We start from the raw sequence: 144179 nt of genomic DNA, 5'->3' as shown, positions 1-144179 counted from the left end.
TTTGCGCATATAAGTGAAGTCTTTATTCATATCAAAAGATTGACAATGTTCATCATTAAACCATCCTAACATTGTTGAACACACTTTCATTGTTTCATGTTTACATGCTACAACATGCTTAAATAAACAAACATGCAACAAGTCATTTGACATAGAATCATCACCAAGATTAGAGGTCATATCAAAATTATTAAACATTGGCACAATTATTTTTTAAAATATTTGACGCAAATTTGATTTATTATATCATTCACATGATTCTTTCTCATCAACAGTTAATTCAATGGGTTCACTCAACATTGTTGATATTGTAGTTACTGATCACATGGCAAAGTCAAATCATGAATATAGTCCTCTAAAATAGGTGGTGTGACCAGAGTAATGGGTAGCTCATTACATGGTACATTGCAATTGACAAGGCATTCATAATACTCATGTGGAGGTGGAAGATAAGTACCTTTGTCATTACCTCTTATGATCAACTTGGATGATGTAGGCAATCTTGATGGCAACGTGTCACATGGTGAAGCTGATGTAGCCCTATCAAAAATTGATGTGGTTGTCATCGTACGCCCATTAGTTGACAGAACAACCATATCAACTCTTGGAATATGCACCTTGCACTCGTTCTCCTTGTGGGAAACACATCATTTTATTTTAGTTCAGCTTTGCAAGCAAGACAAACAAACACTCCATAGGATAAAACTTTTCATGAATTAGTATCTCCTGAATATCGCAGTTTAATCCTCCCCAAAATTTATCCATAAAATATTCTTCACTTTACTCTAATGAGGAATGCAACAAGGTTGTTTGTAAATCATCGTAATATTTTGTCACGGTGTCACTACCTTGTTTTAAATGTTGTAACTTTTTAATAATGTCACGGGTATAATAAAGAGGAACGAAAGTGTGTTGCATGGCAAGTTTTAAATCATCCCAAGTAGTAGGTATATAATCAGGGTGTAACCGACAATATCCGCTGCACCAAACTAAAGCATAACCGGTGAAAGAACCAACCGCGACCTTAACTTTCTTATGTTCAGCAAAATTATGGGAAGCAAATATATCATTTATTTCAAATTCACATTCAATATATAAAGTAGGTCTAAAACGGCCATTAAATGGTGGTATAAAAACATTAACCTCATCATGCGCATCTGAATCTCTATGCACCTCTCGTAACATTTGTTTTAGTGGCACGTCTCCCACGATCGAAGAAGCCCATGAATTTTCAACTCCGGATCCTGTCATGACTAGTAGAAAAAACAAAAATCCAAGAATATTGTTCCTATGGACTACTAGGATGTGGTGGTAAAACGCTCACACTAAAGCAGATACCAATGTCTTACAAGTTCTTACCATGCAGCAGGCGATGACTGGCAATCGAAGGTGTCAATATCTCCGAAAATTGAGTAAAGCGATTACTAGGTGAATGTATTTATACACGGTGTAGAAATATGTGGAGCTTGGAAGGCTTAATATATGATAGCAAAAGATCAGCAATAATCAATTCAGAGATGCAATCTTGAATAAACGCTCAACGATGGTACTATGCTGGTCCTAGGCTAGACCGTACTAATGTAGAATAAACGCTCAACGAGGGTACTATGCTGGTCCTAGGATGGACCGTACTAGAGACGCGATCCAAGAACACTAAAGGAGCCACGGCATACCACAAGTATCAGCAACGGATGATATGAAGTATGATAGTGCGTTATATCGACTAGAGGGGGTGAATAGGCGATTTCTAGAATTTCATCACTTGGGAAATTCCTTGTGAGGAAAGCCGTCAATCATGAACTAAGTGCAGCGAAAATAGTGTAGGATCAGGAGTGCAAAAACTATTACAGCAAAGTACACGACGAGATTTTTGAGATGCACAAATCGCAAGTACAGAGTAAGAAGGTGAAGATTAACTCAAGTGAAGAATTTGAGGTTGAGGAAATTCAGAGAAAGTATTTAGACAAATTCTTCAAACGGTACAAATGAAAATCTTCAACATACAATTGAGGAAATGAAAGAGTTGTATAAAAAGAATCCGTAGCTTGATGAAGATAGTTGTTGATGACCCAGTTCCAACTGTTGTGACAATTGTACGTCTGGTTCGGAGCGGCTTGGTATTGAAACCAGAAGGACACACAGTCCCGGGACACACAATCCCTACCGTATTCTCCTTGAGCTAAGGACACACATTCCTCGCCCAACACTCGTGGTAAGTCTTCACGGCAGACTTCCAAACCCTCACAAATTCGGTCACCCAGCGATCCACAATTGACTGCTGGATGCTCTAGACCATGACGCCTAACCATCTGGAGGATGCACAGTCCTCAAAGGTAACAAGTGTCGGTTCCACACAGGAATAACTTCTTCAGTGATTCTCAATCACTTGGGTTTTTGTTTGGGTTTGGTGTTTGTGGTATTTCCTCACTTGATGATTTTCTCTCGAAGACTCTGAGGAATTTGGGTTGCTCTAAATGATAAGTGTCAGTTTCTCTCGAAGCAGCCAACCAGCTAGTGGTTGTGTGGCGGCTATTTATAGCCTGGGAGGATCCCGACATGATTTGGCATAAATTCCCTTAAAAATATGACCGTTGGGTGGATAAGACCAGTGAGGTGGCGCGTGGCGCCGCAACGGTCGGAACTTTCAACTATGAAAGTCCTCATGTCTCTCATATTCCTCACTTTGAGGCTTTCATAGATTTAGGCTTGGGTTGATCATCATGAGGAAAATCATTCCGTAGTTTTACCTCGACCCCCTTCAACAGTATGGTGTTTCTATGACTTGGGAGTGAAGAAACTGAAGCAGAAAGAGTAAATCTTCACGCTTCAAATTCTTCAGAGTGTTTTCTTCAGGACACACCGAATACCTCATCTTCAATATCTTCATGAGGAATATCAATTTCTTTGCAATTTATTTGTGATCAAAGTCTTCAAGAAAATACCAAAGTCTTCACCCACGTACATACATTTTTAGGGGTCGATATTCATCGGATAACTCAAACTCCTCAGCGACTTATAGAGCATGTGTACACTCACAAACATATCAGTCTCTTAACCTATAAGTCTTCAAATGACCAAAATCACTAAGGGGCACTAGATGCACTTACAATTTCCCCCTTTTTGGTGGTTGATGACAATTAGGTTAAGTTTTCAACGGGGATAATAAAGAGGAATGTAAGTACAGAGTTTAAGGAATTTGAAAGCAAGATACACAAAAACTCCCCCTCAAGATGAGCATATTTTGAGGAATTTGCTTTGCACAGCAGATGCACATTGATGATTTATATCATGGAGATTTCCCCCTGTATCTTGCAATTCGTGCATGCATTTGACATATAGTATGAGGAGTTAGAAATGCATGATGAAAAATGGTGTCTGGCGAATTTCAGCATGCCTGCATTAATAAACTTTGAGGAATAAGCATACGAGAAAAAACATTCCAAAGAGTCAGAACACAATCAGGCTTAAGTTACAACTCATTACATCAAAAACTTCAGAAGAACCAAGTGTTTGTAACGTTATAAAGTTTATAAGCCCAATATGAATCCCGCTTGAAGACTAACTCTCAGGTTTCTCCCCCTTTCTCATCAAGTGACGAAAAGGGACAAAGCTGAGGACTAACGCCCTTGAAGAAATATACTTCTTTCTTGATGTACACGCATGAGCATCCTTGGAGACAGGCTTCTTCCTTGGACCAGTTGCAGTGTCCTCTGGTTCTTCATCTGATTCTGCAGTGTGAAATGAAGAAAATGAACTGTCCTCCAAGTCAAGAACTGGAATAGGCTTGAAATTCTTCATTGGAGGCCACGGACAGTCAAAGTCTTGAGTAAATTCCATTTCTTCAAGTTCCTCAGGAGTCTTCAGGTGAGCCAAGGTGTCCCAAGTGCGATCAAATACCTCATGAATATAATAGTGATTTTTCTTCACTGCATTTTGAGTCTCATTAAGGGTTTTCACAATGGCACCAAACTGCCATTTCACCCACTTGTGATTGCGATCGACTTTCTGGTGAAGACTGAGGAGAAGTTCTCTATTAGTCATCACCCTAGGGGCAGTTGGGCTTGAAGGGTCTTGAGTAGCAGTGTCATCATATGAAGAATATGAGTCAGCCTTGTGAAATTGGCCATCTAGGGGCTGATTTCCTTCATCAATGACAGACTTGCCTTTGCCTTCAACTGGTTCAAAAGATTTCTTGATGACTTTGATAGGCGGCAGATATCTGAGGAGATTCTGAAAGTCAGCTTGATAGTTGATGCCAGATCTATTCCTGATCAACCTCATAATCCAAGGTGCATAAATCTTCAGCTCATATGGTGTCAAAGCGTTGTCAGCCAAAGTCCTCAAGAAGAAATCATGAAGATTCATAGGGATGCCATGAATGAGGTTGAATAGGATATTCTTCATGATGCCTAAAACATCTTCTTCATTGTCATGCCCTTTGATAGGAGCGAAGGAATATGACAAGATTCGATAGACAGTTCTGGGCTCATACTTCAAATCCTTCACGAGGAATCTGGTCCTTGGAGGTTGGCCTTGAGCCAAAAGCTTCATGAGGACTTCCATGACCTTGTTTGGCAGTTCTATTTCATCATATATTATTACTGCATCCTCTGAAGGGATTGATATTGGGAGAGCTCGAAGCAATTATGTGGCTGGAGCTTTGTAATGCGTGTGCTGAGTCATCTAGTCCAAGACAAATGTGTTGACGTCTTTGGGGTCGCTTGAGATATGAAGTGTGGCATAGAATTGAAGAATTATGTCTGTATTCCAACCACCGATATATGTGCAGAATGGCAGTACCCTGCTTCGTGAAGAACATTGAGGACTGGGGTGAAGCAAGGTATTTCCTCCATGTCACGGTGAGGAATGTGAGTTTGATGAAATATCTTCTTCCTCCCACAGATCATAGAGATATAATAGTTGAGTTGATTTCTGGTCCAGAATTTTCTGTACCTGATGCGAAGCTTATCATAGGAATTTTCTCCTATGAAGTAATGGCGTTCATCAAAGAATGCTTCCTTCTGAAACTTCGGCATGTTGGAGAAGGGTTGATGAGGCTTTAGTTGAAGATTGTGCTGATGTTCATCTTGATGAGTTGTGGCCACCACAATTGCAGTTTCAGGATTCACCACTACAATTGCCGTTTCAACATTAGGAGCAAGAGCATTTTCTTCAGCTTGATGAATTTGCTGATAAGGAAGCAGTTGCAGTTTTTGATGCTGCATTTTCTTCAGCTGATGCAGCTGATTATTGGTCTTGTGCTAATTCCTCACGAGTGCTCTTTTCATCATAGCCAGTCAAAATCTCAGTTGTAGCCGGAGTTTGAGAAATTTGAGTTGTTCTTGGTGAGTTTGGATGAGTCTCTTCCCAGAACTCATCAGGGATCACAGGTGTGATGCATCCAATTTCTTCATCACCCTCCTTTTCTTCAGTAGTCATTGGAGGTATTGTGGTTTGAGGAATATCATCAATTTAAATTTCCTCATCCATCAGTGTGGATGCACGAGAGCGATTGTCTTTCATTTCTTCATCCTCTTCTGGAATAATGTATTCCTCACCAAATGGAACAATCATATACGATGGTGCTACATTTAGAGGTGTAGCATCCAATGGGGCTGATGAAGATTTTGAAGGTATAGTCTTCAGACGTTTTGCTTCTGAGGATTCTGGAGCCATTGAAGCTTTTCTCTTTTTGGCTTCCTTTTCAGCCGCTTTGGTTTTCTTCACGTCTGCTGCAGACGGAGGAGTCACTTTCTTCCTCTATGAGGATTTAGGTGAAGGAGCAATTTCATCAGGCATTGTTTCATCAGTGTGAGGCCTAGCAGTTTCTTCAGCTGGAATATTCCGAGGAATTTATTCAGCTGTTGGTTCTTCATTTTCATCACCCTCACTTGTTCGCACAGTATGGCTTGGCTGAGGCTTTGTTGGCTGCTTAGGAGCGGCAATTATGTTGTTGTATTCATCAACTGCAGTAGTTGCGGCTTTGACGAATTGCACTTTAGCGCCATTTTGATCTGCATGAAGACTTGTATATCTATCTGTGAGAGTCATCAGCTCAACCTGAGTAGATACAAGTTTCTTAGGGGATAAGGTGAGGAGGTTCTGCTTCAAGAATTTCTCCTTTTTTATCTTGGCAGGCCTAGCTTGTTTGGCTTGCTGATCCTTCCATTTAGCTTCATTGATGAAAGTGGCAACAATGTGGCTAACTCCAGGAGGAAGCTTCAAATCATCAATTGGAGTGTTTGGGTCCTCATGCCAAAGATCAATGAAGTTCCGCAATTCCTTCGGATCCAGCGCGAGAGGAATGGTGGCTCCAATGGCTTGTGCAACTCTTTCCTGCTCGTTTCTGATGATGGCTTGAAGAGTTTCATCATCATATTCTTCACTTCATTCTGATGAAGAAGGAATATTGACGGCTTTGTCAGGGCTTTGCTTGGTACCTCTACCAGCAGTCATCTTAGTCTTCAATAGACTTGGTGAAGATTTTGACGCAGAGCCAGTGGCAGATGACACAGGGGAACTAGGGTTTTCACACTGAATCTTACTGAGCTGCTTTTGCGGAGGTGGTGAAGACTTTGCGGCACTTGAGGATTTTGCAGTTGTTGCAACTTTCTGAGGAAATTGCTCTTTTGATACAGCTATTGAGCTTTTGGCTTGAGACTTTGTTTCTTCAGCAAAGCCTTCTTCTGTGGAATTTCTGTAGCAGAGGCCTTAGCAGCTGACGAAGTGGTAGTAGTTGCTGCAGCAACAGAGTCTTCATTGAATTTCGTCACAACAGCTTTAGCCTTTTTCTGTAGTTTAGTCTAATATTTGTCTCTTTCATCAGGGCAATCCTCAATAGTGGCTACACTTGAGGGATGAGCTGCTTTTTGATCTCCCTGTAGCAACCTTTTGCAGGGAAGCTTGACGGCAAACTTCTTGGCATATTTTGGAGTCACATATCTGTATTATTTCCACTCTTTTGCCCATTTGTTTTCTATCTTTTGAAGCCTTATCTTGCGCTTCGCCATGGTCTCTTTACCATGAATTTCCTCATCAGGTGTACAAAACTCAGCATAGATCTCCTCTGGGATCTCAAAGGCAGTGTTCTGTTCGAGCTTCTTGTCACCTTTCTGTTTTTTGTCTTCCTCCAGTTTGTTCAGCTGAGGCTTTTGCTGAGGAATTTGTATTCTTGATGATTCTGAGGACACGGGTAAGGTTTCTTCTAGAAATGTTGCAAATGAGTTAAGTTGATGAGAACCTAGTGATTCATCACTTGACATTTTGTACCTGTGAACAGAGTATAGGTGCGAATAATTTGGAGAGGTCATATGCGTTTTCAGATTTGAGGAAATTGAAAAATTACTTAAGTTGAGGAATTTGACTAGTGACTTGAGGAATTTGACTAAGCATTCTGATCTTGGGTTCTAGAGTTGTGTAGATTCAAAAAAATTCACAATTGAGGAATCTCGTGAAGAATTTAGTGACTTAGTGAAATTCATCAAGAGTTCTAGACATGGGTGTGTGCACAACTAAAGAGAATTTCTGAGGAAAAACTAATTTCGCGAATCTAAAGAGAATTAAGAGATCAATAGGGGCAGTAAAATAGGATTTTATTTACCATGTGCAAAGAACACGATGAACTGGATCAGTAAAAAGAGCAAGTTCTTCGGTCCAGATCTTCAATGCCCTAACTTGGCGACTGAAGACACCTACGGTGGTGGCAGAGGAAGATTTTTCGTAGTCGGCGTGAGTATGGCGACGAAGATGCAAGCGGTGGTGCTAGGGTTTGAGCTCGAGCGGAGAAGACAAGAGGAAGAGAAGAGTTTTGACTCAGGGGGCAAGGGGGCTATTTATAGCTCAGGTGAAAAATGGACCGGGCCAAAACTTTCGGACCAAACTACCCTTGCCCCTACGTCTCCGCATGACACATGGTACCCACGATCGAAGCGGTGGAGATCGTGGTTATCCGAACGTGAGTAGTGGGAGTGGTTACTGTTGTAACGTTAAAAAAATGAATTTTGAGGATTTCGTTGCAAAGTCCTCAGCTGACAAGGACTGAGTGAGGATTTTGAACAAGTGTCAAATAGAACGCATAAGAAGAATTAAGAATAGACTCGGTTGAGATTAACATAGAGGGGAGTCGGGTCCGATCACATTCACTTAGAGGAAATATCAAATTGAAGATTGAGCGATAAGTGAATGCTGTTGAGGACATTGAAAGCTCATATTATATATATATATATATATATATATATATATATATATATATATATATATATATATATATATATATTCAAATGAAGATCGTCAAAAAAATTTGAAGAATTTGAAGATTTTGAAGACTTTGAAAATTTTGAGGATTTTGTGAGAAAGTGTGAGATTGAAGAATTTCAATTTTGAAGAATTTTCAACTTTGAAGAATTTCAAAGTTGGGTGGTGGCGTGACCCACAGTATAAGAATGATGATTTCAGGTGCCGCATACAATTGTCGTAGGGCCCTGAGAACCAAATTCTTCACTGATTTCTGCACACTTAGTGTGATATTCTTCATTGATTGAAGAAAATCGTTACTTTGTGTGTTGCACATCTAAGTCATCAATTTTGCATAAGTGTTAGGATGTGTGCATGTTTTCACAAGACATTCAAAGATTCTAGGATATTTAGCTCACACCACAACTTGTAAAACCTTCCCTCGTCCAAGGGCTTTGTAAAGATATCTGCTAGTTGATCATCAGCCTTCACATGATCGATGTTGATATTGCCCTTGAGGACATGGTCACGAAAGAAAATGATGACAAATATGGATGTGCTTGGTCTTCAAGAGTTGTACTGGATTGTAAGGATGTGCAGGATGTACCACAAATCGAGTCCTTGGGGGTTGGTCCTTGGCCAAAGGCTTTATAAGGACTTCCATCAGCTTGTTGGGCAGTTCTCATTCATCATACATCAGAACTGCATCCTCTGAGGGAATTGAAATTGGAAGAGCTCGAAGCAATTCAGTGGCAGGAGCCTTGTAGTGTGTGTGCTGAGTCATCCAATCCAAAACCCAAGTGTTGACATCCTTTGGGTTGCCACAGATGTGTAGTGTGGCGTAGAATTGAAAAATGATGTCAGTGTTCCAATCTTTGATGTCAGTACAAAAAGGCAGTAACCCAGCTTCATGAAGAACGTTGAGAACTCGAGCAAAGCAAGGTATTTCCTCCATATCACAGTGAGGAATATGGGTATGCTAAAATATTTTGTTTCTCCCACAAAGCACAGAAGCATAGTAGTTAAGCTGATTTCTTGTCCAGAACTTCCTGTGTCTGATGTGAAGCTTGTCATCTGGATTTTCGCCAATGAAGTACATGTGTTCTTCATAGAATGCCTCTTTCTGAAACTTTGGCCTTTTGGAGAAAGGTTGATTTTGCTGGGGTTGAAGATTGTGTTGTTGTTCCTGAGGAGTAGCCACTACCATTGTTGTTTCTGTGTTCACCACAACAATAGCGGTTTCAGTGTTGGGCACAGTAGCATTTTCTTCAGTTTGAGCATTTTCTCAGTTTGAGGATTCTCTTCAGCTTGAGGAATTTGCTTGTTGGAGGAGGCAGTTGCAGTATTCGTCGCTGCATTATCTTCAGCTAATGTAGCTGATTCTGAGCAGATTCCTCACGAATGCTTCTTCCGTCAGAACTGGTGAGAATCTCAGTCGCAGCAGGAGTTGGAGGGATTTGAGTTGACCTTGGTGAGCGAGGATGAGTTTCTTGCCAGAAATCATCTTGGATTACTGGTGTGTTGCACCCAATGTCATCATCACCCACTTGTTCTTTAGTGGTCTTTGGAGGAGTGGTGTACTGAGGAATATCATCTATTTGTATTTCCTCATCCATTACTTCATCATCTTCATCATCATTCATTTCTTCATCTTCTTCATGAATGACATAGTCAACTCCGAAGGGAACGACCATGTATGATGGTGCTACATTCAGAGGAATAGTATCCACCGGGGCTGATGAAAATTCTGTCTGAGCGATTTTCAGACATTTGGCCTCTGAGGATTCTAAGGCCATTGAATCTTTTCTCTATTGGCTTCTTTCTCAACATAGTTGGTTTTCTTCATGCCTGATGCAGACGGAGGTACTTTCTTCACCTTTGAGCGTTGCGGCGAAGGGACAATTTCATCAGGTACTAGTTTAGTGTCAGGCCTGGCAGTTTCTTCAGCTGGAGCAGTTCCTTCAGCTGTAATATTTTGAGGAATTTCCTCAACTGCTGGTTCATCAATTTCATCTTCCTCGGGTAGCTGAACAGTATAGCTTGGCTGAGCTGGGGTTTGCTACTTTGGAGGGGCAGTTCTCTTTTTGTATTCATCAATAGCAGCTGTTGCAGCCTTGATGAATTTCACTTTGACGCCATGACAATCAGAGTGAAGACTTGTATACTTGTGTGTGAGGGTATTGTGTTCAGCCTGAGTTGATACAAGTGCTTCAGGCGTCAGGTTGAGGAGATTCTGCTTGAGGAATTTTTCCTTTTTGATTATAGTAGCCTTTGCTTGCTTGGCTTGCTTCTCTTTCCACTTTGCTTCATTTATGAAAGTAGCCACCATATGGATGACACCAGGGGTAAGCTTTAAGGAATCAACCGGTGTGTTTGGATCTTCATACCAGAGGTTGATGAAATCTAGCAAAACTTTTGGATCCATAGTTAAAGGAATGGAGCTGCCGGAGGCTTCTCCAACACGTTCATGTTTGTTTCTGATGATTGCTTGGAGTGTTTCATCATCAAATTCTTCACTTCCTTCTGATGCAGAAGGAACGTTGATGACTTTGCTAGGACTTGGCCTGATGCCTCTACCAGCAGTCATTTTAGTCTTCAACAGAGTGGGTGAAGACTTTGCAGCAGAGCTAGTGGCAGATGGCACTAAGGAACTTGATTGTGCGGGTTGAAACTTACGGAGTTGCTTCTGTTGTGGGGTGAAGACTGTGGTGGTGTTGAAGATTTTGCTGTCGTTGCAGCCTTCTAAGGCAATTGCTCTTTTGGCACTGTAGTTGAGGCTTTTGGTTTCTTCAGCAAACTCTTCTTCTGAGGAATTGTTGTAGCATAGGCCTTAGTAACTGAATAAGTGGCAGAAGTGGTTGTAGCAGCAGAATCCTCATTGAATTTCTTCACAGCTGCTTCTGCCTTCTTCTGTAACTTAGACAAATATTTGCTTTTATCATCTGGGTAATCCTCAATAGTTTCTACACTTGAGGGATGAGCGACTTGTTGATCACCCTGTGGAGGCCTTTTGCAAGGTGGCTTGAGGGCGAATTTCTTCGCATATTTTGGAGTCACATATCTGTACTCCTTCCACTCCTTAGCCCACCTGCGCTCAATCTTCTGAAGCCTTATCTTGCGCTTCACCATGGTCTCTTTACCATGTATTTCCTCATCTGGAGTACAATAGTAAGCATATATATATCTTCAGGTATTTCAAATGCTATGTTCTGTTCAAGATTATTTCTTCCTTTCTTCTTCCGGTCATCCTCCATTTTCTTCAACTGAGGCTTTTGTTGAGGAATCTGTACTCTTGATGATTCCGAAGACACGGGTAAAGTTTCTTCGAGGAATGCTGCAAATGAGTTAAGTTGATGAGAACCTAGAGATTCATCAGCTGACATTTTTGTACATGTGAACACAGTATAGGTGCGAAGAATTTGGAGAGGTCATATGCTTTCTCAGATTTGAAGAAATTGGAAATTTTTAAAAGTTGAGGAATTTGACCAGTGAGTTAAGGGATTTGACTAAGCAATATGATCTTGGGTTCCAGAGTTGTGCAGATTCGAGAATTTGCACAATTGAGGAATCTCATGAAGAATTTTAGTGGCTTAGTGAAATCCATCAAGTGTTTGAGTAATGAGTGTGCATGGCTGACACACTCTCTGAGGAAAAACATATTTTGCGAGTCTAAAGTGAATTAAAATATCAACAGAGCCAGTAAAATAGGATTTATTTACCCTGTGCGAAGAACATGAAGAACTGGAGAAGTAAAAGAGAGAAGTTCCTTGGTTCAGATGGTCAGCACCCTAACTTGGCAACTGAAATCACCTACGGCGGCGGCGGAAGACGATTTTCCGCAGTCGGCGTGAGTCCCGGGACGGCGAGGGCGAGGCAGCGAAGTTTTTCCTCACCGGTGACTAGGATGCTAGCGGTGGCGCTAGGGTGGAGCTCGAGCGGATAATATGAGAGGACGATAGTTTTGACTGAGGGGGGTAAGGGCCTATTTATAGCTAAGGGGAAAAATGGTTCGGCTGAAACTTCCGGACAGAACTGCCCTGCCCCGTCGTCTCCGCATGACACGTGGTGCCGACGACTGAAGTAGTGGAGTTCGTGGTTATCTGATCGTGACAAGTGGGTACAGTTACTATGTAACGTTATAAAAACATTTTTTGAATTTTTGAGAATTTTGTTGCAAAGTCCTCAACTGACAAGGACACATGAGGATTTGGAAAATGTTTCAAGTGGAATGCATATGAAGAAATGAGAATAGACTGGGTTGATCTTAGCATAGAAGGGAGACGGGTCCGATCATATTCACTTAGATGAAATATCAAGTTGAAGACTAAGCTATAAGTGAATGATGTTGAGGAGTTTGAAATCTCAGTCTATATATATACAACTAAAAATCATCAAACATTTTGAAGATTTTGAAGATTTTGAAGATTTTGTGAATTTGAGGATTTTGTGACAAAGTGTCAGATTGATGAATTTCAACTTTGAAGAAAAACAGCTTGAAGAATTTCAAAGTTGGGTGGTGGCGTGACCCACCATATAAGAATGATGATTTCACGCGCCGTGTACAATTGTCGTAGGGCCCTGAGAACCAAATTGTTCATTGATTTCTTCACACTAAGAGTGATATTCTTGAATGATTGAAGAAAATCAATTCTTCGCGTGTTGCACATCTAAGTCATAAATTTTGCGTATGTGTTAGGATGTGTGCATGTTTTCGCAAAACATTTGAAGACTAGGATATTTAGCTCACACCACAACTTGCAACACCTTCTCTCATCCAAGGGCTTAGTGAAAATATCTACTAGTTGATCATCAGTCTTCACATGGTCGATGATGATATTGCTCTTGAGGACATGGTCCCGAAGAAAATGATGACGAATCTGGATGTGCTTAGTCTTCGAGTGTTGTATTGGGTTGTAGGCGATCTTGATTGTCGCAATAGAGGGGCACATTCTTCATGTTGATGCAGTAGTCTCTGAGGGTTTGCTTCATCCACAGCAATTGAGCACAGCAGGATCCAGCACCAATGTACTCAGCTTCGGCAATGGAGAGAGAAACACAGTTCTGCTTTTTTGAGGACCAGCAGACTAATGATCTTCCAAGGAAGTGGCATGTGCGTGATGTTGGCTTGCGATCCACACGGTCACCAGCATAATCAGAATCAGAATATCCAATGAGGTGAAGATTTGAGCCCTTGGGGTACCATAATCATAGTGTTGGTGTGTGAGCTAAGTATCGAAGAATATGTTTCACAACCTTATGGTGTGATTCCTTCAGTTTTGCTTGAAAACGAGCACACATGCAAACACTAAGCATCATATCTAGCCTAGATGCACATAGATACAATAGAGAACCAATCATCGAGCGATATACGTGTTGATCGAAATCTTTACCATTTTCGGCAGAGCAGAGGTGGCCGTTGGTAGGCACACTACTAGAAGAAGGGCTATAGCTAATATGGACATTAATGGCGCACCATGTATGCGGTGCGCCACTCCTATATAGCAGTAGCGCACCAGACACAGGTGCGCCATTAATGTCCATATTACTAATGGCACACCTTGTGTGTGGTGCGCCATTACTATCCACTACAAGAAATATGCTCATACATGACGTTTTCTAAGACGTCGTTGATGAATTCGTCATAAATCTGTGACGATTTCATTCGAGATCATCGTAAACCGTTTGAGGGGATCAAATCTACATATAAATTATGACGATGTGAGTCAAAAACGTCGTAACTGCATAAGATGAGATCGTCATAACTTCTACGACGATTGTAAAAATGTCGTAACATGTTCTAACTATGTTAACAAGTCACTCGTGGGTCCATTCTATCCCACCTCATCCTAGTTTGTGAAGCAACCTACTATTCTGTCATTTCGAAAATTCTTGAAAAATTCTTATAAATACTTTGGACCATATATTTCTCAAATATGTGAAAACCCTTCCTTCCATAGTTCAAAAATAATTCAACAATATTCATTTTCCTATTCTGTTTAGAATAACACTTTGTGAAGGAAGTGCTATTTCTATTTCTTTGATTACCCTCACATTTTTTGGGCACTCTTTTCTAACCAAATCATTTCCTCATGAAAACTTTCGTAATGGTTTGCCTAGTAAATCTTTCTTAGCAAATTTCCAAAGTTTGTGTTCAGCTAACAGCTTTGTGAAGGAAGTACTAGATAGGAATATCCTGATGAGTTGAATTTTTTCCACATCATCTATGTGCCCAAAACATAGCTCTCCATAAAATTTTATCCACGTCTAACAATTCATGTGAGCTCATCATCCAATCTTTGTTTCTTGTAATATTTTCATTTTGTGAAGCAACTATGTTTTATATTGCTTTATAGTTGATGAAAATTTACCACGGGATGACACTGACCATATAGCCTCACTCCACCAAATTTTAGCTCATTTAATTCAGCCAGTTTCCCTCAATATTTTTCCCAATATTCTGTTCAGTAGAGAGCATTGTGAAGGAAGTACAATTTTTGTTTATCCAAATTTTATGAAATTTTTACAGTACCTTAATGTGCCCAAATTATCATCCTCTTACACATTTAAGCTCAATCCAATCATCTATGTGAGCCCAGTTTCAATTACCATTTTCTGTCCAGATTGGCACATTGTAAAGGAAGCGTCACTTTGGCATGTCCAAATAGTATAATTTTTGTACAGTGCCTTCATATGCCCAAATTAACATCATACACCAAATTTCAGCTCAATCCATTCATTCATTTGATCCTAGCTTCAACATGCATATTTCTGCACAATGTGTTACTTTGCAAAGCAAGTGCCACCTAGATTCATCCATTTGAGATACAAATTTGCCAAGAGAGTCTCCTTAGTAGATGATCATCCTGAGATAAAATTTAGGCCCATTGTCTATGTGAATTACCCGCATCGCTAATCAAACACTTGGCTGCTAATTCATGTTTGAGCTTAGTTCAGTCTCCTTGTGAGATTCTTCTATTGTATTCTTCTTGCTAACACCTATCAAGGGATTGTCCAACCCACCAGACATGCCTATTCCACCTAGAACGCGTGGCAACGCAACGGCCACGCGGTGACCATGCGACTGGCATGCAAGTTCACGCACTCTAGAATTGGGGCCCTCGACCACCATGCAAACCTCGACGTCAAGGCACCACACCATGTATTTCTGATTAAATAGATACTTATATACCTATAAATGATTTTTGGGAAAAATAAAGAGCAAACTATAATGCAGCTGCAGTTCAAATTTAACCCGCTTCCAGCTGTATCGACATAAATTTGTCTTTTTCACGAGAGGTGAATAAAATCTTTTAACACCCAACCATTTTGTCAATTGTACATTAAATATGGACTGGTATTTTATAAAAATGATTTGATCCAATTTTGAAACAAATATATGGTAGGTCCTTCACAAAAAAAACTCATTTTGATCACTCGAAAAATGGAAAATGAATTTTTCATACAAGGAAAATGAAAAGTTCCTTAATCAACATTGTTTGCTATTCCAGTATGCACCCTTGTGCATAATATTATATCATTTCAACAAACTATGTCATGAATGTGGCCATAAGATTGATCATTTGGCTTGAAAGCCATGAATCTTCACACATGATAGCTCATTTCTAAGAACACTTATTTAAAATAATTGTCGTATTACTTGTTTATTAGTTTTCCTGGTAACTTTGCCACATATAATGACACAATGCAATGGTTTTCCATTTTTTTGAATTTGTTTTGAATTTTCCATGGCCATTTTAAAACGCGGTCAAAACGGCGGGTATGACCGTTCATACCTAGTGGTTGAATCTTGGAAATGTTTTGATGTTTCCATGATTAAATAGATACTTGTGTACCTAGAAATTGTTTTTAGGAAAAATATAGAGCAAACTATGATGTAGCTGCAGTTCAAATTTGACCCGCTTTCAGCTGATTCAACGAAAATTTGTCTTTTTTATGAGAGGTCGATAAAAGCCTTTAACACCCAACCATTTGGTCAATTGTACATTAAATATGTCCTAGTATGTTAGAAAAATGATTTGGTCCAATTTTCCTACAAAGATATGGTAGGTCCTTCACAAAAAACTCATTTTGGGCACTTGAAAAATGGAAAATGAATTTTTCATACAAGAAAAATGAAAACTTCCTTAATCAACATTGTTTGTCATTCCAATATGCACCCTTGTGCATAATATTATATCATTATGGGGAATCATAAAATGTTTACGGATTCAAAAAAAAGGCTTTGGGGAATCATAAAATGTTTACGGATTCAAAAAATGTTGATGATTTTAGAAAAATGTTGGCATATTATAAAAGAATTAACGATATTCAAAAATATATTCAGCAAATATAAAACGTTCATCATTTGGAAAATGATCATGTGTGTAAAATATATTCGTGAATTTTAAGAAAATATCTATGAAACTTTAAAAAATGTTCACATAAACTAAAAAAATCATGAATTTCAAAATTTGTTCTCCAATTTAAAAAAGTTCAACGATTCAAAAAATGCTCGCTAAGTAAAAAACTATCTATGCATTTCACAGAAAAGATAAGTGGGCATCAAAATGACAAAATACGATCACATGGACACCGCGGCCATCATTAACTAGGGTGGTAAAAAAGATAGATGGAAACATGATGAACCACCATACTAAAATATAAAAATAGAGGATGCTCATATGTTGGGGTATTGAGCCATATTTATTTTGGTAGGGCATAATATTTATATATAATACAGAGTGCTTCTTCCCCCATCACGATCGTCGCGTTTGGATCACGGGATGGATCGTAGCATATTTCGAAATGTCTAAAGGCATGGTATTTCATATAATTGTATGATGTGTTGCCTATGACTTTCCCGTAGCCTTAGTATGGTCATCGTTTTCTCTGTAATATCCTTCATCTTAAATTAGAAAATATGAACCATTGCATTCTCCTAAAAATTTCTCATTATTATTTGATTTATCCATAGGCAATAATTCTTCTAGATTTTTTCTTGTAAATTTCATGTAGCAAGTTAAAATGGAATCTTCTCTGTTGCAATTGGAAACATGTCACATGACTACCGAGCTCGCATTGTTTGCAAATTCTATAGTGACAATGTTGATGTTCATCTTTGACACCATTCATTTGAACCACCAAATAATAGAAGTTGTTTGATTGATAAAATGTTTTTTAGTTTTCTAAGAACACCTTTATTTATTTTGTATTCTGTGTAACACATGGTTTTTTGTGCTTTTACAATATGTCGAACCATTAAAAAATTGCATGCCCCGTTGCAACGCACGGGCCCTTGTGCTAGTAATAATAATGATAACTAATAAACGAATAATAGAAAAAAAGTATTTAAAAAAATAAAAAGAAAAAGACCCTCAACCGCCCCGGCCCATAACCACCCTCGGGTATAAAGCCCCCCAAGGGGCTAACCCTAGCCGACCTGTTCAATCTCCCCACTCCCCTGGCCGCCGCCACCCATCCCACACAGCGCACCCGCTCGCCCCACCTACCCCTCGGCCTCTCCCTCCTCCAGATCGACCAACCCCCCTCCCCTCGTTCCCTCTCTCCCACTGACACCCAGCCCCACGCGCACCCTCCTCTCGCCTCTCACCCACCTGCCTCCCTCCGATCCGATCTGCGCGACGGACCCCTCCTCCACGGCAGCAGCAGCAGTTGGTGGTAGGTGTGCCTCCACGAGCGCCTCCCATCGCCTCCTACCCCCAGGCCGTTGGCGGAAGGAAGCGGGGGATGGTGCTGCTGGAGGCGGCGAGGGAGTGGGCGACGTCCGTGCTGCCGCCGGAGCTGGCCGCGGCGGCGGGGGGCGACCCGCTCGCCGCGCTCGCGGCCACCGCGGTCGCGCTCGTCGCGCGGCTGCTCGTCCTCGCCTTCTGGCTCCGATCCGGCGGGTCCGTGCCGCCCAAGCCGCCCCCCGCCTCCTTCCGCCCGCCGCACGTCAAGGTCGACGTCGACGACGCCGATGACGGCAGGAAGCGCGTCACCATCTTCTTCGGCACCCAGACCGGCACCGCCGAGGGCTTTGCCAAGGTCCGTCCGCCCGTCCGTCTGTCGCTGTCCGAACCGATCCGGCCCAATCCCAAAGCCCGCCTGCTCTTTTTTTTAATCAGCACGAGTGTCCCCCATGCCTGTCCCTTTTTTCCTTTGACCCGATTCTGATTCCGCCGCGGGCTGATTCAGTTCATGCCGCTATTTTATTAACCTCGTGACGCGATTTTGGTTGGTGTGTGCGTGCGTGCAGGCTATGGTGGAGGAGGCCAAGGCGCGGTACGAGAAGGCCATCTTCAAAGTGGTGGATCTGGTAACTTGTCGTCGATCTGCTTGTTTATGTGTGTTGAGCTGTTTCTGCTTGGGATTCTGAGATATGCTTGGAACACGTGCAGGATGACTATGCTGCCGAGGACGACGAGTACGAGGAGAAGCTCAAGAAGGAAACGTTTGAGCTCTTCTTCTTAGCAACATGAGCTCTCTCCCTTTTGATACGTGGACTGCAGCTGAATTGCCCTCATGAGCTCTTGCAGTTTTGGTTCCTAGATTGCAGCTGAATGGCGCACGTGAGCTCTCCCAGTTTTGGTATTGCGCATGCGGGCTCTTGATGTTTTGATTCATAGACTGCAGCTGAATAGGACACGTCAGCTCTCGGCGTTTTGATCCGATTTGCAGGTTGACTTGACTTCGCACATCGTCCGCGTCCTCACTTCACTCAAGGTATGCTGCTGCGCTCTACTCCTACAGTGGGAATTGCGAATTTAGTCGTTCAGCTCACTGTTTCCCCAACCCCGTGAACAACCTACTCAAGTAGTGATGCTTTTGTAGGTGCCACCTTTGCCCTGATTAACATGATGTGGTGTGTTCATATAATTAGCATTTCATGAACCTGAGACCTTCGTTGGTTCATGCTTGTGGGCACTGCCTCACTTTTTTACCTGTAAACAATGACCCCCAACCAAGCTAAACAATGACCCCCAACCAAGCATGCACGTGCCTTATTTATTCAGACATTAAGAACAGTTTCTTTACGCAGTTTCTTTCAGGCTTTAACACAATTAAGCTTGTAATGTACCCCCGCAAAGTGTGCCTTTATTTTCCTTAATCTTTTGATGGAATCTAAGTTTGATCCAGAAAGTTCTGATTTTTTTTTGCCAATATATTGGATGGGGCTGATGGTACATGACCTAGCCCTGATAGAAGAGCACATCTATTTGATATAGAACTCAGGCAAAGCATTAGTTCTTTTCTTTCAGTTGATCAATTAGTCGTGACAGGATCTTATCTTTCCCATGGTCTCACGCATTTACGCTACCCACTGTCTTTGTACTGTTTCCAGGAGGCCTCTAGATTCAGGAATCTCATGCCCACTGTTAAGAGTGGCTCACCGCTGCATCTTAACAAGGAATGACTCCTACATCGTGGCAGGGATCTTTTTAGTAATGTTGTCAACTAATTGTTGCTAGAATGTAACACGTACGACTGATATCAAGTTTCTAATGAATGAAATCTTTAATTTCTAAGAATGAGGTGGCTATTTCTTTCTGTGCGATATATTGAGAAGCTTCTTCCTAATTGATAATTTGTATTTTGTCCTTAAAGTTGTAGCACATATGGCTTCTGTGCCTATAAGATTATTTTAGGGATTTATTCCCAATATTTTGTGTTTGCAAGTTCTACGGTCACCTAGCACCGAATTATTATTTCCCCGTGAACTCATTAAATTCTGCTCTTTGGTAACCAACAAATATATGTGTAACTTTATGAAAATTGAAGTCCCGTGTTTTATGTGTACTGGCAACAACCATTCTATTACAAATGGATGAAGATGTAGGATCTGGATTTTACATTATTCTTGGTAGTCGTGAGCTGTTCTAAAAATATGTTTTGACTTCTGCTTGTCTCTTTCTGCAGGGTGTGCAATGCCTAATCTTTAATGCAAATATTTGTGTCCATTACTTTTAATGCCTAATTTTAATGCAAATATCTGTTCTAAAAATATGTATTGAGTTCTTCTTGTCTCTTTCGAGGTTTTTATGTCAATTATAGTAGTAGTATGTTTTTTTTTGCATCGATTACAGTAGTAGTATGAACTAAAACAAATAACTGTATTGTAACTGTTATGCAGTTTTTGTGCCTTGTTTCTATTCTTGATCTGTATCTTGTAGCTCTTAAAAAAATTGTTGTTTCTTCTACAGGACCTCCAGGCCTAAGAAAGTTGAAGTGCGAAGCCTTGAAGCCAATTGTGTGAAGCTCTACTTATCCAAGAATGCATATTATATATTGTAATAATAGGCATATCTGCTTTGTAACAGATTGGAAAAATTGTAATATACTACCTTCGTGTTAATTTCATGAATTTCACATGTTCTTTCTGATCTATTTGAAATATTCATATCGTATGCGATTTGAAAATGTCTGAAATGAAAACCTGACCAGAACTTCTTGACACATGGGACAAATTATGAGAAGAACATGACAAGTGGGTCCTACACACAAAACTGAAATTCAAAAGGCCAAAACTGAAACTGGACCAAATGTATTTGGGCACTAAAAGGCCAGGGCCCAAATTATAATGATACAAAAATTTTGAAAAAAAATACTAAAGTTGCTATAAATAGGCTAAGGCCCAAAAGGAAGCCTAATAAGAAAAAGCCCCAAAAAATAAAATCAGCCCAGGTGATCAATTGAAATGGGTTGGGCTGATTTCAACCATGATGTTTTGATTTCGTCGTAATTTTGCCATGTAGGACTGCCACGTAGGACTGGATTTGATTGCCAACGACGATTTAGGATCGTAGGTTACGACGATCCAGGAATCGTCGTAAAAGTTACGACGATTTAGATCAAAACGTTGCTGCTGTTCATTTGTGACGCTCCGTTTTTTACGCTTGGTTTTTCGTCGTGAGATCATCGTAAATTAAAAACTGTGACGATGTAGCGACGAAAAAATAGCGTCGTGTATTAGCATATTCCTTGTAGTGATCTTTGTCCTGGCCCCACACCCTTTCCTAGACATATCAGTGGCGCACTAGAGGAAGTGCGCCATTAGTAGTTTTACCTAGTAATGGCGCACCACATCCACGGGGCGCCACTACTAACAATTTTTTTCAGTTTTTTTTCAAAACTACTAATGGCGCATTCTTACAAGGCGCGCCATTAGTAACCTGGGAGCAGTATATATTTTTGACAGCCCCACTTCACACTCACTTTCCCCCCCCCCCCCACTTCACTCTCTCCACCTCTACCAACCTTGTTGGTCTCGGCTGCCTCCTCCTCCTCACCTCATTTGCACCATAGATTCACCCAAATTAAGTGGTTAAATTTCCTTTTTTCGATAGGTAAGTAAGGGGATTGCTTTCTTTATGTTCTAGATCTACTTTTTTCTCCCTCCAACGTGTACACACTTTTTATGGCCTAGATCTACGTATAATTGTGGTGTTGCATATGTTTGTGTTTGCAGGTATCGGTATTTTAAATGCGATAGTTGCCAATATTTTGCCGGAATGTTGATTCATTTCCGTTTCGGCGCGAATTTGGCACTATGCATTCTTTTTTGTCTTATTTTTAGGCAAAGTCATGCCAAAAAAAATTTGGTTCTAACATATCGTTTTGCTCTACGCCGTAGGCGACCATGGTCCGCACGATGACCGAAGGCATCGTGAATAGGGTATTGAGCTCCGCGAAGACCGAGATGCTTCAAAAGAACGAGACGGAGATAAGATGTCCGTCTCAAAGATGCAAGCTGAAGAGCCTTAGGGACCCGGATTCCAGACAGGTGCGGGACCACCTGCTCGTGCGTGGTTTCATGGATGGCTATCGGTGGCAAGGTGATGAAGATGATTATGAAGTCGTCCATGGGGGTCGGGCAAGAAATAAGGAAGGGTTGCAAGACAATAGCGGCGAGGGCGGGCGAGAAGATGAAGAATCTCCAGGACATGATCACGAAGTAGATATAGGACACAGTCATCATGTAGAAGATGCCGGACATGATGATGAGGAAGATCAAGACAAAGGGCATGATCATGAAGATGAAGATGCCGGAGCAGACGACGATGGACCATCGATGGGCTGGGTGCAGGACCCTCATATTCAAGAGTTGCTTCTCAAGCAGACGGGTAACGCAAGAGTTGCCGCCCGAGAGAAAGCCAAGCTGGATCAACTGGAGATAGACGCGGTTACTCCATTGTATGAAGGATGCAGGCCCGAGGATACCCGCCTGAAAGTAACGCTCATGGCTCTGGAGATGAAGGTAAAACACAAAATGACCAACACATGCTTCGACGAGAACATGTCATTCTGGCACGAACGTCTTCCCATGGGGAACAAGTGCCCGAACAGTTTCGAGGAGGCGAAGAAAATCGTGTGTCCTCTAGATTTACCGCACATGAAATACCATGTGTGCATGAACGATTGCATCATTTATCGTGACGAGCACGCGGAGTGTACCATATGTACGGTGTGCGGCATCACTCGATACAAGAAGAGGAAGAAAGCTCCTCGAAAAGTGGTGTGGTACTTTCCGATCACTCCTCGTCTGCAGCGGTATTTCGCGGACCCTAAGCAAGCAGAGCTCCTGCGTTGGCACGTGGATAGGGAGGAGAAGAAGCGAGAAGATGATAGAAATGATCCAGAGATAAATAAAAAAGACAAGATGCTGAGTCACCCTAAGGATGCGAGCCAGGGACAAGCGTTCAACTTCGAATACCCAGAATTTGGGGACGATCCAAGGAACATCATGCTGGGCGTGAGCACCGATGGAGTCAATCCGTTTGGCAGCCAGAGAAGCACACATAGCACCTAGCCTGTGTTTGTGTGGATGTACAACCTTTCCCCCTGTATGTGCATGAAGAGGAAGTACATTCACATAAGTATGCTAATTGAAGGGCCGAAACAACCACAGAACGACATCAATCTGTATCTGGGGCTATTGAAAGAGGAGCTAGACATGCTGTGGAAAACGCCAACCAATACGTGGGACACCGCAGCGAAACAATATTTCCCTATGAGAGCCGCATTGCTCACGACGGTGCACGACTATCTCGGTTACGGATATGTCGCGGGGCAGGTGGTCCACGGATTTTGTGCATGCGTCAGGTGCATGGATGACACAACGTATCGCCACCTAGATAGAGATCCCGGGTCTTCGAAAACCGTGTTCATGGGACATCGAAGGTGGCTTCACGACGATGACGCATGGAGAAAATGCAAGGATCAGTTCGATGGTGAAACCGAACCCCGAAGACCCCCACGTACGAGGAGCGGCGAGGAAATAGATGAGCTGTTGAAAAATTGGGAAGAGTGCCCACCGCCGGGAAAGAAGCAAAAGGCGCCAGAGCCGCTTCTGAAGGTATGGAAAACGAGGTCTGCTTTCTGGGACTTTCCGTACTGGAAGATCCTCTGTGTGCCTCACAGCCTTGATGTCATGCATATCACGAAGAACGTGTGTGAGAGTCTGCTTGGTACCCTGCTCAACATCCCAGAGAGGACCAAAGATGGGCCGAAAGCAAGGGCAGACTTGCAATCAATGGGCATCAGGGAGGATCTTCACGCAAAATGGCCTAATGATGTTGATGATGATGATGATGAGGCGAAGGACACGGAAAGTCGTCGCAAAGGCAAAAAGGCCAAGAAGATCGAATATGACTGCCCTCCCGCGTGCTTCACTCTAAGTCAGAAGGAGATCGATCAGTTTTTCACCTGCCTCGTAGGAGTAAAACTTCCTTACGGTTACGCGGGGAAGATAAGCATATACCTAGACTCAGCGAAGCAGAAGTTCAACGGGATGAAGTCTCATGACTGTCACGTGTTGATGACGTAGATACTTCCAGTTGCAATCCGTGGGATCATGGACGTGCACGTCCGTGAAACGCTATTTGGCCTATGCAACTTTTTCGACGCCATCTCTCGGAAGTCGGTTGGCGTGAGGCAACTCAGAAGGCTACAGGAAGAGATCATGGTGATACTATGCGAGCTTCAGATGTACTTCCCCCCCCCCCCCCCCGCATTCTTCGATGTTATGGTGCATCTGCTAGTCCATATCATGGAGGATATCATCCAACTCGGGCCGACGTTCCTGCACAGCATGATGCCGTTCGAAAGGATGAATGGTGTCATCAAAGGATACGTTCGCAACAGGGAACGTCCAGATGTAAGCATAGCCCAGGGCTTTCTGACCGAAGAGTGCATCTCCTTCTGCATGAATTATCTAGGCATCGAGAACCCCGTTGGTCTGCCCGTCAACACGCACCTCGGCAGGCTCGCTGGATGGGGTCACCTCAAGGGTCACCGCGAAATGCATGTCGACTTCAAGTGTCGACTCGCCGACTTTGAAAGAGCAAACCTAGTCACGCTACAACACATAGACGTGGTCGATCCTTGGGTGGTAGAGCACAAAACCTTTATTGAGAAGACGTACAATGACCGAGGCCAACAGAGGACGGACGGAGATATAATCAAAGAGCACAACTCATATTTCACGCGTTGGTTCAAGGGCAAGCTTCTCTCGTACCCTTTACATGAGGATTCTTCCACGGAAGAAAAACTCATATTCGCCTCGTCACAGGGCGCCGAGCACAACCTGATGACCTATGAGGCGTACGATATCAACGGCTACACATTCTACACCGAGGAAAAGGACATGAAGAGCGATTGTCAGAACTCCGGGGTAACAATGGAATCCTACACCGGTAACGACAAGGACAGATACTATGGAAGGATCCAGGAGATCAGGGAGCTGAGCTACGCTGGAGAGGAGGTTCTGATGTTCAATGTCATATGGTCCAAGAGTGTCCTAAAAGAAGACCGGTATTTCACAACCATGGTTATACATGAAGCCAAATCAAAGACCGCGGGCGCAAACGTCACCGCGAAAAATGAGCCATGGGTACTGGCTTGCCAAGTGGACCAATGCTTCTTCATTACCGACCCGTCAAAGCCCAGTCATGTTGTCATGAGGAGAGGCAAAAGGAACATCATCGGAATGGATGGAGTCTCCAATGAGCAAGACTTCGACAAGTACGGCGACCCGAAGATGGAAGATGACAACGACGATGAAGTAGCACACAGCACAAGAAGAAGCAGGACCACCCTACCTAAAGGATGTTTGTTCAAGAGAAGAATTCAAGGGGTTCCGGGGCTAAATTATTCAACCGCGAGAAAGAAGGGCAAGAAGATCATTGTGAAAAGATAGCTAAGATCGAATCACGACGTGTCGACCGCGTGTGTGTGTCAGTGGCAAGCTCAATCTTTGATGACTGCTATTTCACGTCACTTGATTTCAACCATGTCATGTAATTCTAAATCTTTGCACAATGTGATATCACCTCATAACATGATTTTTTGTAAGTGTCTCTCTCCGTGAGCTTTATGGATAGGTTAGGTGTAAAACATGCTTTCCTCGGGCTACTCGTAAAACACATTAGCTCGTTTGGCTAAACAAGTGGAAATGAGTGATTGGTTCTTTTCATTAAGTAGCCACCCTTTATTTGTCCTCACGCATGGTTGTAGTCCTCAAAGATCCAACCAAATCCATACAAAGGATGCTACTAGGTAGATCAATGTTCGAATGTGGACCAAACCTACAAATATATAGAAGAATATGTCCCAAAGGACATAGTTCTTGGTCGTACATAGTTCTTAGTAAGAAAATAGATGAAGTAAATACAAAGTATACTAGATAGGCGGCAAAACTATTACATGCATGCAACTAAAAATAAAATAAAAAGTTTGTAATGGCGCACCAGGGGAAGTTGCGCCATTGCTATCACCTTACTTATGGCGCACCACTAGAAGGTGCGCCATTGCTATCACCTTACTTATGGCGCACCACTAGAAGGTGCGCCATTGCTATCACCTTACTTATGGCGCACCCCTAAATGGTGCGCCATTGCTAACCCTCCCCCACTATACCAATTTCATTCCCCCCTCCCCTAAATCTCCCCACAGCGCCCATCGTTTCTCCCCCCACACCTCTCCTCGATCTCGCTGGAACTGCGCCGCCGGTGACTCCCTCCTCCTCCTCCACGGGGACTGCGCCGCCGGGGACTCCCTCCTCCTCCACAGGGACTGCGCAGCCGGGGACTCCCTCCTCCTCCTCCACGGGGAATGCGCTGCCGGGGGACTCCCTCCTCCCTCCACTGTCCACAAGTTCTTCTCCCACAACAGCGGCCCCCTCAACGGCGGCGGCTCCTTCTCCGATAGCCCGCCCGTCTCGCCGGATATCGACGATAGCAGGGTATACAGTGCTATCTCATCCCCCCCCCCCTCTCTGCATTTTTCTTCTGTGTATTGCAGCATTCAGTTTTGGACTCCCCCAGGACTGTTGAGGATCAGTAGCAAAACTTCAGCCTGCTAGAAAATAACAGAAACATTTCCTTACTAGCTAGAAATACGTAGGGGCCTAGCCTGCAGGTTGGCCTTTGTAACCACCACACAGATGATGTATGTACATCAAAGAAAACCAAATCAGCAATCAAACATCTCGCGCTTTTGTATATGATAACTGAAAAAAAGACAATGAAGTTTTCGACACAGGGATGTGTTCCTAGCCAAGATTAGGGAGAACAATGCCATAAACAACTGTGCAGGATAAGACCCTACGAGGATGGGGCTACGTCAACCACTTACGAACTGTCTCTAGATAAAAATTCAAAGTCATGTTTTTGCATCCCTCACCATCAGAAACTTGCCATAGTGGATTCTTTTTGTATCCAAAAGCATCTCTTGCAGTGTTAGCAACTTCATAAGTTACTTGAATTGCAAATCTATGCGGAACATGATGCGATCTTTAAGGAATCAATACCATTTACAAAACAAGCAGAGGACACTAAGAACAGTGCAATCTTCAGGCACCAACCCTGTCTATGGCTGTATGAAGGGGTCAGCCACTCACATATCATGGCTATGCTTGAGGAGATGACCCGCAGTATTGCGATGTTTACTCCTGAATTCGAATTGGGCATCTCGAGAAGCTCTGTTTTCCACTCATGGTTGCACAGGCAAATAAAGTCGGGTGATTGGGCCACATCACCTGACCCAGAGCATGGATGCTTTAAATTCCGATGAAAGCATATCTATTGATGATAATCCTTCCATGCCCTCCTCTTTCTTTACCAAAGATTATTTCTTCACTTTACTGATGAATACACAAAGCAAGTGTGAGTGAACTGAATGAATTCAGTGTGCACTGTACTAGCATAAGAAGCATGTAGTCAAGTCAAGCTTTGGTCATTGTCTAGCAGACGAGAATTGAGAATCACATGACACACAATAAGAAGCTATCTGCCTTTCTCATCCCTAATCAAGTGCTCTCATGTCCCCAGGTTTCTCTTCTAATCTAATGATGCACTCTTTTTTACAATTCCCCGCTTGTAATCACTAGAGTATTAGCTTCTGTAGTGCACAGTATTGTTTGTTCCCCACGGAGTGCCTCCATGATTATGTCCCGTGTCAGTGGTGTGTTGTGCAACCTATTGCATGCCCCGGCAATTCATCAAGTAGATCTATGCCCTAGATGGCTAAATTAATCATGTGCAGTGTGGAGGAACAATGATTTGTGTACACTTCGCGGTGCAAGAATCATTGCTACAGCGTGTGCTTTTAATTAGGAACAGCCACACACTGTTCTTCTATTAAACAACCTCCTTCGGGCACTGACAAAAACTTTTGGGAACAAAATTTTGAACATTGATTGATGTGAGTCATTTTAATTATCTTGTGTTATGTTTTGTTTAATTAATGGAGAAGATGCAGGCGATCTTACCCTAGCTAAGAAGTATAGTAGCATATTTTTCTCCATGAAATTATTGTGTTTTGATCTTTATTTCTATTTTCACATATGTTGTGATTTGGATCTTGTATTTTGTGTAATCAACTTTATTACATGTGTTGTGCTTGAGGTATTACTGTCATGATGTTTGATGAAAACCAGAAATCATGATATTTCAGAATTTACATACTGGAATCCTATATGAGCTTGATGGAACCGCTGACTTATATTTGTTACCCCTTTCTCCTGAAACGTAGATTAATTTCCGTTTCGATTGAGAATTGGGCACTCCTAGGTCAAGAAAATTAGCAAAGGTCATGTCCAATTTTCTGGACTTAGAAGGTGCCCGATTCTCAACCGAAACAAAATCCTTATCCTTTCTTGAAAACAGAGCTTATTTCTTTTTAATTCTTCTGTTTATTTTTTATGTGAGTGAAATGGGTCCAAAATGATCTATTCAAATGTTAGATTACATGACATTATCAATACTACCACACTACTGGATTAGTATTATATCGTTATCCTTGCTTTATGTGTGCTACTCCCTCTGTTTAAAAATATAAGCATGTCTAGATAACTATTTTGATGATCTAAAGGATTTTATATTTCTTTACGTAGGGAGTAGATAACAATGCAGTAGGTGGATCATGAGTTCATGAGTCATGAGTAGTGTTATTGCTAAATAGTGGGATAGTGAATTGTCGAACTTTATTTGCGGGGAAGCTCATTGTTAAGCTTGTGAAACAATATTGAATAAGTAACTCATTAGCACATTATTTTTGTTTGCTTTTGCTTCACTAAAAGGGCCCTAAAATGAAACACTGACTATTACTACTTTTGGGGGTTATATATATATGTGATGCAAGTACTTACTTAATACTCCATATATGAAATAAGGAGCTACTCTAAATCTGAGAAGAATAGATACTACCCTGATCTCATCCAATAACTCTAGTAGCCTTTTTTCCTATTTAGAGCAAACATGGCCAACAACGATGAGGCCGGCGGTTCGGGCAAGCCATTCTGGGAGCTGTCCCAGGAGTTGGAGGAAGAACCTCACCGCTATGAGGACAACGCGGAAGACACCGATCACGACTACACAACCCCTAGTGGCGTCGGGGATGACACCATTGATGGTGCCGCCGGGGATGCCACCACTGATGATGGTAGTGAACGCACAGATGGCAGCCAACCGAAGAAGCAACGGAAGGACCGGCGCCCGAACATGCTCGGCACCGTCAGGGAGGAATTTACTGAAGTGTCCTCCAGTGGGCATCCAACGATGCCCAAAGAATTATTCGGTGGGTACACGGGACAACTCGGGTGCATTCTCCGGAGCACCGTCTCAATCAACACCGAGAACCTAAGGCATCAAGGCCGAGCGAATTTGCGCAACCTCTTCTTCACGAGGCTGCACGAACGATACAAGTTCCCCGGTGACGTCGCAAACACATGCCTCGCAGGGAATAAAGTGAACAGTGCCGCCCTCACGAAGATGAGCATGGCCCTGGCTACTTGGAGAGCCTCGGTGAAGAGAAGGATTCTAAGAGGTGATAGTTATGAGAACATCAAGGAGACAAATCCTTCGATCAGCGAAGCTGACTACCTGGAGTTCAAGATCAAGTGCGAGAGCAACGCATCCGTGGAATCAAGTAGGTGAGGGAAAGATATGCGGGACTTGAACTTAGGGGTCCACAAACTCGGTCCCGGTGATTACAGAGTGGTGGAACCTAAATGGGACAAGGAGGACGTGGAGCGTGCGAGCAAGGCCTACCGCCCCTCTTCGATAAATACCCTGAAAAGCAGACCAGGAACTATGTCAGGGCCCGGTACAAAGTGAACCCGGTAACAAAGGAGCTTACCCCGGATCCGAAGGTGAAGGAGCTTGAGCGTGTTCTGGTAAGGAATACACCCCCACGTAATTAGCTCCATATGGTTGCATTCTAATTAATGAAGCCAAATTTGTAAATGGTTCACGTTCCTTCTGCAAAAAACTCAAATCGGTAGCACGGGGTCTCCGAGCTCCCCGTCTGCCCCTTGGGACAACACTTTAAATAGGGCGTTGAACGTAATGAAACACAAGGATAAGCTCAGTAAGCCGTTGTCAGCTGGTCGTGTGGCCGACGAAGGCTTGTCCACGAAATGGTCGGAATACTATAAGGCTGGGAGAAAGGACAAAAAGACCATCTCGTAAAGCCAGGAGCGCAAGGTTAAAGAACTCAAGGCACAAGTGGCACGGATTCCGGAGATAGTCCAAGAGCAAGTGCGAGACCAACTTGGAGCAACGATCACCGCCATTATACCTTCCTTGCTTGAGAGGCTACGGGGGTGGATTGCGAGCGGCCAATAGGGGCCGCCCCCGATTCCCAGCTTCACGGGCAGCAACTCGCACAACGCGTCGGCATCGGTGTCTCCGGCGGAGGCGGCATTGCGGGTGCCTCCGGCGTCGGTGCCAGTATTGGAGGTTAATGCACCCGTGTGTGGGAATAATACGCCGGCCGGCACCTCTGCATCAAGCGGCCCCTCCGTCACTTGCATTAGCCGAGCTTGACGCCATCACGGTAACTATAAGCCTCGGCCGATGACTTCATCTCCTTGCATTTTTTACTCGGCATCCCTGACGCCCTACATGTTTTCATAGGGTGACACCAACGTTCCATGCACTCTCCTGCACTTCGTGGACGGCGAGTTGATCGATGTCGCCAAAGCCAACATCATTGAACCGAGCAACCGCGTGTTCCACGATAATCCGATGCCACCCACCGTGTATAGGATTCAACTGGTTTGGGTGTTGCGGGGTTGCGATGACTTGTTACCTCCGTATCGACCCGCTGGGGCCGACGAAGATGATGTGATGACCCTCAGCGCCTCCTTAAACTGGTCCATGCTTTAGCCGAAGAGCCAGATTCGTTTGGGGGCGGGGGACACCACCCCACAGACAACACCGCCAGTCGTGTCGGTGCCAAGCCATGGCAAGACCGCCGCAACGCTACCGCCGTCAGCTCCGGACGACGACGACGATACAATTTCCAACATCGATAAGTACATCAACGAACATGGGTACGGTGACGATGACGACTTGTTCGGGCCTCCTTCTCAAGAACCCAACCCTGCAAAAGACGATGGCGATCTAGTTGGTACCACGGAGAAACCCAATTTCAACAGGCATCGGCTATTCAGTTCTCAGGAGACGCCTCCAGCTCCCGCCTTCACCGAGACTCAAATAGCCGAGGTGCGAAATATTATCAGCCCCAACACACTCAAGAAGGTGGTCTTTGAGCAGAAATCGATCCCATTACAACAGAAGAAGCAGAAGGGACGGAAAAGAAAAACTAACAAGAGTGCGAGCCAGCCGGCACCGAGTACGATCCGTGCTCAGAAAAGGCCACCAATATCTAAGGATATTGAGAGGAGGGTGCATGTGGCGGGTAGGCCGATGCTACCGACTAATCTGCTCAATGCTGCAACCAGTGCTATGCAGAGTCTGCATGACGTTGTTCTTTATATGGAGAAGCGACGTCTCTCCGAGAATGATGTGACATACCCGGTTTTCGTGGCCAAGGTGCCAGAGGGCAAGGGCTTTGTCGATAGCACCATCGGGCGTATGATCGTCCTGCGGTTTGATGACATCTTCGCTATGCTTAACCTTTATCCGCTGCACTACACCTTCATTCGGCTATTTTCACTCAGTATGGAGATGCGGATCATGACATCGTGATAGTAGACCCCTTCTACATGTGTGCCAAGCTCTTGGACGGCACGGGGGACCGGCAAGTCGCGAGTTCATACCTCGAAGGCGTCATTCTGGCGAACGCAGATAAGGATAACTTCCTCGTACCTTACTTTTCTGAGTAAGTCATCCCCTCATCGCCCCGTAACATATGATTTCTTAGATTTCGATCATTCTTTTTTTTCTAACATTCCATGTTTTGTGCAGTGACACACATTGCACACTAATCCTCTTAAGCCCGAAATATTCCATGGTCACGTATTTCGACTCGGACCATCTGTCGAAGAAAGACTACACAAATATCAAGAAAGTTCTTGATGATGTCCTCCCCGGCTACACCAAATCTAGAGGCACCTTCAGGAGGCCAATTCTTAGGTATGGCAAGCACGTGTTTGCCCACGTAACGACTTTCCCCTGCGTCAAGCAGCCTCCTGGCAGTCAGAAGGATGCCTACTACGCCCTCCATCACATGCGGGCGATCGTACAGGACCAGGATCACCGTATGCTACCAAATGATCTCAAAGAATGGGCCGCACGCTTGTCGGCAATCCAGGACGAGGACATCACACAAGAATTATTTCTCATCCAGTCGGAGTTGGCGGAAATCATCTATCAAGATGTCCTTGCTAGATCGGGGCAGTTCTACCTAAACTGTCAACCGTCGAACAGTGAAATTGACACAATGCTACAAATGCAGGCTAACAACGACCGCACATTCATGACCATCACGAAAGACGGCGGCTTCATCCACGCTCCGGTCCCTGACTCGAGTTGAAAGTACTGATGCTATGTTGTAATTAAACTTTAATGAACTTGTATGTCTCTTTAGTTTGGACAGTCGTTCAACTTATATGTGTAGTCGATGCTATTTATTAGTAGGACCATGAATCGTGCTATTAATGTGTTGCTTTTCTCTTCCAATCCTTTTGTTGCATACTTATATATTGCTTATATATTATCTGTGAATTGCTACTAACGTTTTGTTTGTCTAGTGCATAGAGATGCCGTCGTATGTCTTGTACAAGGGTGAGGTTCCCAGAGTCTACGACGACTGGGAGGAGTGTCGGAGACAGGTTCATTGTTTCAGCGGTAACAGTTACAAAGGGTACACCACTAGGGCGGAGGTGGAAGCTAGATACGCGCGCTATCTAGCGGGAGAGAAGGAGCGGAGGAGGAACCGGATGAAGATCAGTTTCATCGCGATGATGCTCATCGTGACCGCAACCCTCTTCTATGTGATGGTAGTTTAGATATCGACTTGTAATGTGAAGACAAACTAGCTACTCGCGATCTCGAGACTTGTAATGTTCTAACTTTGTTCGTTATTTTGAATTCGGAGACTAATATGATGAATTGTATTCGGAGACTAATCTTCTATTGTATTCGATAAATCTGTTGTTTATATGTTGTGATGTTTATATTCTGTGCTATAATGTATTTTGTAACCTGTACAAATATCAGAAAAGAAAAAAATCCTAATATTCATAGTAGTGGCGCACCAAGTTGCACTCTAGTGGCGCACCAGGTGGTGCGCCATTAGTATTTGGGATAGTAATGCAGCACCAGGTGATGCGCCATTAGTGTCTGGGGTAGTAATGGCGCACCTGTATTAACAGTGGTGCACCAGGGGTGCGCCATTATTATTTATTAGTAGTGGCGTGATAAAAATGGCGCACCTATAGTGCGCCATTAATAGATAAAGTAGGTGCACCACTAATAGCCCTTTTTCTAGTAGTGGCATAGGAATCTTGGCGCCTTTGCATTCATGCATGTCGAATTTCCTCAGAACGTCCTTGAGGTATTTCTCCTGAGATATGAAGATGCCATTGCGTTGTTGACAAATTTGAAGACCTAAGAAGAATTTCAGCTCCCCCATCATAGACATCTGATATTCTTCACTCATCATGTAAGCAAATTCACCACTGTAACATTTGTCAGTACAACCAAAGATAATGTCGTCGACATATATTTGGCACACAAATAGTTCACTATCATAAGATTTTGTGAAAAGAGTTGGATCGAGTGAACCAGGTTTGAAGCCTTTCTTCATGAGGAATTCCTTCAATGTATCATACCACGCCCGAGGGGTTTGCTTGAGGCCATAGAATGCCTTTTTGAGTCTGAAGACTTTGTCTGGATGCTTCGGACCCTCAAAACCTGGGGGCTGAGAAACATATACTTCTTCCTCAAGCTTACCATTGAGGAATGCACTTTTCACATACATTTGATGTAGAGTAATGTTATGATGATTAGCATAAGCAAGTAGTATTCGAATAGCTTCAAGTCTAGCAACATGTGCAACAGTTTCATCGAAATCAATTCATTCAACCTGTGTGTAGCCTTGGGCTACAAGCTGTGCCTTATTCCTCACCACTTGACCATCCTCATCTTGCTTGTTTCGGAAAATCCACTTGGTGCCGATGATATTGTGCTTGCGAGGATCCGATCGTTTGACTAGTTCCCACGCATCATTTAGCTTGAACTGAAGAAGTTCATCTTGCATGGCTTGAATCCACTCAGGTTCCATGAAGGCTTCAGCAACTTTTGAGGGTTCTGTGATAGACACAAAAGAGGAATGCCCACAAAAGTTAACTAAATGTGAAGCTTTTGAGCGAGTGAGAGGACCTGGCGCATTGATGTCATCAAGAATTTTGTCAAGTTCCACTTCATTTGAAATTCTTGGATGGGCTGGTTGAAGATTTAGTCTGGGCTGAGGAATTTGATTTGGAGCAATTTCCTCAGGTGCACCTACTTGAATTTCATCAGTGCTGGGGACGACTTCTTCAGCAATTTCCTCGGTAGGAACGATGTCTTCAGCAGCTTTGAACTTGATAGCTTCCTTAGGATATAATTTGTCTGGCACATGAGGCAATTGCTCTCTTTGTGAGCCATTAGTTTCATCGAACCGCACATCTACAGTTTCAACAACCTTGTTGTGATAGGTGTTGAAGACTCTGTAGGTGTGCGAGTCTTTTCCATAACCAAGCATAAAACCCTCATGGGCTTTAGGTGCAAATTTTGAGCTATGGTGAGGATCTCTAATCCGGCATTTTGCACCGAAGACTTTGAAATAACTTACATTGGGTTTCTTGTCAGTGAGGCGTTCATATGAGGTTTTCTTGAGGAATTTGTGAAGATATACCATGTTGATGATGTGGCAAGCAGTGTTTATTGCTTCAGGCCAGAAACGACGAGGAGTCTGATATTCTTCAAGCATGGTCTGAGCCATTTCAACCAGAGTCATGTTCTTGCGTTCAACGAGGCCATTCTATTGAGGAGTATAGGGAGCAGATAATTCGTGAGTAATACCAAGTTCATCAAGATAATCATCAAGACAAGTGTTTTTGAATTCTGTCCCGTTATCACTTCTGATGTGTTTGGTCTTGACGCCGAAGTTCGTCGAGGACCTTGAGGAAAATCATTTCAAGACTTCCTGCACTTCAGTTTTATACAGAATGATGTGTACCCAAGTATATCGAGAATAGTCATCAATGATGACAAAGCCATATAAAGATGTTGCATTGGTTAGAGTAGCATAATGCGTAGGTCCAAATAGATTCGTGTGAAGCAATTCAAACGAATGAGTAGTAGTCATGATAGTTTTCGAGGGGTGTTTGGATCTGGTCATTTTTCCAGACTCACACGCATCGCAGAGGTGGTCCTTGAGGAATTTGACTGATTTGATGCCAATGACATGCTTATTCTCCGCCAGTGTGTGCAAATTCCTCATGCCTGCATGACCAAGTCTTCGATGCCATAGCCAGCCTTCTGAGGTTTTTGCTAGTAAGCATGTGGCTGGTTGAGGACCTGTGGAAAAATCAACAATGTACAAATCTCCTCTCCTAATGCCTTCGAAGACTTTGGATCTGTCAGATTCCATGATGACTACACATCTGTATTTTCCAAAGATAACAACCATATCAAGATCACAAAGGATTGAGACTGACATGAGGTTAAACCCAAGGGATTCGACAAGCATGACTTTGTCCATTGGAAGTAGCCACTTTGCCAAGTCCCAATACCTTGCTTTTACCTTTGTCAGCATAAGTGATTTGCTTCAGTGGTGATGGAGTCAATGGCATATTCATCAGCAAGCTTTTATCACCAGTCATGTGGTTTGTGCAACCACTGTCAAGAACCCACTCAGTGTTCTTGGGTTTGTCATCCTGCAGATGAATTAGTACAGCTTGCCATCTCATATGCTTCAGACTTTAAGAATATGATTTCAATTTCATCAGATAGGAATTTCATCATAAACACTAAATTTGAGGACGAGTGAAATTTTATCATTTCATCAATTTTAGCTTGCGTCCAATCAAGCATTTTCCTCAGGTCCCCATCAAATTCTTCAGATGATGATTTTCATCTGGAGACCTGACCTGCAGAAGTGATTAGTTCAATTTCTTCACCACCCACATCTGAAGGGGTGGCAAAGAGTTCATCATCCTGCGAGCACCATATGAGAAAGGGGGCATTGAAGCTAATGCACTTTGTTTCACAGTAAGGGGGGTAGAGTACTCAAATGAATAGGCGGAGAAGTTCTTTGAGGATTTATGAACATAATAATTTGAGGAATAGTGCTCATATTCATATCCCTTGTAATTTTCCTGCATATTAGAAGCATTAGCACGAGTACGAGTATAGTGTTGACCATTTGAGGATTTTGATCCTCTTGAGACTTTGGTCCACGTGAGGAATTTGATCTCGGGTTCACGTTCTTCACATGTGGGGTCATGAGGACATTCACCTGAAGATTTTCCAAGCAACTTTGGAGACCCAGATTTTCCTCACGGGTGGTCCATTCCTGCAGTTAGTTCCAACATAACGAGCAAATACTTCCTAGATTGATTTTTGAACAGTTTATAGTTGGAGTCAAATGACTCATCTGAGGAATAGGATAATTCACATGCAAAGCCTGTAAGAGAGGATGGATCGACGGGAGGACATTTAGCAGCAACCCATGAGGTTTTGGAATACTTCTCACGTTTCCAGTATGATCCATCAGCATTCAATTTCCTCTCGAATGCAATTCCTTCTTTCCTCGGGTTCCTGTTCAAAATCTGTTTTTTGAGCACATCGCAAAGGGTTTGATGCCCTTTGAGACTTTTGTATATGCCTGTCACATACAATTCCTTCAGCCCTGCATTTTCTTCAGTAGCATTTGTGGCTTCCTCAAGTGAAGAATTTGATACCATAGGAGCAGTTGAAGAATTTGTAGCGATAGAAGCATTTGATGGTTGTGGTGAAGAATTAGCAGTTTCACGTTCAATGCCTTTGAGACATGGTGGACTAATTTCAACCTGAGCGGCACTCATCTGTTGAGCAAGCAATGTATCGTTCGAAGATCATCATGAGACATCTTCAACTTCTCAAGATCAAGTTTCCTTCGAAGAAATTCATAGGAAAGTTTCTCATGATCAACCCAGAGTGTGCCATAACGATCTTGAAGATTATCAAATCTAGACTGAAGACTTTCATATCTTCAGTGAGGACTTGAGTGCGATTCATTTCATCATTCAACACATCATCGCTTTTGTCTAGAAGTTTTTGAAGCTTTTCAATGGCACTTTGTTGTTTAGTTGCAATGTTGGCAAGTTTGTTGTAACTGAGTTTTTTATAATCATCAGGTTCACAGTCACTTGAGTCAGAGGAGGAAGTGTCATTCGGTACCTTTGATCCTTTTGCCATGAAACACTAGGTTGGAGCGAAGTCATCGGCATAGTCATCAGTGTAGATAGCATTGTCATTTTCTTAAGGATGGAAGATTGACTTGTTGACAAATGTGGTGGCCAGTGCAAGACTTGCCACACCAGACTCTGAATATTCTTCAGAACCTTCATCTTCATCACATTCCTCAGATTCTTCCTCTGAATCCATTTCCTTGCCAATGAGTGCCCGAGCCTTTCTGAAACTGGTCTTCTTGTGCGATGAGGACTTTGAGTATGAGGATTTTGAAGATTCCTTCTTTTTCTTCGAGTCATCAGAACTTTCATCCTTGTATTTCTTATTCTTTGATTCTTTCACCCAGTGAGGACAGTCGGCTATGTAGTGACCAGATTTATTACATTTGTGACAGGTTCTTTTCTTGTAGTCCTCAGATGAAGATTCTAATTTCCTCATATCTATTCTTGAAGATTTACTAAACTGGTCGCGCTTTGTAAACTTATGGAATTTCCTCACGAGCATTGCAAGCTCCTGTCCAAGTTCTTCAGGATCACCAATGCTGCAATCTAAGTCTTCTTCTTCGGATGAGGAAATTCCGTTAGTCTTCAACGCACGAGGTCTTGAGTAGCTCGGTCCATACAGATCTCTCTTTTCTTCCTGTTGGAATTCATGTGTATTGAATCTTTTAAGTATATCAGCAGGATCAAGCATCTTATAGTCTCCTCTTTCTTGAATCATCAAAACCAGTGTATCAAATGATGGATCAAGAGACCTTAGTAGTTTATTCACAACTTCATGGTCAGTGATGTCTCGAGCTCCCAGTGCTTGCAGTTCATTTGAGATGTCAGTGAGGCGATCAAAGGTATCTTGGCAGCTTTCATTGTCAAGCCTCTTGAAGCGATTGAAGAGATTGCAAAGAACATCAACACGAGAGTCACGCTGAGTTGTGATTCCTTCATTGACTTTGGACAGCCTATCCCACATAAGCTTGGTTGTGGCCAAAGCACTCACTTTGCCATACTGACCTTTGCTCAGATGGCCACACATGATATTCTTCGCTTGAGAATCAAGTTGCTTGAATTTCTTCACATCAGCGGCAGAGATAGTAGCAGTGATGGAAGGAATACCATGTTCCACAATGTACTAGAGATCATTGTCAATAGCTTGAAGATGCATCTGCATCTTGGTCTTCCAGTAGGGAAAGTCCTTTCCTTCGAAGGTAGGACATCCTGCAGTAACCTTGATCATACCTGGAGTCGACATAACTAAACTCCAGGTGGTTAAACCAAAATCACACAGAACAAGCGAGTACCTTTCTCTCATACCAATTGAAAGTGCATTATATCGACTAGAGGGGGGTGAATAGGCGTTTTTTAGAATTTCATCACTGAGGAAATTCCTTGTGAGGAAATTCCTCAATAATGAATTAAGTGTAGCGGAAATAGCGCAGGATCAGAGGTGCAAAGACTACTAGAGCAGATTACTTGGTGAAGATTATGAGAATCGGTTTGCACAGTACGCACGTACAAGAACGCATGTGAAGATTAACTCGAGTGAAGAATTTGAGGTTGAGGAATTTTAGAGAAAGTCTTCAGACAAATTCTTCAAAAATCATAGTTGAAAGTCTTCAACATACAATTTTGAGGAAATGAAAGAGTTGAAGATATAGAACCTGTATCACGATGAAGACAGTTGTTGATGACCCAGTTCCAACTGTTGTGACAGTTGTACGTCTCGTTTGGAGCGGCTTGGTATTGAAACCAAAAGGACACATAGTCCCGGGACACACAGTCCCTACCGTATTCTCATTGAGCTAAGGACACACAGTCCTCGCCCAACACTCGTGGTAAGTCTTCAGGCCATACTTCCAAACCCTCACAAACTAGGTCACCCGGCGGTCCACAATTAACTGATGGATGCTCTAGACCATGAGGCCTAACTGTCTGGAGGATGCACAGTCCTCAAAGGTAAAAGGCTTTAGTTCCACACATGAACAAGTTCTTCAGTGATGCTCAATCACTTGGTTTTTGGTTTGGGGTTTGGTGTTTGGCGTATTTCCTCACTTGATGATTTTCTCTCGAAGACTCTGAGGAATTTGGGTTGCTCTAAATGACAAGTGTCAGTTTCTCTTGGAGCATCCAACCAGCTAGTGGTTGTGGGGGCGGCTATTTATAGCCTGGGAGCATCCCGACATGATTTGACATAAATGTCCTTAAATATTGTGACCGTTGGGTGGATAAGATCAGTGAGGTGGCGTGTGTCGCGGCAACGGTCGGGAACTTTCAACTGTGAAAGTTGAAAAGGACGTGGATGTCGCCTAGAGGGGGGGTGAATAGGCGCTTTAAAATAGTTAAGGTTTAGGCTTGAACAAATGCGGAATAAAACTAACGTTTAATATGTCAAGCACAAAACCTCCACAACAAATCCCTCCACAACAACAAAAGCTATGGAGAAATACGAGAGGAAGAACAAGGAGCTCACAAAGAACTCCAAGATCAAGATCCAAGGGGTTCCCCTCACATAGAGGAGAAAGTGATTGGTGGAGATGTGGATCTAGATCTCCTCTCTCTTTTCCCTCAAGAACAAGCAGGAATCATTGGAGGGATTGAGAGTAAGCAAGCTCTAAGAATGTCAACAATGGAGGTAGAACAAGAGCTCAACGGATGGATAAGACCAAGGGGGAAGAAGACCCCCTTTATATAGTGGGGGAAGGAATCAGACCGTTACCCCCACTTTCTGCCTGAGCTCCAGCGGTACTACCGCTGGCTGCAGCGGTACTACTGTTGGCACTCCAGCGGTACTACTGCTGGCACTCCAGCGGTACTACCGCTCGCACTCCAGCGGTACTACCGCCAGCTAGCGGTACTACCGCTGGCTGCAGCGGTACTACCGCTGGCACTCCAGCGGTACTACCGCTGGGCCCCTAGTAGTGCAACGGCACTACCACCGCCAAGAAAGTCTTCGCAAAAAGGTCCGTCCACGAACAACCGCTAGGCAGGCGGTACTAAGCTCCTGGAGCGGTACTACCGCTCACCAGGGGCGGTACTACCGCCAGCCAGCGGTACTACCGCTTGGGCCAGCGGTACTACCGCTTGGGCCAGTGGTACTACCGCCAACTCTAGCGGTACTACCGCTAGGTCCAGCGGTACTACCGCTCACCACTGAAACAGCCATAACTTTCGCATACGAGCTCCGAATCGAGCAAACCCAAGCTTGTTGGATTCAGGACGACAAGGGCTATCCAAACCGGCAAAAACTTAAGACCATGCGGTTATGAAAATGCCAATGATATAAAGATGTGAGTCCTCTAAGAATGAAGAACCGGCAAAAACTCCAACATCGAAAACATCATAGTAGTTGCATATGGACTCCGTTTTCGATGAACTCGAGCTTGTCATGAAGATGACCATAAGCTCTAAAACTCACAAAGAGAAACACCAAATAAGAACCAAGAAGTATGATGCAAGGATGCAAATGGTTTGAGCTCTCAACGAACGCTACGATCAAGCTACTCACTTGAGAGCCCCCCTTGATAGTACATCAATCTATCCTAAACAGAAAACCTATCAAGGGAAAACCTATACCTTGCACCTCGTCCTCTTGAGCTAGATGATGATGATCTTGGCTTCCTAAAGATGGACCACCTTTCTTGATTGCGCTGGCTTGACGAAGACTAGTTGATTGCTCCCCCATACTCACTATGGGTGAGCCACTCTTCAGCATATCTTCACAAGTCCATTGCCACCACAATGAACAGCAGGCTTCAAGCAAGATATCTTCGTGTTGATCCACTTGAACTTGCACACCGCCATCTTGATGACGATCACCACTTGACGTCATCCTTCATGGGTTGTATGAGATCTTCCTCTAGACGCAAGCCCATGGAAGCACACCTAACCCCCACATAGAACTCTCACAAAGACCATGGATTAGTACACAAACACGTGATGGACAATGCTTACCATACCATGGGATCACTTGATCCCTCTCGGTACATCTTGTACGCTTTGTGTGTTGATCATCTTGATTTACGCTTTGTCTGAGATCTTGATCAACCTTGTGTCTTGATGACGATCACCACTTGACGGCATCCTTCATGGGTTGTATGAGATCTTCCTCTAGACGCAAGCCCATGGAAACACACCTAACCCCCACATAGAACTCTCACGAAGACCATGGGTTAGTACACAAATACGTAATGGACAATGCTTACCATACCATGGGATCACTTGATCCCTCTCGGTACATCTTGTACGCTTTGTGTGTTGATCATCTTGATTTGCTCATGGGTTGTATGACATCTTCCCTTTGACGCAAGCCCATGGAAACACACCTAACCCCCACATAGAACTCTCACGAAGACCATGGGTTAGTACACAAATACGTAATGGACAATGCTTACCATACCATGGGATCACTTGATCCCTCTCGGTACATCTTGTACGCTTTGTGTGTTGATCATCTTGATTTACTCTTTGTCTGAGATCTTGATCAAGCATGTGTCTCTATGACCATTCTTTGGATAATACCTTGAATACCATCTTGGTCATCATATAAACTCCTTGAACCCAACAGATGGACTTCAAGAAGTGCCTATGGACAAATCCTATAAATGTAACTTAAGGCAACCATTAGTCCATAGGAATTGTCATCAATTACCAAAACCACATATGGAGATATATGCTCTAACAAAAGTCCTCATGTCCCTCATATCCCTCACTTTGAGGCTTAAGTAGGTTTAGGCTTGGATTGAGCATCATGAGGAAATTCATTCCATAGTATTACTTCGATCCCCTTTAACAGTACGGTGATCTTATGACTCAAAGTAAATAAAATGAAATAGAAGGAGTAAATCTTCACACTTTAAAGTCTTCAGACAGTTTTTCTTCAGGACACACCGAATTGCTCATCTTCAATATCTTCATGAGGAATATCAATTTCATTGCAATTTCTTCACGATCAAAGTCTTCAAGGTAAGACCAAAGTCTTCAGCCGAAGACATACATTTTTAGGGGTCGATATTCATCGTATAACTCAAACTCCTCACCGACTTATTGATCATGTGCACACTTACAAACACATTAGTCTCTTAACCTATAAGTCTTCAAACCACCAAAATCACTAAGGGCACTAGATGCACTTACACCAAGCAACTTTTGGGGACCCAGATTTTCCTTAGGGGTGGTCCATTCCTGCAGTTAGTTCCAACATATCGAGCAAATACTTCACCAGATTGATTTTTGAACAGTTTATAGTTGGAGTCAAATGACTCATTAGGGGAATAGGATATTTCACATGTAAAGCTTGTTAGAGTGTATGGATCGACGGGAGGGCCTTTAGCAGCAACCCATGAGGTTTTGGGGTACTGCTCAAGTTTCCAGTATGATCCATCGGCATTCAATTTCCTCTCAAAGGAAATGCCTTCTTTCCTCAAGTTCATGTTCAAAATCTGCTTTTTGAGCACATCGCGAAGGGTTTGATGCCCTTTGAGACTTTTGTATATGCCTGTCACATACAATTCCTTCAACCTTGCATTTTCGTCAGTAGCATTTGTGGTTTCCTCAAGTGAAGAATTTGATACCACAGGAACAGCTGAAGAATTTGTAGCGATAGAAGCATTTGATGATTCTGGTGAAGAATTAGCAGTTTCACGCTCGATGCATTTCAGACATGGTGGAATGAATTCAACCTGAGCGGTACTGATCTGTTGAGCAAGCAATGAATCATCTTCCATTCGAAGATCATCATGAGACATTCTCAACTTCTCAAGATCAAGCTTCCTTTGAAGAAATTCATAGGAATGTTCCTCATGATCAGTGAAGAGTGTGCCATAACGATCTTGAAGATTGTCAAATCTAGACTGAAGACTTTTCATATCTTCAATGAGGACTTGAGTATAATTCATTTCATCGTTCAACAGATCATCGCTTGTGTCTAGCAGTTTCTGAAGCTTTTCAATGGCACTTTGTTGCTTGGTGGCAATGTTGGCAAGTTTATAGTAACTGGGTTTTTGATAATCATCATGTTCACACTCACTAGAATCAGAGAAGGAAGTATGGTTTGCTACCTTTGAACCTTTTTCCATGAAGCAATAGGTTGGAGCGAAGTCATCAGCATTTTCATCAGTATAGATAGCGTTGTCATCTTCTTCAAGGTTGAAGATTGACTTGCTCACAAATGTGGTGGCCAGTGCAAGACTTACCACACCAGACTCTAAATCCTCTTCAGAACCTTCCTCTTCATCACATTCCTCAGATTCTTCTTCAGAATCCATTTCCTTGTCAATGAGTGCCCGAACCTTTCTGAAACTGGCCTTCTTGTGCGATGAGGACTTTGAAGATGAGAATTTTCAAGATTTCTTCTTTTTCTTCGAGTCATCAGAACTTTCATCCTTGTATTTCTTCTTCCTTGATTCTTTCACCCAGCGAGGACAATCAGCAATGTAGTGACCAGATTTCTTGCATTTGTGGAGGTTCTTTTCTTGTAGTCCTCAGATGAAGATTATGATTTCCTCATATCTCTTCTTGAAGATTTACCAAACTGACCACGCTTTGTGAACTTCTGGATTTTTCTCACGAGCATGGCAAGTTCATGTCCAAGTTCTTTGGGGTCGCCAATGCTGCAATCCGAGTCTTCTTCTTCAGATGAGGAAATAGCCTTAGCCTTCATTGCACGAGGTCTTGAGTAGCTTGGTCCATACAGATCTCTCTTTTCTTCTTGTTGGAATTCATGAGTATGGGGTCTCTCAAGTATATCAGCAGGATCAAGCATCTTGTAGTCTCTTCGTTCTTGAATCATCAGAACTAGTGTGTGAAATATGGAGCAAGAGATCTTAGCAGTTTCTTCACAACTTCATGGTAAGTGATGTCTCTAGCTCCCAGTGCTTGCAGTTCATTTGAGATGTTAGTGAGGCGATCAAAGGTATCTTGGCAGCTTTCATTGTCAAGCCTCTTGAAGCGATTGAAGAGATTGCGAAGAACATCGACACGAGAGTCACGCTGTGTTGAGACTCCCTCATTGACTTTGGACAACCTATCCCAGATAAGCGTAGATGTGCCCAAAGCACTCACTCTGCCATACTGACCTTTGCTCAGGTGGCCACAGATGATATTCTTCGCTTGCGAGTCAAGTTGCTTGAACTTCTTTACATCAACGGCAGAAATAATAGCAGTGATGGAGGGAATACTATTTTCCACAATATACCAGAGATCATTGTCTATTACTTGAAGACGCATCTCCATCTTGGTCTTACAGAAGGGAAAGTCTTTTCCTTAGAAGGTAGGACATCCTGCAATAACCTTGATCATACTTGCGGTCGACATAAGTGAAACAACAGGGGGTTAAACCAAAATCACACAGAACAAGGGAGTACCTCGCTCTGATACCGATTGAAAGTGCATTATATCGACTAGAGCGAGGATGAATAGGCGATTTTTAGAATTTCATCACTGAGGAAATTCCTTGTGAGGAAATTCCTCAATCATGAACTAAGTGCAGTGGAAATAGTGCAGGATCAAAAGTGCAAAAACGACTATAGCAAAGTACTCGATGATATTTCTGAGATTCGGTTTGCACAGATCGCAAGTACAGAGTAAGCATGTGAAGATTAACTCAAGTGAATAATTTGAGGTTGAGGAAATTCAGAGAAAGACTTCAGACAAATTCTTCAAACAGTACAAATGAAAATCTTTAACATAGAATTGAGGAAATGAAAGAGTTGAAGAAATAGGACCTTTAGCTTGATGAAGACAGTTGTTGATGACCCGGTTCCAACTCTTGTGAGAGTTGTACGTCTGGTTCCGAGCGGCTTGGTATTGAAACCAAAAGGACACACAGTCTCGGGACACATAGTCCCTACCGTATTCTCCTTAAGCTAAGGACACGTTGTCCTCGCGCAACACTCGTGGTAAGTCTTCAGGGCAGACTTCCAAACCCTCACAAACTCGGTCACCCGGCGATCCACAATTGACTGCTGGATGCTCTAGACCATGACGCCTAACCGTCTCGAGGATGCACAATCCTCAAAAGTAATAAGCGTCGTTTCCACACAGGAACAACTTCTTCAGTGATGCTCAATCGCTTAGGTTTTTGGTTTGGGTTTGTTGTTTTGGTTATTTCCTCACTTGATGATTTTCTCTCGAAGACTCTCAGGAATTTGGATTGCTATAAATGACAAGTGTCAGTTTCTCTCGGAGCAGCCAACCAGCTAGTGGTTGTGGGGGCCGGCTATTTATAGCCTGGGAGCATCCCAACATGATTTGACATAAATGCCCTTAAATAATATGACTGTTGGGTGGACAAGATCAGTGAGGTGGCGCGTGGCGCGGCAGCGGTCGGAACTTTCAACTGTGAAAGTCCTCATGTCTCTCATATTCCTCACTTTGAGGCTTGGGTTAAGCTTCATGAGGAAAATCATTCTCTAGTTTTACCTCGACCACGTTCAATAGTATGGTGTTCCTATGACTCAAGAGTAAAGAAACTGAAATAGAAAGAGTAAATGTTCACGCTTCAAAGTCTTCAGAGTGTTTTCTTCAGGACACACCGAATACCTCATCTTCAATATCTTCACGAGGAATATCAATTTCTTCGCAGTTTCTTCGCGATCAAAGTCTTCAAGAAAAGATCAAAGTCTTCACCCGCAGACATACATTTTTAGGGCTCGATATTCATCGGATAACTCAAACTCCTCAACAACTTATAGAGCATGTGTACACTCACAAACATATCAGACTCTTAACCTATAATTCTTCAAACCACCAAAATCACTAAGGGGCACTAGATGCACTTATAAAGTAGCTCCAAATAGAAAGATATAATTGAAGATCACAATGGCAGTAAAGATAATGATGATAAATGATTCCTAAGTATGATATACCAAAACTCTCTCCAACTTTGATCCAGAAAATATTATGTCAAATTTCTGATATTTTTCTCAAGATTGCCACTGACCAAAGCTTGTCAATGCAAAAATAAACACTCAATTCCGATTCCGTATGAGGGGTCAAAAAAATTCGGGAACGGACATGAAAAATATTGGCAAACTGTGTTCGTGAGCTTCGGAGGGAAAAAAGTCCTATTTAAAAGCCGATTTGAAGGTGACAATAATGAACTTGCCTTACGAACTATTCAGATGCGGCTCGTCGATAGCTCGAATTTGAGTACTCGTGGAGCCAAAACGGACTTCGTATGAGGAATATACACCTGTTTTACTAAACAGTACACAAAAGAGTATCCAATCCGAATTCAGATACGGGATTGAGTCTAGATAGATCCGAAATTTGTTTTTTTTTCTTCTACCTTTTTTATCTCATTTTTTTACTTTTTTTCTTCTCTTTTTTATCTTACTTTTTTCTCTTCTCTCTAACAACCAAATACGATGCAGATTGGATCAAGCATAGATGTGAACGACTTCAAGTATGATAGTGACAATGAATAATTGGAGCACGTGATGAATATTGATGGATGGTGGTGGGCGACAACGGAAGGGATGATGATGTGGCGGTGGTGTGACTAATGTGAATAGAACTCGAAACTCTAAATGAATTAGATACTAAGACCAGCAACTTAACACGACGATGCAACCGATAATTCAACTAAGCAAGCACTAAAAAGAAAAGTGCAAAGGCTCGGATTGGCTTGGACAAAGGATGAATAGATCTAACTATTTTTTTGTGGCTTTTTCTTGGGTAATAGGTAAGAAAAATAAATCTAATCTAGGAAACTGGAAATTCTCACCGAGCAACCTGAAAACTCATGCCACTTGATAGAGGCGAGGGTGTCCCGATCTTTCGATGAGATGATAACTATCGATTTGGTAGAGACAACTTTGACAATCCGACTACAAACATGCATGATGTTGCGCCTTAGCAATCGCTAAACCAGCTCAAAGGTTATTGATCATGCCGGAGGGCGATCAACCTGACCACGAATGTCTATTCCTGCAAGAAATCGAAGAACAAGCAAGAATATGATAAAGTAATCTGAATATTGCGAATATATATGAAGTATTGGTAATGTTGGGGATCAGAAAGCATTCTTTGTGTGGTCGTTGGACACAAACGAAGTACACGAAGTTGCAATGGCTAACTTTTAACTAAACAAATCCCCAGCAAAAAGCTACTAGGATGATCTACTTATATAGGAGCAAGGGTGGCGGCCAAAGGAGGTGGGTGGATGTCCCAAAGCAGCCTAAAACTAACCCTAGGTCATACAAGGCCTATGGGCCCAAGTGGAGGTGATGCAACACCTTTGGACTTGTAGTTTGACTTTGATTATGGTGCAATGTGAGATTGTTTCGTCAATACCTCCACGCTCCGAACAAATTTTAAGGTGATTACCATTGGGCTGGAACGTACATAAAATCTACTTTCCAACAGAAAAAGATTCACCCAATTCGGAGTCCGTATAAAAAAGTTGTTGATGTTTTGAGACACGTATGTGTGTGCAGTCTAAATATGAGTCCAGAACGTGAGAGACTTGGACTTTACCTTCTCTTGGGCTAAAAGTGACGTGAGAGAACTTCTTAAACAGCATATAACCATTTTCTTTGATATGAGAGGACTTCTTGAACAACAGTTAATCATTTCCTCTTTCTTTATCTTCACACGTGGTTCGTGCAAGCGTTCGATAATTCTGCATTTAGGCATTGAGTAAAAATAGGTGAAGTATTTTTGTTTCGTATAACATAAATATATTATCGCATAATTATTATAAGAAATCTCCTCACAAATATGCAAATATGAAATATTTTTTATCGTATCAAAGTAGCCATGTCCTCATCAGGTGCACTAGTTCGACGAATAGATGGTGATACAAGTGCAACATGGATAGTAGATATAGGTTTTTGTAATTTAAAAATATGAAAATAGCAAAGTTGCAAGTAACAAAAGTGATCATAAACGGTGTTGCAATGCTTGGAAATAAGGCTGAGGGTTCATACTTTCACTAGGGCAATCTCTCAACAATGCTAACATAATAGAATGATATGACCATCCCTCAACGAGCAACAAAGAATCACTCCAAAGTTCACTAGGAGCAAAGAACATAAGATGAAATTGTTGTAGGTAGCAGAACCACCTCAAAGCTATTATTTCCGATCAATCTATTGAGCTATTCCTATAAGTGTCACAAACAACCCTAGAGTTTGTACTAGAATAACACCTATGATAAACATCAATCAACCCTAGTGTCACCTAGATACTCCAATGTCACCTCAAGTATCCATGGGTTAACTATTCGACATGCATCAAACAATTTCAGATTCATCATATTCAGTCCAACATAAAGAACTTCAAAGAGTACCCCCAATATTTCTATGAGAGAAAGTAGGACAAGAACGTGTATCAACCCATATGCATAGATTACCCCATTATCACCAAGGGAATCCACAAGTTGAGTACTAAAACATATATCAAGTGAATCAATAGAACACCCCATTGTCACCACGGGTATCCACATGCAAGGCATACATCAAGTGATCTCAAATCTAATATTCAATCCGACAAAACAGAACCTCAAACCGAAAGATTCAATTCATCACAACTAGATAGCAAGGGACGAATACCATATGATCTGTGATACATCAAGATCGTGACATCTCAAGAACACGAGAGAGAGAGAGAGAGAGAGAGAAATCAAACACATAGCTACTGGTACATACCCTCAACCCCGAGGTGAACTACTTCCTCCTTGTCATGGACACCGCCAGGTTTAAGAAGATGGCCATCAGCGATGATCGCCCCCTCCGGTAGGATGTCGGAACACGGCTTCGGATGAGTCTTCTTCGGTATAGAGGCTTACGGCGGCAGAGCGGGAGTTCTAGGTTAACTTCTGGGGGTTTCCATATATAGGATTTTTCAGCGTTGGAATCACGTCAAACGGAGTCACGAGGTGGTCCCAAGCCATCAGGGCGCGCCCGCGGGGGGGGGGGGGGGGGGGGTGTGGACGCATCGTGTTGGCTTGGCACCAACAGATGGACCCCCCCTTCGATGGTTCTTCGCTCTGGCTTTCTTATTTGCTCTAAAAAATCGCCAAAAAAAGTTGGCGATTTTGAAAACTTTTATTTTTCCTCACAAAAAATAACACCACAGTAATTCTACTAAAGACAACGTCAGTGCAGGTTAATTCTAATTAAATCATATAAGGTGCATCAAAATCATATAAAAGTATTATAAACATAGGTAAATATGACATGAATACTTCATAAATTGTAGATACGTTGAAAACGTATCAACGCGCCTCACAAGCAAGCGAGAGGGCCGCGCCCGCCCCGACTCTCGGAGAAGAGCGGATAGGCCAAAGACCAGGAGCCCAACAACGAACTTCCCGCGGCTACCACCCGCGAGAGACGCTGCCAAGCAGTCACCACGTCGTAGAAGGAAGCATAGAGGCCCGCCGGCGACACAATCGAAGCCATTAATGGATCCATCGGTCAACACAAAAGAAGGGGGTCGAGCCTCCCCACCCCGTGCTCAAACGGCATGACGAGAGAAAGTTGATCTCGCCGTAGTCGTCTACTAACCAAGCTTAACCTGGCAGCCTCCTTCGTCGATGGCATGGGAAGGAAGTAGGGCGAGAGGATGGCCGGACAACACGGGCTAGGTTTCCGCAGGTGTCACCTCAACCAAGATGAGGGGGCTTCTTTAGAAATTTTATAAGCGTGCAGCATTTTAGGCTCGTTAATCAACATCCCGTCATAACTAATACAGAAGTTTGGTTGCTAAAAAGCTAAGAACATGGGAGCTTATCGTTTGCATCATACCAAGCATATATGTACGAAATGATATAACCTGTACGTTTGGATTTTGACCATGGCAAATCAAACTTTTTTTATATAACTTTAGTTAACGCGAGATGGCAACTTTTGACAACTTTAGTTGACACGAAATGACAACTTTTATTTACAAGCACAGCAATTTCTTGGTAAAAATAAATTAGAGGCAAATTTATTATGCTTGCCAACTAAACTTACCATGATTTACAAACATAAACTGTCACAGAAAATGTTCGTTTTGCCATGGTCATATCCGGAACGTTCAAGGCTTATCGGCGTCCTAAATAAAACTAAACGAAATATGACTACAACAAGGAATGCCACGAAAAATCATCAGCCACAAGATCACCACGAGTGGGCAACATGACGATTTCTGAAAATTGATAAGATACGACTTCTTCATACGTCAGATATCGAACAAACATAATGTTGCTGTAGCTTTCGAACTACATGAACACACGATTCTGAATAGATAACACGCCTGATATAACACGCCATGCCCAGCCAATAATATACTCCGAACAAGTCAAATGTCAGAAAGTAACTTCTGAATAACTGGCTTCATCCCGGCCCACAGCAAACCAGTCAAGGCCAGAACTAGTTCTTTCTACCTTGTATCGTAGTAACGCCAGAGTCAATTGCTCCCGTTTCCAGCATCTGAACAGGCATAAAATTGTCACTATGGTAAGAAACATATGTGGACAGTTCAGATAGTGCAAGCAGTTTTGCATTAGTACATTTAGCACGAGAGAACATCAAAGCAATAAACCGCTAACAAATAAAGGCTTAAGGGCCTCTTTGGTTCACAAGATTCTTAAAATGCAAGAATAGGAAAAATATAGAATTGCAATGTCATGTCCATTTGTATCCTACAAGAATTGGGTTTGCGTGATTGCTTCACAGGAAAAGCAAATGATTCTTTTCCAGCAGGTTTGAGTCAATGCAAAATTTCATATGAAATGTACAACAATGGAATACTTAGGAAAAAATTGTATGGGATTCAGTCATACGAGCCAAACGACTGGTACAGGAAAATTCCCCAGGATTCCAACCCTCCAAAATTCCCATGGAAATACTTTGAATCAAAAAGTAATATTTTCCCATCAGATTGTGTGGCTCACATAACCTACACATATTTTAGGCAATTTGAATCATGGCACTCCTTTACTAGTCAACGTAGGAATCAACAGAAAACATATGTAAATGGATATGTATGCAGGAGTTTCATGAAATTCTCAAACTGAAAAATGTCAGACTTCCATGGCACTACAAAGTTTCAGGATCAAACTTGATAATATTTGCAGGATACAAAAGAAGATAAATATAGGTGCAAGAGTGATAAAAACTTTTAAAACACTACACCAAGTGCTGACTGCCACGTTCATATCTTTCAAAGTTCAATTTTTTCTAGACTTCGTCACAAAAAAAATAATGTAGACAACAATTGATATTTCTCCTCAATACAACACGAAAGAAAGTTGTAAATAGCAACGCTGTTTACAGTAAATTCAAGTGCTACAAACTATTGAATCATACCATCAGCAGATCCATCTCCAGCTTCTGCTTCGTCGTCGTCACCTTTATCTCCACCCTCCACATTCTCGTCTTCACCATCATCATCATCATCGCTGTCACTACCAGCTTCAATTTTAGGCACTGCCAGGGGTATAAAACTAGATGCACTTCTCCTACGAGAACTCGTAATAATATTGCTCATGTCTATGCCCTCAAGATCCTTTGCTCTTTCCTTTCTTTTTCTTGCTGCTTTAATTTCTGTTTAAAAAATGCATAACAGTTAGGCAAGTCAACTAATTACATGTAACATAGACATGCTTGAAGTAATCTACACATTAACTCCAAACAGCTGTCACTACAAGTTCAGGAGCGAGGTTATCCCATCACAATTGAGTCACATATATTATTATTGGGAACAAACACATTCTACAATGTTCATAGTTTTGAGGAACACGTGATAGTTTTTCCTTTTTTGTTTAAGATGCAAGGGACAACACTCATTAATGCACTATTAATAAATCTCTACTATTACAAAAAGAGTTTTGTCTACTGTCCTGCGGTCCTTCCTATCCCCGCATGATAAAAAATCGGGAGAAAAAACATCATTAAAAAATCAGGAGAAAAACTACATGCACAATCGGTTAGGGCGGAAAAAAAACATACACGCCCATGTCCTCGCGGCGCCGAAGCACAACTGCCCTGCTCTTATGTAGAGCTCTCCTGTGCTCTCCTAACTGCCTCTAGTGCTATCCGACTTGGAGATCGCAGGCGGCCACAGGGGGAAAAAGGATCGCAAGGTGGGGCTGGGACGTGCTCCCGATTGGCTGCACAACCAGGCAGGGCCAAACGCTCGTCATCTCCCACATCCACACACAGCGCCATTAGGCACACCATCAAGGTGGCTTCGTCACCGGTGGCACTGGACGGTCGCAGATGGCCAGTCCAGCCTCTGTGATAGGCGCGACAAAGTCGGACTGGTGGACGGTGGACAGCGAGTTGGCATACCTCACCGCAAGCGCTCCGCCATCTCACGGGATAACCTCTGATGTGCCACCGCAAGAAGATGAGCGAGCAGTTCATGCGCCTCAACCTCCCATGGCCGTCGTCCCCTCGGAATTCGGTGACCTCCTCGATGCTCAGGCAGGCGCTGACCGCCAAAGAAGCCAATGAGGTCACCTTCCCGGCTTGCAGCTTCTTCGTCGCGAGCGCAGGAGATGGCATGACCTTTGTGCCTCCCTCACACTCAATTGCCATGGCCCATGTTCACAGCCACAGGAGCCGATCTCAGGTTCGATTTTTCAGAGTTCTTCCACCCCGGAGCCGTTGAGTCCCACCAGAGAAGCGGCTCTCCCTTCTGTTCTATCTCAGCAGCAGCCGGCCTCAAAACCACGACTCCCCTAGAGCCGCGTGCAGCAAGGACAGGCATGAAGCTCTCCCATCTGTTGAAGCCGCTAGACTAACAGCCTTCTCAGAACCCAGGTTGCTTCGTTTCTTGCCCTTCCCTACTGTTTATTTTATCAGTGCATCAAGTTACCCATATCAAGAGTTTGCCAAAAATGCTTGGCAGAGATGTATAACTTTTAATATGCTTGCCATGTGTTTGTTAGAATGATTTACAGAAAGAAAATGGTTTAACATGAGTTGGTTCTGGTTTAATCAATTATTAGAAAACATTATCAAAGATGCATGTTTTATTCGCAAGCATTTAGATGATTTAGGCAAGACTTGATTGAAGCGGAAAGATGGTGGGAGATCAGCTCAAAACCTGCTTGGGCAAATCCACCTGGTGGTGTTCTGTGGAGATTGCCCACATGATTTGTGTCGGTGATCTGGAAAAGAATGTTCAGAAGAACAACGGAGCACCAACAACGGGTTAAAGGTATGTCTAGGAACAGATGCAGCCAATGGACCATCAGCCTAGCAAAGCATTCGTGCTATGGTTTTTGGCCAGAATCTGTTTCTAGATCACATTACTACTTGCTGCTTTTGACACATCTCAAATATTTCTTGCTCATCAAATGTACTCATCATTTACCTTCAGAGAGCATCGTGGATGCCCTGACTTGCTCCGTCGTGCCATTCCCCATTCAATACCTAGGCCTACCGTTGTCCACCCGGAAAGTCTCCTCCTCTCAGCTTCTCCCCCTTGTGGACAAGCTCCTCAAGAAGCTGGCTACATGGAAGGCGTCCATGTTCTCCCGCGACGAGAGGCTTGCACTAGTCCGGCATGTGCTCTCTGCAATGCACGTACACATCTTGCTGGCGCTGGCTCTATCACCGCCCATTCTCAAGAAGGTTCGCCGCATCATCAGAGACTTCCTATGGCATGGCCGGAAGGACCCAAGCGCGGGTGCGGGTGCCTGTCTGGTTAACTGGGCCAAGATTTGTTGGCCCATCAAGCTGGGAGGGCTTGGTGTTCGTGACCTGCAGCACACTGGCATTTCCCTCCGCATCTGGTGGCTTTGGCTTCAAGCCATTGATCCAACCCGGTCATGGTCTCACTTGCCCCTGCCTCACAACCCCGAGGTTCGAAACTTCTTCCGAGCTTCGACACGCTGGACTTTGGGAGACGGCCGCTCCTGCATATTCTGGACGGACCCCTGGCTTGACGGCCAATCGATTGGTCTCGTGGCTCCCTCTCTTGCTGCCCTAATCCCACGCCGGCGCAAACGCAGCTGCGCTATGAGGGAAGGTCTCTCTGACCGAGCTTGGATCCAGGACATCCGAGGGGCTCTTGGGCCTGCGGCCCTTGTTGATTACGTCGACATTTGGCGACTCCTGCAGCATGTGACACTATCTGAGCAGACGAGAGTGACTATCTGAGCAGCCGGACACTCTCGTCTGGCGGTGGACGAGCTCTGGATTTTACACCGCAGCCTCCTGCTACAACGCCATGTTCCTTGGCAGCACAACCGCCCCCGGTAGAAGCTAATCTGGAGAAGCTGGGCCCCCCTGAGCGTCAAGTTCTTCCTCTGGCTCGCGGCGCAATATCGCTGCTGGACGGCGGACCAGCTGGCTCACCATGGACTCCACCACGACCCCATCTGCATCCTATGCTGTCAGGAGCCTGAAACCCTCGACCATCTTCTGGTTGGTTGCGTCTTTGCTCGGACGACATGGCACTGCCCCCCCCCCCCCCCCCGACGGCTCCTTGGGCTTCTTCAAGCGGCTGACAGCACAAGTCCATTCGGCCCCCACAGCCCTACGCAAGGGTCTCGCTTCGTTGGTAATCCTCACAGCTTGGTCTATCTGGAAGCATTGCAACGCCGGTATCTTTGATGACCTACAACCATCTACCGCTCTTCTGCTGACCACCATCCAAGACGAAGCACGCGAATGGGCTGTTGCTGGCTCGAAGGGACTGCAGGCGATCATTCCTGTAACCTGATCGTGTGCTATTGGGGTTGGGCAACCCCCCTCTCTTCTGTCGTACCTATACCCCTCTATGCCCTCTGGTGTACGTAGTCGGATACAGCCCCCTGCAACACTCTTTCCCTATCAATAAAATGATATGCTGCCGAGCGTATTCCGGAAAAAAAAAGATGGTCCGCTATAGATGATGTACTATTTGTTAGAGTTATAATATAAGTCATGTACCCCTTTGTATTTATCTCGTTGTATAAGGGGTTTCCTGCACATGTTCCACACCTGTACATGTATATATATCAGCCTATGGCCTCATGGAAATACAAGTTGCTTATTCCTAACATGGTATTAGAGCTAGGTTAACTTTTGCACGCCGCAACTCGTGTTGTTGATCCGCTCCACGCCGCCGCTCTCCTCTCTGGCTCGTTCCCGTCAGGCAGCAGCTCCTCCTCGTCACCTCGTGCCCTGCCTCGTCCTAGTCTTCCTGCTGCTCCAGATCGGATCGGTCCAGGACGGGATTGAATCCTCGCTCCCGCTCCGGCTCGGATCGATTCAGGACGGGATCGAATCCGGCTCCTTCTCCTGCTGCCGATCCTATAGGATCCCCGCCGCCGATGATCCTCCTCTCGCCGCCTCCTGCTGCCGGATCGAAGGCGGAGGCCCGCCGCAGTCCCCTGCTGCCGAATTGAACGCCCGCTGCAGGCCCCTGCTACCGGTTGAACTCGTGGGATCGGGTCGCCAGATCCCATCAGATCGGGCCGCTTCGCTCCGCCCTGCCTCCAGATCGCATCGACACGGTTTCAGATCGAGAGGCATCGAGAGGCTGACCTGTTTTCCCCTCGTTGACTGAGTTTCTAAAAAAAAAAATGGTCTCCACCAACGCAGCGCGCAACATTGCAGTCCCTTGCTTCCCGTGACTGACGGCTGTGTTGGTAGTTCTTCTGCTGCTCCTGCAAGCTCTACATATGGTGATTGTCACTCTACACCGACTCCTCTCGCGACTTTCATCGGTGCATGTCGCTCTTCCTCGACACCTCTCGCGACTTTCACCGGTTGTCCTGGTGCCTATGACTCCATGGACTGCTCTTCGTCCACGCGTCTTCCCTTGACGTTTGGTGCTTGTCTGCACACGGCCTCGTCTTCTCCACCGGTCTTTGCAGACGATACTGGACATGCTACACCGCCATATTCAGCTGCTTCCACAGGTGGTGGTGGTCGCTTTTCTTCTCGTGCCATTACGCCGCCTACTTCAGCTGTGTACTTCACCGAGGACGAGATTGCGCGCGAACCTGCTGCTTGCCTTCGACTCTCCGTTGTCGGGTGTGTCTACATCGACATCTTCAGTTGCGCCCCTGACTGAGCAGGAGATTGGACGATTCCGATGTCTGCTAGCTCCATCTTTTGTTTCTTCATCGACAAGTTCTGTTGGTTCTGCTACGGACTCTTCTGGCATTGTGAGGCCACCTTCTACACACGCAGGTACATCTCCGTGGGTTCTTGATACCGGAGCATCTTTTCATATGACTCATGATTCATCCACTCTGTCATCTACTCGACCTCTTGATTCTCCTGTTCATGTTCTTACTGCTGATGGTACTTCTCTCCCGGTTACTGGCCGAGGCACTCTTAGCACTTCATCTTTTCATGTTCCCGATGTTGCTCATGTTCCTCGGCTTACCATGCAGCTCCTTTCTGCTGGCCAGATTGTTGACTCTGGTTGTCGGGTCATTCTTGACTTTGACTCATGTTCAGTTCTGGACCGTCACACTGCTGCTCTTCTCGGTGCTGGCCCCCGGCGTCGTGACTCTCAGGGTCTCTGGGAGCTTGACTGGCTTCACCTTCCATCCGCTGCCACCGCAGCCAGTCTCTCCTCCTCTGTTGCCTTGTCTACCACCTCTTTTCAACAGTGGCATCATCATCTGGGTCATTTATGTGGCTCTCGTCTCTCATCCTTAGTTCGACGTGGTCTTCTTGGATCCATCTCCGGTGGTGTGTCTTTAGACTGTCAGGGCTGCCGGCTTGGTAAACAGGTTCAGTTACCTTATCCTCATAGCGAGACTGTGTCTCAGCGTCCTTTTGACCTTGTTCACTCGGATGTTTGGGTCTAGCTCCCTTTTCCTCAAAGGGAGGTCATCGCTACTATACTATCTTTATAGATGATTTCTCTCGATACACGTGGATCTATTTTATGTCTTCTCGTAGTGAGGTATTATCTATCTATAAGCGTTTTGCTGCCATGGTTCACACTCAGTTCTCTTCTGCTGGAGAGTATATCTCCAAGATATTGCGTGGATTTCTCGCCGAGCAGGGTACACTTGCTCAGTTCTCTTGTCCTGGTGCTCATGCTCAGAATGGTGTGGCTGAGCGCAAGCATCACCTTCTTGAGACGGCTCGTGCGATGATGATTGCTGCCTCTCTCCCGCCTCATTTCTGGGCTGAGGCCGTCTCCACCTCCACCTATCTCATCAATCTACAACCTTCTGCTGCTCTACAGGGTGGTGTTCCTTTCGAGCGTCTTTTTGATCGTTCTCCCGATTATTCGATGCTTCGCCTGTTTGGTTGTGTTTTTGCTATGTTCTTCTTGCCCCTCGCAAACGCACCAAACTGACCGCTCAGTCTGTTGAGTGTGTCTTCTTAGGCTACAGTGATGAGCATAAGGGCTATCGTTGTTGGGATCCTATCGATCGTCGGATGCGTATCTCTCGGGATGTGACTTTTGACAAGTCTCGTCCTTTCTACCCACGCCCATCTTCCTCGACCTTTTCACTGGAGAATATCTCTTTCCTCACTTTTCCTGATACACCTCTCACCCCCATCGAGCCTTTGCCTATTCGTTCCACTCCCTCTGCTTCTCCACCTCTTGTCAATTTGCTACCACCATCTCCCACGGTTTCTTCTCCTGGCATGTCACCGGATTTTGCTCCTTCATCTCCGGTGACTTCTACGTCTTCACCCCCTAATTCTACCTTGGCGATCCCCCTTGCATTGTTCCATCTTTTCCTCAGTGTTACACTCGTCGTTCACGTCATGCGGATGCCTCTGTGGATGTGTCGTCATCCTCATCTCAGCCTCCCTATGCCTTGCGTTCTCGCCCTCGTCCGCCTGTTGATCGCCTTGGATTTCCCACCGTTGGTGCTGCTGTTCTTGAGCCGACTTCCTATCGTCATGCTGTTGTTCATCCTGAATGGCAGTTTGCGATGGCAGAGGAGATTGCTGCTCTTGAACGCACTGGTACGTGAGATCTTGTTTCCCTTCCTCCCGGAGTCCGTCCCATCACTTGTAAGTGGGTCTACAAGGTTAAGACTCGCTCCGATGGTTCTCTTGAGCGCCACAAAGCTCGTCTTGTGGCTCGTGGTTTTCAGCAGGAGCATGCTCGTGATTATGACGAGACTTTTGCTCCTGTGGCCCATATGACCACTGTTCGTACACTTCTTGCCATGGCCTCTGCACGCCACTGGTCTATATCTCAGCTTGATGTTAAGAATGTCTTTCTTAATGGTGAGCTGCGTGAGGAGGTGTACATGCAACCACCACCTGGGTATTTTGTTCCTGATGGCATAGTATGTCGTCTTCATCGCTCTCTCTATGGCCTTAAGCAAGCCCCTCGCGTCTGGTTTGAGTGTTTTGCCTCTGTGGTGACTGTCGCTGGTTTTCAGCGAGTGCTCATGATCTAGCATTGTTTATTCACCTTTCTCCTCATGGCCGAACACTTCTTCTCTATGTTGATGACATGATCATCACTGGGGATGACCCCGAGTATATTGCCTTTGTAAAGGCCTGTCTTAGTGAGCAGTTTCTTATGTCTGATCTTGGAACTCTTCGCTACTTTCTTGGGATTGAAGTCTCTTCTACCTTTGATGGCTTTTTTATATCCCAAGAAAAGTATATCCGGGATCTTCTTGCTCGTGCTGCTCTTACTAACGAGCGCATTGTTGAGACTCCTATGGAGCTCAATGTTCACCTCCGTGCTACTGATGGTGATCCCCTGCCTAACCCGACGCGTTATCGTCATCTTGTTGGCAGTCTTGTCTATCTAGCTGTCACTCGTCCGGATATCTCTTATCCGGTTCATATTCTGAGTCAGTTCAACTCCACTCCCACATCGGTTCACTATAGTCATCTCCTTCGTGTTCTCCAATATCTTCGGGGCACGATCTCTCACCATCTATTCTTTCCTCGCTCCGGTTCTTTACAGCTTCAGGCCTATTCGGATGCTACGTGGGCTAGTGATCCTTCCGATCACCGTTCACTTTCTGCTTACTGTGTTTTTTTTGGTGGTTCTCTCATTGCCTGGAAGACGAAGAAACAGATTGCAGTTTCCCGTTCGAGTGTAGAGGTTGAGTTGCGAGCGATGGCTCTTTTGACGGCAGAGGTGACTTGGTTACGGTGGTTACTTCAGGATTTTGGTGTTTCTGTTACTACACCGACTCTGCTCTTATCTGACAGTACAGGTGCTATTAGCATTGCGCGTGATCCTGTGAAGCATGAGCTCACCAAGCATATTGGTGTTGATGCTTTCTATGTGCGCGCTGGTGTGCAGGATCAGGTTATTGCTCTTCAGTATGTGACTTCCGAGTTACAGTTGGCGGATTTCCTGACGAAGGCCCAGACCAGAGCACGACATGGCTTTTATCTCTCCAAACTCAGTGTTGTTCATCCACCATGAGTTTGAGGGGGGTGTTAGAGTTATAATATAAGTCATGTACCCCTTTGTATTTATCCCGTTGTATAAAGGGTATCCTGCATATGTTTCACACCTGTACATGTATATATATCGGCCTATGGCCTCATGGGAATACAAGTTGCTTATTCCTAACACTATTCAAGAATATAAAGCATCTGACTGATGCGATATTCGAGTGGTATAAAGTATACTAAATTGTTTCTCAGATACATGAGCACGTAGTTTCTCTTAAGTTTCAAACTTGCAACCTCTGAAGTAGCAGAAACAGACATCTACAAAAAACACAAGGCCACAACATTTATTAATTTATTAGCAATGTGGAAAAAGCACACAGCAAGCTCAAATAAAAAGGCACCAACATCTATTCATCAGATTTCATCTACAAATATACAATATCAGCATGGCAACATCCACAAATTGACAATACCAGCATGGCAGCATCTACAAATCTACAATACTAGCATGGCAACATCTATAAATCTACAATACCAACATCTATTCATCAAATTATCTAAGAATGTAAAACAGTAAACAGGAAAAAATGTCCTGCATTACACTGAAGAAGCAGGGACAGCAGCAGGTCAATCTTTGGCCGGACTGCTGCTGGAGGAGGGAGTGGCAGGGATGGTGTGCTGCTGTAGGAAGTGCTGGTGGCGGGGAGCTGCTCCGGTCGTTGTTCGTCGAGCATCAGGAGGAAGGGACCTGAAGGAAGGGACGATAGTGGCAGCAGTGAGAGGCTCCAACTATCATGCGTCAGGACGAAGGGCGGAAGTGGTGGTGGCAGCAAGATGCTCCGACCGCCGGGCGTCAGGAGGAAGGGACCGGGAAGAAGGGAAGGTGGCACGGTCCCGGTTCACTGCTGCTGCTGGAGGAAGGGCGGGAGTGGTGGCGGCGGCGGCGAGATGCTCCAAGCTTCGGGCATCTTGCTCCTGACGAAGATGGCAAGGGCGGCAGCGATATGGCAAGGGCGCAGGTGACTGGCTGGTGGGGAAGAGGAGGAGAATATCCAGAGGACGGACAGCTCTGGTTGTGCTAACCCCGGCCTCCGGAGGCAAGCAGGGTGGCGGCGGCGGCGGCGGCGTGTGGCTCGGGGATATGGATGCGAGAGTGTGGATGGGCAAGGGGAATACTGCGGTGGTGTGGATAGAATCTCGAACCCTATCGAGCAGCAACATTCTGTGCTTTGCGGGGGAAGGACGGCCCATTTTGAGATTTCTGTAGTGGGGGCACATAGCGATTAATCGGAATATTCGCGATAAATTGGTTGTCAGGCCGATAAATCGGCCCAAAAGATTAATGTTGAAGATACGGCCTTATCCTAGCGGCCACACCCCGAGTAGCGATTAATCGGCCGATAAATCGCTGAATCGGCCGATTTTTTGAACAGTGGCTTGCAACAGATGAACGCTTTGCTAATCAAGGCAGAAGTGAGACTCGGATCTGTGTGGGTGGGCTCATGACCTTGTGCACCCACCGCTTGATCCTGCACCCAAGGAGAGTTCTCCAAGGTAAATGAGTTCAGGAGCGAGATTATCCCATCACAATTCAGTCACACAGTATATATTATTATTGGGAACAAACACCTTCTATAATGGATAGTTTTGACGAACAACAACAACAACAACAACAACAAAGCCTTTAGTCCCAAACAAGTTGGGGTAGGCTAGAGGTGAAACCCATAAGATCGGCACATGGATAGCAAGCTTCCACGCATAACACACGATAATTTTTCCTTTTTCTGTTTTAAGATGGAAGGTACAAGACTCAATACCGCACTTTCTAAATCAAGGTAGAAGTGAGACTCGGATCGGGTGGGCAGGTGGGATTCACAACCTTGTGGACCCACCGCTGGATCCTGCACCCAAGGGAAGTTCTCCACAAAGAATAATTTGATTACCTAACATCCTAATGCTACCCATATAAACTTTAGAAAATGAAACGACTAGCAAAGCTTTCATATAATTATAAGTAGTTCAGCAACAAACTAGACCTTTCTCAGAAGGGTGTGAAGACAATCCTTCCTTTTCAAGTATATGCTCCAACTCCTTTATCAAACAAGCCTCGCGCTTGCTCTCCGGGGCCTGCTTTGCCCTCCGATACACAGAAGGTGGCACACTAGTTTAAGAAAACACATTAGTAAAATTCATTATTGCATTCAAGTATCCAAAGTAAGGATTACCTCATTCCACAAGATTTTATAACTGACTTAAGCCGTTCTACTCGTTTGCCATGGGCTGGAGCTGCCTGTTATTTTTTGTGCAAATCAAACTATAAAAATGGTAGAGCTAATATATTGAGAGAACAAGTATTCCAGAACCGGACCTAAAAAAACAAATACAAACCTTCTTATTATCCACAGCAGATGAAAGGGGATTATCTTCTGCAGAATTTCGACCTTGATCTTTATCACTTTTATCTAAGTCTCTTTTTGCAACCTTTTCAACCTTGAGAGTTGACAATTTTTTCCCTGCCGTCACTTTTTTCTGCTGCTTTATAGATTTGCCTTTTTTAGGCCCCCTCTTTTTTGGCCTTATATCCTCATCACTGTCTTCCCTCTCACTATGACTATTATTTAGTTCAAAGGTATCAGAGTCTTGACGAGCTCTTTTAGAGCCTTTACTTGTTTTCTGACCAGCATCCTTACAAGCCTCCTGTTTACTATGATCCGCCATTCCATTTTCAGGTTCTTGCAAAACCTGTCATACAGAAAAATAACAGAAACACAGTCAAAAAGTCTTTCTAAGCTAAAGCTGATTCAAGCATCACACCACATGAGCTAAGCAAATAGACACGATTCTAATGCACATTTAAAACTTACTCTATCTAACTCTTTGGTAATATAACCCTTAAAAGCATCCAAAGCTTTCTTCTCAAGTTTGAGGTCTTCTTCTAAAGTCCGCCGAACTCCTAGTAGAGTAAGAGTTCTGCATTGCTTCATTTTGTGAATACATGCTGAATAATCAAACATGCTACAAACAGGTAAAATAGATGTTGGAATGTTCTGTAAAAAATCACTAATGCTCTCATTTTGATTTAATAAGACTCCAGCATTCAAACCAAAATCAAGTAAAATACAGACCTACAGTCCTTTGGCAAGATAAAATAGACATGCCTAGAAAGTATGAAAACATTCTGAAGCATAATTAGAACACGACATATGTATAATTAAACTCAATATAATATTTTGCCTACATTAATAGTCGGTACCTAATAATTCATTTTAAGATGAGTATTGTATAATGCAATCAATTTTTACTATTAAACGGGAGTTGGTACGTTTGCTTCCCCGCCTCCAGGTTTTCCTCTCCTATGATTCTTGTTAAGCTTCATGCACTAGCAACGCAACCAGAAATCCGAACTGATGGAAAGAGTTAATGCAATCCACATATATTGTAACACCCCCTCTCACATGTGACGCGGAAAGTCAACATGTGGACAGACTCAGAGGTATGGTTCAAGAGGACTATACGGGCACATAGGGGGCAGCAGCAATTTTGAATAAACTGCGAAAGCCAGACTTGAACTCAAGACCTTAGGCTCTGATACCATGTTAAGCTTCATGCACTAGCCAACGCAACCAAATGAAAAGAGCTAATGCAATCCACATATATTGTAACACCCCCTCTCACATGTGACGCGATAAGTGAACATGTGGACAGACTCAGAGGTATGGCTCAAGAGGCCTATACGTGGACACATAGGGGGCAGCAGCAATTTTTGAATAAACTGCGAAAGACAGGACTTGAACTCAAGACCTTAGGCTCCGATACCATGTTAAGCTTCATGCACTAGCCAACGCAACCAAAAGTCCGAAGGCCTATACGTGGACACATAGGGGGCAGCAGCAATTTTTGAATAAACTGCGAAAGACAGGACTTGAACTCAAGACCTTAGGCTCCGATACCATGTTAAGCTTCATGTACTAGCCAACGCAACCAAAAGTCCGAACTGATGGAAAGAGCTAAAGCAATCCACATATATTGTAACAATTTCCTCCCCCACCTTCTCCGTTCTGATTTTTTTTCTCATGCCTACGCATGAAATAGGTTTTTCCTCTATTGGGTTTTTAAACCCTTATGAGTTGGACGGCTCCCTCTCAACTCTTTCCACTCGAGCGACCTGATCTTCCTGCCAATGGCGTACCCTAGATGGCCACTGCCGAGGACAGCTCCTCCCACTCCCACGATCCCGCTCGCAACAAGTCAGCCGAGGTGGCAACCTCCACGGCTGCTCCTCCTCAAAACCCTTATCCAGCTGTAAAGCATACGGTGGCTAGAAATCAAGGGGTGCCCCGTGGAACGCATCTCCATCGGGAGACCTGCGTCATCTTGCCGACTCTGAGCCTCGCATTCGACATAGGCCGGTGCTCGCAGCGTACAATGTCGGGCAGCCTTCCATGTATGGTGCCACGCCGAGGGGCTCTACAGGCTACACCCACCCGCCATCTTCGTCGCCAGGTACCTCAGGGAGCTCTCCTGTTGTGAGCTGCTCAGATGTATTGCAAATGTGGTGAGCTGCTCAAATGTGTGCCATTTATCTCTCATGCTTGCGTCGCATGCTTTGATCTTTTCTTACTCCTTTTAGTTTGATCGGATTTCTTAGGTTTGTGTAGGCCATGTAGAAGGCCATCATCAGGAAAGGCAAGGATCTGGAGGTCATATCGGGTTTCATATAGGTTAGTTTTGAGGAAAAGTGGAAAAGCAAAGCAAGGATACCACACTGATTTATAAATTAGAGCATTGTGGAGCTCAATCGAAAGGGAAAACGGAATTTATAGCAACAATGCAAGAGTGACGATTCAGTTTTTGATGATTAGTAGCGAGATCAATCAAGGCATGAGATGGATTTGGATGGGGCAGTGGGTTTGCTTAGAAGGAGGTGAGAGAAGGACGTAGGTAGAAGAACCTTGAGATGATGGTGAGACTGTTGATTCAACCCTTTATTTGGTTGGCTCTATTTTGTGTGTGCGGAGTCCGGGATCTGTGTCCGAGAAACCCTTTCAAGATCTAGGGTTCGAACATTGGGGGCTTTGCTTGGCAACCTATGACCCGAGGACAATTACGGCGAGGCCACGACGAGCTCACTCAATCTCACCGGGCACGAAGGGGGCGCGCGAGCTACCAAGGTTCAGGCCGCCATGTGATGTAATACCCTACTCCTTCCTGTGTTGGATTGCTCCGTAATGGAGAGTTGTGCTCGAGGTACATGATGTGCGGGGAGAGAATGGCTCGGTGCCCTTCAAGAAAGTGGCTCGTCCCCTCTTGTAATGCCTTGGTCCTCTTCCCCGAAAACATGAGCGGGAAAGGGTGGCCACTGGGCGGCAATTCAAAGGGGGACAAGCGCCCAGGCTTATCCTGACTGTTGAACGGAAGAATAGGGATTGGTGGAATAGTTGTTGTATTGCTTGAGCCTCCTGGGCATATATATAGGAGTACATGATCATCTTGGAGTACAAGTCAAGGCAGGAACAAATCCTAGTCTATCTATGCTTTCCTAAACAATCACGTTACTGAACATCCCCCCGCAGTCACAACGGTAACGACGCAGACGGTGAGACTGGAGAAGAATCCGAAGGTAAGCCGCCGGTCATCCCCCCACAGTCGTAACGGTCGATGCATCGTGGAAGTTGTGGCTGGAGTGGAAACCGACGAGGTTGCTCAAGCAAGGCGGTAGCCCTTTGTGCGTTGGTCGAGGTAGCCGAGAGCGTAGGGTGGTGTAGCCGTGGTCGAGGTAGCCGTGCGAAGAACGCCGTGGTCGATGTCGAGTCGGGGTAGCCGGTGTCGAGGAAGTCGTCGTGGAGCACGGGCGCAAGGAGACGCCGAGTTAGTCATGGGCACAGTGGTGTCGAAGTAGTGGTGCACCGGGAAGAAGACGTAGTGGAGACGCGTCGCGCCGAGTTTGCCAAGCCCGGGGACACATCATGGACGAAGGCACACGTCAGGCACGCGTCGCGCCGAGTTTGCCAGCACCGCGCATGCGTAGACAGACGAAGTCGATGTTGACGATGCGTTGCTCCAGGTTTGCCAGGCCTAGGAACACACCGGGCACGAAGGCACACGTCAGTGTTGCCAGCACCGGGCATGCGGAGACGGGGACCTGCACACGACCTGTACGCCATATCGAGGAGGCTAGCAGAGAAGGACTCGACGACGGTTGCGGCGCAAATCGGCGGGGGGCTATGTTGCCCGCGGTGGTCGGAGTAGATGAAGCAGTCAGGGAAGACGACGGCGACGCTGGCGATGAGCTGGTGCTGGACGAAGATGAAGGAGGTGGACGGGCGGTGCGACTAGGGTGAGCGAGCTGCAACAACGCCAAAGAAGAGCGGCGGCGGCGGCCTGATGGCGGCGGCGGCGGCTGGTTAGGAGCGCGGCGGCGATGCTCGAAGTAGGCGAGGAAGAGCCCGACAACATGACGAAGACCGGCGCGGACGATGGCATTCCCGCGCCGAAGGAGACGGCGCTGCGCATACCAAAGGAAGTCGACGCGCAGGGACGGTGGAGTGGACTACGACCCGAAGGGGCGACGAAGCGGCAGCGCGTGGGTCGGGGCGACGACGGAAGACCTCGGGGGTGGCGGCGTAGCCCGCGTGCCGCAACGCTACGGCCCGAAGGGGCGACGCAGCGGCGGTGCGCGGGTGGTGCAGCCACGGGGACGACCTCGGGCGACGGCGGGGACCGCATGCCACGCTCGCTACGACCCGATGGGGATGCAGCGGCAGCGCGAGGGTCAGTGCGGCCACGGGGACAACCTGCAAAGGACGGCCTCGAGGCAGAAGTAGACCACAGGCTGCGACACTGCGGCCCGAAGGAGCGACGCGGCGGTAGCGCACGGATTGGGGCAACCGCGGGGAGAACCACTGGGCGGCGGCGCTGCGGCCCGATGGGGCGACACAGCGGCAGCCCGATGCTCGATCGATGGAGGGGCGCGTTGTACTCAGGACAGTCTTCACGGGGCCTGCGAAGGCGCGCGCAACCAACAGGCCAGGTCAGTCACACGGCATAGATGAGGCGGATCCCGGGCGTGCGGGTGATCAATCCGATCGCACGCGATGTCGTGGACGTCGCTCGGTGGAGGCAGGGTGGCGGCCAGTTCCGGCAGCCGATGCGAAGCAGGCGGCCCGAAGCAGCCGGCGTGACCCAGGCGGCGCAACAGTCGGCCCGAGGCGACCGACGCGAGGCAGCTGACGAGGATGGAGCCGGAGCCGGCACTACGCAGCCGGCTTGAGGCAGGCAGCGGCGCGACCGTACGAGGCGACGTTGTTGACCGATGGGAAAGCGGTGCGCGAACGGCGGCTGTGATGGGCCGCCGCATGGCGCGTGGCCGTCGGGTTGGGGTGATGCAGGAGTCCCGATCAGAGCAGGGCGATGACGATCGGCGGAGATCGACGAGCGTGCCGGCGCGCGAACGCCGCCTGGTCGAAGGAGAAGCCGGGTCGCGCCGATGTCGGAGTAGGGCGCGGTGGTCGACGGCGGCGGCAGGCGACGCAATCCGATCTAAGATCGGAAAAACCAAAAAGAAAACGCCGATCAAAGTGACCGGCGGAGGAGAGAAACCCTAGATCAAGAGATTGGGAAAAGACTATCTAGGGCAGCCGGTCAACACGACCGGCGGACGAACCCTAGGTACGGGCGGCGCGGCCCCCGACGGCGATCATGGAGGCCGACCGCCTCGGGGGCGGCGCGCGATGCGGAAGCGGCGGCGGCGGCTAGGTCAAGGACCTTGCGGCAGATACCATGTTGAACGGGAGAATAGGGATTGGTGGAATAGTTGTTGTATTGCTTGAGCCTCGTGGGCATATATATCAGTACATGATCATCTTGGAATACAAGTCAAGGCAGGAACAAATCCTAGTCTATCTATGCTTTCCTAAACAATCACGTTACTCAACACCGACTAAAGGGGCAGTATTCGCCTGATAAAGTGGTCGTCGTGACGCGTTTGTGGGCTCGGCGATGACCTCCAACCTCCCGCGTTGATCCGTCCTGATCCTCTTTCACCGAAATGCAAAGCTTTGGGATCCTGCCTTGACTTGTACTTGTCCGCGTTGATCCGTCCTGATCCTCTTTCACCGAAATGCAAATCGGCGAGCATTGCACTTTAATCACCAACGAGGAAATCCTCCATGTCCGCGCCTGCTGGCACGGCCTCTGTCATCCTTGTCTGCACGGGTGCGTAACCCACGTGATGGGCACGGAGCCCCGCGGATGGTACCGTGCGTCCGGCCTCGCAGAGCGGCCTTGCGAGGCAATCTAGCACTTGGTGGACTAGCCTAGCGGTGAGGGGCATCGCGAGGCGGCTTCTTTTGGAGCGGCCATGGCCAAGCCATCTCGCTACAAGCCAGCCCAAATGTCACCTCCTGGGCCAGTGGCAGACGGGTCGTGGTACCATGGTTCCCACTGGGCAGACAGTAGCCCTCGGGCCCGCTGAGTGCATGTTCCGCCCGATAAGGACGAAACAACGCAGGGCTCATTGAGTTGACGGGCCTAGAGGCGACGCGTGGCTCTGATGAGTCTCTACCCACACAGGAATCCCGAATTGGCCGCCGAGGATAAGGAGAAGGCCAAGAAGAAGACCGAGGTTGAAGGACCTTCCCCTCCCTTGAAGGTCGTCTCGCCCGCCCTGCCGACATACCTGGCGGCAAAACCGACGGGTGGCAACAAGAAGGGTGAGCTTCGGTGTGAGGTGACCCCAGGGGACGGGGTGAGGCGGTCATCCTGAGCCCGCCACGCTAGACGACTAGTGCGACCCCTGCTGGGGGCGACAACGCGGAGCTATCGAAATGGCTCGAGATCGTGCACTCTCCCGTGATGGCGCAAGCGGGCGACGAGGAGGCCCGGGCGAGCCGCGTCCTAGCGCTGGGGGAGAGCAGCACCGCGCCCTAGGGCGGGCCTCAACGGCGTCAGGAAGGAGGCAGAACTCTGCGCGGAGGAGAGGCAGCGCCTGGCGGAGGGGTGGAGCCAGCTTCGGGAGGCGACGAAGCTCGACCGCCAGCAGGGCGAGGAGGCCAAAGCGCAGCGCGAGCAGCTCGCCAAAGATGCCCAGGTGTCCCTCGCGAAGGCCCTCGATGACGCCAAGGAGGTCAAGCAACAGCAGGAGGGGGCTTGATGCCCGCGAGAAGACGCCTCAGGAGCAGGCTGCTTCCGCGAGCACCCACTCAAAACGAGGTTGGAGGCCGCGGAGGCCTACGAGAGCCGGCTCACGTCCCGCGAAGCCGACCTCTCGAAACACGAGGTCCTGAGGCGTCCGGAGGCGATTACCACCCACGAGGCAAATGTCGAGGCCCGGGAGCGCGAGTTCGAGTCCGCGAGGGAGGCATTGCGGGAGCATCTGTTGGTAAAGGAGCGCGAGCTGGCGGCCGCCTGGGCCACTCTCGATGAGCAGAAGGGCCTTGCGAGGCGGCTTCTTTTGGAACGGCCATGGCCAAGCCATCTCGCCGCAAGCCGGCCCAAATGTCACCTCCTGGGCCGGTGGTAGATGGGTCGTGGTACCCTAGTTCCCACTGGGCAGACAATAGCCCCCAGGCCCGCGGCGTGCACGTTCCACCCATTACGGACAAAACGACGCAGGGCCCATTGAGTTGTCGGGCCTAGAGGCGACGTGTGGCTCTGATGAGTCTGTACCCACGTAGGAATCCCGAGTTGGCCGATGAGGATAAGGAGAAGGCCAAGAAGACCGAGGTTGAAGGACCTTCCCCTCCCTTGAAGGTCGTCTTGCCCGTCGTGCCGACATACCTGGCGGCAAAACCAACGGCTGGCAGCAAGGAGGGTGAGCTTCGGTGTGAGGTGACCCCAGGGGACAGAGTGAAGCCACCAACGCCGGAGGCGGTCCTCCTGAGCCCGCCGCGCCATACAGCGAGCGCGACCCCTGCTGGGGGCGACAGTGCAGAGCTGTCGGAAGGGCTCAAGATCGTGCACACTCCCGTGTTAGCGCCAGCGAGCGACGAGGAGGCCCGGGCGAGCCGCATCCTAGCACTGGAGGACAGCAGCACCTTGCCCTAGGGTGGGCCTCAACGGCGTGAGGAAGGAGGCGGAACTCTGCACGGAGGAGCGGCGGCGCCTGGCGAAGGGGTGGAGCCAGCTTCAGGAGGCGGCGAAGCTCGACCGCCAACGGGGCGAGGAGGCCAAAGCGCGCCAAAGATGCCCAGGTGTCCCTCGCGAAGGCCCTCGATGACGTCCAGGAGGCCAAGCGACAACGGGAGTGGGCTTGATGCCAGCGAGAAGACGCCCCATGAGCAGGCTGGTTCGGCGAGCACCCGCTCAAAACGCGGGTGGAGGCCGCGGAGGCCTAAGAGAGCCGGCTCACGTCCCGCGAAACCGACCTCCTGAAACACGAGCATGAGGCGTCCGGAGGTGGTCACCACCCACGAGGCGAATGTCGAGGCACGGGAGGGCGAGTTTCAGTCAGCGCGGGAGGCATTATGGGAGCGTCTATTAGCAAAGGAGGGCGAGCTGGCAGCCGCCCAGACCACTCTCGATGAGCAGAAGGGCCTCGCGGCCAAGCGGGGCAGGCTCCAGGTCGAGGTCGACGACCTCAAGAAGCAGCTACCGGATGTGGACGCCACCGTCGAGGAGCCGTGTCGTGACCTGTTAACCCAAGCGACGACGCGACTCTTCAGCAACCATCTCCGCCTCGAAAGTCGCTTCGATTTCGGGCGGGAGGAGGCCCCTGTCCTGACAGAACTCTGCAAAGGCCTCGAGGAGGCTGCGAGGGAGCACGTGGTCAGCCTCGTCGGACGGTACGCCTTCGAGGCTAGGGTCAGCGACGGCGGTAGTGAACCCCCTCGCGACGATGGCGAGAGCGACGATAGTGACGGCTCGCGTGCCTTAACTCTCCTTGGCTCATTGCTAGTAGATGCAGCCCCATGAGGGCGTGAAAACATTCGCACGACACTTTTGACTTAAGCACTTGATGTTTTATGCGTTTCTGTTTTCCTCCCGAGGCCTTTCTTTCCCTTTTATGTTGCCTTAGTGCCCTGTGTCGCTGGGACCCAGCCCCCGACGCAGGCTACAACCGTCGCTAGTATGCCTGTAGCGTGCGCTCAGCAAGGCCAAAGGGTGTAGGGCTCTTAGGGCAGGTAGGAGTTCCTGAGGCGCGATGCTCAGGGTCCCCCCTTGATGCGCAGGCGGCTCATGTCAAGGAAATCAGGATGCCTCGAGAGGGAAACAAGAGGGAGAAAACCTGAGGGGTGTTTTAGACTTAGCTCCTTCAAGGTGTGCGGCTTGGAGCGAGTCCTCCACAGGGAGCGGCTCATGAGGCGCGGTCCCTCACGAAGCCTTCTGCCCGCAGGACACCACTCGCGAGCCCTCCCGAGAGGGGCTCCTGAGGCTTTCGACATCTTGCACCAAGGAAACTGACAAGTTTTCGCAAGTAATGCAAAGGGGCGCGCCCGCAGGGTCGCATGTGGGTGTTGCGCGAGGAGGCAAGAGGACCAAGGACCTCCTGAGGTTACGTACATGAGAGCAAGCACGCGAGCCAGAGCACAGTTGCTTGGATTTTGCAGCGTTGTTGGGACTAACCCGACCACAAGTACCGTGCCCAGCCCCCGCTCGCATGACAGGCACGGGGAAGATCACGAGCGCGCGCCCCTCCTGAGGCATACTCAGCTTGAGGATGTGACGGTCGGGGACGCTCAGGAAAGTAGGCCGCCAGCGCTGAGCATGGGGCATCTGCCAACACGAGCTAGAGCTTCCATAGAGTGGGTAGGAGCAACCGCCAGCGTTGAGCATGGGGTATCCGCCAACGCGAGCTGGGGCTTCCACAACAATGGGTAGGAGCAACCGCCAGCGCTGAGCATGAAACATTCGCCAGCGCGAGTTGGGGCTTCCACGAGAGTGGGTAGGAGTAGGCCACCAGCGTTGTGCATGTGGCATCCGTCAACGCCGAACGTGGAGCTTCCACGAGAGTAGGTAGGAGTAGGCCGCCAGCGCTGAGCATGGGGCATCTGCCAACGCCAAGCGTGGGGTTTCCACGAGAGTGGGTAGGAGTAGGCCGCCAACGCTGAGCGTGGGGTTTCCACCAGAGTGGGTAGGAGTAGGCCGCCAACGCTGAGCGTCGGGCTTCCACGAGAGTGGGTAGGAGTAAGCCGCCAGCGCTGAGCATGGGGCACCCGCCAACGCCAAGCGTAAGGCTTCCACGAGAGTGGGTAGGAGTAGGCCGCCAACACTAAGCGTGGGGCATCCACCATCGCGAGTTGGGGCTTCCACGAGAGTGGGTAGGAGTAGGCCGCCAACGCTAAGCGTGGGGCATCCACCATCGCGAGTTGGGGCTTCCACGAGAGGGTAGGAGTAGGCCGCCAGCGTCGAGCATGGGGCATCCGCCAGCGTCGAGCATGGGGCTTCCATGAGAGTGGGTAGTAGACCGCCAGAGCTGAGCCTGGGGCATCCACCAACGTCGAGCCTGGGGCTTCCACGAGAGCGTGTAGGAGTAGGCCGCTAGCACTGAGCATGGGGCATCCGCCAGCGCGAACTAGGGTTTGCACGAGAGTGGGTAGGAGTAGGCCACCCGAGCTGAGCATGGGGCATCCGCCAACGCCGAGCGTGGGGCTTCTACGAGAGTGCGTAGGAGTAGGCCGCCAGCGCTAAGCATGGGGCATCCGCCAACACCGAGCGTGGGGCTTCCATGAGAGTGGGTAGGAGTAGGCCGCCAGCACTGAGCATGGGGCATCCGCCAACGCCGAGCGTGGGGCTTCCATGAGAGTGGGTAGGAGTAGGCCGCCAGCACTGAGCATGGGGCATCCGCCAGCGCAAGCTGGGGCTTCCATGAGAGCGGCTAGGAATACGCCGCCAGCGCTGAGCATGGGGCATCTGCCAACGCCGAGCGTGGGGCTTCCACGAGAGTGGGTAGGAGTATGGGGCACGATGCCTGAAACGGAGTTGCACTGCGTAATAGAGCTTATCACCTGTGGGCGTAGTGAGAACCACAGCAGCCCCCACGCTCCGGCGCACGAAGGCCCCGTCGAAGTGCATGTTCCAGCCACCCGGAGGTGGCCTCCTCGGGCAAGGGCGACTCCTTACGAGGCTCGCCCTGGTGTGGGTCCGTCCACTCTGCCGCGAAGTCCGCCAAGGCCGCGCGCTTGACGGTTCCAGTGGTGAGGAACTTCAGCTCAAAGGGCTGCAACTCAACTTTCCATTCGACGGCGCGGCCGATGGCGTTTGGGCTCTCCAGGACCAGGGAGCTTAGGCAGCGGCGCCACAGGGGCCTCCGGAAGCAGGATTCCAGAGGTCTCCTGAGCGGGTGTTGAGGCCTCCTGAGGAGGGCCCTCGACAGGCGCCGGCGGGGCCTTGAGGGGCTCAAGCAATGCCTCCGCAGGGACGGCATTTGCAAGCGCGAACTCAGCAGGCTTCTTCCTGGCACAGGCTCACTCCTCCCGCTTCACCACAAGGGCCACGTTGGCCGCTTGGGAGGTGGCCGCAGGCGCGTGCGAGGGCGTGCATCACGTCCTTCTCATCGCAACGGATGGTGAGGGTGCCGTTGCATCTAGGCACCTTGATGAGGCCGTAGGTGCGATGGGTCACAGCCATGAACTTGGAGAGCGGCGGGTAGTCCAAGATGGCGTTGTAGGGCAGGCCGATGTGGGCCACATCAAAGGCGATGAACTCCGTACGGTAGTTCTTGCGGGTGCCGAAGGCGACAGGAAGGCGCACTTGCCCAAGGGGGGAGTGGAGCCGTCGGTGAAGCCCGAGAAGGGCCTAGTGGTCATCAAGCACTCGTAAGGCACTTGGAGCGTCTCAAAAGTCTCCACCAAGAGCACGCTGAGGCCTGCGCCGCTGCCGACGAGCGTCTTGGTGACGGCCGCACCGCTGATAGTGGGAGTAAATAGCAAAGGGACAGCGCCCACAGCCCTAATGGACTTGGGGTGATAGTTGGCGTCGAGGGCGACGGAGAAATCGGACCACTTGAGGCGGCCGGCGGACTCGGGTGCCGGGAGGGCCGCGTTCACCTCATGCGAGAAGCGCTTGAGGTGGTGGCGGACCCAGGCCACCCTGCGGGGCTCTTGGGAGCCCCCACTGGTGACAACATCCCTGGTTGGAGTCGTGCAGCCGCCACGCCCAACCGTGGCGACGTCGCAGGGGAAGGGATGGATGATTTGGCGGTGACCCCCGATGTTGCCCGGCACGGACGAACCGTGAGTTAGCCCAGAGGCGCACGCCGCGCGGCCATCCGGCTGCGTCACTTCCCAAAGGAGAAGTGGTGCGTCCGGATCACTCGGCACGCCACGGTGAAGCGGGCGAGGAGCGAGGGGGCGCCTGACCACTGCATGCAGCAAAGACGAGCTCGGTGACGCGCTTGAGTTAGGCGTCGCGCTTGTCCCTGGCTGGGCGACAGCACAATAGCCTCAGCGCCATGAGCGGCACGACGTGCGGAACCAGGGGCTGCGACTTGCCGGCAAGGAGGTGTTGTGGAACGGCCAAGCGCCTGCTGAGGCCACCACCCGCTCCCAATCAGGTTTGGTGGCGACGCGAGGGCGCCGCCCAGGGCCACCACGGGCGACGGGAGCCGCGTGGACCCGGGCGACAGCTCGTGCGACGCGCTCCCGACGAGCGGCGACGGCGTCCATGCCGATGTTGACATCAAGGTCGAAGGCGAAGACGGAAAGTCCCCCTACATGGCACGCCAAATGTCGTAGTCTGGGATCTGCGTCCGAGAAACTCTCTCAAGATCTAGGGTTCGCACACTGGGGGGTTTTGCTTCGCAACCTATGACCCGAGGACAACTACAGCGAGGCCACGACGAGCTCACTCAATCTCACCGGGCATGAATGGAAGGCGTGAGCTACCCAGGTTCAAGCCACCGTGTGGTGTAATACCCTACTCCTACATGTGTTGGATTGCTCTATAATGGAGAGTTGTGCTCGAGGTACACGATGTGTGGGGTAGAGAATGGCTTGGTGCCCTTACAAGGAAGTGGTATGTCCCCTCTTGTAGTGCCTCGGTCCTCCTCCCCGAAAACATGAGCAGGAAAGGGTGGCCACAGGGCAGCAATTCAAAGGGGGACAGGTGCCCAGGCTTATCCTGACTAAAGGCGGTCTTCGCGTGATAAAGTGGTCTTCGTGACGCATTTGTGGGCTCGGCGATGACCTCCGTCTTGCCGCGCCGATCCGTCCTGATCCTCTTTCACCGAAATGGCAAGCTTTGGGATCTTGCCTTTGGGGAGGCAGCGGACGTTGCGTTTTAATCACCAAAGAGGAAATCCTCCCTGTCCGCGCCTGCTGGCACGGCCTTTGTCGTCCTTGTCTGAGCGGGTGTTTCACCCAAGTGATGAGCGCGGAGCCCCGCGGCTGGTACCGCACGTCGGGCCTCGCGGAGCGGACTCGCAAGGGGAGCCTCGTGAGGCAATCTGGCGCTTGGTGGCCCGGGCTAGGCCTAGCCTGGTGGTGAGGGGCCTCGCGAGGCGGCTTCTTCCGGAACGGTCATGGCCAAGCCATCTCGCCGCGGGACCGCCCAAATGTCGCCTCCTGGGCTTGTGGCAGATGGGTCGTGGTGATGGATAAGTCTATGTACTATGGTCTTTGTGGGGCTGCAGCACATAGTCCTTTGTGGGGCTGCAGCACATGGTCCTTGTGGCTGTTAGGATAGAATCCTTGACCATCAAGGACTGGCAGTTAGGATAGCATCTTGGACTAGCATCTTAGCAGCATCTTAGACTAGCATCTTAGACTAGCATCTTAGCATATGCTTGGCTGGCTAGCAGCCTATAAATATGTATCCCCAACCCCTCAGGTTGGCATGGCATTGTGTGAGAAATAAACCAACGAAAATTGTCCCAACTCTCCTAGTGTCATCCACAACTATCAATGCTCACGCTGAAAGGTCTAACAAGTGGTATCAGAGCCTCGTTATCTTGCACCCTGAGCATTTCCTGCTCACCTCTCTCACCGGGAGCTGAGCAGCCTAAGCCGGTAGCAGCAGCTGCTCCGACTGCCCCTAGTTACCTCCCTCCCTCCGGACTGTCGAGCAGCAGCTCGTCAGCAACAGCTTCCTCTTCACGCAACAGCCCCCTGCAGCGAGCCATGTCTGCAGGTCGCTCTCAACACACGGCTACCTCGAGCATACGGCGCCGGCAGGAGGCCGAGCGCGCCGTGGAAGAGGAGTGTGAGCGAGCAACTGTAGCAGCTGCTGCGGCGGCAGCAAGGGTGTCAAGGCTGGCTGCAGCGGAGCTGGCAGCAGCCAGAGCGGAGGTAGAAGCAGCCAGGGCGGAGGTAGAAGCAGCAGCAGCAGCGGAGGCAGCACGTGAGGCTACAGCGGGTGCCAAGGCACTCCGCGTCGGCTCCGGCAGCTCCAACGGCTCCGTGCCTGCGGACGGCGGCGCCGACGCAGACCGCGCCAAAGTGGCGCAAGAGCGGACAGCGCAGTGGGCAGCCGAGCACTCCCGCGCTCCAGGTGGAGGTGCGCATGGCGACGGCGGCTGCAACGACCAGGACCGCGGCCTCTACGAGGTCCGGACTGTGGTCAGGGATGTTGGTCCCAGTGTTGGGTGGCCTACCCTCACTAAAACCAACTACGTCGAGTGGGCCGCGATCATGAAGATCAGGCTCCAGGTGCGGCGGCTGTGGGAGGCAGTCCAGGACAGCAACGTCGACCACCAAGAAGATCGACGGGCGCTGGACGCCCTCATCGCCGCAGTACCGCCCGAGATGCAGTTCTCGCTTTCCAACAAGCGGACTGCCAAGGAAGCTTGGGACGCCATCGCCGCGGCACGCATCGGCAGCGACCGTGCTCACAAGTCCACACTGCAGGCACTTCGTAAGGAGTGGGAGAGCCTGGCTTTCAAGCCAGGTGAGGACGTTGATGACTTTGCTCTCCGTCTCAACTCTCTACTGCAGAAGATGGTGAAGTTCGGCGATGCCACCTACACCGAGGAAAGAGCTGTCGAGAAGCTTTTCCGGTGCATTCCCGAGAAGTACAAGCAGATGGCTCGCTCGATCGAGTCTTTGCTGGACCTCTCCACGATGACGATCGAGGAGGCGATAGGTCCCCTCAAGGTCGTCGACACCGACGAGCCACAGCCTCCCTCGGGGCCCATCACCACCGGCGGGAAGCTGCTCCTAACTCGGGAGCAGTGGGATGCCAGCCTTGGTGACAAGAAGAAGGGGGAGCCTTCTTCCACGACGGGCGGCCGCAAGCGCGGCAAGCAGCGCAAGACGCGAAGGGGCGGCAAGGCACAAGGACGTGCCAAAGGTGACGCCCGCGGAGGCGCCAAGGACGGCGTCGCTGGCAAGCCCAAGCCGGCACAGGACAACAACTGCCACAACTGTGGCCGGCTTGGCCATTGGGCCAATGAGTGTCGCCAACCACGACAAGGCCAGGCTCACGTTGCACAGGCGGCGGAGGAGGAGATGGCTCTGTTCATGGCGCATGCAAGCATCGAGCTACCTTCAGCGACACCAGTCGCAAAGGCTCCCCTCCACCTCGACGAGCCAAAAGCACACGCTCTTCTCGGCGATGGCTCCAGGAACGACAAGACTGCGGGGTGGTGCCTCGATACCGGCGCCACCCACCACATGACCGGTCGAAGGGAATTCTTCGCCGAGCTCGACTCCGACGCGCGAGGCTCCGTCAAGTTTGGGGATGCCACAGCTATGGAAATTAAGGGCGTCGGCTCCGTCATCTTCACCACCAAGACGGGAGAGCACCGGCTGCTCACCGGTGTCTACTACATCCCCGCGCTAAGGAACTCCATCATCAGCTTGGGACAGCTGGATGAGAACGGCTCACGCGTGCTGATTGAGCATGGGGTCCTACGCATCTGGGATCGCCAGCGTCGCCTTCTCGCCAAGGTACCCAGAGGTGAAAATCGACTCTACGTCCTTGATGTGCAGGTGGCACAACCGGTCTGTCTCGCTGTCCGTCGGGATGACGAGGCGTGGCAATGGCATGAGCGCTTTGGGCACCTTCATTTTGAGGCCCTGAAGCGTCTAAGTGCCAAGGAGATGGTGCGAGGCCTGCCATGCCTCGACCATGTGGAGCAGTTCTGCGACATCTGTGTGCTGACGAAGCAGATACGACTCCCCTTTCCCCAGCAGGCGAGTTTTCGGGCCAAGGAGAGGCTGGAGCTCGTGCACGGAGATCTGTGCGGCCCGGTGACGCCAGCCACACCAAGAGGTCGACGCTACTTCCTGCTGCTCGTCGACGACCTCTCTCGCTACATGTGGGTGATGGTCCTCGGCAGTAAGGGAGAGGCGTCGGACGCCATCAGGCGTGCGCAGGTTGCTGTGGAGGCGGAGAGCGGCCGCAAACTGCGCGTGTTGCGCACTGACAACGGTGGCGAATTCACGGCGGCTGAATTCGCGTCGTACTGCGTTGATGAGGGCATCCAGCGCCACTACTCCGCGCCGTACAGCCCGCAGCAAAACGGCGTCGTCGAGCGGCGCAACCAGACGGTTATGGGGATGGCTCGGGCTCTCCTCAAGCAGAGAGGGATGCCGGCTGTTTTCTGGGGAGAGGCGGTGCTAACGGCCGTCTACATCCTCAACCGCTCGCCTACTAAGGCACTCGACGGCAGGACGTCGTACGAGGCCTGGCATGGGCAGAAGCCGGCGGTCTCTCACTTGCGGGTCTTTGGCTGCCTTGCGTTCGCCAAAGAGCTCGGCCACATCGGCAAGCTCGACGACAGGAGTACTCCGGGAGTCTTCATCGGCTATGCGGAGGGCTCAAAGGCCTACCGCATCCTCGACCCAGAGACACAGCGTGTGCGCACGGCGCGAGACGTCGTGTTCAACGAAGGGCGAGGGTGGAAATGGGACAAGGCGGTGGACGACGGCTCGACACCGACGTATGACGACTTCATTGTCGAGTACGTCCACTTCAAGGAAGCTGGGGGAGCAAGCAGCTCCTCTTCGCCGAGCACGTCTACCCCAGCCCCCAAAACTACATCGACTCCGGTGCCTGCTACGCCGACGGCACCACAACCGACGACGCCGCATACTCCAGCCCCGACAGTCACCACTCCGGGCTCGTCTTCATCAGCACCAGCTCACGCAGAGCACAACCCGATGAAGTTCGCTTCCCCGCTCACTCACGACGAGGAGCGCATCGACGCGTATCATAGCGGCGAACCGCTACGGTATCGTACGATGGATAATCTACTCGGTGACCAGCCGGTGCCGGGACTGGTGCCACGCGACCTGGAGGCACAGCTACAACTCGCGTGTGAGGACGGCGAACCTCGGTCTTTTGCAGAGGCCGGGAAAAACGCGGCATGGCGCGCCGCGATGCAGTTGGAGATGGATGCGGTCGAGCAGAACCGCACCTGGGAGCTCGCTGACCTCCCTCGTGGTCACCGCGCAATCACCCTTAAGTGGGTGTTCAAGCTGAAGAGGGATGGAGCCGGCGCCATCATCAAGCACAAGGCTCGCTTGGTGGCTCGAGGCTTCTTGCAGCAGGAAGGAGTCGACTTCGACGACGCTTTCGCTCCCGTGGCACGGATGGAGTCCGTGCGACTTCTCCTTGCGCTAGCTGCCCAGGAGGGCTGGCGTGTCCATCACATGGATGTCAAGTCGGCATTCCTCAACGGCGACTTGAAGGAGGAAGTCTATGTGCATCAACCACCGGGATTTGCGATCCCTGGCCAGGAGGGCAAGGTACTCCGCCTGCGTAAGGCTCTCTACGGCCTACAGCAGGCACCTAGGGCGTGGAACGCCAAGCTGGACTCCACGCTAAAGAAGATGGGCTTCGAGCAAAGCCCGCATGAGGCGGCCGTCTACCGATGGGGCAGCGGAGGAAATGCCCTGCTGGTGGGCGTCTATGTTGACGACTTGGTGATCACCGGCATCAAAGATGCAGAGGTGGCGGCGTTCAAGGAAGACATGAAGGCCACCTTCCAGATGAGTGACCTGGGGCTCCTCTCCTTCTATCTAGGGATCGAGGTGCACCAGGATCACTCCGGGATCGCGCTTCGACAGTCCGCCTACGCCAAGCGCATCGTTGAGCTAGCTGGGCTCACCGACTGCCACCCAGCTCTCACTCCGATGGAGGAGAGGCTGAAACTGAGCCGCGACAGCACGACGGAGGAAGTGGACGCTACGCAGTACCGACGCCTTGTGGGGAGCCTTCGCTACCTCGCCCACACACGGCCGGACTTGGCATTCTCCGTCGGCTATGTCAGTCGGTTCATGGAGCGACCGACGTCGGAGCACCAGCAGGCAGTGAAGAGGATCGTCCGCTACGTGGCAGGGACCCTCGACCACGGCCTCCACTACCCTAGGTGTCCGGGGGCGGCACACTTCGTCGGGTACAGCGACAGCGACCACGCCGGCGACATCGACACCAGCAAGAGCACGAGCGGGATCCTCTTCTTCCTCGGCAAGTGTCTCGTGAGCTGGCAATCGGTCAAGCAGCAGGTGGTGGCCCTGTCCAGCTGTGAGGCCGAGTATATAGCGGCCTCCACCGCCTGCACTCAGGCGCTCTGGCTCGCTCGACTGCTTGGTGATCTCCTCGTCCGAGACACCAGAACGGTGCAGCTCCTGGTGGACAGCAAGTCCGCCCTGGCTCTGGCAAAGAACCCCGTTTTCCACGAACGGAGCAAGCACATCCGATTGAGGTATCACTTCATCCGCAGCTGCTTGGAAGAAGGGAGCATCGAGGCGAGCTACATCAACACCACGGACCAGCTCGCAGACCTGCTCACCAAGCCTCTTGGGAGGATCAAGTTCCTCGAACTCTGCTCCAGGATTGGGATGATTCGACTCTCCCACAAGACGACGTACAAGACTTAGGGGGAGAATGATGGATAAGTCTATGTACTATGGTCTTTGTGGGGCTGCAGCACATAGTCCTTTGTGGGGCTGCAGCACATGGTCCTTGTGGCTGTTAGGATAGAATCCTTGACCATCAAGGACTGGCAGTTAGGATAGCATCTTGGACTAGCATCTTAGCAGCATCTTAGACTAGCATCTTAGCATATGCTTGGCTGGCTAGCAGCCTATAAATATGTATCCCCAACCCCTCAGGTTGGCATGGCATTGTGTGAGAAATAAACCAACGAAAATTGTCCCAACTCTCCTAGTGTCATCCACAACTATCAATGCTCACGCTGAAAGGTCTAACACGTGGTACCCTGGTTCCCACTGGGCCGACAGTGTGGACCTTTCATGTGCATATATGGCAACCATTTATTTGTGCAAAACTATGCTTGCTCTTGTTCACTAGATATCGTGAATCCATAGGTTTAGTGATCCGATTATGGGGCTTTTAATTTGGCACCAATTTGCCTGAAATTTTGCTAGTCTCCTACTCTCCCTGACTTGCCCCTTTCTCGTCAGACATGGCATACTATCCTCGGCTAGATGCGCATGTCGATCCAAATCCCAGGCCAGGAGCTCACTGTCTTGGAGTGGTGTCTACGCGCGAAGGAGCAAACGCTGCCGACGCACCGAAAGGCCCTCAAGTCCATCACACTGCTAGTCACCTGTATGTTATGGAAACACAGGAATGCATGTGTCTTCGACAACGCGAGACCTTCCATCGAATCTCTAGTGGATAGGATCAAAGACGATGCCCGATGTTGGGCAAAGGCTAGGGCCCTAGGGGTTGTTCTACCCACATCCTGGGACAACTGGTAAAACTCATCTCCTAGGAGGACCATTCTATCTTTTCAATTAAATGAAACGCAAAGGTCCTTTCCGTTTTCTCCAAAAAATGTGAATCCCATGACATTTTTATACAGTTATACATTTTTGTACAATTTCTCTAGCGTGAGCTACGAACAGGAGATGTTTTTATACATGGATAAGCGAGGTAAGTGTGATTGGTCATATTAATTTAGCTGATATTTATCTTCGTGGTAACTTGCAAGAGAGCTAATTTACATCTTGTGTTGTGGTGTTTTCCTATAAATCTTTTATGATGTACATGTTGCAAACTTGATAAACATCGAATTGATCGCTAATTAACATGGACATGATTCATTCTTTTTCTCCTTGATTCTTCATGTCATAGTTGTAGCTGCACAAATCATATTATTCTCATATACGAACAAGCAGAAAAGTAGGTTATAATTCGCCACCCAGTGCTAGGTGTTGATTGAGTTGCTTTTTTGTTTCAGCTCTTAACAATAGAGTGGCAGTGCGATGGAAGTGGAGCTAGAGATTGAGCCTAGGATTAAGCAGAAGCATAACGGACCCAATCATACATTAGGGCTGAGCTGGAGACAAGGCCATTTTTTGCTGCCTTAACTTCTTCGATGTGATGGAATATGGGCATGTTTTGGTATTGCGAGTCACTGTCTTCACCATATATGTAAGATATTTGATGTAACAGCCCGGAACCGACGCTTCAGTTGCCTTCCACTTATTTCGAGTTTCGTCGTGTGTTCCATTTGCTTGTTACATTCATCATCGCATCATTTGCATCATTCGCATTGCATCGACACTCAGTTGCAATCGTTCTTCAAAACTCGGATCTGTTCGTAGTTGCCGGTTCTCCCCATTCTCGTCGACGACCGCTTCGAGACCAACACGCTCGCACGTGCCCGCAACATCGTAAAAATATTGTTTTGTAAGTGCGTATAAAACTTTCTCGGAATGGGTAGAAAGTTGGTGTGCGGTCTTGTTATAGTATAGGTAGACCGCCTGTCAAATTTCGTCACATTCGTAGTCTGTTTGATACCCCAACCATTAACCTATAGTAGCACTATAAGCGGTCAAATCACGGTCATTTTCGGTGTTGTAGAACTTGTTGACAGGCTGCACGCGCTTTCCCTCTCTGCTATGCCTAACCCTTCTACATAGTGCACAAACCCCCGCGCCCGATAACTTCCTCAAACCCGAAACGTACGGGCATGACCGTTGGGTCTGGATCAACCCCAAAATACCCCAAACCATCATTTGTTTTTCAATTGGATCCCTAACCTAATTTTCCCAACCGTCCGATCTAAAATGGAGGGTCCAAACCTAGTCTAATTTGCTATATATAGACCACCCACTTGCCAAACCCTAGCCCCTAGCCTACCCTAACCCTCAGCCGCCGTTGCAGTCTGGATCGTCTGATCCATCAGATCTGACGACCTCCACGCCAGCCGCTTCGCCAGCGCCAGGCCGCGCCAAGGCCCAGCCCGGCACCACGACTCCAGCCGGCCTCCTCCCCCATCGAATGGGCCAGCCCGCTATGGTGAGCACCTCCACACAGCCATCCCTCACCCATGCATCATATAGCTGTTATGGGCCCTCTGTTTTGGCCCACTATGTGGAGATTAGGCCCAGTAGTATTTTTTCATGCGATGTGATTTTCGTATTTACCCCGGCATTACAGATTTGCATATCATAACTCATGGACCGTGCATCGGATTAAAATGTTTTAAATATGTAAAATGGCTAGAATTTTATATCCAACTTTCATCCATGCTAAAAATGCTTACACTTACTGTTTGATTTAATTTGGCATAAGTGCCATGTGAAAATGATTTATTTGATAACTCATTAACCATAGCTCCGATTTTAATGTTCTATATATGTAACTTGCCTAGAAAAACGTGTAGAATAACATGGTGCATTTTATTTTCCTATTTAATATATATAAAATATGGTTAGGCAAAAGAGGATCAAATTTATAATTTGCATATGTGATGAAATACTATAAGTTGTTTCTGACCTCATTTAAAATGCCTAGATGATGTAGTTACTTATGCTTCACTGCGGACTTTAAATCCTGTCTCAGATGCATGCATGGCTGCATGTCGGCACAGCAAGTAAAATTCATTTTTTACTGGCAATAGTAGTCGTTGCTTCATAGCTAAGAAATAAAGTTAGTACTATTTAACTACTAGACTAGCAAGTAGCTTTATGTAAGCAATGAGCTGGGAAATACTAGTGCGTCCACCATGAGCTACTATAGTCGGTTTGTAATCACACCTATAAATAGGCCCCGAGTCCCTCGGTTGTAACTTAGGCCATTTCAGCCTCAAGTGTACTACATGTGTGTGTGTGTTGAGCCAGCACAAGTAGAAGTGTGTGCGTGGTAGTGTGCATGAGCACAAGTAGCATCAACACACAACCGCTACACTAGTTTAGTTGTTCCTCCGTTTCGTCTGATCCTTGATACCTAGCTACTCTGTAGTTTTTGGGCTAACAATAGGTATCAGAGCCTCGGGTTGTGGTAGCCATGTCGGGTGGTTCCAAGTCACGGCCATCACAGCACGGCTTTGTGGGTGCGGCGAGGGCGCAGCCGGTCCAGGCGCGGCCGTGGTGGTGAGGTCGTGGTTAGGGAGATCGTGCGCGAGACTGTAGTCATCGATAGCATGCCCATCACCTTCCCGATGCTCACGCACTTGAACTACAACGAGTGGTCGTTGATCATGGAGTGCAATCTCCATGCAGCGAGCCTCTGGGTCCCATGGAGGACGACACAGTTGAAAGGAAGGAGGACAGGAAAGTCGTGGCGGCACTCATGCACGCCACGCCGTCGGAGATGCACGGCATGCTCACGACGAAGGCAAGCGCCAAGGAGGCGTGGGAAGCCACCCGGACCCAACGCCTCGGCAGCAACCGCGTGCGCGAGGCGAACGCGCAAAAGCTGTGGGCGTACTTCGAGAACATCGCCTTCAAGGAGGGTGAGCTCGTTGACGACTTCGCCATGCGGATCTCTAGCGTTGCGTATGGACGACGCGAGAGTCGTGGGGAAATTTCTGTGTCGTGCCACCTTGCTTCGCTCAGGTAACATTCTCCATCGAGACCTTACTTGACCTGAGTGAGCTCTCCATCGAGGAGCTAACGGAGTTGCGGGTGGTCGAGGACCGCCTTGAAGTCGGTCGCAAGAGCTTCGGCGGCGGACAATAAATTTGGGCATGCACAGCCCGGCCCGGTGACCCGACCTGAGCCCGGCCCAAAAAACCCAGGCCGGGCCGGGCTTTCAAGCCCGGGTAGCATTTCGAGCCGGGCTCAGGCTTGCACAAATCACCATTTTACACGAAGGCCCGGCCCGGCCCGAAAATTCCCTTTTTAGTCCGTTCGGGCCGGGCTCAGGCTTGAGATTTGCATTTTTTGGCCGGGCCGGGCTCGGGCCTGAGATTTTTGGTTAGGGCTTTCCAAAGCCCGGCCCGGTGTACGCCCAGGTTTAGCGGACAACTCCTACTCTCGAAGGAATGGGAGGCGGGGAAGGGTCATGGACGTGGTGTGGGTGCCGCGCACAGCGGAGGCGACATGGGCGGAGGCGGCGATCGCACCCAGGGCGGGGCCGGAGGAGGTGCCGGCAAGGACGACCGAGACAGGTGCCGATATTACAGCATCAAGGGCCACTAGGCTCGTGATTGCCACAAGAGGATAGCCGATGAGGATGTCACAGCCGTGGCGAACCTCATCCAGGGTGAAGAGGACGGCAGGCCAGCAATGATGATGGCTTGCATCGAGACCATGCATGAGGGACCAGCACCTCCGACGACCATGGTCCCGACAATCGTCAAAGCCGTGCAAGAGGGCGCAACACCTCCGACGACCACGGTGCCGGCAACCGTCAAGTCCGTGCGGGAAGCATGAAGCTCTTTAACTAATCCCCTCCCGACAACGGTAGCACTCTCCCGACAACAACGTTCTCGGGGGCCTACGATTGGGAGGCGATGAAGACCCAGGTGTGCGGGAGGCACACCCTGGCAACCATGTCCCCTGCGATGTTGGTCAAGCCCGTGCAAGTTGGCACGGAAACGGCGTCCCCGACAACCGCGAGACGCGACAAGCCCGTGTCAGGAGGCACGGCAACAATGCATCTGGTGGGCCACGTCCCTACCATGATGCCAGCGACCAGTGAGCTCGTGCAGGAGCGCACATCAACTCAGGTCGGCCACACCCCGACAACCAGGTTCTCAGGGTTCTCCAAGCCCGTATGGGTGACAGGACACTCTTCGTTCGGCTCAAAACCAACTCTGATAAGCCACTCGACAACGTTGCTTTCGGGGCCTATCAACACGGAGGCAATGAAGAGACGGTCATGGGGCGGCAAGGCCTCGACCATGACATTGGCGACCAACGAGGACGTGCAGGAGGCGCGGGGCTCTCTAGTCAGCCATACCACAACCCCGATGCGTTGTAAAAGAAATTGGTGGGGGACCACTTACACAAAGGCTGTTGGGGAAGGTTTTTGCCAAGATTTATAAAACAGCAAGTGAGTGCAAATATACAAAGGTTGTTGGAGATGCTCTAAGTAGGTGTTAGATCACTTGTTGATCATTACTAGTTCACGTTCGTTTTGCGTATATCACTCTTTTTATTCTTATACTCGTAAGTTAGCCAAGTATCAAATGCTTAGTGTTTGTTGCAGCATCACCACTTAACCATACCTCACCCATTAAGCTTTGCTAGTCTTGATACCCTTGGAAATGGATTGTTGAGTCCCTGTGGCTCATAGATTACTACAATAACAGTTGCAAATACAGATAATGTGATGCTTTGACCTGAGAGCGATGCTTGTTTGATTTGGAGTTCTCCTTCTTCTTCAACGATCATAGGACGGGTTCCACGCCGACGGCCTGAGATTAGCAAGGATGGATGTTGCTTTTATCGTTTGATTTCATCTGTAATCAGACCCTGCTTTTATGTATGCTGATTGATATTGATGATTGTATTGATCATGATTTAGCTTGTGACGACTGTAAGCCAATTGCATATACTCATCTCCTCTTTACATAAACTTGTAACAATATCCATTCTTGCGATATGACAAGATGCTCTTCTATCCCTATCGAGACCCTCGAGCCAAAATAAGGGTAGGACTGCATCTTAGGTGTTACATTTTGTTAGTTATAATATAAGTCATGTACCCTTTTGTATTTATCCCAATATATAAGAGGTTTCCTGCATATAGTCCATCACCTGTACGTGTATATATACTGGCCTATGGCCTCATGGGAATACAAGTTGCTTATTCCTAACATGGTATTAGAACCTAGGTTTTCTTAGCACGCGCAGTCGTGCTCCTCCCGATCTAATTCCTCGCACAACGGTCGCCGATCCCGTCTCTTCTTCCCTGCTGCCTCGATCTCTCCCCGTTGCGGCCTCGATCTGGTCCCCGCTCTAAACTCGCGGCGGTTCCCGGTCCATGCGGCTCCAGACTCGCGCGGCAGGCTCCAGGCGGCGGGTCCAGGCAGCTCCAGTCCCGCGGCAGGCTCCAGCAGGCTCCAGCGGCTCCCTCGCGTGGGACTCCTTCCCGCCCCGCTCCACCAACCGTGCCCCAAGGGTCGGCCTCCAGATCGATCAAGTCGCGGCTCCAGTTTCGCGCGGGACCCCTTCCTGCCCCGCTCCACCAACCGCGCCCCAGAGGTCCACACCGACGCGGCCCTCCAGATCGATCTGTTCGACAGGAATCCCTCCCGCCTCGCCCCAGGGATCCACTATCCGACGCAGCCTCCAGATCAGTCTGTCGCGGATCTCGCGGTTCCACCCCGGTCGCGGTTTCCGATCCCACTGATTTCCTTTTCCTAAAAAAAATGTCTACTGCATCTGGCTATGTTGCTGTCCCTCGCTGTTCGGTGATCTTCGATGGTACTAAATACACCGAGTTCACTGGCTTCATGCGCATTCACATGCGTGGCATCCATCTCTGGGAAGTTCTCTCTGGCGAGGTCTGTTGTCCGCCACGTCCGGTTCCTCCTGTGGCTCCCACTCCGTCGACCCCACCGTCTCTTCCTACGGATGCTCCTCAGACCGCAAAAGATGAGGCTAAGCTTGCTGATGAGGTCGCTATCCGTGCTTATGATGAGAAGGTTTTGTCTTATGAGGAGGCTCTTCAGACGTATCATGGTGCTCTGTCTGCTTACACCCAGTGGCTTGATGATGATGCTCGTGCTGCAGCTGTTCTCACTGCTAGCGTTCTGCCTTAGTTTGCCTCTGAGTTTCTGGGCCTTCCTACTGTGTTTGAGATGTGGACTCGCCTTCATCAGCGCTATGAGCCCTCTGGTGATGCCTTATACCTCTCTATGGTTCGTCAGGAGCATGCTCTTCAGCAGGGTGACTCTACTGTTGATGACTTCTATGCACAGAGTTCTGCTATCTGGCGCCAGCTTGATTCTCTCCGCAGTGCTGGTTGTCGCACTTGCCTCTGTTGCCAGGCTGTCCAGGCCGACTTGGAGTTTCATCGCGTCTACGAGTTCCTGTCTCGGCTCCGTAAGGAGTTTGAGCCCCGGCGTGCTCAGTTGTTTGCTCGTGGCCGTATTTCTCTCATGGAGGCGCTTTCTGAGATTCGTGCTGAGGAGACTCGCTTACGTGGTGCTGGTTTGCTGGAGGTTCCCTCGGTGCTCGCTGCTCGGACTTTTTCTACGCCACCTGCTGCACCGACCCCTTCTCGCTCGAGGGCTCCGCCACTCTTGCCCACTCCTTCTGGAGGCTCCGGACGCCCACGTCCACATTGTGACTACTGCAACAATGATGGTCATATCAAGTCCCACTGCTACACGAAGAAGAAACACTTGCGCACGGCGCGATCATCATCTACAGCGACTTCGTCATCTACTTCGACAGCTTCAGCCATTGCTTTGACTGAGCAGGATATTCTGAGACTTAAGCGTCTGCTCGCTGCTTCAGGTTCTTCTTCGACGGGTACTGCTGGTTCTGTGACTGAGGCTTCCCGCACTGAGCAACCACCTTCTACATAGTCAGGTACATCCCCATGGATTCTGGACTCTGGAGCTTCCTTTCATATGACTTATAATTCTTCCACTCTGTCCTCTCTTCGATCGCTTGATTCTCCTATTCATGTCCTCACCGCTGATGGTACTCCCCTTTCTGTCGTTAGTAGAGGCAATCTTACCACTCCTTATTCTGTTCCTGATGTTGCTCATGTTCCTCGACTTACCATGAATCTGTTTTCCGCTGGTCAACTTGTTGATTCTGGTTGTCGTGTCATCCTTGACCTTGACTCTTGTTCTGTCCAGGACCGTCGCACGCACACTCTGGTTGGGGCTGGTCCTCGCCGCCGTGATTCTGAGGGTCTTTGGGAGTTGGACTGGCTTCATGTTCCTTCCGCTGGCCACTCTATCGCCAGTTCTTCCGCTTTGGTCGCCTCGGCTACTGGTTCCTTCCAGCAGTTGCATCATCAAATTGGTCATCTGTGTGGTTCTCGTTTGTCGTCATTAGTTCGTCGAGGTTTTCTGGGGTCTGTCTCAGGAGATGCCTCTTTAGAGTGTCAGGGTTGTCGTCTTGGCAAGCAGATTCCACATAGTGAGTCAGTGTCTAAGCGTCATTTTGATTTAGTTCATTCCGATGTATGGGGTCCGGCTCCCTTCGCTGGGGTCATAAATACTATATTATTTTCATAGATGACTTCTCTCGTTACACATGGCTTTATTTCATGACTTCTCGTAGTGAGGTGTTATCCATTTATAAGCGTTTTGCTGCCATGGTTCATACTCAGTTCTCTTCTCCCATTCGTGTGTTCCGTGCTGACTCCGCTGGCGAATATATCTCTAAGATGTTGCGTGATGTTCTTGCTGAGCAAGGGACTCTCTCTCAATTCTCTTGTCCTGGTGCTCACGCTCAGAACGGCGTTGCTGAGCGCAAGCATCGTCATCTTCTTGAGACGGCTCGTGCATTGATGATTGCTGCCTCTCTCCCGCCTCATTTTTGGGCTTAGGCCGTCTCCACCTCCACCTATCTCATCAATTTCCAGCCTTCAGCTGCCCTACAGGGTGGTGTTCCTTTCAAGCGTATTTTTGATCGTTCTCCCGATTATTCGATGCTTCGCTTGTTTGGTTGTGTTTGCTATGTTCTTCTTGCCCCCCGCGAACGCACCAAACTGACAGCTCAGTCTGTTGAGCGTGTCTTCTTAGGCTATAGTGATGAGCATAAGGGCTATCGTTGTTGGGATCCTATCGGTCGTCGGATGCGTATCCCTCGGGATGTGACTTTTGATGAGTCTCGTCCCTTCTACCCACGCCCATCTTCCTTGACTTTTTCAGTGGAGGATATCGCTTTTCTCACTTTTCCTGACACGCCTATCACACCCGTCGAGCCTTTGCCTACTCGTTCCGCTCCCCCTGCTTCTCCACCTCCAATCGATTTGTCGCCACCATCTTCCACGGTCTCCTCGTCTAGCATGTCACCGGATTCTACACCTTCATCTCCGGTGACTTCTTCGTCGCCACTCCCCGATTCTATTTTGGCGATTCCTCCTTCCATTGTTCCATCTTTTCCTAAGTGTTACACTCGTCGTTCACGTTCTGTGGATGCCTCTGTGGATCTGTCGTCATCCTCGTCTCAGCCTACTTATGGCTTGCGTTCTCGTCCTCGTCCGCCTGTTGATCGCTTTGGATTTTCCACCGCTGGCGCTGCTGTTCTTGAGCCGACTACTTATCATCAGGCTGTTGTTCATCCTGAATGGCAGTTTGCGATGGCTGAGGAGATTGCTGCTCTTGAACGCACTGGTACGTGGGATCTTGTTTCCCTTCCTCCCGGAGTCCGTCCCATCACTTGTAAGTGGGTCTACAAGGTTAAGACTCGCTCCGATGGTTCTCTTGAGCATCACAAAGCTCGTCTTGTGGCTCGTGGTTTTCAGCAGGAGCATGGTCGTGATTATGACGAGACTTTTGCTCATGTGGCTCATATGACCACTGTTCGTACACTTCTTGCCTTGGCCTCTACACGCCACTGGTCTATCTCTCAGCTTGATGTTAAGAATGCTTTTCTTAATGGTGAGCTGCGTGAGGAGGTGTACATGCAGCCTCCACCTGGGTATTATGTTCCTGATGGCATGGTATTTCGTCTTCGACGCTCTCTCTCCTAGGCGTTACATTTGACTACCGAGTCGCTGGGATTGGCAATTAAAATACATTGTGTAGATTACTTCGTCTGGTCTACTAGAATACAAGGAGACCCCAAGGTTGAATTGGCCTGGGAGGAGCCAACAGTATGCCCTGAATCAGAAATGTATTCGTCAAGAAGTTCGTCAGTTTTAGCCGTTTCTTATGAATACATTAGTTAAAGTTTGTATTAGTGTCATTTAGGAGTACTGAATTCCTAGGAATGATATAATAGTTTTGATTAGACTGATTTATTGTAGTTTTATCCGAATCAGACTGATGTATTGTAGTTTTCTCAACAGATATAGGAGTTTCTTACCCCTATGTTCTTTTAATCAAAGATTAAGATTAAGATGTCAGGTATTATATCCATTGTCTACTTAGCTGGACATCTTTTGAACAAAAAAAATCTATGAAACTTGTACATGTATCGTGGCCAAAATCTGGGAAGTAGAATTAATGACCCTTTGACTAAATGTTCAATTTCCGTATGTTTGTCGCCCGTGGCAACGCACGCGTATTATGCTAGTTATAATCAGATATGCTTGATAAAAGACCTATCTTATAGCTTCCAATGGATCAATTATGCACTTAATAGTCTATTATTATCATTGTTCCTAATAAATAATCAGATCACTGCAAACAACTAAATCCCCTTGACCTTTTCAAGTTACCATGTTAAGAGCATCTCTAGTAGAACCCTCAAACCCTTAAATCCAAAACCAGTTTTAAGGGTTGAGAATTGGTCATTTTTTAACACTTTTAAGGGTTGAAAAACAGAGGCAAAGACTAGAACCCTCAAACCCAACCCTTATAACGGAATATTCTGTTATAAGGGTTGGGTTTGAGGGTTCTAGTCTTTGCCTCAACCCCAACCCTTAAAACTGTCATTTGGCATATCACAATTTTCACTAGAATCACACAATAAACCTTCAAACAAACATGGAAATAAAGATCATTCATGCAATTCAAACTTTGTTCAAACTTTGTTCAAGCCGAGACTGTTTTGCTAGGCTACTGAACCAATTCAAACAAACTGTATTATGTTATATTTACTAGGCTACTGAACCAATTCAAACTTTGTTCAAGCCGAGACTGTTTTGCAAAATCTTATCTTATCTTATCCTGAAGAGAAACAACCTATGCTATAACAATTCCACATCCATGTGCAGCTCTGTTATAATTGAGCGTCCATTTGTTATAGTGAGAGGCCCCTGAAGTACTGAACCGACTCGAACTTACTGGATGCCGAGACAAATTTACAGTACCTTATCCTATCCTTGAGGAAACAGTCTATACACAGTACCAATTCCACACCCATCAGACGACCATCTCGACGGAGCCGGCCTGCTCGAAGAGCCCGGCGAGCTGCGCGCTGTCGACGGTGAAGGGGAGGTTGCCGACGAAGACCTTGAGGTCCTCGGAGTACTCGGCCTCGGAGTCGCCCCCGCCCTCGCCCTCGCTCTGCTCCCCCTCGGCGTCCTCCGTGTCGTCCTCCGCGACGCCAGCAGCGCCGACACGGCGCGCAGCCGGCCGCAGGTGAAGGAGGCCGAGGCGGCCGCGGCGGGCCTGGCGGCGGAGGGGAGGGGGCCGCCATCGCATCCGGGGCCGGCCGAGGCGAGCGCGGCGGCCGGCGGGGGCGCAGCGGCGGCGGCCGGCTCCATGGCCGGATGCGGGAGGAGCTGGGGAGGCGGGGCAGTTTTTCTCTCCCGCGCGATGTGTGAAGTGAAGTGCGGGTTGGGGGGAGTTTTTCCTCCCAACCCTCACTTCTACAGGCTGGGAGGAGGTTTGAGGGTTCGACCTCTAAATTTTTTTACGGATTTGAGGGTTTAGGTGTTCTAGTCTACGGGTTTTTTTGGACGAAAACCGTAAAAAAGCAGTTATTTTTAGAGGTTTGAGGATTTGAGGGCTCTACTAGACTTGCTCTAAGCAACTGACGGTAATATTGCCCGTTCGGAAATAAATCTTTATAGCATGACAATGTGCAACATAACTGTTTACTGCCCATGAAGCATTATCTTCTACTGGTCATGGGAAGAGGAAACTGTACCTCCAATATGACCCCCCCCCCCCAAAAAAAAGATATTCCATGATACGGTGGAAATAGGAGATAATGTATTCCAACTAAAATAATCAATCAGGTCACAAATGGTTGACCCCTGTTTACTTTCTGCAGGCTCCCAGATGAAAATTTTACAATTTTAAATTATCACCCTTGCGCCAATACTTTCGATTGCATACGTGCTTATGTCACAAGGTGGTACGTGACTTGTAGCAGTAGCCTTTGTAAGTGGGGGTGGCAACATTGGAGGACTTCCTTGTTGGTGGTGCTCTATTGAGTACCGAGTCGTGTTTTTCAGGGTGAAAACCCAAGGTCTCGCCTTTATTGGTTGTCCCTAGCAATGGCCTTGTTGAAGGCATTGTTTTAGGAACACGGTCTTTCTCAAGGGTGAAAACCTACGATCTTTAATCGGGCAACGACAATGCTTGTGCATTGTTTCCTTCTTGTAGGCGTTGTTTTTGGAGAACCTTCTTTCTAGTTCGGATGTTGTCTTAGGTGGTGGTTAGAGGGCTACTACTGCGGGTGATTAACCACCATGGCAGGGTCATTTTTTCCTTTTTTTCTCTATGTATTTTTCTTTTTTGGCTGTGTGCATCCTAGATGTTCTTTGGCATCTTGTTGGTGCAGAGGCTGGGTGTAATTGATATCTACTTGATATTAATATATTCCCCTTTTCAAAAAAAAATGTCACAAGGTAAATGTAGTTGCTTATACTCAAGGGAGATATTAGTAATTGTTGGCCATCGCAAGGCTTTCAGAACAATAACAGCATATAGATTAACAATGACAGGTTAAGGAAACATACTCTGAGTTCTCTCTAAAATAGGAAGCCCTTTTGTCAATAGCTTTCATTATCATAGCTTCGGTGATATCAATACCAGAACTGTGATTTTTCGCCCCCTCTGGGTCTTTATTGGTTTCAGTGGACCTTGCCCCCTGCTCATCAGAACTGGAGGAGATTGTGTTTGAGCCAAACATTGGTTGGGCATCTTCTGATAAGTTATCCACTTTAGCTTCAGCCCTCTCTGATGCATTATCAGTACTCTCATTGTCACAACCAGAAAACACCTGGTATCGTGCACAACGGATAGTAAAACTGAGCATTACAGAAAGCTGAGTACATAATATGTGATGAATACAAACCTAGCGGATTCTATCTGAAATTAAGAAATACAAATACTTCTGCCTCCGTTCCAAATTAAATGAAGTTCAACCTTTGTCCTAAGTCAAAACTTCTTTTTACCAAGTCTACAGAAAAATACATCCACATATACAAAACAAAATTAATTTAGTAGATCCATCACAAAATATATTTCCGTACCATACATATTTGATGTAAAATATCGGCACAATTTCCTGTAGACTTGGGATGGTAATTTAATAATTTGGAATGGAGGGAGTATTATACTAATGGAACTAATTTTCTAAACTTCCAAACAAAACTTAAGGAAACTAACATCTGAACTAGTACGGGTTAATGGACTCAAGTGCTTGTTCTACGACGTGTGTGTTATATCAAGTAAATGTTTATTATGTTGTCTTCGCAAAATATTAAATATGTTATGGGTACTCAGTTTTCACATTCATGTGAATAGTCAACAGTCACAGTATTATCTTGAAGATAATCAGCCAACTTTGCATTACAAAAGAAAATAAATTAGTCAACTACAATGCCTATATTTTAAATAAATTTGATTAAATCGGAGACAATCGTCCATACTTACTTTTGTAGTAAGACAACAATTTTTGGAATAAGACAAAAAAAACACAGTGCTCTGAAGAGAGTAGGAGCTAGGCAGGCGGCAGGTTGGCACCTACGGTCTACTAAGGGCTAGGCAGGAACAGTCTACGATTCTGAGATAAATAACTTCATTTTCTTAGTCTAACAAGATCAGCCAATCTGCAGAATACACTATTTGCAAAATAATCAGTGCTAACTTCTTAGCAAATAAACAAATACAATTAACCTTCCATGCAGTCAAAAACAATAAAGGCTATGGATACCTTTACATAATTCAGCCCAAATAGCTTCTGTAAATATTAGAAGTAACGTTTAAGAAAGTTAAGATAAAATATCGTTAAACTAAGGAACCATTAATTGCATTTGTGGTATTTACTCCATGTTGATTATTGCATCATCGGAAAGCCCGTGTACATTATCCTCCATCATACCTTGTCAACACATTGCTTAATGAACTTCTTATGAGGATCAAGTGAATTTATCTTCAAATCCATGTCCTTCTCCAATGTTCTCCTCACACCTTCAAGGGTCAAGGAGCTGAAAAGGGAAATATCAGTGTTATATTCCTCTTCGTTGACCAAGCTAAATAAGAGGGCAAAATCATCAAAATTCCTTAAGGAAGGAAGAAGAAAACACCGGCCTCTACTTCTAGACTAGAAAGCATAGATGGATGGTACTACCCAGAAGGAAGAAAACACCGGCCTCTACTTCTAGACTAGAAAGCATATGGATGGTACTGCCGATCTACAGAAACACCTTAAGTTTGTCATGATCCCTTAGAGTGCTGCCTGATCACAAGAAATCTGCTTCCAAGCCCTTACTAATATTTGATAGCTGCATTTGGTATATAGCACTTGCAACAGCTTTGCAGAACACTACGGAGAGGAAGAACCAACCATGCACATTGCATTACAGAACACCAAGGTCCATTCCCTCGGGCTAACACATGTGCCCATACACAGCAATGAAGTGCCCATGAAATCGACAAAGCCAGCAGTACACAACAATTAACCGCCCGTGAGGTTCCAGTTCCCTCTCTCTAAAGGATAAAGCCCTAGAGTTTCCTTTTCATTCCCCTTGAGACCTAAATCTTAGGAGCTACAGGTACTGTGCCTGTCAGGCAGTAGCCTGCAGCAGCTGCTTAGATTCAGTTAACGAAGGGAAGAGGTGGGCCCTGATGATTCAAGCTCAACCATTCGATCTCCATCCGACTGACTAGGCGCTCACTTACCGCTTCGTGCCTGGAGTAGCTCGAGCCCCATCGTCGATCGTCGATCCAACGGCTTATCTTCATCGTGCTGTCCCTGTTTACTTTCCGACACTCGCATTGTTCTATTTCCTGTTTTCGGTTTTACCTTCAGTAACTTTTCTGGCTTATAAGCCAAGGATTCGGCCCAGCTGTGGCATCAAGCATTGTAATAGGGTAGAACACTAGGCCGCTGTGTCCCGGCTGGCTCTCGTCGTCCCTAGGCGGCGCAAACCCTAGCCAGATCTCCTCTTGTAATCGTTAGTCTGTAATTAAGAGTGTGATCTGAATTCCATGTGTGTTTGTCCTAGCTCGGTCCTCACAATTGGTATCTAGAGCCAGCGAGCCTTGGAGGCATTTGAGATCTGGATCGAGAAAGGTTGGGTTTCGGCCCGCATAAAATTCCTTCTTCGTCCCGATCTCCGACGGCGGTGTGCAGCTCGGCGGCGTTGACGGCGGTAGATCGTCCGGGTGTTGGAAGCGGCTGGTCAATGGTTGCTAAAGAACACGTCTCTAGTGTGAAATCCCACCCAACCGACCCTTCTTGAACATCAGTGTCGGCGCGGCGTCGTCGACGGTGTTGCCGGCGGCAGGTAGGACGCTCTCAAGCTCCGGTTGCAGCTCAGCTGTGGTAAAATCCCCTGCTTGTTGTGTGCGTACAGATGCGGTTCGATCAGGTCATAAAGTTCACTGCTTTGTGTAAACCCTGATCGAAGGAATGGTCCAAGTCTCTTGTTCTCAAAGTACAGAGCAGTTGGAAATGGATTCGCTTCAGTTGGATATCAAGGCTTTGCAGCATGACCGTGATCAAGATAGGAAAGAGTTCCAAGAATTCTAGTCCACGGTTAACAAGAACTTCACTGATGTGCAGAAATCTTTACTGGAAATGCAGTCTACCCTTACTCATCTGATCAATGCCATCACTCCCAGAGAACAACCCCCTTCTACTCCTATAGCTGGTCAGGGTAGTGCTCAACAGGTCACTCCAGTTCCACTAAGAGCACCTACGGATCAATTGCACACTCCTATTACTGTGGGGTCTCCTGTTTTACATGATGTTGCTTCTGGCAAAGAGTTGAACTTGGATGGTTCTCAGAAACAGCCCTACAGACACCCCAATTTTGGAGCTACTAAGCCTCCTCCTGCGGTTCAGGATACCAGGGCTGTGCACACTAACCCTGCTCCTGCTGAGATCCAGCAACCTGACCCTTGAGTTGGAGTTGGATAATGGGGAAGGTGGCCACAGAAGGACTCAAAAGGGCCAAACGTTGGTGAAACCTGCTAAAATGAACATGCCTGAATTTGAGGGAGAACACTGACTCTTGGATTCAAACCATGGACTTGTATTTTGATGCAGCCAGAACACCCCGAGAAACAAAAACAGAGATTGCTGTTACATATTTAAAAGGCCCAGCAATAGAATGGTGGAGAGGAACTGGCTATATAGTAGCAACTATGCCATGGTATAGATTTTGCAGGTATTTGGGTGATAGATTCTCTGAAACATCAATCTGTGATAATGTTAGAAACTTCCATGCTCTTACTCAATCTGGTCCTGTCAAGGAGTATGTTTTCCAATTTGAGCATGGTATGAACCTGATGAGAAGGGATATCCTGCTCTACCAGACTCTTACTGCATGAACAGCTTTATCTCTGGTCTCACTGACAGTATTCAACACTACATTCAGTGCCATGAGCCTCCTAATCTGCAGAAAGCTATTTGCCTAGCTAGAAGTCTGGAACAGGCTCAACCACCCAAAAGAACAGTTTACCAGCCACTACAACAGCCCTTGCCTGTGAAAAGACAAGTTCAGTTTGTTCCTAACAGACCCCAGAACATAACTCCATCTGCTGTAATTGAACAAACCAGGCAAAAAGAAGTTTGTTACAAATGTAATGAGAAATGGTTTCCTGGTCATAGAAAAGTGTGCAAAATGACCCAACAAGGACAAGTCCTGGCCTTGCAAGCTCAAATTTATCAGATATTATTTACTTCACTGATTATGAAGAGGACAAATGATGAGTTTGGGTCAGATGTTCCTGATCAACATTTATAAATCTCCATGCAAAGTGTCAAGAAATACAGCCTCACTATGTCTGTTCAAATTAACAACTGCACTGCTATGGCCTTAGTTGATAGTGGGAGTACTACTACCTTCTTGTCACCCTCATTTGCAGCTAAAGCCAAGTGTGTGTTGCAACCAGCTCCTAAGCTTTTTTTTTCGAGAAAACGCAAAAAGCCTTTGCGCTTTTGAAAAGAGGGGGGGGGGGGGGGGTACATCCTCCTAAGAGGCTGGTACATCAGCGTTACAAGTAGATCAATGGACGTCCCAGGATGAGGGCAGGGTTATCCTGAGCCCTTTTGCCCCGGCTTTTGCCCAGCATCGGGATTCGTCCTTGATCTTGCCAACGAGCTCATCTAGCGACGGGGTTACATGGTCAAAAACACACGCATTTCTATGCTTCCATATCATCCAAGGCACCAAGAGTGCGACCGAGATCAGCACTTTGCGAAGCGGGTGTGGCGTGGCGTCCCTCGCCCGAAGCCACCAGTCCTGGAGCGTGGCGTCCTGATCTGGCGCCGGAGCCGGCAGGCGCAGCCAGGATAGGATCTCATGCCAGGTCTGCCTCGCGAATGGGCATGTGAGCAGCAGGTGCCGGATCGTTTCCGGCTCTTGGTCACGTAGGGGGCACCGAGGGTGATGAGGAAGGCCATGGCGGGCGAGTCGCTCTGCGGTCCAGCAGCGGTCCTGGTTGGCGAGCCAATGAGAGAACTTCACTTTCGGCGGCGCCCAGCCCTTCCAAATCAGCTTCCACGAGCGGCAGGTTATAGATCCGTGGAAGGTGGCCCGGTAGCATGACCGCGCTGTGTAGATGCCATTGGCCGTCCAGGTCCAGACGAGCTTGTCCGGCTCGGTGGACAGAGTGGTGTGCGACACAAGCAGCCATAGCCTAAGGTACTGCCCAATCTCTTGCAGGCCAAGGTTTCCGTGGATATCCCGCCCCATGCATTACCGCCGATGCCCTCCGCCACTGTCCGCGATTTCCTTCGGTTTTTGGGGATGCACAGGTACAGCAAGGGCGCGTGCTCGCGGATGGACTGACCGTGGAGCCAGCGGTCCTCCCAAAAAAGGAATGTCGCTCCGTCCCCGAGCAGCATGGTAGTGGAGGCGTGGAAGAGGCCGCGCTCCTCAGGGGTAAACTGCAAGTCCAGACCTTGCCAAGCCCGGTCAGTGTCCGTCCTCGAGAGCCATAGCCACCTGAGCCTGAAGGCGAGCCCGGTGCGCTCAAGGTTGCGGACACCCAGTCCACCATATTCGATCGGCCGGCAGACCCGACGCCAATTCACGTGACAGTGCCCTCCTTGGGCGGCCTCGCAACTAGCCCAAAGGAAACCTCGTTGGATCTTCTTCTCGAGCTGCTTCAGGGTTTTCTTCGAGGGCGCAAGGGCGAGCAGTTGATGAATGGGGATAGCACTGAGCACCGACTTGACAAGCGCCAGCCACTCGGCCTTGTTCATGAGCCATGCCTTCCACGACGGGAGGCGCCCAGCCACCGTGTCAACAAGCGGCTGCATCGGGCCACGAAGGGGCGGCGGGTGGTGAGCGGGATGCCAAGGTATGTGATAGGCAGGTCCGCCGCCAAGCAGCCAAGAATCTCCAGCAAGTCAACACTCGACTCGTCACCATGCAGCGCCGTTGCGGAGCTCTTGCTGTAGTTCACGTGGAGTCCGGAGGCTGCGCTGAAGACACCCAAAATGCTCTTCACGGCGAGGACTTCATCGGTCGTAGCGTGGCAGAACAGCATCACATCGTCGGCGTAGAGCGAAATAGCCGGAATATCGCGGCGCGGGTGAAGGCGCCGGAGGATGACGGTCTGGAGGGCCCGCCGCATGAGGCGGCCGAGCGTGTCGACAGCCAGGACAAAGAGCTGCGGGGATGTCGAGTCACCTTGGCGCAGCCCGCGGCGGTGCCATATCGGGGGGCCGGGCACACCGTTGAGCATGACGCGGGTGCTGGCCGACGATAGGAGGATGGCCAGCCACTCCCGGAATCTCGCTCCGAACCCATATTGGCGCAGGACCTCGAAGAGGAAGGGCCAGGATATGGAGTCAAAGGCCCGAGTGAGGTCGAGCTTGAGCATAATTCTCGGTGCACCCAGGTGGTGAAGCAGCTTGAGGGATTGCCGGACGAGGATGAAGTTGTCATGGAGCGTGCGTACGGCAATGAAGGCATTCTGGTAGCGGCTCACCAGGCCGTCTAACTTTGGGGCTAAGTGCAAGGACAGAACCTTCGCAAAGAGCTTAGCCACAATATGGATCAGGCAGATCGGCCGGTAGTCACCAAGCCTGTGGGCGTCGGCGCGCTTCGGCAGGAGGGTTAGCAGCGCTTGGTTGAGCTTGCTGAAACCACGCCCGCGCAGCGCGTAGAGCAGCTCGAAGACCTCGAGGATGTCCTGCTCCTAAGCTGAAAGTTGTAGTTGCTAATGGTGGATTACTATGGACTGATAGTATAGCCCACAACTGCTCTCTATCCATACAAGGCCATAAATTGGAAACAGATTGCAGAATACTGCAACTACAAGGGTATGATATGATCCTAGGAGCTGATTGGTTGTGCCAAGTCAGTCCTGTTCTCATGGACTATCAAGAGATGTTCATGGTCATTAAACTTCCAACTGGTGAAAGAGTTACACTCAAGGATGAGACACTCCCCTCTCAGCTGGAAGTAACTCCTGCTTGTAACTTCCACAGATTAATGGATGATGCTGTTGGTGGTGTTAAGCTTCATACACTAGCCAACGCAACCAAAAGTCCGAATTGATGGAAAGGGCTAGTGCATAATTGCTGCTAGCCCCCCCCCCCCCCTTATGTCCACGTAGAGGCCTCTTGAGTCATACGTGTTGGAATATTCAGTATATGTGTGTGTGGCTTACAACATTTATTTTACTGTTATTTTTATCTCCTGAAACTTGTTGATGTGGAATTGAAAGCATCATATACATGTAACATTTACATGGAAACTTGGACGGAAATTTGTCCGAGGAAGCCGGTACTACATGCTGGAAGCACAGTACATGTGTACTGGAAATTAAACTATGTTTATATATCCCGGGTACAGCATGATAGAAATGACCAGGTTGTCCATAATTTGGCAATATGGATTGTTTGAAAGCCTGCCGGTTTGAATTGGAATTTATTCAAAACCGGCGCATGACTCACACATGCGTGATGAGACCTTATTACAGATAAATGTATAAGACTCCTATTTGATTACTAATGATCGTGGTTGGTTGTGCTAATCTGGAGTCTTTGTTTAAACAGATTGTTTATCTGGAAACTTATCTGTACACGGTTTAAACTAAACCGGAATAATTCTATATATTGGTCTCTACCCTCTGGCCTCAATACCATTGTGAGCGGCACCACGGATAAGGGTGAGGAACAGAGGGTAGGCCGTAAAATCCAGCATTGGCATCGGAGCCGATTGAGGGTTAACGATGTATTGTCATTAATTCCAAAATCTGATCTGGAGTTTAATCCGCTGTGTACCTCTGTCTAGCCAAATCAGAGGAGTCTCGTACTCGTACTAGTCAACTAGTACTAGTACACGTGATCCTTTGCTCCTGAAGGAAATCGAAGGAAGCCAACCCACCAGATCCAACCGATCCACTCCCACGCACTCGCCCAAGCCGCCGCACCCGACGCCTATCAAAGAGTGAAAATGTTGTTCTCTTGGCCTGGTATGAAAGCAGCTGTACAGGAATTCATCAAAGAATGCCCTGTATGTCAGATAAACAAACCAGAACACTGCAAGTACCCTGGTTTATTACAGCCTCTGCCATCTCCATTGTTTGCTTGGACTCACATTTCCATGGACTTTGTGGAAGGCTTGCCAGTGTCAAACGGTAAAGATCTGATCCTTGTAGTGTGGATAGATTCACTAGATATAGTCATTTCATTCCCATGAAACACCCCATAAATGTCAGATCAGTGACCACTGCTTTCATTGACAACATATTCAAGTTGCATGGACTCCCTTGTGTCATTGTCACTGATAGAGAGAGTCTTCACTAGTCAGTTGTGGCAGGATCTCTTCAAACAATTAGGAGTTAAACTTCATTTGAACACATCTTATCAACCACAAACTGATGGTCAGACAGAAAGGGTAAACCAATGCTTGGAAAACTACCTTAGATGCATGGCCTTTAATCAGCCAAAGAAGTGGTGCTACTGGATTTCCCTAGCTGAACGGTCGTACAGCACTTCCTTCCACACTGCCCATAAGATGACACCTTTTCAAGCTGTGTATGGCAGGAAACCCACTATGATTGCTGAAGCAGCACTCTATCCTGAGTTGGATAACACTGACAACCCATTCCCTGTATCACCTGAAGATACTGCTACCATCATTAGGGAAAAATTGCTGAAAGCTAGTGAAAGGATGAAATTCTTTGCTGACAAGAATAGATCTGAAAGATCTTTCCAGCCTGGTGATATGGTGTATTTGAAGATCCAACCATACAGGCATACCTCCCTCAGCATTCGCAGACATTTGAAACTCCAATCCAAGTATTATGGGCCCTTCAGAGTTCTGCAGAAAGTTGGCAATGCTGCATATAAGCTCCTGTTACCAGAGGGATGCCAGTTGCATGATACCTTCCATGTAAGCCAACTCAAAAAGCATTTGGGCCCTAAGGCTGTTCCCAATCCTCACTTACCACTCATGAACACGGATGGATCAATTCTACTTGAGCCAGAGCAGTTATTAGAGCGTAAACTTGTTCCCAGGAAACAGGGCAACATTGAAATCCCTATCGTTAGATGGCTGATCAAATGGAAAAACTTGCCAGCGGAGCAGGCTACTTGGGAGGATTCCGGGTTTATCCAGATGGTTTTCCCTGCTTTTCATCCGTGAGGACACGTCTGATCTTGTCCCGGGGAAATTGTCAGGCACTAGCCTGCAGCAGCTGCTTAGATTCAGTTAATGAAGGGAAGAGGCGGGCCCTGATGATTCAAGCTCAATCGTTCAATCTCCATCCGACCGACTAGGCGCTCACTTACTGCTTCGCGCCTGGAGTAGCTCGAGCCCCATCGTCGATCGTCGATCCAACGGCTTATCTTCATCGTGCTGTCCCTTTTTACTTTCGGACACTCGCACTGTTCTATTTCCTGTTTTCAGTTTTACCTTCAGTAACTTTTCTGGCTCATAAGCCAAGGATTCGGCCCCAGCTGTGGCATCATAGGGTAGAACCCTAGGCCGCCGTGTCCCGGCTGGCTCTAATCGTCCGCCTAGGCGGCACGAACCCTAGCTAGATCTCCTCTTGTAACCGTTCCTCTGAAATTAAGAGTGTGATCTGAATTCCATGTGTGTTCGTCCTAGCTCGGTCCTCACAGTGCCACATTCTGGACGGACCTGCAATCAGTGCAGCCTATTGCATCTTGTTTGAGAAAGGATTAGGGGCAAAACAGACCACACTCATTTGCCTCTCACGGGCAGGGGATCATATGCAGTATACAGCCCGGCCTGGAGATCATGGGGGAGTTCCACGACCTGGGATCGTGCGCCACTACGACAGAGGGCAGGCAGCACGATCATATCTCAACTACCAAGCGTATGTGCTACGCTACGCACATGTACAGTCTAACACCCCCCTGCAGTCATGACGTCATCGCCAGCGACGCAAAGACTGGACCTGAACTCAGAGAAAACGTCCGAGAGCAAGCCTTTGGTCATGATGTCGTCGAGCTGCTGTCGAGTGGGGATGTGCAAGACACAGAATTGGCCCAACGACACGCGTTCACGAACGAAGTGTATGTCTATCTCCACGTGCTTCGTCCGACGATGGTGCACTGGGTTGGCGGAGAGGTAGACAGCGGACACATTGTCGAAAAACACCAGTGTGGCCTTGTGCACCGGAGACAGGAGCTCGCCGAGGAGTTGCCCGAGCCAGACGCCGACGATGCTCATGTACGCAGACGGGTCGTCAACACGAGGGCCATCGGTTGCGGGCAGCTTGGCCTTGGTGTCAATGGGCGTCGGCGAGGGACGGCATGTGTCCATGCCGGCGCGATCGAGAAGCTCCTCAGCGTACTGCTGTTGGCAGAGGAAGAACCCAGCCGCCGTGCGTGTCACGCGAATGCCGAGGAAGAAGTGGAGGTCGCCCAGGTCCTTCATCGCAAATTCACCAGTGAGCTGGGCGACGACGCGCTCGAGGACAACTGCAGAGGAGGCAGTGAGCACTATGACATCCACATAGAGAAGGAGGAACGCCGTGTCCTCGCCGCGACGGTAGACGGACAGCGACGAGTCGGAGCGCATGGCCACGAACCCCATAGTCACGAGGAAGCCGGCAAAACGGAGGAACCAAGCACGTGAGGCTTGTTTCAGCCCATAGAGAGACTTGGAGAGCCGGCACACATGGTGCGAGCTCTTGGGGTCGACGAAGCCGACGGGTTGAAGGTTGTAGACCTCCTCGGCGAGTGTGCCATGGAGGAAGGCGTTGGAGACGTCAAGGTGGTGCACCGGCGAGCCGTAGCGATGGTGAGCACCGTACAAATCGTTGCCGACTTGACGACCAGTGAGAACATCTCGTCGTAGTCGATGCCGGCACGCTTTCAAAACGCGCGCACGACCCACCTAACCTTTTAGCGCTCCAGCGTGCCATCGGCATCCATCTTGTGCTTGAAGAGCCACTTGCCGGTGATGAGGTTGGCACCAGGAGGCTGAGGCACCAGCTCCCATGTTTCGTTCCAAACAAGAGTGTCGTGCTCAGCCTGCATGGCAGCGAGCCACTTAGGATCACGCACTGCCACGCAAACCGGGCTGGGCACCGGCAAGATCTCCGTCGTCGTGGTAGCAGCAGCGTCGTGGTATTACGGATTAGGCCGAAAGATCCCACACTGCGCGGGTGACCGCGCGCATTGGTGGTGGCGGCGCAGACGCAACAAAGGGCGGACTGGAGACATCGTGCTCGACGAGGAGGTGCCTGACGAAGAGGTGCCCGCGGTGGGGCCGTCGATGGTAGAGCCAACGCCCATGTTGGCAGTCGAAAACGGCACGCTGGATGGTGAGCCGCTGAACCCGTCCGCCGAGGATACGGCGGGCGAGCTTGAACGCTAGATGGATGCGCCGACCGTGTTCGAAGCACCCGGCAACGTTGCATGCGGGGAGGCGAGGGAGCGATCGGCACTTGCACAAAAGTTAGCCAGCAACTGGCCGCAGGTGGAGGCGCAATCGCGGCGAACGGCGGTGAGGCGAACGGGAACACATCCTCGTGGAAGGTCACATGCCGGGAAGTGAACACGCGGCATGAGATGGGGTCAAAGCACCGATAACCACCGTGGTCAAGGGGGTAACCCAAGGAAGACGCACGCGGTGGACCGGCGATCAAGTTTGTGGCGCGAGGTCGAGGCGAGGTTGGGGAAGTAGAGGCAACCAAAGACTCGAAAGAGAGAGTAGTCGGGTGGCACGCCCAAAAGCATCTCGTGCGGTGACCGCGGCGCGGTGAATTGACACGGCCGACGGTTGAGCAAGTACGTGGAAGTGCTGAGGGCTTCGGCCCAATACCGCGGCGGCATGGGGGCATGAAAGAGGAGGGCGTGGACGCCATCGTTGAGGGTTCGCAGGGCGTGCTCAGCTTTGCCATTTTGCTGGCTAGTTTACGGGCACGAGAGGCGGAAGTGGGTGTCGTGGCGAGCAAGGAGAGTACGGACAGTGTGATTGTCGAACTCGCGCCCATTGTCTGTCTGGAGAGCAAGGATGGGAACTTGAAACTGAGTATGAACATAAGCGAAGAAATCCGTCAGAACAGAAAAAATTTCAGATTTGTGTTTCAAAGGGAAGGTCCATGCATAGTGTCTATAGTCATCGAGCACAACCAAGTGAAATTGATATCCGGGAATGCTTACAAGTGGTTACGTCCATACATCAAGGTGCAAAGTTTGAAAGGGAAACATGCTAAAACTAGAAGATGACTGAAATGGTAGGCTTGTATGTTTGCCTAAACGACAGGCAGAGCACACATGCGGGTGTGACTGCTAAATGCAGGCGATGGGTGCAGTGGGAGGTGGAGGACGTGCCGACGTGACCAAGCCTCTAGTGCCACAGGTTAGTGACGGCAACGCCAGCGAACGGAGACGAAAAGGGCGATGACGAGCGTCCCACAGGGTACAGATCACCGCCGGGATCACATCGGAGGATCGCCACCCTGGTTCGAAGGTCCTTGACAGTGAAACCGAACGCGTCAAATTCAACAGTTACTGGGTTATCTCGACAGAGTTGACGGACAGAAAGGAGATTCTTAAAGAGGGAAGGGCAGACAATGACATTGCAGAGCTGGATCGGCGAGGTGTGGCCGATCAGGGAGCCCGTGCCCATGTGGGTAATGGGTAGGCACTCCCCGCTGCCAACAACGACGTGAGAGGTGGATCGAGAGGGGTGGACAGAGAGGAGGTTACCAGGAGACGAAGACATGTGCGAGGCCGCCCCTGAGTCGAGCTACCACTCCTGCGATGCGCCGGAGGAAGATGGCCCGGCGGTGGCGCTGTGGAGGGCGGCTTGGAGAGATGCCATCTCCCATGTTGGTGACGGAGACAACGACGGCCCGACCCCGGGGGTGTTGTACGGGGGGCGAGGGCGCGTAACTGGACAGGTAGGCACTAGGTGAGCCGTAGATGGGCAGCGGAAGCGCCGGCGGCGAGAGTGCGGCGTACATGGCCTGCTGGGGTGCGGGCGAAGCACTCTGGCGTCGGGCCGGTCCAGGAATTGGCGCCTGGTGCAGGGGCGGGGACGGTCGGAGGCGCGGTGTTGTTGACGGTGAGGGAGCGAGGGGGCGCCCTGGCCTCCATTGCCACGGCCACGGCGGCATCCGCACCCTTGCTGGTTGTTGTTGTTGGACGCAGGGGGCGGTGGTGTCAGTGGAGAGTCGCAGCCAGTGACCAGGGCATGGGTGGACTGCAACCGAGCAGACTGCTCGACGCGGTGTTCCTCCAGAAGTAGGAAGGAGTGCACCTGAAGGATGGATGGGAGGGCACCTGCGACGTCGCATGAGAAATGACGAAGTGGTACTGACGATTCAGGCCGCGCAGAAGCTGGAAGACTTCCGCGTGTCGGTGACCGGCTGCCCAAGGTCCCGGAGTTGGTCGATGAAGTTCTTCAGCTTGGTGCAATACTGCATGACCGACATGTCACCCTGGACAACAATGTGGTACACGGCGTCGACACAGACGGTGCGGGCGAGGTGGTTGTCGCGAAACAGGTTGTCGATGGCGGACCACACAGCGATCGTCATGTCTTCAGGCTGCATGACGGCATCGAGGAGCTCCGGCGAGATGGTGGTGTAGAGCCAGTGCACGACGACATGGTCGGTCATGAGCCACTCGGGATGGTCAAGACGCGGGAGCGCCTCAGGATCGACATGATCGCGGAGCCCAAACATCCCTATGACCGTTTCGAAGTGGCGGCGTCATTGGGTGTAGTTGCCGGCAAGGAGGTCCAACGTGACTGGGACATGGCGGCGGATGTCGACGGTTTGGACGAGGGGATGGAGGGAGGAGGCGGCGCCACGGCCACCATGGCCGGCGCAGGCAGAGCAGCAATTGGTGGTGTTGGGGCGAGGGCCATGGCCGTGGTAGCAGGGACGGCTGCAGCAGCAACAGCAGGAGCAGGTGGGGCAGGGGCGCCGGCCCTGGCTGTGGAAGCAGGGACGGCTGCAGCGGTGGCAGCAGGAGCAGGTGGACCGGTGGCGAGGGGGGGCAGCAGGAGGGACTGTGTCACCGTAGGTGTGCTCCAGTGCGGCGAAAGCGGGATCAAGATTATCTGATACCATGTTTGGGAAAGGATTAGGGGGAAAACACGCCACACTCATTTGCCTCTCATGGGCAGGGGATTATATGCAGTTTACAGCCCCGCCTAAGGCCTCGTTTGACGAAAGGGGGGTGGACGGGTTTCCAAAGGATTAACCCTGTGGGGCCCAGAAACCTCCCTAAGCCCCGTCAGCCCATTTGTTTCGCGTGTTTTGCACAGCACAATCCCTTCCATCCCCCTTCGATCCCCCCTCCTGTCCACACGCCTTCCAAACACGCAGGGAAAGAAGGAAAGAGACGGGCAAAGCGACACCCTCGCCGCCGTCGAGAGGAGGCGACCCACCGCCGCAGGAGCGTAGACGTTCTCCTCCGCTGGTTCTCCCCGAGGTGATTCCTCCCATCTCCTCCACTTCTCTATCCCCTCCCCTGCAAACCCTAGGGCCGGCTCTTCTTGCTCCTTGTCCGATACCCAACGGACATGGCTCTATCGTGGAGTTTGTCTCTATGTCTCTTCTAATTGCAGAACACGGCACATAGGTTGAGTAGCCTTCAAATATTGGTTGTTATTTAGGTGGCTATTTAGTTGTTTTTTTATCAGCATGCAGTGGATTGTATGGACACTCATCTTGGGTTTTTTTCACCCATACACACTCCAGGATAGTACTAGGATCGTTGCTCGAGGTGTGGTATTCTCTAGCCTGTGAAATGAATCTTAGTTGCAATTTTGTATAATGAGATAACTGCAAGGTTCAGCCACTGCACTTCTGTGTGAAAGCATGATTTTACGCAATACAAATTTTTTCCATGATCGAAGAGGATACAGAGTGCTAGTGTAAAGCAAAACATACCTGCACTTTATTAGGTATTCAGGGAGAGCACTGAAGAAGCACTTGCTATTTGTACCAAAAGTAATGCAAAACAATATTAGAAATGTGAATTCTCACACCTCTAGGAACACTGTGAACTGAATGTTCAGTTTAGTGTTAGTGCTTCGGTTCAGTTTACTGAATTTTTAGTGTTAGTGCTTCAGTTCAATGTACTGAATTTTCAGTGTTAGTGCTTCAGTTCAATGTTCAGACCATTGTACTGTGAAATCAATGTTCAGTTCAGTGTTGCGTGTTAATTGAATTTTCAGCTGAGATATGTGTGCGCACTTGTATTCCTGATTTCATTGTTGGCAGAGGGTAGTTATATCAGATATCTAGTCTATATGGCTCTAGTTGAATTGGTTCTAGTTTAATTTATGGCAACATTGGTTCTCCACTCTCAGGTTATATGTGTCATCTATTCTATTCTGATATGTGTCATCTATTCTATTCTGCTAGTACTATCTTCCATACTCAAAAGCTGGATGATCACACATGTGTTGTATTATCCTGTGTTGCATTATCTTTGTTGGGACACTCAAAAGCTGGATAAAACTGATCGTGAGCAATTGCACAAGTATTCTGTGTTGCTGGATACAAATATTTTGTGGCTGTGTGAAATGTTGTTGCTGTGAAAGATCACACATGGCATGTTGATTCCAAGTAATGATGTTACAAGAACATATATTGTTGCTGCGATATACTCCATGCATGTGATGAGATATCGATTCAAATTCATGCAAATTTATGCTGCTACAAAATTATTCCCCTCTAGCAGGTCATATTTTTATTTGGAGACCTTTACAATTTTGTAGCAAGCTCTTCCTGATAAAAAGATTGCATTTTTAGACGTTTGTACAATATTGCATTCCCTGCCTACCAAACATTTGTTTCATATAAAGAGGATTGTGATTAGAGGGGTTTGAGGGGTTTCAAGTGGATTTGAGGAGATTGGGTGGAAGAGGGGGATTCACTAAATCCCCTGAAATCCCCTCCTCCCCAAGCCTCTCAATTCCACTTCTGTCAAACAAGGCCTGAAGATCATGGGGGAGTTCCACGACCTGGGATCATGCGCCACTACCACAGAGGACAGGCAGCACGATCATATCTCAACTACCAAGCGTATGTGCTACGCTATGCACATGTACAGTCTAACACATCTACTTGCCTCGACCACCACCATCGCACAGACTAAACTGAATCCAGACGACCAAAACCCCAGAACAATAGAACATACACCAACGAGCGACAGGCTGAAATTCGAACTCCGAAGCTGCCCATCCCCGCCGCCGAAACCCTCGGACAGCAACTCGCGCCGCGCGGTGCCCAGACAAAAACCCTAGAAGGCATAAACCCTAGAAGGCAACTAGCCCGAGAAAGGGAAACGAGAAGAGGTGGAGAAGTCGCTCACTCTGCCTGCTTCTTGAAGAAGGGGACGCGCGCGCGGAGGGCCTCTATGATCTCCGCCTCCCTTCCCCTTGTAGCCGCAGCGGCGGCGGCGCCGTCCGCCTCCATGCGACGGTGGTAGTGATGGTCACTGGTAGCAGAGAGGACTTCTTTCGGTGGTAAGAGCATATCTACCAGATCCCGGCAAAATGGATACAATTGACATATAGACAGAACTAATTCACAAAATAAACTATGATGCGAAGAAATTCACGCATCTAACCTTTTTTATGGACAGTACCGGGTGGGCGGTCCCACAACAGTCGTCAGTCGTCAGATCCACGGACCGCACCATTAGATCTCCCATACAGCAAAAATTCCTCGATGCGGCAAATTTAGGCCACGACGCAGCAAATTTTGTCTATGGTTACAGTAAAAATATGATTGTAGCAGAAAAATATGAACATGGTCGTAGCAAAAAAAAACATTGATGATGTGTGGTAACAAAAACAAAATGTGGGTTGCAACAAAACAATCTAGTGAACTCGGGTTGCAACTCTCATGAACGTGTATGCAACTTTTTAATGAACGATTGCAGCAAAAAATGATACTGGTTGTAGCAAAAATTAACACGGTTGTAAGAAAAATCAAACGCCGGTTTTTCTAAAAAAATCCAACAAACTTGAGTTGCAACCAAATGTGAATGTAACTTTTTTTAATGCACAAGTTATAGCAAAATGAGAAACGGTTGTAGCAAATTTAAATGTGGTTGCAGCAAATCTGGACGAAAAAATGTTGCAAGCCTGGCAAGCCAGCCGTGCGGGCCGCGCGCCACCGGCCGAACGATTCCGCCGGCGCACCGGCTCGAATCGTTTCCCTTTTTGTATGACACTCGAGAGACGGACGCCATACTACACGCTATATAGCGTGTGACGTATGAGTGCTATACTTCTAGCTAACGTGGCATCCAAGGTCACACTCCTCATTATGTGTCGTCTAAGCGAAAGGATCCATACTACATTGTGTGACGCCTACTGAAAGAGTCACACTATTTTATATTAAAAATAGTTGTAGCTTTTAATTCGTACATCCAATGAAAACGTACCTTGTATGAATGGTGTGTATTTTTCTATGTTTTATGCAATGGTGGCATTTTCATCTATGTTAAGATTTTTTTTTATGAAAACTCTGTTAAAAATGCATCATAGTATAACTGATCGAATTTGTTAAGACTTACAAACTTGGCATGATGATAGCCATTGACCTATAGCTCTTATGCATTTGCATATTACATGACTACCACACTACATAATGTATATGTTAAGACCATGCCAATGCTTTCCATGTTAATCATTTTAACATGTTCATGTCTTACATCTAAAAGACTAACATGATATAAATAAAATTTTGTTACAGAAAGTCGCTTTTTGTAAGATCCATAGTAAAAGTGACTAACATGATATAAATAAAATTTTATTACAGAAAATTACATAACATGATATGAAGCATGGTTGATTTACTATGCATTTTACAAAACACAAAGTTGTGTTGACATCTCAAGACTTGGTGAATTTAACAAGTGTTAATCATATGATGCCATGATTATTTAATATGGATCTTATAAAATGCAACTTTCTGTAACGGAATTTTATTTATATCATGTTAGTTATTTAGATGCAAGACATGAACATATTAAAGATGACTAACATGAAAAGCATAGGCATGACGTGAACGTACACATTATGTAGTGCAAAACTCGTGTAGGATTCAAATGCATAAGAGCTATAGATCAATGGCTATCATCATGTCAATTAAGTTTGTAAGTATTAACAAATTCGGTCGGTTAAATTCTAGCATGCATTATGTAGTGCAAGTAACATACCGAAGGACAAAGGGAATTATATACGGGACTAACTGAATCCTAGACATAGAGGTTCAACCGACAAGATCTTCGTAGAATATGTAGGATCCAATACGGGCATCCAGGTCCCACTATTGGATATTGACCAGAGAGTGTCTCGGTCATGTCTAGACAATTCTCGAACCCGTAGGGTCTGCACGCTTAAGGTTTGGTGATGTTTATGTTGGAAATATGCCTTAGAGGTAATAATAAATTAGTTATTATTATATTTCCTTTTCATGATAATCGTTTATTATCCATGCTAGAATTGTATTGATTGGAAACTCGAATACATGTGTGGATACATAGACAACACACTGTCCCTAGTGAGCCTCTAGTTGACTAGCTCGTTGAACAAAGATGGTCAAGGTTTCCTGGCCATAGAGAAGTGTTGTCACTTGATAACGGGATCACATCATTAGGAGAATGATGTGATGGACAAGACCCAAACTATAAACGTAGCATATGATCGTGTTAGTTTATTGCTACTATTTTATGCATGTCAATGTATATGTTCCTATGACCATGAGATCATGCAACTCCCGGACACCGGAGGAATGCCTTGTGTGTATCAAACGTCGCAACATAACTGGGTGACTATAAAGGTTCTCTACAAGTATCTCCGAAGGTGTTTGTTGGGTTGGCATGGATCAAGACTGGGATTTGTCACTCCATGTGACGGAGAGGTATCTCGGGGCCCACTCGATAATACAACATCACAACAAGCCTTGCAAGCAATGTGACTAACGAGTTAGTCAAATGATCTTGTATTACGAAACGAGTAAAGAGACTTGTCGATAACGAGATTGAACTAGGTATAGAGATACCGGCGATCGAATCTCGGGCAAGTAACATACCGAAGGACAAAGGGAACAACATACAGGATTAACTGAATCCTTGACATAGAGGTTCAACCGATAGAGATCTTTGTAGAATATGTAGGAGCCAATATGGACATCCAGGTCCTGCTATTGTTTATTGGTCGGGGGTGTCTCAGGTCATGTCTGCATAGTTCTTGAACCCGCAAGGTCTGCACACTCAAGGTTCAGTGACGTTTCGATATAGTTGAGTTATAGGTGTTGGTGATTGAAGGTTGTTCGGAGTCCCTAATGAGATCCTGGAGGTCACATGGAGCTTCAGAATGGTCTGGAGGTAAAGATTCATATATAGGAAGTCCTGTTTTGGTCTCCGAAAAAGTTTCAGGTTCATCAGTAGTGTACCCGGAGTGCCGCGAGGGTGTCGGGGGACCATCGGGAGGGGTGTGACGACCCAAGAGCCTTATGGGCTGTCAGAGGAGGTGGACCAGCCCTTGGTGGGCTGGACGAAGCCTCTCTCAAAGGCCCATGTGGCTAGGAGACGAGATAAAAGGTAAAAGACTCTTCCTTGGTTCGGCCGACCCCTTCTCCTTGGAGTAGGGGCCAAGGCTGCCTCCTCTCCTCCCCTCCTATATATACTAGAGGTTTTGAGGGTTTTCGAGACACAGAAATCAGCCACGGTTGCGTCTCTCTCTAGATCTGTTTCTTCTCTAGTCTAGTTCGGCAGTGCTTAGGTGAAGCCGTGCTGGATTAGTTCACCACCACCACCACCACGCCGCCGTGCTAGAGAACTCATCTACCTCTCCGCCTCTCTTGCTGGATCAAGAAGGCGGGGATAGTCATCGAGATGTACGTGTGCTAACCATCACCATATCTCCGAAGGTGTCTGTTGGGTTGGCATGGACCAAGACTCGGATTTGTCACTCCATGTGACAGAGAGGTATCTCGGGGCCCACTCGGTAATACAACATCACAACAAGCCTTGCAAGCAATGTGACTAAGGAGTTAGTCACATGATCTTGTATTATGGAACGAGTAAAGAGACTTGCCGGTAACGAGATTGAGCTAGGTATGGAGATACCGACAACCGAATCTCGGGCAAGTAACATACCGATGGACAAAGGGAATAGCATATAGGATTAACTAAATCCTTGACATAGAGGTTTAATCGATAAAGATCTTCATAGAATATGTAGAAGCCAATATGGGCATCCAGGTCCCGCTATTGATTATTGACCGGAGAGTGTCTCGGGTCATGTCTACATAGTTCTCGAACCCGCAGGGTCTGCACACTTAAGGTTCAGTGACGTTTCAGTATAGTTGAATTATTGATGTTGATAACCGAAGATTGTTCGAAGTCCTAAATGAGATCCTGGACGTCATGAGGGTTTCTGGGATGGTCCAAAACGAATATTGATGTATAGGAATGTTGCATTTGGCTTCCGAAAAGATTTCGGGCATTACCGGTAAAGGGCCGGGAGTGAGGAATGGGTTTCGGGATTTTACCGGGAGGGGTCACTCACCCGGGAGAGGGCCTAATGGCCTATGGGTGGTGCACCAGCCCTTTGTGGGATGGTGATGCCATCCCAATAACCTATTTCGGCCAAAGCAAAATAAAAAGGAAAAAAAGGAAGGAGGTGGACAAGTGGGGAAGGAGTCCTCCACCAAACCGAATTGGAGGAGGACTCCTCCCTCTTGGCTCGGCCGACCCCTCTCCTTGGAGTAGGAGTCAAGGCAGCCTTCCCTCTTGTTCCACCTATATATAGTGGAGGTGAGAGAGGCTTTTGGCACCCCAAGCCATAGTGGAGCCCTCTCTCCCTCCACCACTTCATGACACCCCGTAGCTAGTTTGGTACGGCGCGATGAAGCCTTGCTGGAGTAGCTCCACCACCATCACCGCCACGCCGTCATGCTGCCAGAGAATTCAGCTACCTCTTCATCCCTCTTGTTGGATCAAGAAGGCGGTAATAGTCATTGAGTTGTACGTGTGCTGAAAACGGAGGTGTCGTCCGTTCAGCACTAGATCGGGATGGATCGTGATGGGATTGCGGGACGGATCGTGATGAGATCACAGGATGGGCTGCGATTTGGATCACAAAGATGTTCCACTACATCAACCGCGTTATATACACTTCCGCTTAGCGATCTACAAGGGTATGTAGAATCACTCTCCCCTCTCGTAGATGATCATCACTATGGATAGGTATTGCGTGTGTGTAGGAATTTTTTTGTTTCCCATGCAACGTTCCCCAACATTGGTATGGGAGCTAGGTTCATTCGTAGATGATATCTCGAGTAGAACACAAAAGAGTTTGTGGGCGTTGATGTTCAATTTGCTGCCTTCCTTAGACTTTTCTTGATTCGACGATATTGTTGGATTGAAGCGGCCCAGACCAACATTACTCGTGCCCTTACGAGAGACCGGTTTCATCGACTAACATGCAACTTGTTGCATAAAGATGACTGGCGGGTGTCTATTTCTTCAACTTTAGTTGAATCGGATTTGACCAAGCCGGTCCTTGGAGAAGGTTAAATATCAATTTGCATATCACCGTTGTGGCTTTGCGTAAGTAAGATGCAATCATACTAGATAGCCATAGCAGCCACATAAAATTTGCAACAACAAATAGAGGACGTCTAACTTGTTTTTGCAGGATATGCATGTGATGTGATATGGTCAAAGACATGATATGATGATATTGGATGTATGAGATGATCATGTTGTAATAGTTAAATATCGACTTGCACGGCGATGCTACAGTAACCCGCGGGAGCCATAGGGTTGTCTTTAATTATTTTGCGCTTGGTGATGCTTTTCTTTATCGCTAATAGTATCTTTAGTAGTAATAGCGTAGTTAACGCGACAACCTCGATGGCAGCACACTGATGGAGATCATGGTGTGGCGCCGGTGACGATGGAGATCATGTCGGTGCTTTGGTGATGGAGATCAAGAAGCACAAGTTCATGGCCATATCATGTCACTTATGATTTGCATGTGATTTTAATCCTTTCTTGCATCTTATTTTTCTTAGGACGACGGTAGCATTATAAGGTGCCCCCTCACTAAAATTTCAAGATAAAATTGTGTTCTCCCCGACCGTGCACCGTTGCAACAGTTCGTCGTTTCAAGACACCACGTGATGATTGATACGTCCATTTTGCATCATGCTTTTATATCAATATTTATTTCATTATGGGCTATTAATACACATTATGGTACAATACTTATGCCTTTTCTCTCTTATTTACAAGAGTTACATGAAGAGGGAGAATGCCGACAGCTGGAATTCTGGACTGGAAAAGGAGAAAATGTGAGAGACCTATTCTACACAACTCCAAAAGTCCTGAAAAGTTACGGAGAATTGTTTTGTAATATATATAAAATATTGGGCGAAAGAAATACAAGAGGGGACCCACCAGGAGGTCACAAGCCAGGGGCGCGGCCTACCCCCTAGGCGCGTCGTGCAGGCTTGTGGCCCCCCCTGGCAGGCCTCCGGTGCCCATCTTATGCTATATGGAGGGTTTTGACCTAGAAAAATCATATCAGACCTTTCACGACGAGGCGCCACCGTCTCGAGGCGAAACTTCGATAGAACCAATGTAGAGCTCCGACGGAGCTATTCCATCGGGGAAACATCCCCCCCGGAGGGGGAAATTGAAGCCATCGTCATCACCAACGATCCTCTCATCGAGAGGGGGTCAATCTCCATCCACATCTTCATCAGCACCATCTCCTCTCCAAACCCTAGTTCATCTCTTGTATCCGATCTTTGTCTCAAAACCTCAGATTGGTACTTGTGGGTTGCTAGTAGTGTTGATTACTCCTTGTAGTTGACGCTAGTTGGTTTATTTGGTGGAAGATTATATGTTCAGATCCTTAATGATTATTAATAATCCTCTAATTATGAACATGAATATGCTTTGTGAGTAGTTACATTTGTTCCTGAGGACATGGGATAAGTCTTGTTATAAGTAATCATGTGAATTTGGTATTCGTTCGATATTTTGATAAGATGTATGTTGTCTCTCCTCTAGTGGTGTTATGTGAATGTCGGCTACATGAAACTTCACCATTATTTGGGCCTAGAGGAAGGCATTGGGAAGTAATAAGTAGATGATGGGTTGCTGGACTGACAAAAGCTTAAACCCTAGTTTATGCGTTGCTTCGTAAGGGGTTGATTTGGATCCATATGTTTAATGCTATGGTTAGATTTATCTTAATTCTTCTTTCGTAGTTGCGGATGCTTGCGAGAGAGGTTAATCATAAATGGGATGTTTGTCCAAATAAGGGCAACACCCAAACACCGGTCCACCCACATATCAAATTATCAAAGTAACGAACGCGAATCATATGAGCATGATGAAATCTAGGTTGGCATAAATTCCCATGTGTCCTCGGGAGCACTTTGATTTATATAAGAGTTTGTTCAGGCTTGTCCTTTGTTACAAAAAGGATTGGGCCACCTTGCTGCACCATTGTTACATTTTTTACTTGCTACCCGTTATGAATTACCTTATCACAAAACTGTCTGTCACCGATAATATCAGTGCTTGCGGAGAATACCTTTCTGAAAACCGCTTGTCATTTCCTTCTTCTCCTCGTTGGGTTCGACATACTTACTTATCGAAAGGACTACGATAGATCCCCTACACTTGTGGGTCATGAATGATCAGGTGTGATAGACTCTACATTCACATACAACATGTGCAAAACAGTTGCACACGCAAAACTTGACGAGCCTAGCATATACAGACATGGCCTCGGAACACAAGAGACCGAAAGCTCGAGCATGAGTCATATAGTGGATATGATCAACATGGAAATGTTCACCATTGAAGCTAAACTCAATTCACGTGATGATCAGACTTGAGTTAGTGAATTTGGATCATGCGACACTCGAATGACTAGAGGGATGTCAATGTGAGTGGGAGTTCTTAAGTAATATGATTAATTGAACTTATTATCGTGAACATAGTCAAAAATGTCTTTGCAAATTATGTTGTAGCTTGCGATGTAGCTCTACTATTTTTGATATGTTCCTAGAGAATACTTAGTTGAAAGATGATAGTAGAAATTATGCGGATTGGGTCCGTAAACCGAGGATTGTCCTCATTGCTGCGCAGAAGGCTTATGTCCTTAATGCACCTCTCAGTGTTCTGAACCCGAGCGTCGTCTGTGGATGTTGTGAACATCTGACATACACGTTTTTGATGACTACGTGATAGTTCAGTGCAAAATGCTTAATATTGGAAATATGCCCTAGAGGCAATAATAAATTGGTTATTATTATATTTCCTTGTTCATGATAATCATTTATTATCCATGCTAGAATTGTATTGATTGGAAACTCAAATACATGTGTGGATACATAGACAACACACTGTCCCTAGTGAGCCTCTAGTTGACTAGCTCATTGATCAAAGATGGTCAAGGTTTCCTGGCCATAGGCAAGTGTTGTCACTTGATAAAGGGATCACATCATTAGGAGAATGATGTGATGGACAAGACCTGATGGGGTTATAGTCCCAGGGTAGGGTCATAGGCCTGCCCTATAAGTCCTACCCAAGGACTACCCTTCATAGAGGGCAAGGCCCTTAGAAAGTTCCGACTGAACTAAGGACCCCCCCCATCATCCAGTCGGCGACGAGCATTCGGAGCATATTTATCGTACCGACTAAATTCCACTCTGTACATCGTAACCTCCCACGAGGGCAACGGTCATATGTTTTCATACACCATTATTAGCATTTAAGGCATACGTTACCTGTAACGTAGGCATTTATTCGCCACTATTCCACCCCTGTCCATCGGGCCGCTGTGGAGGGCAGCGCACTCTATATAAGCCGCCCTTCCACACTGGTGCAGGGGTTGACATTTACTGTAATCCTATATTCCACTCGACACTAAGCTCCCCAAGAGCACTGAGACGTAGGGCTTTTACCTCCACCGTAGAGGGGCCTGAACTCATACAACCTCGCCGTAGCTAAGGCTCTGCCCATCCTTTCATACCCTACACATCTACTATCAGACTTATACCCACGACAGTTGGCGCCCACCGTGGGGCAGGCGTCTAAGCGACTTTCGGCGAGTTTGCAACTTCATCTTTTCATCATGTCGGTCGGCGGAGATTTATGCATGGGTCGTGAGATCCACTTCGGCGCACTCTCCTTCATCGTCGACGATTCGGCATGGCTTCGGGATGCGTCTCTCGATGTCGAGGCGCTCCCAAGTCGCGGGGCTATGCACTTCCGTGCCGGTGCCCGCGGCGTCCTTCTTCTCCAGCAATCGGCCCCGGTGTCAATCTTCGCCCCCGTCACGCGCCGCAACAAGCGGTCCCGCCGTCCGCGGCTTCAGCATTGGGTGTGACACGCCCAGGCGCGACAGAGCGCATCTTCTCAAGTGGCGGTCCTCGAGTCGGTTGTGGTCGCGCCGCCATCCCAGTGCTTGGACTCAGTTCCGACTGAGTTACCTTCCGAGTACGTGGGTCGCGGGCCTGCAGCTGAAGTTCTCATGGCCAATTCCCATGAAAGTCCCCACCAGACTGGTCGGAACGAGCACGAGGTCGGCGAATCATCCGGCGCTCGCCGTCAACACCACCGTTCTGCCAGTCGACGCACTCGTCAGAGCAACGTCGAGGTGTTCTGCACACCCGTCCTCGACCTGGCTACCGCTGCCAAGATAGCCGATTCCCTCCAACCGACTGATTCAGAGGCTGGTAGAGGGATCGAGCAGATCCGTGCCCTGTTGCACATGGCGCAGCAACAGAATTCGGCGGTCTCCGAGTCGCACAACAGGATCCACAACAGTTCTGTTCACGCGAACACGCATCGGTCGGTTTTCAGCCCCGACTCTCATCAGCGATGCAGAGGGGGCAGCCGTTCCATGAATCCTGAAGATCGTCGCCGTTCACGCACCCCTCCGCGGGGTGGGCCTTACGGGGGCCCCGACATCACGATGATCGGCGTTCAGTCGGTGACACGTATGATCCAAGGCCCGACGCAAGAGGATACATCGCCCAAAGGAAGGCCGACAGGAGTCGAGCCCACCGTGATGGTCACGATAGAGACCGTCCGAGTGGAAGCAGGACCATCGTCTCTGGCCCCGAGTGCTTCAGTCGAGCCATCCGTTCAGCTGACATCCCTCCCAACTTCCGCTTGGCGACGGGGATCAGCAAGTTCACGGGAGAATCCAAGCCAGAAACGTGGATGGACGACTACCGAGTGGCAGTCCAGATCGATGGCGGAGATGACCAGGTCGCCATGAAACATATCCCCCTGATGCTCGACGACTCGGCGCGAGCGTGGTTGAACCAGTTGGCTCCATCAAGCATCTACAGCTGGGCTGATCTGTCCCGAGTCTTCATCAGGACCTTCGAGGGCATGTGCAAACGCCCTGCTGGTCTCGTGGCGCTCCAGCACTGTGTCCAGAAGCAGAATGAGCCCCTGCGTGATTTCATCCAGCGCTGGACGACCCTCTACCACACGGTGGAGAACGTCACAGAGCACCAAGCAGTTTGCGCCTTCAAGGCAGGTGTGCGGTACAGAGATCTGTACCTGAAGTTCGGTCGTACAGGCGACATCTCCATGAGCAAGATGATGGAGATAGCCGCACGCTATGCAAATGGCGAAGAAGAGGACCGCATACGTAGCGGCAAGCACCAGACAGTTGCTGACGGAGATGGGAACAGCAATCGGAAGCAAAAGCAGAAAGCTCCGTCCACTCCGCAGGCAGAGGTAGCAGCCGTTACCAATGCCAAGTTCAAGGGCAAGGGGAAAGCTCAGTACACCCCCAATAAGAAGCAGTTCGGGAACTCCATCCTGGATCAGCCATGTCTAATCCACACGAAGATGGACGAAGAAGGCAACGCCATATTCCCGAAGCACACCACTCGGCAATGTCGCCTCCTGATCCAAGGGTTCGGCGAAGGGCAGCCGAGTGAAAAGGACAACGAGCAGGATGATTAGGACAAGGAGGATCCGTTCCCCCAAGTCCATGCAACATTGATGATTTTTGCTGACGTGGAAAGCAAGAGTCGACTGAAGCTAGTGAACAGGGAGGTGAACATGGCCACCCCGACCAACCCCACGTTCCTCAAATGGTCTCAGACTGCGATCACCTTTGAGCAGTCGGACCATCCAGCACACGTGCCAACCCCAAGGAGGCAGGCCCTGGTCGTCGACCCGGTGGTGGAAGGAGTCCGACTGCACAAAGTCCTCATGGATGGCGGCAGCGGCTTGAACATCATGTACGTCGACACTCTCAAGGGGATGGGCATTCCGATGTCCAAACTTAGCGAGAGCAGCATGCAGTTCCACGGAGTCGTCCCAGGACGAAAGGCCAAGTCACTCGGCCAGATCGCGTTGGACGTCGTCTTCGGCTCCGACAAGAACTTCCGCAAGGAAAATCTAACGTCCGAGGTGGTGGACTTCCAGAGTGCATACCATGCAATTCTGGGCCGTCCGGCGTATGCACGTTACATGACCCGTCCATGTTACGTGTATTTGAAACTGAAGATGCCGGGTCCCAAAGGTGTGATCACTGTCACGGGGAATCGGCAGCGGGCCGAGGAGTGTTTGCAACAGGGGTCGAGGATTGCCGATCAGCAGATGGCTATCCTCAAGCTGGATGAGTACAAGAAGACAGCCGACCCCGCTGACTTGATGCGTTCGAAGAAGCCAGCTTCGGAGTCCGCATTCCAGTCGGCGGGCGACACGAAGAAAGTCAGCATCCACCCGACGGACGACATCGCCGCCCCGACGAACATCTCCACCACCCTTGATCCAAAATAGGAAGTCGAGCTCATCCAATTCCTCCGTGAGAACTGGGACATTTTCGCATGGAAGCCCGCTGACATGCCAGGTGTACCCAGGGAGTTGGCTGAGCACCGACTGCATGTGGATCCTGCTGCTCGGCCCGTCCGAGAACGCCTGCGCCGGTCCGCCGCGCACAAAAGGAAGGCAATCGGAGAGGAGGTGGCTAAACTTTTAGCAGCCAACTTCATTTGCGAGGTACACCACTCCGAGTGGCTCGCCAATGTTGTCATGGTGCCCAAGAAGGACAAGTCTCTCCGTATGTGCATCGACTTCAAGCATCTCAATAAGGTCTGCCCGAAAGATCATTTCCCGCTCCCCCGCATTGATCAAAATTTTGATTCGACTATGGGCTGTGAGCGATTATCATTCCTTGATGCCTATTCGGGCTATCATTAGATCCGTCTGTATGGTCCGGATGAATTAAAAATAGCCTTCATCACCCCATTCGGGTGTTTCTGCTACATCACTATGCCATTCGGTTTGAAGAATGCAGGAGCAACCTTTATGCGCATGATCCAAAAATGCCTCCTTGACCAGATCGGTCAAAATGTGAAGGCATATATGGACGATATCGTAGTCAAGTCACACAAAGGTTCCGACCTGCTGACTGACTTGGCAGAAACATTCGCCAACCTTCGTAGGTACGATATCAATCTCAACCCTGCCAAGTGTTCATTCGGTGTTCCCAGCGGAAAGTTACTCGGTTTCTTAGTTTCCGAACGAGGGATCGATGTCAACCCCGAAAAGATCGGGACCATCGTCCGAATGGAGCGGCCGGTCAGAATACATGATGTTCAAAGGCTCACAGGTTGTCTAGCGGCTTTGAGCAGGTTTATCGCTCGACTCGGCGAGAAGGCGCTACCTCTGTACCGACTCATGAAGAAATCAGATACCTTTGAGTGGACAGACGAAGCCCAAATTGCATTCGACGACCTCAAAGCCCTGCTTTCCACCCAGCCGGTTCTTACTGCCCCGCTCAGTAAAGAACCCCTTCTTCTGTACATTGTGGCTACAAATCAAGTCGTCAGCACTGTTCTCACAGTCGAACGCGAAGAAGAAGGCAAAGCGTACAAGGTTCAGCGGCCAGTATATTATGTCTCCGAAGTCCCGACTCCTTCCAAGCAGAGGTATCCCCATCATCAAAAGCTTATTTATGGGATCTACATGACTGCAAAGAAGGTGGCTCATTATTTGCAAGACCACTCGGTGTCTGTCATTTCCGATGCTCCGTTGTCGGAAATCCTCCACAATCGAGACGCATCAGACCGAGTGGCGAAGTGGGCATGGAGATGTTATACTGCGACATCAAGTTCGAAGCCAAGAAGGCTATAAAGTCTCAAGCTCTGGCTGACTTCATAGCAGAATGGGTAGAACAACAGCAACCGACTCACATCTACTCGGCTCATTGGACTATGTTCTTCGATGGGTCCAAGATGTTGAATGGCTCCGGCGCTGGCGTAGTGATCATATCGCCAAAAGGTGATAAACTTAAGTATGTGTTGCAGATACATTTAGATTCTTCCAACAATGAGACAGAGTATGAAGCTCTCCTTTATGGATTGCGCATGGCCATCACACTCGGCGTCCGTCGCCTGATGGTCTATGGCGATTCAGATTTGGTGGTTAATCAAGTGATGAAGGAGTGGGATGTCAGGAACCCCACCATGACTACATACTGCAACGCAGTAAGGAAGCTCGAGAAGAAGTTTGAAGGTCACGAACTCCACCACGATCCGCGACTGAAAAACCAAGCAGCTGATGAATTGGCGAAACTTGGATCCACTCGGAGACCGGTCCCGAGTGATGTCTGCCTCGAGCACCTACACCTTCCCTCAACAAAAGAAGATCCTTTCACAGAGGAACCAGTGCAACCGAAGAGTTCGACAGATCCGACTGAAGTCGAGGTCCCCGCTGTGGTTGATTTGATCATGGAGATTCTTGCTCTCATCCCTGATTGGACTGTGCCGTTCATTGCGTACATCCTGAGGCAAGAATTACCAGAAGACGAAATCCAAGCGAGGCAGATCGTCTGCAGGTCGAAGTTCTTCACCGTCATTGATGGCCAGTTGTACAAGGAAAGTGTTTCAGGCGTCCTTCAGCGATGCATCTACCCTGAGGAGGGACAATTAATCCTGGAAGAAATTCACTCGGGAACCTGCGGCCATCAAGCCTCCTCAAGAGCAATCGTCGCCAAAGCATTCAGAGCTGGCTTCTTCTGGTTGCAGGCGAATGAAATGGCAAAGGATATGGTCGACCGATGCGAAGGCTGTCAGTTCTATTCGAACAAGTCCCACAAGCCAACATCTGCGCTGAAGACAATCCCTCTTGTTTGGCCGTTTGTCCCGTGGGGATTAGATACAGTCGTACCATTCAGAACAGGCCAAGGGGGATTCACTCATCTGTTGGTAGCGGTCGACAAGTTCACCAAGTGGATTGAAGCCAAGCCCATCAAGAAGCTCGACGCCCTTACGACCATCAAATTTGTCAGAGACATCATCACCAGATTCGGAGTCCCGCACAGCATAATCACTGACAATGGCACAAACTTTGACTCAGACAGATTCAAAGGTTTTTGCACAGGCCAAGGTATCCGAGTGGATTTTGCATCTGTGGCGCACCCCCAAACAAACGGGCAAGCAGAGCGGGCGAATGGACTTATTCTTCAAGGATTGAAGCCTCGACTCCTGCGAGAAGTTGGACATGCCGCCGGCGCATGGGTCACCGAGCTGCCTTCGGTGTTGTGGGGCCTCCGCACAACTCCGAATAGATCTACAGGGCGATCCCCGTTCTTCCTCGTTTATGGAGCCGAGGCAGTCCTTCCGAGTGACTTGCTTCACAACTCCCCACGAGTCGAACTCTTCTCTGAAGCCGAAGCAGAGCAAGCCAGGCAAGACGGAGTGGACCTACTAGAAGAAGAGCGCGAGATGGCACTGACTCGCTCAACAATTTATCAACAAGATGTGCGGCGATTTCACGCGCGGCACGTCAGGAGTCGCACATTCCAAGCAGGCGACCTAGTGCTCCGAGTGGACCAGCAGAGGCCTCACAAGTTGGCTCCTGCCTGGGAAGGACCCTTCATCATCTCTAAGGTGCTGAACAACGAAGCATATCGACTCTACAACCTCGACAGGGAAACGGACGAGCCGCGAGCATGGAATGGAGATATCCTGAAGCGCTTCTACACGTGACCGCCGGCGGAGGCAATGTAAAGAACAAGTATCATTGAAGTAATACAAAGCAGACTGATTTTTTGCAGGTCCAAAATTCTTCCGCGTTTGCAGACTCCGGTCTAAAAAACTCTCTCCGAGTGTGCACTAAAAGCCGCACTCGGGGACGTAGCTGCGACCCAGAATCGCCTAAGTACAAACTCTCTCCGAGTGTGCACTAAAAGTCGCACTCGGGGACTTAGCCGCGACCCAGAGTCGCCTAAGTAAAAAACTCTCTCCGAGTGTGCACTAAAAGTCGCACTCGGGGACTTAGCTGCAACCCAGAGTCGCCTAAGTAAAAAACTCTCTCCGAGTGTGCACTAAAAGTCGCACTCGGGGACTTAGCTGCGACCGAGAATCGCCTAAGTACAAACTCTCTCCGAGTGTGCACTAAAAGTCGCACTAGGGGACTTAGCTGTGACCCAGAGTCGCCTAAGTAAAAAACTCGCTCCGAGTGCACACTAAAAGCCGCACTCGGGGACTTAGCTGCGACCCAGAATAGCCTAAGTACAAATTCTCTCCGAGTGTGCACTAAAAGTCGCACTCGGGGACTTAGCTGCGACCCAGAATCGCCTAAGTACAAACTCTCTCCGAGTGTGCACTAAAAGTCGCACTCGGGGACTTAGCTCCGACCCAGAGTCGCCTAAGTAAAAAACTCTCTCCAAGTGTGCACTAAAAGTCGCACTCGGGGACTTAGCCGCGACCCAGAATCGCCTAAGTACAAACTCTCTCTGAGTGTGCACTAAAAGTCGCACTCGGGGACTTAGCTGCGACCCAGAATCGCCTAAGTACAAACTCTCTCCGAGTGGGCACTAAAAGTCGCACTCGGGGACTTAGCTGCGACCCAGAGTCGGCTAAGTAAAAAACTCGCTCGGAGTGCGCACTAAAAGCCGCACTCGGGGACTTAGCTGCGACCCAGAATCGTCTAAGTACAAACTCTCTCCGAGTGTGCATTAAAAGTCGTACTCGGGGACTTAGCTGCGACCCAGAGTCGCCTAAGTAAAAAACTCTCTCCGAGTGTGCACTAAAGTCGCACTCGGGGACTTAGCTGCGACCCAGAATTGCCTAAGTACAAACTCTCTCCGAGTGTGCACTAAAAGTCGTACTCGGGGACTTAGCTGCGACCCAGAATCGCCTAAGTACAAACTCTCTCCGAGTGTGCACTAAAAGTCGCACTCGGGGACTTAGCTGCGACCCAGAATCGCCTGAGTACAAACTCGCTCCGAGTGCGCACGAAAAGCCGCACTCAGAGACTTAGCTGCGATCCATAATCGCCTAAGTAAAAAGCTTCCTTCGAGTGTATCCTCGAGATCCACTCGGAGGCTTAGCAGACCCTCATTGAGGCTCATGTGGATGCAAAGGCAACTGACAACTACATGAGTATCAACTCACTCCGAGTGCGCACGAGATGTCGCACTCGGGGACTTAGCTGCGATCCAGAATCGCCTAAGTAAAAAAGCTTCCTTCGAGTGTATCCTCGAGATCCACTCAGAGGCTTAGCAGACCCTCATTGAGGCTCATGTGGATGTGAAGACAACTGACAATTACATGCTCCGCATGTTTGCCATTGGCTTCACCAAGAAACGCCAAACAAAAACCACGAGCCAAAATCGTGTCAAAAAAAAAACTTGGCGAAAGAAGAGCAAAATATTTGATTCGAATTCAAATTTGGATCGGCTCGGTGTGGATCAAGCTTATCCACACCGAACCACAAATCTGACGGCCAACAGCAGTGGCCAAAGTTTGATACAGATAACACTCGGCATTCCGAGGCAAACGTGCGTTCACCATAAAGTTTTTCAAGCATCACCAGGACTGGCAGGCTCCACAAAGGTGTCAAGGTCGACCCCGTCTGCGATGCGAGTGGCTGTGTCGATGAAGGTCTCTATGAAATCTTCGAATTGAAGCTTCTTGGTGTTGGCGACCTGCAACGCCTTCAGCTTTTCTTCGCGAGCTTCTTTGCAGTGCACTCGGACCAGAGATAGCGCCACGTCCGCACCACAACGAGCAGCAGACTTCTTTCATGCCTGCACTCGGTTCGGGACGTCCTCCAGCCGAGTCATCAACCCTTCTATTTCTTGTCGGGAATCATCTTCGGGCCACAGCTCCTTGTCGATCCGGCCGATGACTTCTCTCAAGCGGCCAATGAAAGGTCCCACTCTGCCAAGGCGAATATGGGCTCGGAGCATGTCACGGTTGGCTTCATCGCCGAGTGGAACGTTCGGAACAACCGACCGTTCAATGTCGGCTGCTTCAGCCTCAGCGTCCAGACAAAAATCTGCCAAGAAAAGACAAGCAGAAAGTAAGCGCAGAATAAACTCCAAAGACAAGAAGCACTCGGCAACAAACTTACCACCAAGCAGTGCAATCATCTTCCTTGCCCAGTCGCTGACGTACTTCTCCTGCGCCATGCACCGATTGTTCATCACCTTCATCTGACCCATCAGTTCAGTTCTTTGCTTGCCCATTTTCTCAATTTCGGCCACCAATGCCTTGTTGGTCTCTCGGAACTCCTCCAAAGACTTCTCTCGGTCAGCAAGAGCCCCCTTCACACCAGCCAAGTCATTCATAGCCGCCTCCAATTCCGCAGCAAGCTGAACCTTTTCAGCCTTCAGAGCGTTGTACACGGATCCCATTTCGCAAGTCTTCTGCCAAATCAGCGCAAAGGGAAGATCAGACACATTCAACAAGGAAAACAAACAAAGCTCAAAGTTCTTCAGACCCCTGCCGATGCAAGCACTCGAAAGCGGTCTCGGGGACTACACCCAGTGGGTTCACTAAGAGTGACCCCACTGGCATGAAGCTTGAACAGGCAGGCCCTATTGAGCTACATGACAAACAGACAAATCTGTGACATTACTATCACCCGACCTGAGTAACACTATTCTCGGGAACTACACCCAGTGGGTGCACTCGGAGTGCCCCCACTGGAACCATTCGGGCAGATCAGCTCTGATCCGCTCAGGTAACGGAAAATACATATAAAGACAACTGCCGGTGCAAGCACTCGACAGAAGTCTCGGGGACTACACCCACTGGGTTCACTCAGAGTGAACCCACTGCTAAAACATCCTACTGTATCCGAGTCTATCACTGAAACCCCAAGTGGGTAACAAGACGAAAGTAAACACTTACTAGCGCACTTACTCGGATATCGTCCCGGAGTTCCAAGCTTCTTTTTTACAAAGACGTGATGGAGTCATACGCTCCCTTAGCGTCACCCACCATCAGCTCCACCTGCACCATGGCCTCCTTGGCGGCCCCCACTTGGTCTTCCGGGAGGTGTCGGGCGTCGTACTAGACGGTCGACGGACCCGGCACGACAGAAGACTCCTTGGGCATCCCAAGTTCCGCTCCAGTCGGTTCCGCCGCGAGGGGCACCGTCTCAGTCGGCGGCATCGTCTCGGTCGGTGGCACGTCCATGGTGGGAGCAGTAGTAGATGGGACAACCTCAAGGAGAGGCGCTGAAGCTGGCCCTGATCCCCTTTGGTCGTCGTCCTCCAGGTGAATCACCTCCGAAGGAACCCCGACTGAACAACATGAAATTATAGAAAAAGGGCAAGATTAAAGACACCGCTCACGAAGCAATAATACAAACTCTCGGAGTCGTGACAGCGAACCTTGCTGGGATGTGGCAGCGTTTTCCGTGTCCATGGGATCATCGCCTTGGCGCGGCGGAGAGGTGGCGGAGGTAGCAGCTCTGTCGAGTAAAATCCACTAGACGGATAAGCATGAGTTCAACTAGATACTGAAGCAAGATGGGAGAACAAGACACTTACGCTGAGGCGACTGGAACAACAATCCTCATCCGAGGCAAAGCTTTCCGAGGCTTGGGCCCGCTAGGTTTTGCCACCTTGGATGGCTGTTCCGTGGGCTCGGCAGCAGTGTCCCTAGTCCTCTTCACGCTCCGGGCACTCAAAGCCACGGGAGAGGCTGGCGGAGCACTCGGGGCCGTTGGAGGAGCCGGCGGAGTCGCAGGTTCGTGACGGCGCTTAGTTCGAGGCTCTGATGGTGGAGGCGGCGAGCTCTGCTCCCCAACCTCTCCCTCCTCCTCTTCAGTCTCCTCCTCCGTCTCCCCACTGTCGGAGACGTACTCGGCGCTATCCACGCTGCCCTCCTTGCTGCCCTCCTCTTCCTCAGCGGGATTCCCGTTCGAGACGGGAGAATGCCAGTTGGTCCACTCCTGCACAAAATACAGCCGACAACGTCAGACATCAGGCGGCGACACAAGAAAAGCGATAAATCTAAGAAGATTGAAAGCACTCGACAAGAGGTGCTCACCTCATTCGGAGGAGGATTATCGACGCGGAAGGGCTTCATCCGACGGGCTCCTCTGGGGTTGTCGCATGCGCCTGTGATGCCGCGGACCCATGCTGTCACAACCTCCCCGGTCATGCATTCTGGATGGGTCCGAGTGGAATCCTCAGGCCCTGCGTAGTGCCACATGGCGTGGTGTCGGGCTTGCAGTGGCTGGATGCGCCGACCGAGAAAAGTCTCTAGCAAATCTGTGCCGGTGACTCCCTTGCGGACGACAGCTATCAGCGCGTCGACCAGAGGTTGGATCTGGATCTTTTCCAACTTTGAGAGCGCAAGCTGCCTGGGAGGGGCCGGACGGTCTAAGCTAAAGGGTGGCAGCCCAGTCGCGACATTCGGACAAGCGATGTCCTGGCAATAGAACCAGGTCGACTGCCAGTTCCTAACTGACTCGGACAACTGGAGAGGAGGGTAGCTACTCTTCGTTTTCTTCTGGAAGCCTAAGCCCCCGCAGAGCTGGAGGAGATGGGTTTTATCGTCCGACTGGCTAAGCTTTTTGACAGTCTGGGATCTAGCGGAGAAGATGTACTTAAAGAGCCCCCAGTGGATGGGACATCCAATAAAGCACTCGCAAAGGATGACGAATGCGGCAAGGTGGGCTATCGCGTTCGGAGGAAAATGATGGAGCTGCGCCCCGAAGTGATTCATAATACCTCTGAAGAAGGGGTTGGGAGGCAAGGATAAGCCCCTGAACACGTGGCTGAGCAGCAAGACGCGCTCTCCCTCCTGCGGCGCCGGCTCCGTCTCGCCCTCTGCCGGCAGCCTCCACGACTTGTTGGCGATCATGCCGTGCTCCACCAGCTCCAGCAGGTCATCCGCCGTCACCGTGGAGGGGAGGAAATCCCCCTGGATCCAACCCGCCGGCAGTGCCCGCTGTCGCCGTTGAGCAGGGGGCGCCCCCTTCTTCTTCTTCTTCTTCTGCGACTCGAGCTTGCTCGTCTGCCCCTTCGTCATGGTGAAGGCGGCAGATCCGCAGAGGAGGAGAGGACGGAGGAGGCTCGGAGCGCGCAGGGAGCTACAGGAGAAGCGAGGTGAATGCGAGTAACAAGGGCAGCGCAACAAGAAACCCCCGCCGGAGAGGCTTAAATAAGCTTTTGACTGGGTCACTAACAGGTGGCCCCGAAACCTTATCCCCCGACTGGCTGCTGGATGTTAGTGGAGAAGATAACGGCGTGGTAATCGAGGCGGCAAAAACTACTCGATGGCGATGTCGACATCCCCGCTAAGCGTGCGGCAACCGAAATTTGAGGATCCTAGAAAATCCGCCGTTGTCAGTTTGACTGGTCACATCGAAAGATTCCGCGGAAGCACTCGGTCCCTGACGGTTCGTTTCACTGGTATATTTACTCGGATCACTGGTCGAAAGGATAAAATGGATCGAGGCAAACAACGCCAAAGTCACATCCATACTAGTTGGATCCGTACTCCAGGCACCACTTCGTCATTCGAACCCCGATCCATTCGGGGACTAATGATGGGGTTATAGTCCCAGGGTAGGGTCATAGGCCTGCCCTATAGGTCCTACCCAAGGACTACCCTTCATAGAGGGCAAGGCCCTTAGACAGTTCCGACTGAACTAAGGACCCCGCATCATCCAGTCGGTGACGAGCATTCGGAGCATATTTATCGTACCGACTGAAATCCACTCTGTACATCGTAACCTCCCAGGAGGGCAACGGTCATACGTTTTCATACACCATTATTAGCATTTAAGGCGTACGTTACCTGTAATGTAGGCATTTATTCGCCACTATTCCACCCCTGTCCACCGGGCCGTTGTGGAGGGCAGCACACTCTGTATAAGCCGCCCTTCCCCACTGGTGTAGGGGTTGGCATTTACTGTAATCCTATATTCCACTCAACACTAAGCTCCCAAGAGCACTGAGAGGTAGGGCTTTTACCTCCACCGTAGAGGGGCCTGAACTCATACAACCTCGCCGTAGCTAAGGCTCTACCCATCCTTTCGTACCCTACACATCTACTGTCAGACTTATACCCACGACAAGACCCAAACTATAAACGTAGCATATGATCGTGTCAGTTTATTGCTACTTTTTTTTTGCATGTCAATGTATCTGTTCCTATGACCATGAGATCCTGCAACTCCCGGACACCGGAGGAATACCTTGTGTGTATCAAACGTCACAACGTTACCGGGTGACTATAAAGGTGCTCTACAGGTATCTGCAAAGGTGTCTGTTGGGTTGGCATGGATCAAGATTGGGATTTGTCACTCCGTGTGACACATATGTATCTCGGGGCCCACTCAATAATACAACATCACAACAAGCCTTGCAAGCAATGTGACTAAGGAGTTAGTTACGGGATCTTGTATTACGGAACGAGTAAAGAGACTTGTCGGTAACGAGATTGAACTAGGTATGGAGATACCGACGAGGGAATCTCGGGCAAGTAACATACCGAAGGACAAAGGGAACAACATACAGGATTAACTGAATCCTTGACATAGAGGTTCAACCGGTAGAGATCTTCATAGAATATGTAGGAGCCAATATGTACATCCAGGTCCCGCTATTGGTTATTGACCGGGGAGTGTCTCAGGTCATGTTTGCATAGTTCTCGAACACGCAGGGTCTGCACACTTAAGGTTCGGTGACGTTTTCGGTATAGTTGAGTTATGTATGTTGGTGACCGAAGGTTGTTCGGAGTCTAGGATGAGATCCTGGATGTCACGAGGAGCTCAGGAACGGTCCGAAGGTAAGGATTGATATATAGGAAGTCCTGTTTTGGTCACCAAAAAAGTTTCGAGCTCATCGGTAGTGTACCGGGAGTGCCGGGAGGGTACCGAGGGGACATCGGGAGGGGTGTCTCGACCCAAGAGTCGTGATGGGCTATGGGATGAGTCAAACCAGCCCCTAGTGGGCTGGCCAAACCAACCACTAAGGCCCATGCGTCTAGGGGTGGGAAAAACCCAAAGGAAAGGAAGGGAAGGAGTCCAAGTAGGGAAGGAATCCTACTTGGAGTAGGATTGGAGGTGGACTCTTCCACCTCCACCTATTTCGGCCGAACCCCTAGAGTGTTTTGTGGCTGCCTCCTCCCCTCCCTCTCCCCTATATATACTAGAGAATTTAGAGGGAAAAGCTAACCCTAATTGCCACGTGCTCCCTCTACTTCTCTCTAGATTTGTTCTTCCTCTAGATCAGTTCTCGGCGGTGCTTAGGCAAAGCCCTACTGGATAGTTCACCACCACCACCACCACGCTGCCGTGTTGGAGAACTCATCTACCTCTCTGACCCTCTTGATGGATCAAGAAGGCGGGGATCTTGATCGAGCTGTACGTGTGCTAAACGCGGAGGTGTCGTCCGTTCGGCACTAGATCGGGATGGATCGTGATGGGATCACGGGACGTGTCGTGATGAGATCGAGGGACGGGCTGCGATTTGGATCGCGAAGATGTTCCACTACATCAACCTTATTATATATGCTTCATCTTAGAGATCTACAAGGGTATGTAGATTCACTCTCCCCTCTCGTAGATGATCATCACCATGGACAGGTATTGCGTGTGCGTAGGATTTTTTTGTTTCCCATGCTACGTTCCCCAACAGTGGCATCGTGAGCTAGGTTCATGCGTAGATGATATCTTGAGTAGAACACAAAAGAGTTTGTGGGCGTTGATGTTCAATTTGCTGCCCTCCTTAGTCTTTTCTTGATTTGGCGGTATTGTTAGATCGAAGCGGCCCGGACCAACTTTACTCGTACGCTTACGAGAGACCGGCTTCATCGACTGACATGCAACTTGTTGCATAAAGATGACTAGAGGGTGTTTGTTTCTTCAACTTTATTTGAATCGGATTTGACCGAGGCAGTCCTTGGAGAAGGTTAAATAGCAATTTGCATATCACTGTTGTGGCTTTGCGTAAGTAAGATGCGATCATACTAGATACCCATAGCAGCCACGTAAGACATGCAACAACAAATTAGAGGACGTCTAACTTGTTTTTGCAGGGTATGCATGTGATGTCATATGGCCAAAGACATGATATGATATATTGGATGTATGAGATGATCATGTTGTAATAGTTAAATATCGACTTGCACGTCGATGCTACGACAACCGGCAGGAGCCATTGTGTCGTGGTTTTGTCACAACAGATGTCCTCATGAAAGGACTTAGAAATGGAGCCATCGCACCTTGGTGGCGACTCGAAGGGGGTGAGAGAAAGCGAGACTCAGATTTACCTAGGTTCGCCCCCTCATGAGGAGGTAAAAGCCTACGTCCTGCTTTGTGTGGATTAATGGTGGTTTCGATTACAAGGAGGGCGTAACTCGCCTGACCTAGCTCTCAATTCTCTCTAACTCACCTGACCTCTCCCTGGGACTCGCCTTTATATACAAGTCGAGGCCCTAGGGTTTACAAAGTCCTGCCATGCTACTCTTTGTAGCTTTCCTTATCTCTAAGTCACCGTGTCCCCCACGATTAGGAGCTTTCTTGGTAATCAATCATCCGCACGACCTCTTGAACCGCCATCCAGCTTCTGGGCCACGGGACGTGTGGTAAATGGTAAGTCGCCCCTTTGGTGACCCGATCCACTAAGGACGGGTTACCCACAGGTAATATCCCCAACATTAGGCCCCAGATTGTCATGAATTCATTCATGTCAATAAACCTCCATCAATTCGGGGCGACTCTTACCATTTCTATATTTCGACGAACGATAAGTCGCCACCCGTTGTAATTTGATCTGCGTCGTCGTGTAGTCTTGGATGACATCACCTCATCCCCTTAGTTCTGGGGCTCTTAGCACCGCAACCATCAACGGATCTTTTGCTCATAATCACTTATCCCAAAAATCTAGGCGCCATCATCGTTGTCTCTGACTTGTCGCCTCGATCTCCACCTTGACAGCCTCGATTTCTGTTCCTGCCCTTTAAATAACGAGAAGAGAAATGGGAGGGGGGGAGGAAACCTCATCACCTACCTCCATCTCTTCCTCGTCTTCCTCGTGCTCTTCCTCTTCGAGCACCAGCGCCCCGGCATCGCCACCGACTCCAGGAGCTCCTCCATCGACCGTGGTCTTCCGGACGCCAAGAAGCACGAAGCACTGCGCCTTCGTCCTCGGCACCGATCCTCTTTTCCCAGGTACACACCTTCCCCATTAGGGTTAGGCCGAGAACACCATGACCATTACTTTCCTGCGAGCTAGCTTTCATGACGCGACGAACACCCTACTTTAGATCCATTTCATATGTTCGCAATAGACTTTAGGCAATAGCAGAATACGACCACTTTATCGCGTCTTTTTGCTATCTTAAGTCTTCTTGCCATAGATACAACGCTGTCACTGCCTTACGCTCATAGCTTTCCTCCATTGTTTCGAGAAATATCCCTTTATTTTTGATCCACTCATAGATCCATAGTTTACTGCCTGTTTTTAGAAATATGTTTGTTTGCCTCCCGAGAATATCCCTAAGGAAAAAGAACCTTTAAGAGTCGCTGATGGGGTTATAGTCCTAGGGTAGGGTCATAGGCCCGCCCTGTAGGTCCTACCCAAGGACTACCCCTCACAAAGGACAAGGCCCTTTGTCATCTCCGACTGAATTAAGGAGTCCCCATCATCCAGTCGGTAACAGGTCCTCGATCATCCAGTCGGAGACTAGCATTCGGAGGATATCAAGCTAACCGACTGGATACCACTCGATACATCGTAACTCCCCTGGAGGGAAACGGTCGTACGTTTCCAGGTGCATTTATTATCATTTAGGACGTACGTTACCTGTAATGTACGCATTCAATCGCCACTACTCCACCCCTGTACCGGAACCGTTGTGGAGGGCAGCGCACTCTATATAAGCCACCCTCCCCCACTGGTAGAGGGGTTAGCAACTCATTGTATTCCATATTCCACTCGACAACAAACTCCCAGAGCACTGAGACGTAGGGCTATTACCTCCACCGTAGAGGGGCCTGAACTCATACAACCTCGCTGTAGCTGGGACTCTGCCCATCCTTTTCGTACCCTACACATCTACTGTCAGGCTTATACCCATGACAGTTGGCGCCCACCGTGGGGCCGGCGTCTAAGCGACTTTTAGCGAGTTTGCGACTACTTCCTTTCGTCACGTCGTCCCGTGGAGGTTCGAGCATGGGTCACCAGATCTTTTTCGACGCCCTCTCCTTCATCATCGACGATTCGGCGTGGCTTCGGGATGCTCCTCTCGACGTCGAGGTGCTTCCCCGTCGTGGGGCTACGCACTTCCGTGCCGGCGCCCGCGGCATTCTTCTTCTCCAACAGTCGGCTCCGGTGTCGACCTGCAGCGCTGTCACACGACGCAGCAAGCGGTCTCGCCGTCCGCGGCTCCAGCGTTGGGTGCAACACGCCCAGGCGCGCCAAAACGCGTCTTCACAAGTGGCGGTTCTAGAGTCCGTTGTGGTTGCCCCGCGGTCCCAGCACTCAGGCTCGGTTCCGACTGAGTTTCCTTCCGAGTATGCGGGTCGCGGGCCTGCAGCAGAAGTACACAGGGCCAACTCCCATGAAGATCCCCGTCAAGCTGGCCGGAACGAGCACGAGATCGGCGAAACGTCCGGCGCTCGTCGTCCGCCTCGCCATTCTGCTAGTCGACACACTCGGCGGAGCAACGTGGAGTTGTTCCGCACGCCCCTCCTCAACTTGGCTACAGCTGCCAAGATAGCCGATTCCCTCCAGCCGACTGATTTAGAGACTGGTAGGGGAATCGAGCAGATCCAAGCCCTGTTGCACACGGCGCAGCAGCAGAATTCGGCAGTCTCCCAGTCGCATAACAGGATCCATAATAGTTCCGTTCATGCGAATACGCATCGGTCGGTTCACAGCCCTGGTTCCCATCAGCGGCACAGAGGAGGTAGCCGTTCCGTAAATCACGAAGATCGCCGCCGTTCACGCACCCCTCCGCGGGGTGGGCCCTACGGGCCCCGACATCATGATGATCGGCGTTCAGTCGGTGACACTTACGACCCAAGGCCTGACGCAATAGGGCGTATCGCCCAGCGAAGGGTCGACAGGGGCCGAGCCCACCGCGATGGTCGCGATATGGACCATCCAAGTGGAAGCAGGACCATCGTGTCTGGTCCCGAATGTTTTAGTCGAGCCATCCGCTCGGCTGACATCCCGCCCAACTTCCGATTGGCGACGGGAATCAGTAAGTTTACAGGAGAGTCCAAGCCGGAAACATGGCTAGATGACTACCGAGTGGCGGTCCAGATCGGAGGAGGGGATGACCATGTCGCCAAGAAGCACCTCCCTCTGATGCTCGACGGCTCGGCGCGGGCGTGGCTGAATCAGTTGGCCCCCTCAAGCATCTACAGTTGGGCAGGTCTTGCCCGAGTGTTCATCAAGACCTTCGAGGGGACGTGCAAACGCCCTGCTGGCCTCGTGGAGCTCCAGCACTGCGTCCAGAAGCAGAATGAGCCCCTGCGCGACTTCATCCAGCGTTGGACGACTCTCTACCACACGGTGGAGAACGTCACCGAGCATCAAGCAGTCCGCGCCTTCAAGGCAGGCGTGCGGTACAGGGAACTGTAACTGAAGTTCAGACGAACAGGCGACATCTCCATGAGCAAGATGATGGAGATAGCAACACGCTATGCAAATGGCGAAGAAGAGGACCGCATCCGAAGCCGCAAGCACAAAACAGTCGCTGATGGAGATGGGGGCAACACTCGGAAGCAGAAGCAGAAAGCTCCGACTGCTCCGCAAGCAGAAGCTGCAGCCGTAACCAATGCCAAGTTCAAGGGCAAAGGGAAGGCTCGGTTCACCCCCAAGAAGAAGCAGTTCAATAACCCCATCCTGGACCAGCCATGTCTGGTTCATACGAAGATGGATGAAGAGGGCAACCCCATATATGCAAAGCATACCACTCGACAGTGTCGCCTCCTGATCCAGGGGTTCAGCGAAGGACAACCGAGTGAGAAGGACCATGAATAGGATGAGGAGGATAAGGAGGATCCGTTCCCCCAAGTCCATGCAACCCTGATGATTTTTGCTGACGTTGAGAGCAAGAGTCGACTGAAGCTGGTGAACACAGAGGTGAAGATGGCCACCCCTACCAACCCCAAGTTCCTCAAATGGTCTCAGACTGCGATCACCTTCGACCAGTCGGATCATCCGGCACATGTACCCACCCCGAGGAGACAGGCTCTGGTCGTCGACCCGGTGGTGGAAGGAGTCCAACTGCGCAAAGTCCTCATGGATGGCGGCAGCGGCTTGAACATCATGTACGCCGACACACTTAAGGGGATGGGCATCCCGATGTCCAAACTCAGTGAGAGCAGCATGCAGTTCCATGGAGTTGTCCCTGGACGGAAGGCCAAGTCACTCGGCCAGATCGCGTTGGACGTCGTTTTCGGCTCCGACAAGAACTTCCGCAAGGAAAAGTTGACGTTCGAAGTGGTCGACTTCGAGAGCGCTTATCACGCAATTCTGGGTCGCCCAGCGTATGCGCGTTTCATGGCCCGTCCATGTTACGTATACCTGAAGCTGAAGATGCCAGGCCCGAAGGGTGTGATCACCATCATGGGCAATCGACAGCGAGCCAAAGAGTGCCTGCAGTAGGGATCAAGAATCGTCGACCAGCAGATGGCCGTCCTCGAGCTCGACGAGTACAAGAAAACAGTCGACCCAGCCGACCTGATGCGCTCAAAGAAGCCAGCTTCTGAATCCGCATTCCAGTCGGCGGGAGAGACGAAGAAGGTCAGCATTCACCCGACGGACGACACTGCTGCCCCGACGAACATCTCCACCACCCTCGATCCTAAATAGGAAGCCGAGCTCACCAAATTCCTCCGTGAGAACTGGGACATCTTCGCATGGAAACCCTCTGACATGCTAGGTGTACCCAGGGAGTTGGCTGAGCACCGACTGCACGTGGATTCCACCGCTCGGCCCGTCCGAGAGCGCATGTGCCGGTCCGCCGCGCACAAGAGGAAGGCAATCGGGGAAGAGGTGGCCAAGCTGCTGGCAGCCAACTTCATCCGTGAGGTTCACCACTCTGAGTGGCTCGCGAATGTTGTCATGGTGCCCAAGAAGGACAAGTCGCTCCGAATGTGCATCGACTTCAAGCATCTCAATAAGGTCTGCCCGAAAGACCATTTTCCGCTCCCCCGCATAGATCAAATTGTCGATTCGACTGCGGGTTGCGAGCGTCTGTCATTTCTTGATGCCTACTCGGGCTATCATCAGATCCGTCTGTGTGGTCCCGATGAGTTAAAAACAGCCTTCATCACCCCATTCGGGTGCTTCTGCTACATCACTATGCCATTCGGTTTGAAGAATGCACGAGCTACCTTTATGCGCATGATCCAAAAATGTCTCCTCGACCAGATCGGTCGGAATGTGGAGGCGTATATGGATGATATCGTAGTCAAGTCACGCAAAGGTTCCGACCTGCTGACTGACTTGGCAGAAACATTCGCCAACCTTCGTAGGTACGATATCAAGCTCAACCCCGCCAAATGTTCATTCGGTGTTCCCAGCGGAAAGTTACTCGGTTTCTTCGTTTCCGAACGAGGGATCGATGTCAACCCCGAAAAGATCGGGACCATCGTCCGAATGGAGAGGCCGGTCAGAATACACGATGTTCAACGGCTCACAGGTTGCCTAGCGGCTTTCAGCAGGTTCATCAGTTGACTCGGCGAGAAAGCACTTCCTCTGTACCGAGTCATGAAGAAATCAGACACTTTCGAGTGGATAGACGAAGCCCAAGTCGCATTCGACGACCTCAAAGTCCTACTTTCCACCCAGACGGTTCTTACTGCTCCGCTCAGTAAAGAGCCCCTTTTTCTGTATATCACGGCTACAAATCAAGTCGTCGGTACTGTTCTTACAGTCGAACGAGAAGAAGAAGGCAAAGCATACAAAGTTCAGCGGCCAGTGTACTACATCTCCGAGGTCCTGACTCCTTCCAAGCAGAGGTATCCCCACTATCAAAAACTTACCTACGGGATTTACATGACTGCGAAGAAGGTGGCCCATTATTTCCAAGACCACTCGGTGTCTGTCGTTTCTGATGCTCCGTTGTCGGAAATTCTCCACAATCGGGACGCGTCAGGCCGAGTGGCGAAGTGGGCAATGGAGATGCTGTAGTGTGATATCAAGTTCGAGGCCAAGAAAGCTATTAAGTCTCAAGCTCTGGCTGACTTCATAGCAGAATGGGTAGAACAACAGCAACCGACCCACATCTGCTCGGCCCATTGGACAATGTTCTTCGATGGGTCCAAGATGTTGAATGGCTCCGGCGCTGGCGTTGTGATCATATCACCAAAGGGCGACAAGCTCAAGTACGTGCTACAGATACACTTCGATTCCTCCAACAACGAGGCAGAGTATGAAGCTCTCCTCTACGGGTTGCGTATGGCCATCTCACTCGGCGTCCGTCGCCTGATGGTCTACGGCGATTCGGATTTGGTGGTCAATCAAGTGATGAAAGAGTGGGACGTCAGGAACCCCACCATGACCACATACTGCAATGCAGTGAGGAATCTTGAGAATAAGTTTGAAGGTCTAGAACTTCACCATGTTCCGAGACTGAAGAACCAAGCAGCATATGAGTTGGCAAAACTCGGATCCACTCGGACACCAGTCCCGAGTGACGTCTGCCTCGAGCACCTTCACCTCCTTTCAGTCAAAGAAGATCCTTTTACAGAAGAACCAGTACAACCAAAGAGTTCAACAGATCCAACTGAAGTCGATGTACCTGTTGTGGTTGATCTGGTCATGGAGATTCTTACTGTCATCCCCGATTGGACTGTGCCGATCATTGCATATATCCTGAGACAGGAACTACCAGAAGATGAAGTCCAGGCCAGGCAGATAGTCCGCAGGTCGAAGTCATTCACTGTCATTGATGGCCAATTGTACAAGGAGAGCGTTTCAGGCGTTCTCCAATGATGCATCTCCCCAGAGGAGGGGCAGCTGATCCTGGAAGATATTCACTCGGGAACCTGCGGTCATCACGCCTCTTCGAGAGCAATCGTCGCCAAGGCATTCACGGCTGGTCTTTTCTGGTTGCAGGCAAACGAGATGGCTAAAGATATGGTCGACCGATGTGAGGGCTGTCAGTTCTACTCCAACAAGTCCCACAAGCCGACATCTGCGTTGAAGACAATCCCTCTTGTGTGTCCGTTTGCAGTTTGGGGATTAGATACAGTCGGACCATTCAAGACAGGCCAAGGGGGATACACACATCTGTTGGTGGCAGTCGACAAGTTCACGAAATGGATCAAAGCCAAGCCCATCAAGAAACTCGACGCCTCAACAGCCGTCAAGTTTATCAGGGACATCATCTCCAGATTCGGTGTACCTCACAGTATAATCACGGACAACGGGACAAACTTTGACTCGGACAGATTCAAAGGTTTCTGTGCAAGCCAAGGTATCCGAGTGGATTTTGCTTCTGTAGCACATCCCCAATCCAATGGACAAGCAGAGCGGGCGAATGGGCTTATTCTTCAAGGTTTGAAGCCCCGACTCCTGCGAGAGGTGGGACACGCCGCTGGCGCATGGGTCACCGAGTTACCTTCAGTACTTTGGGGTCTCCGCACAACCCCGAACAGATCTACAGGGCGATCACCATTCTTCCTTGTTTATGGAGCAGAAGCAGTCCTTCCGAGTGACTTGGTTCATAATGCGCCACGAGTCGAACTCTTCTCCGAAGCTGAAGCAGAACAAGCAAGGCAAGACGGAGTGGACCTTCTAGAGGAGGAGCGCGAGATGGCACTGACTCGCTCAACCATTTATCAACAAGATCTGCAGCGTTTTCACGCGCGACACGTCAGGAGTCGTACGTTCCAAGCAGGCGACCTGGTGCTCCGAGTGGATCAGCAAAGACCTCACAAGTTGGCTCCTGCCTGGGAAGGACCCTTCATCATCTCAAAGGTTCTGAACAATGGAGCATACATACTCTACAACGTCGACAGGGAGATAGACGAGCGGCGAGTATGGAACGGAGACCTCCTGAAGCGCTTCTACACGTGACCGTCGACTGAAGCAATGTAAAGAACAAGTATTGGTGAAATAATATAAAGCAGATTGAGTTCTTTGCAGGTTCAAAGTTCTTCCGCGGTCGCAGACTCCGGTCTCAAAAACAAAAACTTAGCTGCGATCCAGAATCGCCTAAGTATGAACTTTCTCCGAGTGTGCACTTAACGTCACACTCGGGGACTTAGCTGCGATCCAGAATCGCCTAAGTATGAACTTTCTCCGAGTGCGCACTTAACGTCACACTCGGGGACTTAGCTGCGATCCAGAATCGCCTAAGTATGAACTTTCTCCGAGTGTGCACTTAACGTCACACTCGGGGACTTAGCCGCGATCTAGAATCGCCTAAGTATGAACTTTCTTCGAGTGTGCACTTAACGTCACACTCGGGGACTTAGCCGCATCCAGAATCGCCTAAGTATGAACTTTCTCCGAGTGTGCACTTAACGTCACACTTGGGGACTTAGCCGCGATCCAGAATCGCCTAAGTATGAACTTTCTCCGAGTGTGCACTTAACTTCACACTCGGGGACTTAGCCGCGATCCAGAATCGCCTAAGTATGAACTTTCTCCGAGTGTGCACTTAACGTCACACTCGGGGACTTAGCCGCGATCCAGAATCGCCTAAGTATGAACTTTCTCCGAGTGTGCACTTAACGTCACACTCGGGGACTTAGCCGCGATCCAGAATCGCCTAAGTATGAACTTTCTCCGAGTGTGCACTTAACGTCACACTTGGGGACTTAGCCGCGATCCAGAATCGCCTAAGTATGAACTTTCTCCGAGTGTGCACTTAACGTCACACTCGGGGACTTAGCTGCGATCCAGAATCGCCTAAGTATGAACTTTCTCCGAGTGTGCACTTAACGTCACACTCGGGGACTTAGTCGCGATCCAGAATCGCCTAAGTATGAACTTTCTCCGAGTGTGCACTTAACGTCACACTCGGGGACTTAGCTGTGATCCAGAATCGCCTAAGTATGAACTTTCTCCGAGTGTGCACTTAACGTCACACTCGGGGACTTAGCTGCGATCCAGAATCGCCTAAGTATGAACTTCCTCCGAGTGTGCACTTAACGTCACACTCGGGGACTTAGCTGCGACCCAGAATCGCCTAAGTATGAACTTTCTCCGAGTGTGCACTTAACGTCACACTCGGAGACTTAGCTGCGATCCAGAATCGCCTAAGTATGAACTTTCTCCGAGTGTGCACTTAACGTCACACTCGGAGAGTTAGCTGCGATCCAGAATCGCCTAAGTATGAACTTTTTCCGAGTGTGCACTTAACGTCACACTCGGGGACTTAGCTGCGATCACGAATTGCCTAAGTATTAACTTTCTTCGAGTGTGCACTTAACGCCACACTCGGGGACTTAGATGCGATGCACAATCGCCTAAGCATCCACATGCCTTTGACTGTATCCTATAGGTACACTCGGGTAAACAACTGACATCTACATGAGTTGCAGACCCTCATTGAGGCTCAGGTGGATTTCAAAACAACTGACAACTACATCAGTACCAACTCGCCCCGAGTGCGACCTGATAGTCGCACTCGACAACCTAGCGGCGATCCTACCGATCCACTCGGTGACAATACAGATCCAATCGGAAATTCCACGGACCCTCAATGAGGCTCATGCAGATGTCAAGACAAATGACATGTTCCGAATGTTTGCCTTTGGCTTCACCAAGAAACGCCAAAGAAAAACTCGAGTCAAAGTTGCAACAGAAGAGCAAAAGATTCGATTCAAAGTTCAACCAAAGATAGTGCCTCGGTGTGGATCAAGCTTACCCACACCGAAACAAGAATGTGACGGCCAACATCAGTGGCCAAAGTTTCTTACAAATCAACACTCGGCATACCGAGGATCAAGTTTTCTTACGCGTCGTCTGGAGTAGCGCCAGGACTAGAGGGCTCCACGAAGGTGTCCAGGTCGATTCCGTCGGCGATGCGGGTGGCACTTTCAAGGAAGGTTTCCATGAAGTCTTCAAATCGAAGTTTCTTCGTGTTGGCCACCTTCAATGTCTTCAGCTTCTCCTTGCGCACCTCCTTGCAATGGACTCAGACCAGGGACAGAGCAACATGTGCACCACAACGAGCTGCAGATTTCTTCCACGACTGCACTCGGTTCAGAATCTCCTCCAGTCGAGCCACCAGGTTCTCCATCTCCTGCCACGACTCATCTTCTGGCCAAAGCTCCTTCTCGATTCGGCCGACGACTTCTCTCAGTCGACCGATGAAAGGGCCAACTTTGCCCACGCGGATGTGCGCCCGGAGCAGATCCCGATTGGCGTCCTCGTCGAGTGGAACGTTCTCGAGAATCGACCGCTCCACATCAGCTGCTTCAGCTTCAGCGTCAAAGCAAAAATATGCGACAACAGGACAAGCAAACAATAAGCGCCGAGTGTGACGCGCATAACATAAGCACTCGGAAAAAGCAGGACTTACCAGCCAAATGCGTCATCATCTGCCGAGCCCAGTCGCTGACATATTTCTCCTGCGCTTTGCACCGTTTGTTCAGCACGTTCATTTGTCCCATCAGAGCAGTCCTTTGTTTCCCCATCTTCTCAACTTCCTCAGTCAACACTTTGTTCGCTTCACGAGTCTCCTCCAACGACTTCTCTCGCTCCGCCAGAACCACCTTCATACCATCCATTGCAAGCAGTGACGCATCCCGCTCACCAACAAACTGAATCTTCTCCGCCCTCAGAGTCTCATATGCTCTCCCCATTTCACAAGTATTTTGCCAGCCAGCACCAAGAGACAATCAGATAATTCAACAATAAAAGTCTAAGTTCTTCAGACCCGTGCCGACGCAAGCAGTCGACAGCGGTCTCGGGGACTACACCCAGTGGGTTCACTGAGGGTGACCCCACTGGCATGCAACTCAAACAGGCCCGCCCTATTGAGATGCATGTTACCACCTACGCCTATGAGGCCAATACTACCCGGCCTGAGTACAAATTACTCTCGGGGACTCTTATAGTAAGTGCACTCCGAGTGCCACAACTGCTCGCAGTCGGTCATATTCTTTACAGACCTGACCAAAGCAAAGACAATATGTATAAAGACAACTGCCGGTGCAAGCACTCGGCAGAAGTCTCGGGGACTACACCCACTTGGTTCACTCAGAGTGAACCCATTGCAAACAACAGATGCTATCCAAGAACACCCAGCGGGTTACAAGAGAAAAGTAAATACTTACTAGCCCACTTACTCGGATATCATCCCGCAGCTCCAAGCTCCGCTGGTACAAGGATGCGACGGAGTCGTAGGCCCTCTTGGCTTCTCCAGCCATCAGCTCCGCCTGCACCATGGCTCCCTTGGCCGCTCCCACCTGCTCCTCCGAGAGACGCTGGATGTTGAACTCGACATTCGACGAGCCTGGCATCGCTAGAAGTTCCTGAGGCATCCCAAGGTCCGCTCCAGTCGGCTCTTCAACCACCAGCGCCGGTTCAGTCGGCGGCAGCGCCTCAGTCGGTAGCACGTCGGCGGCGAGAGCAGCAACAGGCGGAGGAGCCTCAAGAACAGGCTCCGCAGCTTGTTCAGATCTCCCCTGATCACCTTCGTCCGCGCAAATCGCCCCTGATAGACC

At 48.7% G+C, this 144179-nt stretch overlaps 1 protein-coding gene across 1 annotated transcript; it reads right to left on the bottom strand.

Annotated features, from left to right (window-relative positions):
- Positions 1-50539: 50539 nt before the first annotated feature.
- On the bottom strand, positions 50540-109766 carry LOC123448434 (triadin-like). Its single transcript, XM_045125309.1, has 9 exons — positions 109581-109766; positions 94683-94788; positions 93316-93578; positions 62553-62658; positions 62077-62430; positions 61914-61978; positions 61725-61849; positions 51706-51942; positions 50540-50826 (listed from the first exon to the last, which is right to left on the bottom strand). Exons 1-9 carry the CDS (start codon positions 109742-109744, stop codon positions 50804-50806), a joined length of 1443 nt encoding a protein of 480 aa, XP_044981244.1. The 5' UTR covers positions 109745-109766; the 3' UTR covers positions 50540-50803.
- Positions 109767-144179: the final 34413 nt, after the last annotated feature.

The sequence above is a fragment of the Hordeum vulgare genome, chromosome 4H (assembly GCF_904849725.1).
Source record: "Hordeum vulgare subsp. vulgare chromosome 4H, MorexV3_pseudomolecules_assembly, whole genome shotgun sequence".
NCBI classification, from domain to species: domain Eukaryota; kingdom Viridiplantae; phylum Streptophyta; class Magnoliopsida; order Poales; family Poaceae; genus Hordeum; species Hordeum vulgare.
This window is presented reverse-complemented; position numbering and strand designations above follow the sequence as displayed.

Coding starts and splice junctions, on each gene's coding strand:
- LOC123448434 (XM_045125309.1), bottom strand. CDS start 109,744: ATGCTCTTACCACCGAAAGAAGTCCTCTCTGCTACCAGTGACCATCAC. Junction 94,789..109,580: donor TTCTTCAAGAAGCAGGCAGA/GTGAGCGACTTC, acceptor TTCCCTTTTCAG/CTCCTTGACCCTTGAAGGTG. Junction 93,579..94,682: donor TTAAGCAATGTGTTGACAAG/GTATGATGGAGG, acceptor GCACGATACCAG/GTGTTTTCTGGTTGTGACAA.